Source organism: Mustela erminea, chromosome 14, assembly GCF_009829155.1.
Source record: "Mustela erminea isolate mMusErm1 chromosome 14, mMusErm1.Pri, whole genome shotgun sequence".
Classification (NCBI taxonomy): domain Eukaryota; kingdom Metazoa; phylum Chordata; class Mammalia; order Carnivora; family Mustelidae; genus Mustela; species Mustela erminea.
Genome location: NC_045627.1, coordinates 637658 through 780304, shown reverse-complemented (window position 1 = coordinate 780304; position 142647 = coordinate 637658). Strand labels below are relative to the sequence as shown.

Sequence of the window (142647 nt, the reverse complement as noted above, 5' to 3'; positions counted from 1 at the left end):
TCCAGTTCCCATGTCGTTTTCAAGCCTCACACCTTTTCTCAACTTGCTAAGAGTTCCCAAAATACGACCATCACTCGGAATCCGACTTTAGACTGTGTGACGGGTCGGATCCTGCCACCTGAGCATGGCGCAGGGCCCGGCTCCAGTATGTGGCTCCTAGCCTGGGCTCTGAAGACTGTTCTCAGCACAATGATCTGTAAGTCCTGGACAGTGAGAACAGAGCTGCTTGGGCTTCCTTCCAGCGGCAGTCAGAGCACACAGAGGGCCTGCTGACTGCAGCTGGGGAGTCCTGAAATGGCTTTCTGTTTGTGTGTTGTGCCCATCCACACTGCGGTCCAAAAAGTCCCACCAGGGGGGCTCCCGGGTGGCTCCGTTGTTAAGCATCTGTCTTCAGCTCAGGTCGTGATCCCGGGGGTCCTGGAATCGAGCCCCGCACAGGCTCTCTGCTGCACGGGAAGCCTGATTCTCCCTCTCCCACTTCCCCTGCTTGCGATCCCTCTCTCACTGTGTCTCTCTCTGCCAAATAAGTAAGTAATATCTTTTTTTAAAAAAAAAAAATGAGCACCAGGATGAGGACACCTGAGTCTCCCATCAGCTGCAGCCTAGCTTCCTGCCCACATCTCTCCTCTCTCTCTGCTGAGCTCTGAGCACTAGTTACACGAATTGGGGGCAGGCCAGAAGTTAATTTCTCTGCTCCTTTTCTCTATTTTTAGATGTTTCTCTCAAGGCTTTATGTTCCCGTGACATTGTTCTTCTAGCCAGTGGTTCACACATTCCTTTTGAAGGTCCCACAGATCTCCCCCTCCTCCCCATCCTCTTACCTTCTTTGGGAATGATGAAGGGAGCCAGTGACGGGACGGGATTAGCACTTAGGTGAGCATCAGCACTAAGCCAAATCAAAGCTCTGATAAAATATTAAGAGACTCCTCTGGGAGATGTTCTTCTTTTGGTCTCTGGGACGTTTGGAGATGGGGAGAGGAAGGGGAGTGTAGACAGAAGGCTAGGATCATTATAAAAGATAATAATAAAAGCTATCACTTACAGAATACATGCTGTGTACCGGATATCGTCCTACATGCAAGATTCCGTGAGAAATCATGGAGAAACGGTGTTCACTACTACTTCCGTTTTCCAGTGACTCGGGAGGCCTTGTTCACAGTGGGTGCTCTAATAGCTCTAATTTGAGATGTTTGCTTGTAGGTTGAATACCAGCTTTGCTGCTTTAGATCTGCCTGCTTCTTGTCAGCGTGCGCAGCCATTCAGGAAGTTCCATGAACAGGAATGCCATAGATCTAGCCCATTAGCAAAAAACAAGGCCTAAAGTACTCCTACCAGGTCAGCCGGGGTGACGTCCTATCCATTGATGTGCTACTCTGCAAATTCCAAGAGAATACTGTGAAGTGCGGCCCAAGAAAGTTAAGATCATGTGAACTATTTCCTGACACTTAGCACTACTTCAGTGATGCCCTCAGACTCTGTGTAGGTAAGACCCAAACTTCTAGAAGTTGTCAGTGCTGTTGGATGTAGGGTGAATTTTCACACTTCCAGATTTGTTCAACTGGTACCTCCATTTTTCAGGTAACAGAGAGGCCAGTCTTGTTAGTAGTAGGTTCTCGGACATAGGAAATGTTTGCCCCATAAGTTGAATACTAACAATGTGCGCTAAGCCCTCCTGGTAAGTCATTTTGTTCTGTTTTGTGCTTGGTAAATGTGCCCAATTATTCAGGAAATTCCCATGAGCATTAATGCCTTAGATCTCGTCTATTAAGGAAAAACAAATTCTTTCTCTTTCAAGTTCAGTTTATTTAAAACAATGCTCAAAATCCAGTTTTGTGGCAAATGTCAACACTTCATCCAGAACTTAACTCTATTTCGGTCGTGTTGTACCCATTATCTGATCTGATGATTTGATCAAACAAAGCCAGAAAATTGGCATGGCAACATATCTTCCTTAATCATTCTTTTACCTTTAAGACCACATATATTTATGTTGGAGATGCGTGTCATGTTTTTCTACCACTTGGTGTTCCTGACCCAGCACCGGGGAGGGTGGTCTACCTTTCTAAATATATGCAATATACAATGTTGACGTCATGCTGATCCACTGGGTAAGCAAGAAATGGCTGGCACGCTGGAGGCTTGATAAAATACAGTGCGTCAGGGGCACCTGGATGGCTCAGTCAGGTAAGTGTCTGCCTTCAGTTCAGGTCATGATCCCACGGTCTTGGAATCAGGTCACCTGTGGAGCTCTCTGCTTCTCCCTCTGCCCCTCCCCTCTGCTCATGCTCCCTCTCTCTCTCTCTCACTATTTCTCTCTCATAAATAAATAAATAAGATCAGAGGTCAAGAGATAAACCATACAAAGATGCTGAGCTCCAGCCCCTATTCCATGTGACACAAAAGGCTTCCCCCTTTGAATGGGACCTAGAGCAGGAAGGAGATCTTCAACAGACCCAGGCTGTAGGCAAAGCAGCCCCACTCTGGGCATATGGCCCAACAGGCCTGAACCTGGCAGAGGAATCAGTAGTGGAGAAGATGCAGGGAGGTGCTGACAGCAGGCTCCAGAGGGTGAGTCAGCAATGCAGGCTCAGGGTCTCGAACATGGCTGTCCTGTTACTTTAAAAATAGCACCCAGGGGCACCTGGCTGGCTCGGTGGGTTAAAGTCGCTGCCTTCAGCTCAGGTCATGATCCCAGGGTCTTGGGATCAGACCCTGCATCAGGCTCTATGCTCAGCGGGGAGCCTGCTTTCCTTCCTTTCTCTCTGCCTGCTTGCTGCCTGCCTGTGATCTCTGTCTGTCAAATAAATAAATAAATAAATAGATAGATAGATAAATAAATAAATAAAATCAATCTTAAAAAAAAATAGCTCCTGATGTGCTTCCAGGCTCTGGAAGAGATAAATGCTTTCCCGTGGACACTATGTGGTCATGCATGTAGATCTGCTTATCAAGACCTGGGTTCTGTCAAACTCTTCAGCTCATAGGATCAGGTCAGCCCAGAGACAACCCATCATAAGAGGGAAATGGCGCACCCTAATCAAACCCAAGCAGGACAAGAGGGTATCAATAAACCACAAGCTAGAGTATCCACAGCCCTGACCACTCACCATGGTTGCACCAGGAACCCTTCCTCAACTTACATGAATAGCCAGGGGTGGGTGAGGCAGAAGAAAATGCCCAAACTTGATTTATGATGGATGCCTCAGGGAGTAAGTTCAAGCCAAAAATGGCAGCTACAATGTAGCCACAGTCTTCTCCAATAGAATACAAGGGTCCAAGAACCAAAGGGCAGGGGTGAGAGTGGGCTGCTTATCATCACCTCCTTGACACACTGGGGGACTTTGAGCTTCCCATCCCTCCTCTGTGTTCTTTGGGGGCGAGGGACGCAATTCAACCCACACACCCCAGTAACGCACTTGGACTCAGCATCTGCTTTCCAGAGCCCCTCCCAAAAAGGTGGGGAGGCATGTCAATTCAGTTTACACAGAAGATTATTTAGTCATCTAGAGAAATGCATTGTGTCTGACTTTGTTGTTTATTATTCATTAAAGCCCAGAATCTGGGGGGGCACCTGGGTGGCTCAGTCAGTTAAACCTCCGACTCTTGGTTGGGGCTCAGGTCATGATCTCAGGGTCATGAGATTGAGCCTGGTGCCAGGCTCTGTGCTGGGTGTGCGCCCTGCTTAGGATTCTCTCTCTCCCCCTGTCCCTCCTGCTCATGCACTCTTTCTCCCTTTTCAAGAAAAAGAAAAAAAAGTGTTATAAAGCCCAGAATCTGTGAAGCACTTTACCACATAGATTTCTGTCAGATAGAAAAGATAACCCCAGGGGTGACAAGGAAGATTTGGTACCAAATTAGAACTATTACCTAGGTAAAGTAAAAAATCTTTGCACCCACCCTACTTTTCTTCCAGGAGCAAGGGAAGATTACGTCTGTTCAATAAACTTTATAAGTGTTGTGGGAGACTAAAGTAAAATTGAAACAGACCCGTAAACACAGAGAACAAATTGATGGTTGCCAGAGGGGATGAAATGGGAAAAAATGAATAAAGGGGAGTGGGAGATACAAGTTTCTAGTTATGAAATATGTAGGTCATGGGGATAAGAGCTAGAACATAGAGAATATAGTCCATTGTACCGTACCAGTATTTTATCGTGACAGATGTTACTTATACCTGTGGTGAGCACAGCATAACACAGAGACTCCTCGAATCACTATGCTCTACACCAAAAATAATGTGACCTGTGTCAATTAAATAAATACATAGGAAAATAAATACGTAAGTAAATACATAAATAAATAAAATTGAATTTTCATCATGTTATGAACTCTGCTTATTTGAAATACCATTATGTGCACATTAACATATTCATAGAAGACAACCAGTAGAAAAGAAACCTGTTTAGCTTTGGTTTAACCTGCTTATTAAGAAAAATGATCCACTGGGGTGCCTGGGTGACTGAGTCGTTAAGCATCTGCCTTTGGCTCAGGTCATGATCCAGGGTCCTGGGATTGAGCCGTGAATCAGGTTTATTTATAAATAAATAAACTCTTTAAAAGAAAAGAAAAATGACCCAAATTTGGAAACAGGCAAAAGGGATTCCTGGGATTGTTTCAATGTCCAGGTCAAAGTTTCTAGCAAGCTTGCTAGGAAAACCTTTGTTTGACTTCCTACTTACTACTAATTAGGATATTTTGCAATTCTAAAGGAGTTTAACCTGAACACAGCTGTTAGTACAACAAATGATATTTGTCTTGTCAGAGTAAAGATAACCCCCCAAAGTATCATTTTGCCCGGTGGGAAATTAACCACTTTTGTATTTAACACAGTAATCTTATTCTACATTTTCAAAAAAAATTCTAGTCCTGATTAACATATGGACTCTTGTTCTTCAAACACTTCTTGAGCTAGTTTTACCATCCTGCCATTCCCTCATTAATGATGTAGTTAATAGACCTTTGACACATTTTGATTTTATACTTGTAAGAGGTAGTCATGCTTTGTAACTTATTGAAAATTACACTTTAAAAACTATTTTCAAACTTACTTAGCTGCAGAAACACCATTGTCTTTTTTTCTAATCTCATTTAAGTCCATGGGCATTCCTTAGAACTATATAATAAGGTGACTGCTTGGGAAACCTGCTGCCAAAGCAGTCTTTTAGACAAGAGAAATAAGGAGGGCATGGTGTGTAAATAGGCAAGATGAGCCTTACTAATTAAGCCAAAGGAAAGTTTCAAGCAGCCCCTAAAAAGTCTAAACAGTAAGATAGCTCATCAATTCACATACTCCTCCCATCCCCTCATCATCCCTGACATTGAAATGAACTACTGCTGTTTAGGAAAATGAAACAGATATACACATCCTGACTTCAAATATTTAATTCAGTATTTGAACTTTGATATAGATGCACAGATGGATACATGTGGGTTTATGAGGGTCTCTTTTTTAAAAATTTATTTATTAATTTGAGACAGAGAGAGTAAGTGCAGAGGGAGAAGGAGAGAATCTCCAATAGACTCCATGCAGAGCAGGTAGCCCAAGGTGGGACTCGATCTCATGACACTGAGATCATGACCCCATTCAAAATCAAGAGTCTGTTGCCTAACAGCCTAATGCGGGGTTCGATCCCATGACCCGGAGATGATGACCTGAGCCAAAGGCAGAGGCTTTAACCCACTGAGCCACCCAGGCGCCCCCCAAAGAGAGTTTTTATTAAAGTCTTCTAGGAAAAAGACCAATAATCACAAAGATAAATACTAGAATTACAGGCAGCCACACCACTCAGAGAGAATCATACAATTCTTCTCAATTGCAAAATCGGGATTCTACTGACCATGTTACTAATGTCATTTTCTTTTTTTCACTTAACAATATGTCATGAATATTTTCTTTTGTCATTAAATATTCTTCTGCATGATTTTTCATGGCCTTATTGTGGGGGGTGCCATAATTCATTTTATGAGTCTTACCATGGGCCATTTAGTTTGCTGCCTATTCCTAATATTTTCTTTAGGATAGGTTCCTAGAAGTGAAACATTAAGAAGAAGTGTATTTTTCTTTTTTTTTTTTTTTAACATGTTGCCAGATAGTCCTCCAAAGTGTGTACAATTAAAAACACCACTAACAGGTATATGAATGTGCTATTCCTTACATTCTCCACAATAATTTCATTTGTGTTTCTATTGTAGTTTCTTATTGCTATTTTTAAATATATCGGTTCATTTAATATATTGGTTAACATGGTTAGTTAATTTAATAGAGAGATTGATATCTCATGGTTTTAATTTGCACTTAATTACTAGTAAGGTCAATATTTTTTCATATTTGTTGCCTTAATTTTCTACTGTGAGTTTATTTTTCCATATGAACTTTAGTTTCACTCTCTAGAAAAGATTTTTGGTATTTTTACTGAGATTCCATTAAATTTAGAAATTAACCTACAGAGATTCAGTGTGTTTATGATACTGAGCTATTCTATCCAAGAACACTGGATATATTTTCACTTGTCTAAAATCCATTTTTGTACCTTTCAGACATGTTTTAAAGTATCCTTTTATAAACTTTGAACATATATTTTATGTTTATTCCTAAACGTATTTCTGTTATATAATTATACTGTATCTGAAGACATTTAAGTTTTATATGTCGATATTACATTTTGCTGCCATAATAGAACTATGTTGCTTCAGTCAGCTTTATGGTTGAGTCTCTGAGCTTTCTAGGAATTCTAACATGTCATCTGCAATCAGACCTTTTTACTTCTTTTACCAATTCTCCTGTTTCTGGTTGATTTCCTTTTATGGTTTGTATTGGCTAAAACCTCCAGTACTATGTGAAATAGTAACATAGGTACCGGGCATCCTTACTGGTTCCTGATCCTAACAGAAACGCAGCTAACACTTCCTCTTTAAGTAAAATGTTACTTTAGAGCTAAGATACAGGGGAGGAGTTAAGATGGTGGAGAAGTAGAGGAACCCTATGTTTGTCTGGTCCCTTGAAGTCAGCTAGATATTTATCAAATCATCCTGAACACCTGAGAAATCAATCAGAGATCTGAGAAAAGAAATGCTTCAATTCTACAAGTAGAAAACTGACCACTTTTCGGGAGTTTCGTTTAACAAACAGACAAAAACACACCCAGGATCCAGTTTTTTGTTGTTTTTTGTTTGTTTGTTTTATTTTTTCCTGTTGTCATTATTGTTTTTCATCTTTCTTTCTTCCTTTCTTTTCTGGACAAAAGAACAGGAGGGTAGTACTCACTGCCAGGGATTTAATCAATATGGATATAAGTAAGATGTCTGAACTAGTGTTTAAAACAATGATTGTAAAGATACTAGCTGTGCTTGAAAAGAAGAATAGAAGACACTAGAGAATCCCATATTGTAGAAAGAAAAGAACTGAAATTTAGTCAAGCCGAAATTGAAAATGCTGTTACCAAGATGCAGACCTGAGTAGAGGCCATAAAAATGAGGATGAGTGAAGCAGAAGAGATATTCAGTGATATAGAACATAAAATGATGGAAAACAAGGAAAATGAAAAAAAGAGAGAAAGGGAGACTCATCAATTCCATAAGCAAAATAATATCCATATAATAGGGGTCCCAGAAGATGAGGGACAGGAGAAAGGGGAAGACAGTTTGTTTAAACAAATTATGCTGAAAACTTCCCTAATCTAGGGAAGGAAATGGGCATTCAAGTCCAGGAGCCACAGATAACCCCCCTCAAAATCAATAAAAACAGGTCAACATCTTGACATATAATAGTGAAACTTACAAATTTCCAAGATAAAGAGAAAATCTTGACAGCAGCTTAGGACAAGAGGTCATTAACTTACAAGGGTAGAAGCATAAGGCTGGCAGCAGAACTGTCCACAGAGACATGGCAGGCTGGAGAGGACTGGCATGATATATTCAAGGTGCTAAGTAAGAAAAATGTGCAGCCAAGAATACTTTATCTAGCAAGGCTGTCATTCAGAATAGAAGAAGAGATAAAAAGTTTCCAGGACAAACAAAAGCTAAAGGAATTTGTGAACACTAAACCAGGCCTGCAAGAAATATTAAAGGGAATCCTTTGAGCAAACTCTCTTTGTAACAAATGTAACAAATGTAACAAAGACCAGAAAGGGACAGAGACAATATACAGGAACAGAGATTTTACAAGTAATACAATGGCACTACATTTATATCTTTTAATAATTACTCTGAATGTAAATGGACTAGATAGATGCTTCAGTCAAAAGACATAGGGTATCAGAGTGGATTAAAAAAAAAAAAAAAACAAGAGCCACTGAGGGGCACCTGGGTGACTCAGTCAGTTAAGCAACTGCCTTCAGATCTGATCATGGTCCCAGGATCCTGGGATTGAGCCAAGTTGGGCTCCCTGCTCAGCAGGGAATCTGCTTCTCCCTATCCCTCTGTCCTTCTTCCCAGCTCATGCTCTATTTCTCACTTGCTCTCTCTTTCAAGTAAATAAATAAAATCTTAAAACACCAAGACATATCGATATGCTGCTTACAGGAGACTCATTTTAGATCCAAAGACACTTCCAGATTGACAGTGGGGTGAAGAACCATTTAGCACGCTAATGGACATCAAAAGAAAGCTTGTGTAGTTATCTTTTATCAGACAAACTAGATTTTAAACCGAAGACTGTAAGAAGAGATGAAGAGGGACACTATATCATAATAAAAATGTCTGCCCAACAAGAAGACCTAACAATTGTATTTATTCCCCTAGGTTGGGAACAGCTGAATATATAAACCAATTAATGACAGAATTTTAAAAACTCATTGATAATAATACAATAATAGTAAGGGACTTTAACACCCCACTCACTGCAATGGATAGATCATCTAAGCAGAAGAACAATAAGGAAACAAGACTTTGAATGGCACACTGGACCAAATGGACTTAACAGATATATTCAAAGCATTTCATCCTAAAGCAACAGAATATACATTCTTCCTTAATGTGCATGTAACATTCTCCAGGATAGATTATATACTGGGTTTCAAATCAGGTCTCAACTGGTACAAAAAGACTAAGATCATACCATGCATATTTTCAGACTACAACACTATAAAACTTGAAGTCAATCACAAGAAAAAATTTGGAAGGGCCACAAATACATGGAGGTTAAAAAAATCCTACTGAAGAATGGATGGTTCAACCAGGAAATTAAAGAATTCTCTAAAATACATGGTAGCAAGTGAAAATGAGAACACAAGAGTTCAAAACCTTTGGGTTGCAGCAAAGGCGGTCCCAAGTGGGAAGTACATAGCGATATAGGCCTTATACTACAAACAAGAAAAGTCTGAAATACACAACCTAACCTTCTACCTAAAGGATCTGGAAAAAGAACAACAAATAAAGCCTAAATCTGGCAGGAGAAGAAAGAATAAAGATTAGGGCCGAAATCAATGATATAGAAATTAAAAAAAAACAACAACAGTAGAATACATCAATGAAACTAGGAGCTCTTTCTTTGAAAGCATTAATAAGATTAATAAACCCCTAGCCAGACTTATCAAAAAGAAAACAGGAAGGACCCAAATGAATAAAGTCATGAATGAAAGAGGAGAGATCACAACTAATACTGAAGAAATACAATCATAAGAGAATATTATGAGCAATTATATGCCAACAAATTAGGCAATCTGGAAGAAATGGATGCATTCCTAGAAACATGTAAACTACCAAACTGATATAGGAAGAAATAGAAAACCTGAACAGACCCATAACCAGCAAAGAAATTGAAATAGTAATCAAAAATCTCCCAATGAGGGGTGCCTGGGTCTCTGACTTCAGCTCATATCATATCTCAGGGTCCTGGGATTGAGCTCCATGTCAAGCTCCCTGCTAAGCAGGATGTCTGCTTCTCTCCCTTCCTCTGCTTCTCCCCCCATTTGTGCTCTCTCTGTCTCTCTCTCAAATAAATAAATAGTCTCCCAATGAATAAGAGTCCAGGCCAGATGGCTTCCCAGGGGAAAGTCCTACCTTAAAGTTCTACCTTAAATGTTCTACCAAACATTTAAAGAAGAATCAATAACTATTCTTCTGTAACTGTTCTCAAAAGTAGAAATGGAAGAAAACTTCCAAACTCATTCTATGAGGCCAGCATCACCTTGATCCCAAAACCAAAGACCCCACCAAAAAGAATTACAGACTAATATCCCTGATGAACATGGATGTAAAAATTCTCACAAAGACACTAGCTCATAGGATCCAACAGTACATTAAAAGAATTATTCACCATAACCAAGTGGGATTTATTCCTGGGTTGCAAGTGTGGTTCAACATCAGTGAATCAATCAATGTGATAGACCACATTAATAAAAGAACAAGAACCATATGATACTCTAAATAGACATAGGAAAAGCATTTTACAAAATACAGCTTTCTTTCTTTCTTTTTTTTTAAGATTTTATTTGTTTGTCAGAGAGAGAAAGTGCACAAGCAGGGGGAGTGGCCAACACCTTAATCTTGGATGTCTAACCTCCAGAACTGTGAGAAAATCAATTTCTGGTGTTTAAACCAGATACCATTGTCTGTGGTATTTCTTTTGGCAGTCCTAGCAAACTAATATAATATCTTAGCCTTGATAATCCTGAATTGCTTTGGCCAGTAGTTGTTTTTGTATTATTTGTAACAGCATTAAGTATCAACCTTATACTGGTGTTACAAAAAAAAAACTTAAAAGTTTTTCTCCATTTTCTATGCTATGAAAAAATTTGAGAAATTGTGACTACTTGGCCTTTAAAGTTTTGGCAGAATTTCTCTGTGGAACCATATGAACCTTCTGCCTTTTTTTTTTTTTTTAAGATTTTATTTATTTATTTTTAAAAAGAGAGAGAGAGAGCATGAGTTGGGGAGGGACCCCGGAAGATGGAGAAGCAGACTCTCCGCTGAGCAGGGAGCCTGATGCAGGACTCAATCCTAGGACCCTGGGGTCATGACCCTCAACCAAAGTCAGACGCTTAACAGACTGAGCCACCTAGGTGTCCAAACCTGCTGCTTTTTTTGTGGACAATTTCCTTGATAATTTCCCCTATTTCTTCTATGGAATTGTACTGTTTGTCTATCTCCAGAAAATTCTAGTGAAGTGCAGTTTCCTATAAAATTATCAATTTCATCAGTGTTTTCAAATTTATGTGCATAAAAAAATGTATGTGCATAGTGGTCCACAAAATAGTCCCATAATTTTACAAATATTTTTCTCAATAGTTATTTCCCCTTTGTCATTTCTTATATTGTATATTTGGTGGCTTTCTTCTTTTTTTCTCAATTAGATTAGTTGTTTGAATACTTTATTGCTTTTAAAAAAACAGTATTTTTAAGTTAATTATATCTACTTATTTATCTATCCTCCATCTCATTGATACCTGCTTTTATTTTTTACTATTTCCTTTTTTGTGTGTGTGTGTGTTGTTTTTTTTAGTTTTGGGGGTTTTTTGTTTGTTTGTTTGTCTTTTGGTTCTTTTCCTAGCTTCTGAGTTGAATATTTTATTCACTACTTTTTATTGTTTTACTTATATTAACACAGGTTTAAGGCCATTGATTTTCTTCTGATAGCTGCTTTAAGTTCTATAGATTCCGATACAGAGTGTTTTTTATTTTTATTGTTTTAAGATTTACTTATTTATTTGACAGAGAGAAAGCACATGAGAGAGTACTAGCAAGGGCAGCAGCAGAGGGAGAGGGAGAAGCTCAGCAGGGAGCCCGATGTGGGGCTCCAGCCCAGGACCCTGAGATCATGACCTGAGCCAAAGGCAGATGCTTAATCAACTGAGCCACCCAGGAGCCCCAGATACACAGTGTTTAATTAATTAATTAGTGTTTAATTAGTTAATTAATTAGACTGTAATTTTTCTTTATAATTTCCCTGTTTTTTAATGAAAAGAGCTTTTTAAAAAATTACTGATGAAAGCTTCCTTTTATCATCTGATTTTATTAATTCTGAATTTTATCACATGATAATCATAGAGTGTGGTTTGTAATGATTCTGTTTTATGGAACTTATGCTTTTTTGTGACATCATATGCAATTATATTTCGTGAGTACTGCACAGGTACTTGAGAACGACTGCTGTTAGGATGTGAAGTTCAATATATATCGATACCATCTACCTCATTGATTCTCTTGGTTAGATTTTCCATATCCTTATTTAATTTTTGTCCATCTTGACCTTTCTTCTACTAATATTGGTATATGCAAGTGTGCTATTGTTAGTATTTTTTTTTCTTGCATTTCCAGTTCTTTTTGCCTTCTAAGAGTGGCTATTGTTATGACATCATTGCTAACTCTGACTTTTATTTTAAAATATGAGCTTCTTGGGGTGCCTGGGTGGCTCAGTTATTAAGCATCTGCCTTCAGTTCAGGTCCTGATACCACGTCGGGCTCCCTGCTCTGTGGGAAGCCTGCTTCTCCCTCTCCCACTCACCCTGCTTGTGTTCCCTCTCTTGCCATGTCTCTCTCTGTCACATAAATAAATAAATAAATCTTCATTTTAAGAAAATATTTAAAATATGTGCATCTTGGGGCACCAGGGTGGGTCAGTCAGTTAGGCATCCATCTCCTGGTTTCAACTCAGGTCATGACCTCATGATCATGGGACTGAACCCTGCATTGGTCTCTGTGCTCTGCATGGAGTCGGCTTCAGATTCTCTCACGCTCTCCCCTGCTTTCTCTCTCTCTGTCTCCCAAATAAATAAATAAAATCTTAAAAAGTAAATATGTGCTTCCTGGGGCACCTAGGTGGCTCATTCAGTTGAGTCTGACTCTTGATTTCAGCTCAGGTCATGGTCTCAGGGTTGTGAGATCAAGCTCTACATTGGGCTCCCTGTTGGACATGGAGCCTGCTTCAGACTCTCTCTTTCCCTCTCCCTCAGCCTCCTCTCTCCTTACTCTAAAAAAATTATATATGTATATAAAATATATATATATAATATGAATGCAAATAAACATATATATATGGTTCTTCATATAGTGCTTTTTTTGACTTGCATTCTACTTTCTCTGCTCTCAAGATCACAGAACTTGCTTTTCTTTCTATCTTTCCATCTGTTTGCTTTCTGACATTCTTTTATATACAGAATACAGTTGATCTTGTTTTATTAGACAGATTGGAAAACTTTCTATTTCACAGATTAACTAAATCCATTCACAGTTACTTATTCCTTTTGCATTAAGATTGCTTTGTTTAGGGGCGCCTGGGTGGCTCAGAGGGTTAAGCCTCTTCCTTCGCCTCAGGTCATGATCTCACAGTCCTGGGATCCCTGCTCAGCCGGGAGCCTGTTTCCCCCTCCCCCACCCATCCCCCGCTTGCCTCTCTGCCTACTTGTGATCTCTGTCAAATAGATTTTTTAAAAAAATCTTTAAAAAAATTGTTTTGTGTATAATTAGTTGATATGCTTCTCTACATGATGTGTTTACTTTGCTCTATTATTTTTAAATATTCTCTTGATATTTAGGAAACCTTGTATTATTATTCTAGAGCTTCCTTTTGGAATTCTCTGTTTTCTAACAGTAGCTGCCTTTCACTTTCCTGATTTGTCCATTTGTATTCCTATCTGCTGATTCCCATCTGTTGTCTAGACAGTGAGTTCATTTTGCTTTTGCTTTCTCCTTTCCTTCTTCTATTTTAGTTGCTTAAATTTTTACTTAGAATATATCATATATATACATATATATTACTATTTTATCCTTTTTCCCACCTTTGTTTTTATCTTAGATTTATTTATTTATTTATTCATTTATTTTTAAGGTAGGCTCCATGCCCAACATGGGGCTTGAACTCACAACCCAAAGATCAAGAGGCTGAGCCAGCCAGACACCCACTTGATCTTAGATTTAAATTAATTATATTACATGCTCACCATCAGCCCTTTAGCTAAAGATTTCACAATCATCTTTTAGTTGAAGGTTATCCTCTCATAGACTCTTCAAGAGAGGCTCATAAGTTCCATATTTCCCAAGCTCTTCCAAGTTCAAAAATTTTTTTTCTATATTTGTAATAACTAAAGGACAACGTAGTGAGTTGAATAGTGTTCCACAAAAAGAGATGCTCAAGTCCTAACCTCAGGAACCTGTGAATATCAATTTAATTGTAAAGGGAGTCTTTGCAGTTATAATTAAAGAGCTTGGGATGATACTATTCTGGATTTCGGATAGGCCATAAATTCAATGACTGGTGCCATTATGGAGGAAAGAAGGTGAAATTTCAAACACAGAGGCACATAAGGGAATGCCTTATGAAGAAAAAGATAAAGATCGGAGTTACACAGCCTCTAGGCAAGGAATGCCAGAATTGCTAGCAGCCACCAGCAGCTAAGAGACAGGCATAGAACAGATGATCCCTCAGAGCCACCAGAAGAAACCAATGCTGCCAACACCTCAATTTTAGATTTAATGTCCATTTGTTTTAAGCCACCAAGTTTCTGGTAATTCATTATGATAACCCTAGGAAGCCAACACAGACAGCTTAGCTACTTATAAAATCTTTCGTTCATGCTTTCTTTCCTAAAGCTACTTTTCTTTTCAAAAAGGACTGCTCTGAGACATCAGAAGAAATGAAATCTTGCCATTTGCGATGACGTGGGTGGAACTTGAGGGTATTATGCTGAGCAAAATAAGTCAGTCAAGAGAAAGACAATTATCATATGATCTCCCTGATATGAGGAAATTGAGAGGCAACGTGGGGGGGTTGGGGGTAGGAAAGGAATAAATGAAACAAGGTGGGATTGGGAGGGAGACAAACCATAAGAGACTCTTATTCTCACAAAATAAATGGAGGGCTGCCGGGGGCTGGAGGGGGATAGGGAGAGGGTGGTTGGGTTATGGTCATTGGGGAGGATAGGTACTATGGTGAGTGCTGTGAAGTGTGTAAATCTGGCGATTCACAGACCTGCACCCCTGGGGCTAATAATACATTATATGTTAATAAAAAAATAAAACAAATTTAAAAAAAGGGGCTGCTCCATAGTTGCCCCACTTTGCATGTGAACTTTGAAAAGTCTGAAGTTTGGAAGCTATTTAATTCTCTAGGCCTTGCAGACAGTTGGTCCTTTTACTTGGAGTCTTGGAGAATTTATCTTTAAAGTTTAACCATTTCTCTATCATATGTCTCAGAATCGATCTTTGTGTGTCAATTTTCTCAAGCAGGTGTGGGCTCTTTAAATAGCAGATTCAGATTGTTTCTTTTCTTTTCTTTTCTTTTTTAACAAAGCACCAGACAAGTGTCTGACCAGACCGCTTTTTTTTTTTTTTTAAAGATTTGTATTTATTTACTTGACAGAGACAGAGAGATCACAAGTAGTCATAGAGGCAGGCAGAGAGAGAGGAGGAAGCAGGCTCCCTGCTGAGCAGAGAGCCCGATGCAGGACTCGATCCCAGGACCCTGAGATCACGACCTGAGCTGAAGGCAGAGGCTTTAACTTACTCAGCCACCCAGATGCCCCCAGATTGTTTCTTTTTTGGAAATGTTTTCTTAGATTATAGGTTGTTACTTTTTTTTTTTTTTTTTTTAAGTAGAATCCAATCCCAGTGTGGAGCCCAATATGAGGCTTGAACTCATGACCATGAGATGAAGACCTGAGCTGATATGAAGAGTCAGACACTTAACTGACTGAGCTACCAGGTGCCCCAGTTTATGGATTTATTAGTTCTGGTCTATTGTTTTGACTTGCTTCTTCTTTATAAGAATTTTGAAACTTCTTTACTCACTTCCATTTTAGCCATTTATTCTCCTTTGTTTTGATTGTTTTCCTGCCTCTTTTCAATGCTGCTTATTTAATTTTTTATTTGAGACTATTTTCCCTTGGGCACTTAGCCATTTAGTCTTCAATTTGGAGATGATTTTTTATTTTTGTCCATTTCTTTCTTGAATTCAATCAACTCATTTCTTCTCTTCCTTATTTTGCCTATTTCATTCTTGGCAATTTTGGGCATCCTTTGCCTATTTCAATCTTGCCTAATTCATTCTGATTCAATGTGCTTTTCATATCCCAAATGCTTGACTGAAAATATTTAGTTTAATTCTGTGTATGGTATCACAATTTTCTTCTGGTTTCTGTTACTTGGGGGGAAGAATTTTTATCACCTGAAATGCTTTTATCTTCCTTTTCTGTTTCCTATAGTTTTGTGTTGATGAATTCTATGCAATCTATCAGCACAGTTGGCAGTTGAGGGTATTTCACAAAATGGCTAATTTGAGGATGCTCTCCTTTGTCAGGGTAGTAAAAGGCAATCTATCTAATGGCTGTCTCTTTGAAGGGAGGAGGATGGGATTGTGATCACTGATTTGGGTTCTTACTTCCAATTTTCAGACTCTAAATTTCCCCCTCTTTCTTCTTCTCCGTACCACCAAGTCTCCAAAGAGGACCCCTTCCTTCCTTTATTTTTTATTAATATTTTTATTTATTTACTTATTTGAGAGAGAGAGAGTGAGTGAGAGTGAGCACAGGGGAGAGTGAGGAGGAGAGAGAAGCAGGCTCCCCACTGAGCAGAGAACCCCATGTCAGGTTTGATCCTAGGACCCGAGATCATGACCTGAGCCCAAGGTAGATACCTAACCAACTGAACCACCCAGGCGGCACCCCCCTTCCTTCTTTTGAAAATATCTTCCCACTTTCCCTTTTCCTTTTTTGAGACAGTTACCTTAAGTCCTGCTCATTTTTTTTTTTTTTTTTTTTTTTTTTAAGATTTTATTTATTTATTTGACAGAGAGAGATCACAAGTAGGCAGAGAGGCAGGCAGAGAGAGAGAGGAGGAAGCAGGCTCCCCGCGGAGCGGAGAGCCCGATGCGGGACTCGATCCCAGGACCCTGAGATCATGACCTGAGCCGAAGGCAGCGGCTTAACCCACTGAGCCACCCAGGCGCCCAGTCCTGCTCATTTTAAAGTTCTTTCCTTGTGGAGTGTTTTGATCCACTAGAACCCTTCCCCTCTCTCCCATATTTTCATCTTTAAGTTTTCCTTCCCTTTCATGATTTTAGGTCAATTTTAGACCCCCTTGCTCCCTCTTCTTTTGTTTTCACAGGTTTTCTGAAGTCTTCCTGTCCCAGTTCTGTTCAAAGCCTGGTGACAGAGCTGGACAGAGAACTCTGGTAAAAATTGGTGTTTATTTTTCTATGCACTGGCAATATGAGCTTTGTAATTACATTATAGGTATGAGGTTTGTGTGGCTTTATTTTTGTTGTTGTTGTTGTTAGTCCATATAGTTTTGGGGCACAGGTATGAGAGTCTCCATATTTAGTTGGCTATGATCAACAACAGTTTTCCTTGGTTTCTTTATTTTTTTATATCCTAGATTCATTTCAGCAGTTTAAAAAAATTTTTTCAAGGGCTTAAAAGGAATTATTTTGAATCTATAAATTAATGTGGGAAAACCAACTTGGCCATTAGGCATGTGCTTTGGAAACTTCCAGAATCAAATCCCGCTCTGCCATCTACTATTTGTGTGGCTTGGGGCAAATTGCTTCACCTCTGTGGGACACAACTTCTTCAGTTTTTTTTTTAGTAATTATAATTTAAAGATTTTATTTATTTGTCAGAGAGAGAGAGAGAGTGAGTGAGCACAAGTAGGCAGAGAGGCAGGCAGAGGCAGAGAGAGAAGCAGGCTCCCCACTGACCAAGGAGCCTGGTACAGGACTCGATCCCAGGACCCTGGGATCATTACCTGAGTTGAAAGCAGCGGCTTAATCCACTGAGCCACCCAGGTATCCCTTCTTCAGTTGTTTAAAAAGAAAAGAGAAAAGGGGCGCCTGGGTGGCTCAGTGGGTTAAGCCGCTGCCTTCGGCTCAGGTCATGATCTCAGGGTCCTGGGATCGAGTCCTGCATCGGGCTCTCTGCTCAGTGGGGAGCCTGCTTCCTCCTCTCTCTCTCTCTGCCTGCCTCTCTGCCTACTTGTGATCTCTGTCTGTCAAATAAAATCTTTAAAAAAAAAAAAAGAAAAGAAAAGAGAAAAACCCCTCAGAATATTGTATGATTATGTGTATAAATTGCTTAACACAGGACCTAGCACATATCATGTATTTTTAGTTGGTCTACACATCCAGGAAAATATCTCTTCTTTTTATTTGAGTCTTCTTCTTTTTTTTTTAAAGATTTTATTTATTTATTTGACAGACAGAGATCACAAGTAGACAGAGAGGCAGGCAGAGAGAGAGAGAGGGAAGCAGGCTCCCCGCTGAGCAGAGAGCCCGATGCGGGGCTCGATCCCAGGACCCTGAGATCATGACCTGAGCTGAAGGCAGCGGCTTAACCCACTGAGCCACCCAGGCGCCCCTATTTCTACCTCAGTACAGCTTTATTATTATCTTCACATTTGTCTTGTACATTCCTTTCAAGTTGATTACTAGGTGTTTACTTTTTTTTTTTTTTTTTAAGTTGGCTCCACACCCAGGGTGCAGGTGAACACAGGGCTTGAACTCATGACCCTGAAATCACAACCTAGGCTGAGATTAAGAATCAGCTGCTTAACCAACTGAGCCACCCAGGCACCCCTAGGTGTTTTACATTTTTATTATAATTATTAATGCCATTTTGGGGCAGTGTATTCTCTACCTTCATTCACAAGAAAACTTATTTTTGTCAATTTTGGATTCAACAAACTCATAGAATTCTTATTGCTTCATTATTTTTTCACTGAACTCTGCTTTTTAGGTAAATAAGAATGTAATTTGCATGCAAATTTATCTTTCTCCTGTTGATAACTATACCTCATTCATTTTTATCTCTTCCATCAGCTAGTACCTCCAGCACCATGTTTAACAGTGGCAGTGATGACTGGCGTCTTTGTCTTATTTTTCTAGTGGTTCAATAATGAGTATGACATTGGCTGATGGCTTGATCTGGATGCTCTTTCTTAGGGCACTAATTGTGTAATGTGACAGTTCTGTTCTTATCATGTTAGTTTAGTGATAATGTGTTCTGTTGGATATGCTTTGCTGTTGTCTTATTAAGGACTTGTATATTGATTTCTTTTGTCTTTTGCTTTTGGTGGCTATCTTTGTTAGGTTTAAATATTAGGGCTCATGAATTTCACAAAATAGATGAAGAAATCTATCTTTATTTATGCTTTGGGGTAGTTTATTTTCCATGGGAATTATTTGTTCTTTAAACATTAGAAAGAGAGGGGTGCCTGCGTGGCTCAATGGGTTGAGCATCTACCTTCAGCTCAGGTCACAATCCTGGGGTCCTGGGATCCAGCCCTGCATCGTGCTCCCTGCTGAGCAGGGAGTCTGCATTTCCCTCTTCCTTTGCTCCTCCCCCTCTACTTGTGATCTGTTTCTCACTTTCTCTCTCTCTCAAATAAAAAAAATTTTTTTTGAAAGAGGCTGTCAACACAAGGGTTTGTAAAAATTAGGAAAAAATTACAAATAAAAAAATTTTTTGAAAAATTTTAAAATTTTCCTCCCTTTTTAAAGGGAGGAAAGAATAAAAGCCTCCTTTAAAAGGAGGCTTTTATTGTTTTCTTAATTTTTAGTCAATAATTTTAGTTATTCTACTAGGTGTGTCACTTCTGGGAATTTAAACTACAGACAAACTCTTACATGTGTGGAATGCTAAATGCTTACAAAGATATTCACTGCAGTATTGTTTATAATAGCAAAAGCCTACTATTAGGACATTAGTTAAATAAATTGGAGTACATCCAGGCAATGGAAGGCCATTCGGCCTTTAGAAAGGATGATGTGCCAGTTGGGAACCAAATCTTAAAATGTACAATGAAAAAAAGCAAGGTTCAGGGCTGCATGTCTAGTATGCTATATTTGTGTAAAAAATAAAAATATAGGGGTGCCTGGGTGGCTCAGTGGGTTAAAGCCTCTGCCTTTGGCTCAGGTCATGATCCCAAGGTCCTGGGATCGACCCCCGCATCTGGCTCTCTGCTCAGTGGGGAGCCTGCTTCCCTTCCTCTCTCTCTCTCTGCCTGCCTCTCTGCCTACTTGTGATCTCTGTCAAATAAATAAATAAAATCTTTAAAAATAAAAATATAGATACATATACTCTCACACACATACACCCCTCTATTACCAGAATATCTTTAGAGGATACACAAGGTGCAGTAGTTTTCTCTAGACAGAAGTGAATGACTAGGGTATTGGTATCTGTGCCCTCTGGGTCTTTCACCTCCTACTCAAAATATGCTAAAATGTTTCTCTCTGTCTGGGTCCAACCTCAGATGGTTAACATAAGAGAAAACATTGTACCTAAATATTATAAAAATCATAGAATCAGGCTCACTGTCTGGTTTCATGTATGTTACCTTTGTGAATAGTCCCGAGCTACATTTCATGAGATCATGCAAGCTTCTCTGTAGCCTGAAATCTGGACAGCTGTGAAACATAATCCTGGTAAAACAAAGTTAGGCGTTGTAGGAGATAAGACCTGCAAACCGACTGCTTAGAGTAGCTTGAATAACTCAGTTGCTTATTTGGCTAAACATGAATTAAATGGGCAAATACCAGGCATCTATGGTAGTACGATTTAAGACACTAATGTTAGGCTTTTGTAGTACTTTCCTCGAGCTGCCTTAGTAAAATACCACAAACTGTGTGGCTTAGAAGAGCAGAAATTGTTTGTCTCATGGTTCTGGAGGCTGAAATCAGGGTGTTGGCGGAGCCAGACTCCCTCTGAAACCCATAGGGAAATCTTCCTCTTGGCAGCTTCTGGGGATTAGCAGGCAATCTTTGACATTCCTTGGCTTGCAGCTGCATAACTCCCAATTTTGCCTTGGTCATCATATGGCACTTTTCCCTGTGTGCCTGTCTTCATATGGCCACCTTTTCATCAAGATACCATACTCCTACCACCATAGGGCTCCCTCTTACCTTAATTAACCATAACTGCGACCACTCTGTTTCCAAGTAAGGTCCCAATCTGAGATACTAGGGGTTAGGATTTCAACATTATCTTTTTTGGAGGGACACAATTCAACCCATAACCACCTTTGGGGAGAAGGTGAGAGAGAATGTAAAAGCCAAAGATGCGGGAACCTACAAACACTGCATTGGGCCTGCCTGGGTCCTATTGGTGAGATTAAGTTATAGCCTCAGCCTTCACCCTAAGAGCACAGTGAAGATGAGTTAGCAAAAACTTCAATCTGGGCTCCAGAGGAATTTACAAATTCGGCCCCATGTAGAGCCCCCCCCCCCTTTCTGGTTCCTGCTTCACTGATCCGCATGCTGTACTTTCAGCCGTTGCCCTGCTACCCCTGAGTTACCGAGAAAAAGGGAATGTACTAAGAACGGTCAAATGACAACCCCACCCTCACCCCCCACCCTCATCAGATCACAGGCTTCACACCAGGAAGCACACTCTGAGACATACAAGAGCCCACAGATGGAAATGTTCTTGGAGTAATCCCAACTGCTCTCAAGTTTCTGTCCAAAGACATCCTTTTGAATTCAACACCTGTTGACCACTAAGCCTGTTAAGAGTCTGTTCACTAAAGGCCAGATTTGACTGCTTGGTTCAATCACACCTCCACCGAGAGCCCTTTCTGGCTGTCAGTGGGCAGGATACGGACTTCTGTTTGTTGTCTCAGAATTCATACACCCCCTTTTCTTGCTTTTCTGTAGTATTTTATATTATTAATCCATTTGCATCTAAGTGTTTTTATCACTTATCTAAGTGTTTTTATCAGAGTATTTCTTCCCTTTTTCAGTGGCCAAAGAACTTCTAAAAAGGCAAAGAAGTTTTTTTTATTTTTAAATGGGAATAGGTCATAGTAATACAAAGTGATAACATGTATTTAACACATATACATGTGCAAAACATAGATGCTTATTGCTTTGCATTACGACAACCTTCTCATATGAATGTATATTGAATTTATACATACATACGCACATATTTTTAGAATAGCTTTTTTTTTTTGGTGTGATAATTATGTAAATCGCCCTAGTGATTATTCTGCCAATATTTATTCCCTACTCCATTCTCCCGTTATATATATATATTTTTTAGGAGCCATTGACCTTTTCTTTAGAGTCTACAGAAATAATTCTTGCCTTGTATATGATATAGTGGCTGGGAAGGATTTTTATTTTTAGCATGACATTTTGTCAAGGTTGATTGATTTCCTATTACCTGCCTGATCTTTAGAAAAGCAAAAGACCAATAATTGTTTTGTTTTTTTAATCAACTACACTTGGAGTTATTTTTCTGTAGACTCCAGGCCCCAGAGAGTGCTTGCCGAATAAGTCTAGTGGACATCACTCTGGGGGAGGCAGAAAGCAAACGATGGTCCTGCCTTTCCCAGCCCTTGGAGCAGCAACTGTGTTCTGGAAAATGGGAAAAATAAAGTAGGAGGAAGGTTAGATTTGACTTAAAATTGTCACTTTCTGGTCTGTCTGGGTGGCTTAGTGGGTTAAGCCTCTGCCTTCAGCTCAGGTCATGTTTTCAGGGTCCTGGGATCAAGCCCCATGTTGGGCTCACTGTTCAGCAGGGAGCCTGTTTCTGCCTGCCTCTCTGCCTACTTGTGATCTCTCTGTCAAATTAAAAAAAAAATTGTCACCTTCCAACTGGGAGAATGTCATTTTTTGACATTGCTTCAGCTGGGGCTTAAGTGGGTATGAAGCACTATCTCCTCCCTTTTTAGAAGTCGCCTAATAAAATCTTTCCAAAAAGGAACATGCCCAGTCATAAATCAGTGGAGTCGATTTCAATCTATACCCTGCATTCTACAATTTAGACACCAGTGAGAGGCTAACCTAAGTCGTGGTTAACTTGGATTGGTGGTGGTGGGGGCAACACCTCCATGCTCCCCTTGGTCTAAGAGGTGGAGTTTAGAGGATGGCATGATTCCTGCTTACTTCCTGCTCATCAGGGCATTTGAAGCACAAGTTATTTAATTCGACACTACTATCAGTACTTCGTGTCAAAAGTCCTACACTCCTTGCCTACACAGCCCCAAGTAGGGTGAAGTGAGTGAGTCACTCTCCTGGGAGTGAAGCTTAATAGAAGACCAAGAAGTCTCAGTAACCAAGATATATAACATTTTAACGCAAAATTTTAAAAAAATGGTAAAGTAGGCCAGCTGCTAACCGCCTATTTCTGTAAATAAGGCTTTCAGGGGTGGGATTAAGAAGGGAAGAAGAGAGAAGCTGAATGGTGCAAGTGCACAAATGCATTTGAAATTTGAAGTTTTGATAAATTTGAAGCTTTGATGTATTGCTTATCATGGATTTTTTTGCATTAATTTTGATTTTTTTAAAAATTAATTTTGACTTTAAAAATATTGCATTAAAATATTTATCTTGACTATTGAAATGTGATTCCCCCCCCCCCAAATCCACAAATTTTGCAATTGAGCCAAGTGTCCCTCACTAGCCTTACCCTAGTATCGGCCCTGTAAAATGACGAGTCAACAAAAACCTATCCACCTTATTCAACCACGACTCTTCCACGTGAGAGAACCGGGCCGCTCCCCTCCCGGTCCTCAGCGTGGGGAGGCCGCAGCATGGAGCCTCCCCGCGTCCGGTGGGCTAGGATCCTCTCCTCTGGCTTTCCTTGCACGTGTACTGAAAGGCTACAAGGCGTTTGGATCGGTCTTGCTCTGAACAGCAGAATGCCTCGACTGCGTCTGCTTTTGCACTTCGGCTCGCGTTAGGCAATGACCTCTTCCTCCGCTCAAAGTTAGCCGGGTCACTGCTCGCCTACGGCGTCCCCCAAACGCCTCCCGCAACCGCGCCGACCCGCAGCGATGTCCTCTCAGTGTTCCGCGTCTCAGTCCGGTGCTCTGGAGTGGGACACAGGGTGAAAGGACCAGCCGTCGTCTGGGTCGCCGAGACCGCGGACCCGCCCCAAGAGCCGGCCGGCCAGCGGCCCAGCAGCCCCATCCTTTTGCCGGTCATCGTGTGATCTCGTCTGTGCGCTGGACTCCGGCGTAAGAAACGGCTCGCGCGCTTCCCGGTTTTTACAAGAGGCCGCTGAAAAGCGCGAAAAAGCTCCCCGCGCGATAGTGCGCAGGCGCAGCGGCCCTCGGTGCTTTCTTCAGCCCGGGCCTTGGTGGAACCGGCTGCGCGCCCGGCGCTCACCAGTCCCGTGGGGGCGCTGCGGAGAAAGCGTCCGAGGCGGGCGGGGGCTCCTTGGAGGGGGTGGTGCTGGGCCCGCGTCGCCGGCCTGGGGGGGCGGGGACCTGTGCGGGCGGAGGGCGGCGGAGGGGATGGGTCTGGGGCGGACGCGTCCCCGGGCATGCACCGCGGCCGCGGGCCGGATGAGACGGGTGACGGCGGGTGACAGCGGGCGGGTCGGCGGGCGGCGCCGCGTTCACGCCCTCCGCTCGGCCGGGCCGGGAGGGCCCTCGGACTCGGGACGCGCCGGGCCGGGCGGGCTGAGGCGCGCGGCTCGGACGCGGCCATGCAGGGCCCGCTCGCTTGGCCGCTGCGGCTGCTCAGGTGGCGAAGCCCGGCCGCCCACACGTGGACGCTGGGCGCCGGCGGCCCGGGGCCCCGGCCTCCGCTGATGGGCCTGTGGCCGGCGCGGCCTTGGGGCGCGGGGCCGGGGCTCCTCCGGGATGCCGGCGCCGCGCGAGGCCCGCGTCGCTGGACTAGCGGCTGCCCGGGCGGGGGTCCCCGCGGCCCCGGCGGTGGAGCAGGCCTTGCGCGGCTCCTGGGGCAGTGGGCGCGTCCCCCCGGCGCCAGCAGGTGTGGGGCCCTTGCGGGACCCGACGCTCCCCGGCTCCGGCGCGCGGGGCTCCGGGGCGGACCGGCAGTCGCAGCCCGGGGCGGGGGCGAGGCCCGGCAGCCCGGGTCGGCGTTGCCTGCGGCCGCGGCGCCTCCCGGAGACGACTCGCGGCTGCGCCCGGCCGCGGCCAGGCGCTCGGAGGCCCAGAAGCTCTTGGGGCTGGCGTATCCGGAGCGCGGCAGGCTGGCAGGTAGGGCTTTCTCCGTCCGCTCCCCTCGGCCGTCCGCGCACCTTACAGAGCGCGTGTCCCGGGACACAGTGGGGGCGGCAGGGAGACCCCGGGCCCCTTGCGACACAGTGGGGAGGGACGGGCTGGCCCTTCTGTGGGGATCTTTACCAAGAAGTGCTGGACGGAGCGCTCACCTCTCGGTAGCGTTGTCGAGCCTTTCAGGTTGGCTGAGAATCTGTTCTCAGTTGTCCTTTATGTTTGTTTTCTTGGCTTGACACACACAGAAAGGCAACAGGATCTCATTTCTGGAGTCTTGGGGGCCGGTCTGCTTGGGCATTGCCAGAGTTCTCAGAGTGAGCTGCCCCCCCCTTACATTTGAAAATTTATTCTAGCCAAAAATATACCTGTTTTGTATTATGCAGTTACACCACTTCTTATAAACAGTATGTATTAGGCTAAGCGAAATGAGCTAAAGACAAATACCGTATGATTTCACTCATGTGGATTTTAAGGAACAGAACAAATGAACGTAGGGGAAGGGAAGGAAAACAAAATAAGAAAAAGAGAAAGGGAGGCAAACTGTTAGAGACTCTTAACTACAGGGAACAAACAGGTTGCGGGAGAGGAGGTGGACGGGGGATTGGGCAACTGTGTGATGGGCATTAGGGAGGAGGGCACTGGATGTAATGAGCCCTGGGAACTGTGTGCAACTGATGAATCACTTTATTCTACCTCTGAAGCTAATGATACACTGTATGTTAACTAAATTGAATTTAAAAATAAATAACATTATTTGCTTTAGACAAGTTTGTTAAACAGTCAAAAATTTTTTGCTATGTGAAGCGAAACAATGGAAACTTTTCAATTTGTTTCAAGTGCTTTTTGCCTCCCTGAGTGGTAAGCAGGAAGTTACTACCTCTTCAAAGAAAACCAAACACTGGCATGATGAGCAGTCTGTGTACTCCAGAAAATATGAGAAACTGTAGATCATAACCCAACTAAATCATAATTGAGTAATTTTTAAAAGAAATCAAAATGAGGGGCGCCTGGGTGGCTCAGAGGATTAAGCCGCTGCCTTTGGCTCAGATCATGATCTCAGGGTCCTGGGATCCAGCCTGCATCCTGCTGTCTGCTCAGCAGGGAGCCTGCTCCCCGCCCTCTCTCTGAGGTCCCCTCTGCCTACTTGTGATCTCTCTCTCTCTCTCTGTCAAATAAATAAATAAATAAATAAATAAACAAAATCTTAAGAAATCAAAACAAATGTTTTTAGAACGGTTTTCAGTAGTTCCTCATTTAACCATAGTAGGGGAAATGTTTACATGTAAGGGCCTTTTAAGATCTAAAAGTTTTTGAGAGCCCCCTAAATCTTCATTTCTTTAATTAATATTTATTGAGCGCACTCAATGTACGGTAGGCCATGGGATTACATGGCAAGCAGAAAGAAACATGGTTCCTGTTCCCATTACGGCTTCCAGCTTAGTGGGGGAGGAAACATAAGTGAAATAATCCTATGACTAGAGATAAAAGTGCAACCATGATGAGGGCGTGGGAAGAGGGCCTATGAGGTTGTCAGATGCAGCCCTTGAAACAGGTGAGAATCCCACATGCTTTGCTGCAAATCCATTGCTTTTGAAAGAGTTTACTAGAGTCATTTGTGTTGTAGGGTAGATAGAGTAGGAGGAATCTTTTACCTCTGACTGACCTTTGAAGCTTAGGGCGATTCTTGGTATCACAGAGGTCTAAAGAGAATTTATTTCATTGCTCGGTTGGCCGTATGTAGATTTTGATGGAAATAAAGATCTTTTACTTTATTAAAAGAAAATTTTGAGACTAGGTGATCTCACTGGACTGTGAGCTGCTTAAGAGAGGCGCTGTGTCTAATTCTGTCTAGTTCTTAGCATGTGTGCAGCACAGAGCAGGGGCTCAGAGTGCCTGAGTTGAGGGAGTAAATAATGGTCCCACCAGGCCCATATTGAGGCCGAAATTTGGAGACCCTGAGTGCTACAGGGTATGTCTGCCATTCCTATATGCAACTCAAAGTGTGCACAAGGAAAGCCAGTTTTGTTTTGTTTTTAAAGATTTTATTTATTTGAGAGAGCGATCACAAGTAGGCAGAGAGGCAGACAGGGGCCGGGCGGGGGGTGGGGAGGAAGCAGGCTCCCTGCTGAGCAGAGAGCACGAAGCAGGGCTTGATCCCAGGACCCTGAGATCATGACCTGAGCCGGAGGTAGGCACTTAAGCCACTGAGCCACCCAGGCGCCCCAAGGAAAGCCAGTTTTGTTTTATTCCTGAACTATCAGGTGCTGAGAAGGTATTTTAGGTATCGGGCTTTGCTGCTGCCCACACGTGCTCAGCACTATGGGTAGCCCAGCCCTACCTCTCTCGTAACCATCATCCCTGTACCTTCTTTCCATTCCAACATGTCCTACCATGCTAGTATGTTGAGAAGACAGTTTTAAATAAAGCAAGTGTTGTACCTCCTTTTATTTTGAGAAGAGTGATTTTGATCCTGCCTCATTAAGTAATTGTGAACATGTCATTTGAGAAAGGCCGAGGTTGATACACTAATTTTTTTAAACAGATAATACATACATATTGTATCTTACCTGGAAATCTGATGAAAAACCCTTACTAGGACGTATGAAGTCCTTAAAAGCCATTATATGTGATATATTGAAGCCAATCTGGGTGTTGGTGTTTGTGGGGTTAAAAGGAAGTGGGGCGCCATCTTTAATTTGTAACTTACCATCATTAAGAGCAGCCTCAGATGTTGACACATCTCTTTGAAATTTGGATAAAGAGCTGCGTGTGTGTGTGTGTGCGTGTGTGCGCGCCAAGAAACCAAAAAAAGCCGAGCTGAAGTCAAGCAATTCCAGTGTTAATTTGCCAATTTTTAGGAAAACAAATGCAAAAATCCTTTCTCAACGATTCAGCTATACATTTGATAAACAGTATTTTCATCTGTCTTTAGCAATTTGCTGAGTATGCTGCCTGAAGTCCGGGACCAGAAAACTTTGATCTGAAGTAATTTATATCAGAAATTTTAAAATCAGGGTCTACCATTTGAAATGTTTCCAGATGTGTGTGGAGAAGAGTTTTAGCATTATTCCCACCCTCCTCCCAAAGGCACTGCAGTCCTCTCACCGGCCCCGTGCTCCCTGTCCCCGAGGCTCACTTGGTATAGGAATTCGCAGCCTCTTCCTATAGCTGCCCACAAAGTTGCTCTCCCTTGTCTCTTATCACCGTGGCCAGAGGAGTCTTAAAAGATACAGGAGCTCACAGGGGAGCCCCTGTGGGTGGACTGCTGGGATAAGAAGTAATTTGTCCGAGCCCCTTGCTGCATCTGGCAGATAGAGGGAGGCTGTGGAGGGCTTGAGCCATCCCACTGAATTAGGGGCAGGGAACACTGCATAAATTGATACCAGGAGTGAGCTGCGGGTCGTTGGAGTACTGTGAGGTTATAATGACAATGCCAACCTGCAGGTACATAGAGGCAGATTGCATTCCCTACACTTCCCAGGCAGATTCCCGGTTACACGGTGCAAACAAGGTACACCTCCACCCCTCCACCCACGCTGTTCAGTTGAGGCCTCTGTGGAGAACGGGGGAGGGTTCCTCTCGTTTAAAATACTGATAAGGGCTTGTGTGGTTTGAGATTAGGACTGTTCTTAGAACCCGATGGCCACCAGGATTTTGCTGAATTTTTTTGTTGTATTTCTTTTATGAAGGGACCAGAAAGAACAGAGTGATGAAACCACTGAATGCAGAAAGCAAAGAGAGGGTGAGCAGTGCTTAGAGTGGCTATTTCCTCAGGCTCAAGTCAGGACAGACGCTGTACCAAGGACAGTGCTGCCAGCACAGGGGGCCGAGCCTCCGAAACAGACTGCTCTAGAAAGCTGAGGATGTTTGTTTGCCCTGGAAATACCACATTTCAGAGAAAACGTGAACATTCTGTAGCTGTGCTATAAAATGTGTTAGAACTGATTGAAGCAGACCCATGCCTATCATATTTTAAAAGAACTCGGTATAAAGAGAAGTAGGGTTCATTATTTTTATGTTGATTACAGGTTGATCGATATTTTGGGTATATTGGATCCAATACACTGTTGAAATTAATCTTACCCACTCTTACTCTTTTAATGTGGCAGCAGATTTGAAAGTACGTAGGTGACCACTGTCTTCTGTCCACCGAACACCGAGTGCTGGAGTCCAAGGCATTCCTCCCACAGTTGCAGATATGGCCCAGATGCTCAGTCTTTACACATGCTGGCCGTCTGGAAGATCTTTGTTCTGCAGATTGCTCCATGAGCCTGAGCAGTTTCCTAAACTCTGTTTCCTGCTAGCCTGCCGGCTCCTGACGCCTTCACTTCCTTTCCCATCCAGCTGACATGCCAGGTTTCTTCCCCTCACCCTCTAACCTGCAATATCCTCTCCTCCTTTGTGCCCCATAATACCCACCTTGCATCCACGGAGAGTGTCATAGATGCTTGAGCACTCAACATGTCCAAAAGTTGCCTTTCTCCCCAAAGCTGCCTTTTCTGCTCTGTCACTTCTCCCCGAGAGTGGGCTGCTGTGTGAACCCCTTTGCCAAAGCTGGAGACATTCTTGGTGCCTTGGTAAGCTAACAGTAATGAAGATAGTAGCTAATTATTGTTTGCTAGATGTTGGGCTCCGTATCAGATGCCTCAAATATATGTGCTAATTTATTCCTTGTAATGTTTCTGTGAAGGAGGTATAACTTTATTGCCATTTTATAGATGAAGGAACTGAGGCACAGAGAGGTTAAGTGACTCACTGGAGGTCAAACAGCTAGATGGCAGAGCGAGGTCCAGTTTAGAACCTGTTCTCCTATCATGCTCCCCAAATCAAGGCAATCCCCAGGTCCTGTAGCACCTAGTTCTTAAAAAGATCTCTAGTCCTTGTCACCCTCCCTGTCCTCTCGACCCCTATCCCAGTTCCCACCAGTCCCTCTTGCTTGGGGCAGTGGAATAGCATGTTCTGAGGATTCTCTGTCAGGCAGCCAAGCTGGCTTCCAGCCTGCAGCCAGAGTGGATCATTTAAGACGCAAAGCTGGGGTCACCTAGATGGCTCAGCCGGTTGTGTCTGCCTTCAGCTCAGGTCGTGATCCAGGAGTCCTGGGATCGAGTCCTGTCCCACGCTCCTTGTTCAGCAGCAAGTCTGCTTCCCCTTCTGCCTGCTGCTCCCCCTGCTTGTGGGCTCTTTCTCTGACAAATAAAATCTTCAAGTAAATAAATAAATGAAATGCAGAGCTGACTGCAGCACTACCCAGCGTAGTGCCCTCTTAGCCTGCCATTCTGCAAATTCCCTATTCCATGCTGTGATCTAGAACCCACTACCTCTCCACTTCATTTCTCAGTATTTCTTCCTTTGTACTATGAGGTCCCTGTCCCAACTCTGTCCCATAGCCATTCTGCTTCCTGGCCTGCCCCAACCCCCATGCTTGTTCCCCTTTCTCTGCTTCGAATGTGGTGAGTTGAAGGCTTTATCTCAGTGTGGTTCTGCATTACATGAACTGGGTGACCTTGGGCAAGCTCCCTTACCTCTCTGTGCTTGAGTTTCCTTTGAAATACTGTGGATAAAAGGGGTTTGGGGGGGATTCAAGGAGATAGTGCCTACCACATGCTTCAGACAGTGGCAGGGACTCATTTCTGTGTTTCATCTACAGTCCTGGACCCTGCCTAATGGTCAGATGACTCGTTAAAAGATGGGTACCGTGTCTCGCAGGAGCTGGCCGTGCTGTACAGCTTTTTCCACGCATCCCAGGCCTCTGTTTTTTCATGAGCTAACTCTGCATTTTAAGGTTTCTTTCCCCCTTCTTTTGAAGAGTTTTTCCTTTTACTTTTTGAAGGCCATGGTTCAGGAAAATGAGGATAGCAGAAAGATACCTGAAGAGATCTGTCAAGAGGTACATGACAGTTGCTGGGGTCCCATCAGACAAGGGTAGGAACAAGGAAGAGGCTTAACCACAGAGAAAAGTTGGAGAGGGATTTCAGAAGGGTTGTAGTATAGTCAGTATGTCCAGTTTAGGGAGGGATCTGAATTGATAGTTAGACATTCATTAATGTCTAAGACAGTGGTATGTAGTAAAACCTCCATTAACAAGAAACCATCTAAACAAAAGCTGAGAAAAGTCTTTTACTTTTGTCTACATTCAGTGTGTAGGAAAAGGACACATATGGCAATAAAATAAATGGATAATTTTTTAAAAATTAAAAGGCAAAAGGGGATATCCTGGAATGAGTTTGGATTCAACTAAATTCCTTCCTCTGTAATCATTATTATTACTGTGTAAGAATTAGTGTTCAGAATCAAAATCATAGGGCATTTCATTTACAGGCTACAGATTCTGATTTGGAATCAAAGCCTGAATTAGAGCCCTGGGGGAGGGAGGGAGAAGTGGACTTCACATACATTATACTCTTGGAAGCATTTGCCAGAGTGGAAGAACAGACTGGACAGAGTAGCGACTGATGAAAGATGAAGCAGAAAGCCTTCTCAGCTTGATCCCTTATTCCCCAGGACACCTCCTCCTGGAGCCTGCCTGTTCACCACAGTTGTGTCAAGCGAAATCCCAGGTTAGATGTTTCAAGCGAAATCCCAGGTTAGATGTTGTGCGTACCTGTGGGCTTTCAGTCCCTCTGGGCCCTGTCCTTAGGAGCATGGCATTTTGAAACAAGACCCCAGGTCTTATAGCAAAGTGAAGTGGCCCCTGGCCAGGTTCATATTATTAAGTTAAATTGTGGTTATGGGATTTTAAGACAGGCACAGGAACTTTCTGGCTCTCTGCAGAGTCATTTTCATCCGGTTTTTCTGAGGCACCAGATCTTAATATTTCTATTTAGGCAACTGAGGAACTTTGGTCTGATACACTTTTGTGCCTTCTTTGCCAAAGTTCAATTTATTTGTTCATTCATTCATTTAATATTTATTGAACTTCTGCTCTATGTCGGGTGGGGATATAGCAGTGAACAAAGCAGACAAAAATCTTTTATGTCCTGGGGCACCTGGCTGGCTCAGTCAGAAGAACGTGTGACTCTTGATCTTGGGATTGTGAGTTTCAGCCCTACAATGGGTGTAGAGTTTACTTAAAAGTAAATTCTTAAAAATCGTTTATGTCCAAATGGACAGATAGATAATAAATACGTGAAACATTTAGAATGCCAGAGTTGTGTGGGGGGGTGGCCTAGGAGAAAAATGAAGAGGGAGTGGGGACAGCCAATTTTGGGTATCTGTATTTTATTTTATTTTTAAAGATTTTATTTATTTATTTGACAGAGAGGGTGAGAGAACACAAGCAGGGGGAGCAGCAGAGGGAGAGGGAGAAGCAGGTTCCTTGCTGCCCCCTGCAGGGCTTGATCCCAGGATCCTGGGATCATGACCTGAGCGGAAGGCAGCCACTTAACGACTAAGCCACCCAGGCGCCCTGGGTAACTTTATTTTAAATAAGGTTGTCAGAGTAGGTCTTCTCTAGAAGATGTCAGAAGGCCTCGAGGAAGGAAGAGAGTGATTGTGTGAAATGTTCCTTACTTAAAAGACTCTGCTTTCTCCTAGAGCTCTGCCAATTAAAACTGTTGACACTGAGTTTGCTCTGTACTCTTTTTAAGTATAAAAACTATTTTTTACTTGAAGTATAGTTGGTGTACAATGTTATATTATTTTCAGGTGTATAATATATTGACTAACTAATTCTGTTACTCCGTGCTCGCCGTGATAAGGGTAGTCACCATCTGTCACCAAACAACATTAGTAATGTAGTATTCGCTATGCTTCCTGTGCTGAACTTTGGTCTCTGTGACTTAGAAGATCTGACGTCTTAATCTTTCTCAGTTTCTCACTTTCTCAATTTCTCCCTCCCACTTTCCTCCTGGCAACTCTCAGTTCTTGTATTTAAGAGTCTAAAATGTTTTGTTTATTCATTTGTTTTGTTTTTTATATTCTACATATAAGTGAAATCACATGGTATTTGTCTTTCTTTGACTTATCTCATTTAGCAAAATACCCTCTAGAGGTCCATCTATCTTAGAGCAAATGGCAAGCTTGCCTTCTTTCTTATAGCTAATAGTCCAGTGTGTGTGTGTGTGTGTGTGTGTGTGTGTGTGTGTGCATACCAGATCATCCAGTCATCTGTGGGTGGACACTTGTATTGCTTCCATATCTTAGTATTGTAAATAATACAGTCCACACTCTTTTTTATTAAGGTCACATAAAAGTAGTATCTTTAACTTCGGTGTTAGCATTAGGCAAAACACAAAGAGAAGCAACTGCTGTTTGTAGGGTGTGAGCGTTCCCATCTCCCAGGGCTCAGTCCACGTAGTATTCATCTAGGAGCCTCACCATTGAATCTGGTGGTGGTGGCACTAGCTGAGTTCCTGGTAGGACCAAACTCAAAAGGGATGCAGTGGCATGTACCCTGCCCCAAACACCCCAATCTTTTTATTTTTTTAATATTTTATTTATTTATTTTAAGGAGCAGGAGAGAAGCAGAGGGAGAGAAGGACAAAGTAGACTCCTCTCTGAGTGCCAATCCTGATGTGGAGCTCGATCTCACCAACCTGCGGTTGTGACCTGAGCGGAAATCAAGAGTCAGATGCTTAACTGACTGAGCCACCCAGGTGCCCCCAAGCCCAGTCTTTATCTTTTTACAAAAAGATTTATTTATTTAGGGGCGCCTGGGTGGCTCAGTGGGTTAAGCCACTGCCTTCGGCTCAGGTCATGATCTCAATGTCCTGGTATCAAGCCCCGCATCCGGCTCTCTGCTCAGCGGGGAGCCTGCTTCCTGCCGCCACCCGCCTGTCTCTCTGCCTACTTGTGATCTCTCTCTCTCTATCAGATAAATAAATTAAATCTTTAGGAAAAAAAAAGATTTATTTATTTATTTTACAGAGAGAGACACACACACACAGAGGGAGCACAAGCAGGGGGAGTGGGAGAGGGAGAAGCAGGCTTCCGGCCGAGGAGGGAGCCCAATGCAGGGCTTGATCCCAGGACCCTGGGATCATGACCCTAGCCGAAGCCAGAGGCTTAATGACTGAGCCACCCAGGCGCCTCCCCCAACCCCAGTCTTAAGAAGGAACTACTGTTACCTGTTTCTTACTACTCTCTCAGAGATGTGCTGTGTGTATATGAACTTAAGAGCCAGTGAGCAAATGTTAACATTTGTGTCTTAGGCTGTTTTCCCTAAGAGGTATATCTTGGTGATGTCGATACCTGGAGAGTTGTCTCATTCTTCTGAATGACCGTGTAATATGCTTGAAATCAATGCTCCTTAATTAACTTGTTCCCCACTGGCAGTTGTTCATGTGCTTTGAGTCTTTTGCTGGTATAAGTAATGCTGTAAAGAACATCCTCGAATGTACGTGTTTTGCGCACACATATGGGAGTATGTGTATACATTACAGTCTTAGGGGTGGGATTGCTGGGTCAAAGGGAGTGTACATATTTTAACCAGAATGACATCATCATTCTCCATGGCAGTTGGACCACTTTGCACACCCACTAACAGTGTAAATGCTTCAACCACAGCTTCACCAACGCAGTGTGTTCTCAAACTCTTTCATCCTTGCCATCTGATAGATGAAAACTGGTATATCTTTGTAGGATAAATTTGCATTCCTCTTGTCATGAATGTACTTACTTGCCTGGGGTATGTGTTGTTCCTGGTTGGGTTTCTTAATATTTTCCTTTCTGTTAAGACTCTATTTCCCTGTTTTTTATATGTGTGAACAATTGTGTTATTATCTGTTTTCATATCATGCTGGTATTCTGGAGTTTACTCTCCAAAGCAATAAGATTAAGGATCATATCATGTGTGTCATGGATGCCAGTTACAGTGTACTATTTCAAAACTTTGTATAGCCTTCAGAAATAGTATATATAATCAAGAGCTTTGCCAGCATTGTTTGATCTTCAAGCAAAGACACAGTTAGATACCAGAGAATGACAAAGTATAGCAGGAATGCAGGAAAAATGTCACCTGAGCTGAACACCCAGATCAAGAGGCTGGGAGGGAGGTCAGAACGGATCTTCAGATTTTCATAGTTAGTTCTTGGTTATTCCTGGCAAGGAAGACACGATCAGACAGACCAGCGTAAAGCAAAAGTCATTTAGTCTGGGTACCTGGGTATGATCCGTCCCTCCCTACAGTTGCCCTGCTCGTCCCGTCCCTAGAACCTGCTGGATTCTTGCCTTTAGTCAAGGGTCCAGGAACAAAAGGAAGGAAACTCCCAGCTCCCAAGAGTAGTACGTGCTCTGAACAGCGGCTCTGGGAGAGAAGCATAGTGAGGTCGGCCCCCTGCTCCTTGCTGAAGCGCCCACAGACCTGAGAGCTGCTTGTGTTTTTCCAGCTGCAGTTGGGTTTCTGGCTGTGTCCAGTGTCATCACCATGTCCGCTCCCTTCTTCCTGGGGAAGATCATCGATGTCATTTACACAGACCCCACTGTGGACTCCAGCCATAGCCTGACCCACCTCTGCCTGGTGCTCAGCGGCGTGTTCCTGTGCGGTGCTGCTGCCAACGCTGTTCGTGTCTACCTCATGCAGACTTCAGGTAAAACAGCCCTCATTCTGCACGAGTGAGGCCTTCCAGAGGACTCTAGTGTGGTCACGTGGGGTTACCGGGGCTCGAGCTTCCTGGGCCCTGAGCCGTGTGGTCCTCTCTCCCTCCCAGCGCGTTCAGTGGGGACGGAGCCCGGTGTGCAGCCAGTTGGAGCTACGAATTGTTTTAGGTCACACACTCTCTTCTTGACTCTCCGTGTGCATGAAGCAAAATAAGGGAGGTAGCCTGTGTTCTGGGAGGTTTGCAAACGTGGCCCCTGGTCAGGAGGCTGGGGTTCTGCGCCTCCTTCAGGGGCCTGTGCAAACCTCATCTGCTCCGTGTTTGTGCTGCCCTTCAGCAGGCATGGGGGCGATGAGTTTTTACAGCACTTCCATGACGAGGCCTGGCTGCTAACAGGTGGGCGACAGCCATCATAATCATAAAGCCCAGGATGCCCGACTCTAAGTCGCTTCTCATCATCTAGCTAATAAAATACTCTGCAAATAATTAACCCATGCTCACTCTTTGAAAGTTCAGTAGAGAAAAGGATTGCCAACAAGGAGCAAAATTAGCGTGGGCGAAGTTAATGTGCTGCAGCTTATTGGTGAACACTCTTTTTTAAACATCTCTCGGAGATACCGTATTTTATCCTCCACATCCACAGTCTGTGTGGGGTTACTAAGAGAGAAATCAGTGCTTGTGACCAGTGCACACCTGCCTGGATGCCAGGGCTCGGGTGAGTCCCTTCCCACTGGGGGGATGCAGGGCCCCAGACATGCCTCAGAGACTGCGGTGCCCAGAAGAGGACGTCAGGGCCAGGCTGCTGCCTGTGAGGGGGCTGCACCCCAGCTGATGCCCTTCCTGTTTGCTTTTGCAGGTCAGCGCATTGTGAATAGGTTGAGAACCTCCTTATTCTCCTCTGTTCTGCGGCAAGAGGTTGCTTTCTTTGACAAGACTCGCACTGGAGAATTGATTAACCGCCTTTCCTCAGACACCGCGCTCCTCGGGCGTTCGGTGACCGAAAACCTCTCAGATGGGCTCAGGGCGGGGGCCCAGGCTTCTGTTGGCATTGGCATGATGGTATGTTGGCCGGCCCGTGTGGTACCTTCCAGTCAGGGCTTTGGCCTGTGCCAGGCCTCTCAGTCATGAGGGGAGCTCAAATTGAGCTCTTCTCATCACCCTGTGAGCCACTTAGCCAAGAGGGCTGGCACAGGGCATCAGGGATGTGGAGGTGGCCTTCCTGTGTGACCTCCTGCAGCCTTCGTTTCTCCAGGCCTGCCCTGATCTGGGAGTGGACCGTTACATTTAGAAGAGATTACAGGATTGCCTGGGTTTTCTAAAAATGTGTGAAAGAATGTTGCAGAGAAAAGCAACAGGTGGAAGGAATCCTTTGGGTGCAGGCAGTGGGTTAGAGGGAAGATTGTGAGGGACATTCTCTCCCTGCCCCCAGAAAAGACAGTGTTATCTTGACAAGACCAAGGGATCGTTTCCTCTCTTCTTCATGTAAGGAGGAGGGTGAATTCCATCCTTCTGTGCACAGAAGTAGATCTGTATGGCCCTGAGGTGAGCTCTCTGTACCCCACAACCTCTTTCCTGCCTTAACTGGGTGGCTTGAGCACTGTCCTGTCTGTTTGCCTCCCTTGAAAACAATGTTTCTCTTCAGATCTGTGCTGCTAGCCAGTAGAAATGTCATGCAAGCCACACAGGTAATTGTAAATTTTCTAATAGCCGCATTTTAAAAAGCAAAAAGAAAGATGAGGTGAGATAAACTTCAATAATATATTTTACTTAACCCAATATAAATAAAGTATCAGTTCAACATGTAATTTCTATAAAAATTATTAATCTGATATTTAGTATTATTTTTTTCATGTTAAGATTTGAATATTCAATGTGTCTCTTATACTTATGGAGCATCTCAAGCCAGATACCAAATTTGCATTGGAGATACTACATCTGCATTTAGATTTATAGAATTTGCCATTGAAAAAGCAGATTGATGTACCAGGTTTTCCAGATGTACGTAAAACTTTACCAGTAACTGAACAGAAATAGAATATTCCTTTTTAAAAATTTTTATTTATTTATTTATTTATTTTTAAAAGATTTTTATTTATTTATTTGACAGAGATCACAACTAGGCAGAGAGGCAGACAGAGAGAGAGAGAGGAGGAAGCAGGCTCCATGCTGAGCAGAGAGCCCAATGTGGAGCTTGATCCCAGGACCCTGAGATCATGACCTGAGCCGAAGGCAGAGGCTTTAACCCACTGAGCCACCCAGGTGCCCCTTAAGTTTAAATTTTAATTAAAACTGAACAAACTTAATGGGGCACCTGGGTGGCTCAGTGGGTTAAAGCCTCTGCCTTCGGCTCAGGTCATAATCTCAGGGTCCTGGGATCAAGCCCCACATTGGGCTCTCTGCTCAGCAGGGAGCCTGCCTCCTCCTCCTCTCTCTCTGCCTGCCTCTCTGCCTACTTGTGATCTGTCTGTCAAATTTAAAAAAACAAAAAAACTAAACAAACTTAAGAATTCAGTTTCTCAGTCACACTAATTCCATCAGAAGTGCTCAGTAGCCCTGTGATGCTGTCATTTTAAGCAGTGCAGTCCCAGAGCCTAAGAACGAGGACTAATTCACCCCATCTCTCAAGTGGAATAGCATGGACTTATGTCCTCTTTGCTTCCACGTAGCGGTCAATCTAGACCAGAAGGAAGTATTGCAGGCTGAGCTGGTAAGGTCAGATTATGGAATGGAAAGCTGCTTTGAAATCCTGTGTTTTCCCAGCCAAGAGAGAAGCCAAGCTCTGGAAGAGGACCTGTCCCACAAGAAAGCAGCATTCCTAAATATTGAAAATTCTGGGGCTCGGGAAGAGTGGGGAACCTCTGTAACCGTTTCAGACAGTTCAGTGTAAGTCTCATGGCTAATCAGAAGCGGCCTTAGTCTGCTCAGGCTGCCCTAACAAAGTACCACAGAGCTGGGGCTTAACTGACAGATTTATTTCTTCTTTCTTTCTTTTTTTTTTTTTTTTTAAGGTTTTATTTATTCATTTAACAGAGAGGGAGAGTACAAGCAGGGAGAGCAGCAGGCAGAGTGGGAGGGAGAAGCAGGCTCTCCGCTGAGTCAGGAGCCAGACGTGGGACTCGATCCCAGGATACTGGGGTCGCGACCTGAGCCGAAAGCAGCTGCTTAACAAAGTGAGCCACCCAGGCGTCCCCTGACAGATTTATTTCTTACAGTTCTAGAGGTTGGAGTCCAAGGTCAAGGTACTGGCAAGGCTGGTTCATTGTGAGGCCTCTTCTCTTGGCCTGTTAGGTGGCTGCCACCTTGACATGTGCTCACATGGCCTTTCCTCAGTGTTTGGGTGGAGAGGGTAGCTTCTTTGGCATCTCTTCTTTTAAGGACACTGATCCTGAAAAGGCCCCACGCTTGACCTCATTTCACCTTAATTACCATCTTAGGTGTACCATCTCCAAATACAGCCACACTGGGATCAAGGCTTCCACATATGAATTTTGGGGGGACACAGACATTCAGCCTATACAGGGCCTCATGAGGTGGCGTCACCTGGAACCTGGTCTGTAGCCCTGGCGGAACAAAGGGATTCTTCATTTCTCACAAGCTCCCTGGAGATGACTTAGGATCTGCCTGCTCACAAGAACCTAATAGTGTCTATACCATACTGTAGGTTGAATAGTTTTCATTATGGGATCTTCCTTCCTGCATTAATATGTGTGTTCCTGCTATTCCAACACCCCTTTTTAGTGACAGGGCACCTTCAGAAAGTTCCTACCAAGCATGGAACCAGAGCACAGAGAGGGGGGTGGTTCTGAGACAGTCCCCCCAGGGGTTCTTGTGTAGTTCCTGCCCCACCACAGAGGACACCCCATGTGGATGGTTTTTTTGAGCTGCCTTGTCAGGCCCCAGAACCATCAGGCCTGCCATGATCGCGTCACTCCCCCTGCATGTGTCCTGCTGGCAGCCATTATCCTGGGGCCCTGCTGGACTGTATGACTTGCTTGCTCGGGGCCGGGGTGGGTGGTCATTCCACAAACTGAAGGTCCCAAGCTAATTCCTGCTTCAGGGCCTTTGTGCACTTGCTCGTCCAAGACCCTATTACACCTGAAATAGTCCTCTCTGTCCCTCTTTTACCCATTCGCTCTCTGGCTCTCCCCTTGGACAAAACTCCACATGGGTCAGTTATCTAACAGGTGCCTAGAATGGCATGTGCTACATGTAGGCATTGGGTTAATGAGCTGTCAAACGAGTAAATGAATGAATGATCGGTTGGTCCATCTGTTACTGTGCATTTCAGTGTGCAACTTTTCCTCAGCTTTTTTTTTTTTAAGATTTTTAAATTTATTTATTAATTTGACAGAGACATAGTGAGAGAGGGAACACAAGCAGGGGGAAAGGGAGAGAGAGAAGTAGGCTCCTCACTGAGCGGGGAGCCCGATGCAGGGATCCATCCCAGGACCCTGGGATCATAACCTGAGCCGAAGGCAGACGGCTAAAGACTGAGCTACCCAGGCACCCCCTTTCCTCAGCTTTTTAACAAAGACTTATGCTGATTATTCTATTTTCCATGCAAATGAGATTTGGCAGATTTTAACAATTTGTTGAAAAGATGCTAGTGCCATTTAAAATCTAGTCACCGAATTGCAGGGTTGATAGGACCCACTGTGTTACTTCTATGGAAGTTGATTACTTCCTCCGTGAGCAGCTCCAACTGTTAGAAACTCCTTCTGTCGAGTCCACATCCACCCTGCTGAGACGTTGTTCCTCTGAGCCGTGGAAACAGCTCCAGCTCTCCTTGCACTTGTTAGCTGTAATCCCTGTGGGGAGTCCTCTTCTGTCTCTCATTCCATGTGGGTTTTTGTGTGTCTTGGCCGTCTTGGTCATTTCAGCGAGGCATGTCGCTCGGTCGTTCAGTGCCTTCAAGGGGATCCAAGCTCAAATACAGAATTCCTGGTGGGGCCTGGTCAGCACCAGCAGTGTGGGCCTCCTTCATTGACTCCTGGCCTGCCTGCCCCTCCTCTGTGGTTGAACAGCGTGGTCTACTGTGCAACAGCATTGTATTGGCCATGGTACAGCACTGGGGGGTCACATATTTCCGTCCTTTCTTCAGCAGCTTTGCCTTCTTACCCCTGTGTGGCATTCTGCATTTTCATGGAGTTTTGTGAAGATTGAAGATGTCCGAAAAGTTCCACCCAAACAGGATGTACAATTTTGAGACAGCACCTTCAGCCTTCAAACCTGCCTATTAATTTAAACACACACACACACACACACACACACACACACACACACTCTCTCTCTCTCTCTCTCTCTCTCTCTCTCTCTTATGTAGGTAATGAGAATGTCTTGCTACTCTGTGTAATGAACACCTTTGGCTTTTGTTTTTGACAGTTTTTTGTCTCACCTAGTCTGGCCACTTTTGTTTTGAGTGTGGGGCCTCCAGTATCCATCCTTGCTGTGATTTACGGACGTTATCTACGGAAACTAACCAAACTTACGCAGGATTCCCTGGCACAAGCCACTCAGGTAAAGGCTGCTCCCCTGTGTGGTCTCCACCAGAAGAACTGGCGGGGTACTAGGGGGCACGCCCTCGGAGATGTACTTAGGATTTTCAAAAACCTACTTACTTTTCTTCAGTTAGCCCTCAAGATCCTAGAAACGTCAAATACTCTGCCTTCTAAACTCTAGTACCACCCATACTTTGGAGTGGATCCCATGTGACTGAACACTGTGTGAGCTCCTTAGGTCTTTACCATTTACCAGTTTTTATAGGATGGAAAAGCTAATTATATTTTGAAAATAGTTTCTGCATGACACTCTGTCCTTCTAATTAACAAGTGAAGCCTTGCAATGGTATCCAATATTGTATATATTTTTTAAAGATTTTATTTATTTGACAGACAAAGATCACAGGTAGGCAGAGAGGCAGGCAGAGAGAGAGAGAGAGGGAAGCAGGCTCCCTGCCCAGCAGAGAGCCTGATGCGGGGCTCGATCCCAGAACCCTGAGATCACGACCCGAGCTGAAGGCAAAGGCCTTAACCCACCGAGCCACCCAGGTGCCCCCAATATTGTATTTTTTAAAAATTAAAAATAATTTACATTTTCATGTTACAAACACTGTGTGTGCTTGTAACTGAAAACCTGAAAATATAAAGAGGGAAAAGAACACATACAACCCTATCTCTCAGAATGAATGTTATTAACATTTTAGAATCTATCCTTTTTATCTTTTTTCTCAGCATAAAAATATATTACAGTGTCTGTTAGTCCTCCTGTTTGTCTGTTTACATATATACGGTATTGGTATGTAGAGATAAATATTTGTTTGCAAAAATGGGGTTGCTCATATACTCTGCTTTGTAACCTGTTTTTGACTTAGTCATGTATCCTAAACAGCTTTCTACTGATAGTGTCTTAAAAATGAGGGTCCTACTTTAACTTGCCTGTAGAAATCTTGAAATGTGACTTTCCTCTCCCTGAAATGTGTTTATTATTCTCCCAGCTAGCTGAGGAACGTATTGGAAATATAAGAACTGTTCGAGCTTTTGGGAAAGAAATGACTGAAATAGAGAAATACGCTGGCAAAATGGACCACGTGATGCAGTTAGCAAGGAAAGAAGCATTTGCTCGGGCTTTCTTCTTTGGAGCAGTAAGTAGATCATTTTGAAAAGAGTGCAAAGGGTGGACGTTATGACTGAAAGATGGTTTTATTCTGTGACTTCGTCATGGATAGAAAATCATTCTCTTCCACTTCAAGACTAGGTGTGAGCCTTCATAAACTATTTCTGTGGAAGAAGAGGAAAACCGCTACATGGAACAAAAGGCAGTGAATGACGAGGCCCAGACAGTGTGGGATCAGGCTTCCCAGTGTGGTCCAGGCCTCCTGCATCTGCTTCACCTGGGAACTGACTGGACATGCAGATTCTTAGCTTCTCTCCAGACCTAGGAACCAGAGGCTCTGGGTTGTGGGCCGGCAGTCTGCTTGAGACAGGCCTCTGGGTCCTTCTGATGCAGGCAGTTTGAGACCCACTGCGGAATAACCAGAGTCACCACGAGGGGAAATCCATAACGTGTTCAAATTGGGAAGAACTTCAGGTGATTCAGTAATGGTCACGATTTAGAGACACGGAGGAAGGAGAGGCCCAGATAAGGCAGCATTGACCAGAGACCATACACCTGACAACGTTCAAGGCAGATCAGACAGATGGGACTCTGTCTGTTATCCAGCTTTGCTTGGGGTGTCACATTAGAATAGGTAAACACACATATTAGCTGTGTACTTGTCTCCTCCTTGTGGAGGGAGTTCTTCATGGTGTTTTTTCCTTTGCAAACTGAATAGATTGAGTAAAACAGGAATCAGATGGGTGTCCTAGGTTCTAGGTTTTCCGGTTGATGAGATTGTTTCCTTCAACACTGCAATATTTCAGAAATTCAGATTAAGACTTACTCTTTGGAAAAATCTTGTTGCAATAGTTAAATGCAAAAAGGAAATTATAGGCCGTTTTAATCCTTGTAGAATTTAGGTCTCTGTTTGACGTCTCTGTTTTCTTCATTTGACAGACAGGGCTCTCCGGGAACCTGATTGTGCTTTCTGTCCTCTACAAAGGAGGGCTGCTGATGGGCAGTGCCCAGATGACCGTGGGTGAACTCTCATCCTTCCTACTGTATGCTTTCTGGGTTGGAGTGAGCATTGGAGGTATATAATCTAAATAGGTTTGGAAATTACAGATTATAAGTCAGGTTATTGTTTCTGAAATAAAAATTTAACTTTACCATTACATCACCTCTCATCAGTTAAGTTCCAACTGAAAAAACATTTCCTAGAACATTAGTCCAACTTGACTTTGAAAGAAGAAATATCACTGTGATTCCATGTAGGTGGGCAGCTCCTTGGCAGGGAAACTGAGGCCTCTTACAGTGTACCGAGCTCAGGGTCACACTGGAGCCGTGTATTCCAACTCAAGTATTAAGACTGTATGTTTGCTTTGGCCCTAGAAGGTGGGGAGGAGAAAGGACAGTGCTGAGCAGGTGTGTCCACAAACCCACAGTCCTGTGGCAGTGGTAGTTTTGTATGAAGTTCACCCCGTTCAAAATTGCTGAACAGTCAAAAAGTGTAAATTAGAAAGTGCATGAAACAGAGTCGCTTGCTTTTGTCAGGAATCTCTGAGTTCAGCTTTTGTTGTCCATTCCCACCTCAAGGGAAGCAAGGTCCACAGAGGCAAATCTGTGTGAAGTCTGCAAGGTTTTCTTTTCTGTACTTCTCTGACAGGCCCAGCCAACAAGGGCCAAGTGATTTCCTGCTCTTTGTTTCCTGTCTTTGAAGGCTGAGACGGAAAGGTTAGATAAATAGCTCGAGGTCTGGTCATCGGAAGTCTGGTATCCCACAGTGTCACCTCAGCCCGAGATTTTTATTGTCTGCTGGCAAGTGATGATGTTTTCTGGTCCGAGATTTTCGGAGATCCCGGAGAACGGCATTTCAGTTCTGCTGGCTGCTCTTGAAGAAAAACCTGATTAGGACCGTTCAGGGTGCTGAGTGGCTTGGGGTGGTGAGAGGGTCAGCTCAGGAGGACCTGGTGATGTGGTGTTGCCCTTCTCTCTACCCCTGGGTTGAGTCTGCTGGGCTGGAGGGTCTCACACCTGGGCGGGCACGTTCTTTCAGGTCTTCTGGTCTGCCTCGGAGTGGATCAATCCACCACCACATCCCCTCCCTGTGGCCTTTCTGACCACAGTCTGCTTCCTCCCTGGCCTCCTCTCGTCTTCGTGTTTTCTGCCACGAGCTGACTTGATCTTTCTCAGTCCCTCTGCTCCTCCCACCCTCTTTTCTCCAAACTACGTGGCCTGATAGAAACCGCGTCTGTTTTGGTGTGTTCACTGCCTTACTTTTTGTCCTGACAAGTTCACAGCTGTGTCTTGCACAGAAGTAGGTTGGACACATGGTTCCCGTCTGCCAGGAGTCAGTTACCTCCCCTGTAGTAGAAGCTGCTGCTGAGGCTTTGTGCTCGAGGTTTAGGGGTGACTTGCTTTCGGAGCCACAGGCTGTCCCACATCTCTGGTCACCATCTTGCATGACACCTGCCATGTGGGGGCGAAGCAGGGAGAAGAGGTACAGGTAGATGTGGCTGAAGGTCTCCCCGCGGTTACAGCCCAGACAGGTACGGAAGGCTACAGGAACTTCATTCAAGAAGTTGAGTTTGATTTTAAATGTTTTGGTGACACTCACTGTTCAGAATAATTGCATAATGAATCTGCAAACAAGAAATTAAATTTTATTTATTAAATAAATAAGAATTTTTAGATGTTGTTTTCTGCTTAGAACCACATACTGAAAAATGAAAATTCTTCTTGCATTCTTTGCCGACAGAGGGTCAGAAGTGCTGTTTGAAAAGCGGGCTTGTTTTGCACCAGCGAATGCTCATACATCTTCTTACCGAACCCTGATACCTTGTTTCTGACTCATTTTAACAACACATTTTAAAGTTACGGGTCCATGGTATTTTGTACATTCACGGCACTGTGCAACTCCCACCTCACCTTAGCTCCCAAAAATATTTGTCATCTCAAAAGAAAACCCCGCATTCCTTAAGCAGTCTGTTTCCTCATCTCTCCCTCCCTCAACCTCTAGCAACCACAGTTTGCTTTGGGTCTTCATGTGTTTGCTTGAGTTCGTACAAATGGAATCCCATACTATGTGGCCTTGTACGTTTGGCTCCTGTCACGGAGCAGAATGTTTTCAGAGTTCACCCTCGTTGTAGCATGGCTTGGTGCTTCATTACTTTCCATGACCCTAACACTCCATTGTGTGGAGAGACCACAAACTGTTTATCCAGGGCCATTTTGTTTTGTTGTTTTTAGTTTCCAGAGTCTAAACTCTACTGTGTTGAACTACCTTCAACTCCTTCCTTCCCTTCTTTTTTGCATTAATAGAATTTTTTTTTTTTTAGAGGAATGTTAGGTTCACAAAAAGATTGAGGGGAAAGTAGGGAGAGTTCCCATATATCCCCTGCTTCTGCACGAGCACAGCCTCCCTCACGATCAACATTCCCCTCCCGCAGAGTGTTACATTTGTTATAATTGACAAACCAACACTGACACGTCATTATCACCCAAAGTCCACAGTTTATATTATGTTCACTGGTGTTGTATATGGGTCTGAACATGTATCTATCATCACAGCACCACACAGAATACTTCCACTGTCCTAAAAATCCTCTGTGCTCTGCCTCTTCCTCCCATCCCCTGACCCTTCACAACGGATCTTTTTACTGTCTCCATAGTTTTGCCTTTTCCAGAATGTCACATAGCTCAGATTGGCATCTTTCATTAGTACAGTGCACCGAGTGTTCCTCCGTGCCAATTTCAGGGCTCAAAAGCTCATTTCTTTTTAGCACTGACTAATATTTCATTGTCACATGGACCACAGTATATCTGTCCATCCACATATTGAAGGGTATCTTGGTTACGTCCAAGTTTTGGCAATTGTAAGCACAGATGCTTTAAATATCGATGGGCAGATTTTCATGTGGACATAAGTTTTCACCTTCTCTGGATAAACACAGAGGAGTGAGGTTGCTGGATCATACGGCAAGAGTATGTCTAGTGTAAGAAACTGCCAAACCGCCTTCCAGAGTGGCTGTCCTGTGATGTGTTCCCGCCAGCCCTGAGTGAGGGTTCCTGATGCTCCACGTCCTCACCACGTCGGCAGCTTGGGTTTTCGTCATGCTATTAGGTGTGCGGAGTATCTCCCTGTTGTTTTATTTGCATTTCCTTGATGACATATGATGTTGAGCATCTTTATGTTTACATACGCTTTTTTATTATCTGTATTTCTTCTTTAGTGAGGTCTTTGGGTTCAGATCTTCTGCCCATTTTTTAACTGGGTGGTTTTCTTATTGTTGAGTTTTAAGAGTTCTTATATTGTGGATATCCATCCTTTAGCAGGTGCGTTTTAGAAAAATATTTCTCCCACTCTGTGGCTTGTCTTCTCATTTTTGTTGGAGAGCTCAAGTTTTTGCTTTTCATGAAGTCTAATTTATCAGTTTTTCTTTCATTGATCATGTGTTGGTGTGGTATCTACAAAGTCATCACCAAATCCACAGTCACTCAGGATTTCTCCTATCTTATCTTCTAAGAGTTTTATAGTTTGTTTTTGTTTTTTACATATAAGTCTATGGTACACTTTGAGTAATTTTTGTGAAGGGTGTGAGGTCTGTGTCTAGATTCTTTTTTTTTTTTGCATGTGAATTTCCAGTAGTTCCAGCACCATTTGTTAAAGATTGTCCTTTCTTTATTGAACTACCTTTGCTCACTTGTCAAAGATTAGTTGACTCTGTTTATTTGGTTCTGTTTATGCCCAGTGCATTTTTAATTTAACCTGAAGAATTTAATCCACTGTATTTTGCACAAGTTTCCACAAATATATGCACAAAAGTACCTTAGTAAGAATATTCGAATACCATTTTTGCAGCATCCTTATTGAGGAAAAGTGTTACAAATGTACATTCTTGCAGTTTACATGGCTTAGTGTACTTGGAGTTTGTTTGCTTTAAGTCTTAATTAATTCATAGTTCAAAGGTGACCTTAAAGAGATCGTTGGAATATTTAACATTTCCAAATTTTCAGTTTTTAGCCTAGTAAAATTTCTATTTGTTGAGTGACTGAAAAGGGGGATTTGATTTTGTGGATAGGAATTTAAAATGAATATTTAGATGTTTTATATTCCTTTTAAGTAAGTGTTATATTTTATTTACATTGTATGTTTTTTGACGAGGTAGATTTTCTCTGTGACATTGTGATTTTAATTCTGTGGTTGATTACTATGGCTGTCTGCATTTGTAAATTCCCAATTCAACATTTAGTCTTTATGTGAAATTAGAGAAGCTGAGGGCAAACAAGGGTATGACACAGGGAATTTGAATATGGTAGTTGCCTCAAATCCTTTTTTGAAAGCTTACAGATTTTATATTAAAAGCAACATATTATTACTATTTGCAAAGGGCTGGGGGTAGCAGATGGTCATTTCCTGGCATTGGTGATAGATATGTTTGCTTCTTGTCCTCAGGTCTAAGCTCTTTCTACTCGGAGCTGATGAAAGGGCTGGGTGCTGGGGGACGCCTCTGGGAGCTTCTTGAGAGAGAGCCTGAGCTGCCTTTTAATGGTGGGTCTCTCATGAGTTTGTTCTTTGTTGGGATTAAATGAATGTGGCTTTGGACAGTTACAACACCGCCGTGCTCTGCCTGCAGAGGATAAGCATGGGAAGGATGTCATCCCTGCCACATAGCAGAGAAGGGTGATCAGAGGGGCAGGCAGTGAGAGAGGAAGGAAGGTGGTGGGCACTGCAGCTGGGCAGAGGATGGCCCTGGAAGCGTGGGGGCTGACCGCGTGGTGTGCCGTCCCTGCAGGTGATTCATTACCACCAATAGCAGGAAGGAAGCGAGTGCCACCCAGGGTTGCAAATAGGAAAGGCCCTGGCCAGTCCAACAGATTGGTCTTCTGTAGTGATTCTGATGTTTGGGCAGTGGGGAGGATGGGGGGAAAGGAAGACAGACCACACATATAAAAGCCTCTGAATTTCTTGGCTTTGGGTAGTGGGCTAGGAGATGCTGGTGTTAATTGGCTAGAGCAATCTCCTATATCAGCTGCTTTCTTGGAAGCTCATTCTGGGAGGGCTTTGTGGCCCGGAGCCATAACTGTTCCTCATCACGGACTTCCAGGACATTGTTGCTTAGCCCCAGATCATGAGTTGAAATCCCGGTATTCTCCAGTGTGACGGGCTGGAGGAAATAAATGCAGCTGAAAGGGGCTGAACAGCTTTTCCCAAGTCATTAGCAAGGTGGTACCAGGCTCTGCAGCTCTTGTGCAAGGCCTACCCATTTACCATCCTTGTCTTGAATATTTAGAGTAGATAAGATGAACTCTGGACCTGGGGAGCTCCAGAGGCAGTGGCACAGAGGAAAGGCAATGGGCTTTGAAACCAGACTGCACCCCAGGTGAAAGCTCGCTCCACCACCAGTCAGCTGGGGCAGGTGCTTGTCTTGGAGAGGCAGTGTCCTGTCATCTGTGCCGCTCAAGGCTGTGAGAATCAGACGAGCGCATGCGCATCGTGCCTTGTACGGAGTGGGTGCAGAGCAGGCTCAAGGCCTCCTCCTGCCGCTGGTGCCATCTGTGTGTGGTCTGACCAGTGGGAGGACGGAGATCTGCTGTGGTCTCATCTTCCTGTGAAGTGACTCTCATTCCATCCCATTGCAGAAGGGGTCGTTTTAAACCAGGAGAGCTTCCAGGGCACTTTGGAGTTTAGGAATGTGCACTTCAGCTATCCAGCTCGCCCGGAGGTGCCCATATTCCAGGATTTCAGCCTCTCCATCCCATCAGCATCGGTCACGGCGCTGGTTGGCCCAAGTGGTTCTGGCAAATCAACAGTGGTGTCCCTTCTGCTGAGGTTGTATGACCCCGTTTCTGGTGAGTGCTTCGTCCCATGCTAGGTGGCAGGATCCTCCAGAGCCCTTGTACTCCCGTGTTCTGGTGGAGGACGAAATTGTGCAAAGACCTGTAGTGCGAGAGTTGTGAAATCCCAGAGGACTGGTTCCCAGGAAAGAAGTCCCTTACATAAGGTGTCCCTTTTAAGAAGTCGCAAAAGGCCTGGCAGGCAGTGTGTATGGTTTGTGTCTGACCTCCTCAAGTCCCGAGTGACTTCCTGAATTCTACCTCCTCGTCTCCCATGCTGGTATTCCCTCCTGGGAGAGGATGGGCAAGGCTGCTCCACAGCTCCAACAAGGTGCCCCCCATGGGGCTGAGCAGCACCGAGGATTAAGTACCACTCTGTGCTGGCCGTTCAGCTTGTAGAGCTTCTCTGGAAGCCTTCAGGCTGCATCTGCCCGCAAACTGCCCTGTGGCTAGCGTGCTGACAGGTGACTTGGCACCTGGGGGTCCCTTCTGTGTGACTGCATTATGGAAACTATTTTGAAGTAGTACGGATTTTCGTAATGGATTTTTCTTATTCTGGTTTTTATTTTTAACTGGATTATATCATCTTTAGAGCAGAGAACATGTTCTTTTATTTCTTTATATCCTTTGTTAATTACAACATAATTGGTGTATAACGTTATTAGTTCCAGGTATGCAGCATGATTCAGTGAGTGTATGTTGTGAAATGTCCAACATCCCTCACTGCACATAAAGTTTGTATCCTTCTTCGTAGCTGAGCCTGGAGTAGATAGTCCGTATTAGTGGGTTTGATTTGGAACTGAGAAAACAGTGATGTTTCTCAGCAAGAAGACAGCTCTTAGTAAAAATCATATCACTCGTTTAAAATTAATCTGTCTTATGATCTTTGTATCTGTGCCATTTGGTTAAGACCATGGTCATGTGCCAGATAAGTATTCGACTTGCAGATCGCGACCCACGGAATCACCAACTGTGTTAAAATAGGTGTTAACTGGAATCCCTGTTTTGATTCACTCTCCTTGCTATAAAATTCTGAATTTAGAAAAACCCTAGTCAGGTGAATGCAAACAAGTCAGAAATATGAAGCCCCTAGTTTCTTTATCATGGTGAACAAGTCAAGGAGAAGAGAAACTACATGTAAATTCCAGCCTTGCATAGTCTATAGAATACTTGTACTATTTAAGTCAAAGACCTCAGGTTTTTGCTAGTTTATGAAAGTTTACAGCTGGCTGGTTAATTCCACACCACAGACAGAGAAAGAGTGTGTTTTAGTCACCATCATTGCCGTCCCCAAACATTGAGTTCCCTCCGTGGTGTAGAATTAATTCTGTTAGCTAGGGTCACAGAGTCACATCTGATTATTGAAAAGCTCTGCTCTGATATCAGATTTGTGGTTGTGGATGATTCTCCTCTGACCATATTTATTATGCAGGAAGGACTATTTTAAGGAGTAATAAAAGAGCTAAAAAAAAAAAAAAAAAATCACTGCCAGGGTTGAGTTTCCAGGACACCTCTTCAAAACATCACCACAGAACCAGACCTTCAAAGTGGTTGCTGATGCCGACGTGGTCAGGAAGCTCCAGAGTTAGAATCTTCTGGGGGAGCCCTGAATCAGTCCAGAGGAAGTCAGTCACTGCTGTAAGGCGAGTTGGATGGATGAAATAGCAATGGCCTAGTCAGCTAACCACTGCAGGGAGACAGTAGACAGGGAAATTCCATGAAATATGTTGATTTTAGATTCTGTTTGGAGATTTTGAACATACTTTTCATCTTTGAAAGAACTGAATGTGGAGTTTTTCCACCAGATCCTTTCAGTGTTTACATTAGTCGTTGGCCCCGTGACACTCCATGACTTTCCTCTCCTTTCTCCAAGGAACTATCAGTCTCGATGGCCATGATATCCGTCAGCTAAATCCAGTCTGGCTGAGATCCAAGATTGGGACAGTGAGTCAGGTAAGAAGAGAGGTTCCATTTTTGTTACACTGTCTTTTAAGTTTGCTTTTATTATTTATGTTTTCTTTAGACTTGAACCTCTCAAAAGAGAAGGAGGAACCGATGTTCTCCAGATATGCTAAACTAATCTGCCCTGGCATGTTTTTTAGGTTTGTAAATAGTGCTCTATCTTGACCACCTTAAAGACTTGAACCAGTTGAAACCGACTTTTTATCCAAAGCCAGGGACTAGTATAGCCTTGTAATGCAGGTGGTTCAGAGAGGATGGGCGGAAGTGATAGAACTTTCTAGCTTTTTTTTTTTTAAAGATTTTATTTATTTATTTTTTTGTCAGAGAGAGAGAGAGCGTGAGCGCACAGGCAGACAGAGTGGCAGAGGGAGAAGCAGGCTCCCTACGGAACAAGGAGTCCAATGTGGGACTCGATCCCAGGATGCTAGGATCATGACCTGAGCCGAAGGCAGCCGCTCAACGAACTGAGCCACCCAGGCGTCCCTAGAACTATCTAGCTTTTACGGACTCTTCCATAATTCCTATTCTCGTCACTGGCAGTGTCTGCTGTTTTACATGATGGGTTTCAGTGATAAGCAAGCAAAGATGATGGCGAGAGCCAGGGTCTCCTTGCAGAGAGGTTGCTGGTTTCAAGGCAGAATGTCTGTGATATGGTCACTTTAATGAGGCTGTTTTCATGAGACCATTTGGTGCAGGGAAGTTCTGACACAGCTGCTGATACTTTATTATCAGGCTATGTGCACCACAGGCAGACCTGAGGCTTCCCTCATTTCTGAGCCTCTCCCTCTAATGAACTTCCCCTCACCCCACTCCACCGGCTACGGAGCAGGACGGGCAGTGATGGGGTGGCTTGGCAGTATAAGGATAGCAGCAGGGCGTATTGTTTAGGGATGGAGAAAAGAAGCTGGAGGCTTATTTGCTGTTTTAGGACCATTCCACAGGGTTCTGTTAAAATGTCCTGTTCCCACCTGGTTTGTGTATATTTCAAAAAGTAACGAATAGAGATGGGGATTCCCCCCTCAATCCTTAGTGGGAAGCCCGCAGCTGGAAAATACAGATGGAGCCGGCGTCTTCCGTACCTGACAATTCCCAAGGGCAGGAGCTTACATTTATGAAGTATCTGCTGGCCGCCAGGCACCTGCCATGGGATCTCATTTCCTGCAGTATCTTGATGAAATCAATCCTGTTCATGGAAGAACATGAATTTTTTAGAAGTCAGCTGGGTGGATTTATGGAGAACAAGGAAGTAGAATCAAAATAGTATGCAGCTGGACTCCTGGCTGGCCCCGTTGGTTGGCGTCTGACTCTTGGTTCCAGCTCCAGTATTGGGATTGAGCCTGTCAGGCTCCGGGCTCAGTGTGGAGTCTGCTTATCCCTCTCCTTGTCCCTCTGCTCCTTGCTCCCTGCCCCACTCCTGCGCTTGTGTGCATGTGCACACTCTCTTGCTGTATCTGTCTCAAATAAATAAATAAAAAATCTTTAAACAAAGAGTGTAAAGTTGACACTTCAACAACATGGATTTGAACTACATGGGACCCCTTATGCATGGTTTTTTTATAGTACAGTACTATAAATGTATTTTCTCTTTTTTTTTTTGAAGATTTTATTTATTTATTTGACAGAGATCACAAGTAGGCAGAGAGGCAGGCAGAGAGAGAGGGGGAAGCAGGCTCCCGGCAGAGCAGAGAGCCCGATGCGGGGCTCGATCCCAGGACCCTGGGATCATGACCCGAGCTGAAGGCAGAGGCTTTGACCCACTGAGCCACCCAGGCGCCCTTCCTTAGGATTTCTTAATAATGTCTTCTTTTCTCTAGCTTCCTTTATTGCAGGAATACCATATAGAATATGTGTGTAACACACAAGATATGTGTTAATCCACTGTTTATGTTATCAGTAAGGCTTCCAGTCAACAGTAGGCTATTAGTGGTTAAGTTTTGGGGAGTTCAAAATTATACTCAGATTTTCAACAGCATGGGGGTCAGCACCCCTAACATTTGTGTTATTCAGCAGCTGGCTGTGTATTCCTTGAGAGCAATTTAATAGTTTTTCGAGGTAAGGACTACATTAAGCTTCACTGCGTTTCCTAGATATGTTTGAAGTCTGTTTTGAAATTTGCAGCAAATATGCTTTGTTTCCAATTTACAGGAACCAATTTTGTTTTCTTGCTCTATTGCTGAGAACATTGCTTACGGTGCAGACGACCCCTCCTCAGTGACGGCCGAGCAGATAGAGAGAGTGGCTGATGTAGCTAACGCAGGTGCTTTCATCCGAGACTTCCCCCAGGGATTCAACACTGTGGTTGGAGAAAAGGGCGTTCTCCTTTCAGGTACCTTTTGTTACTGTTTGGCCCCCAAAACTCTGCTCCAGCGAACTCTGCCGTATTTCATACAGCACTATTAGTTTCTAATTAGGCTTTTGTCCTCAGAGTTTAAGAGATTAGCTTTTCTACTTTCTAAAAATCTCTTTTATATGCTGACAGCTCCCCAGTTTCCTTCACTTTCTACCTCAAAGGTGTTCCCAAGTTCCCACGGAGTGTCCCACTGAGTATAAGATGAGATTTTCTCTCATCTGAGGGAAAAAAGGTCCTTTCAACTTGAGATCCTTGAAAATGGCCAAAATTAAGAGAGGTACAGGTGGCAGGCTGATGTGTTCAGGGGGGCAGGGGCTGTGAGCCGGAGCAGAACTGAAACCAAAGAGCTCTCTGTTCCCCACGCTGTGCTTTACATGTTAAACCAGGGGTCCCCAGACTCTCCTGTAAAGGGCCAGAGAGTAAATATTTGGGATTTTATGAGCCACAGGTGGTTTCTGTTACATGTCCTTTGTTGATTTTTTTTAAACAACCCTTTAAGAATGCGGAAACCACTTAGGTTTACATACAAATAGGTAGTGGTCGGGACCTGGCCCTTGGCACAGCGGGCAGGACTCATGGCCAAGGCTCAGTCTGTCTTCCCTGGGACCTTAGAACACGTTGCAGCGCAGTGTGTTCTGGGTACCGTATTTTTAGGAAGGAAAGAAAAAACTTGTATTCTGTTTGCTTTAGAATACAGAAGTAAGACCAATGAGTAGACTTAAAGGGAAAGAAATCTGGGGGTAAGCCCAGATAATTTCTTCGTTACAATTATTGCCATGTGCTCCCTTCCATGCGATGAGCTCTCTGTCACTGGAGTGACTGAGCAGAGGACAGATGCCTCTGTGTCAGAATGAAGGTTGCCAGGTTGGACAAAACTTTTTGTTTCAGGTTAGACCACAGAAAATTTAATACAGGCATGTTTTTATTGTGTATGATTTTTTTAAACAATAGGCAGTGGATGAAGAAATGTTTTGGATAGATCTGCAAGATTGCAGCAGTAGAATCACACACTGCTTTGTACAAATGCACTGCTCTGGCATCTCTCAAACACGTCCTTGGGTAGAAAACCAGTTTCAGCTGCTTGTGGTGACATTATTGAGTCTCAGGGGGTCGGGCCGAGAGCTACCTCACTTTGTCCAACAAGCATGTCACCTCCTCCCTTGGAACAGGTTCCACACGGTCTTCCCTCTACCAGGACTCTCAAGCTCCCATTTCAGAGTGAAATAACCAAAGGTTTCAACCTTTGGTTAGTCACTTTCTAGGTGGAAGAAAGGACAACTAGTGACAGATGCCCAGTGCACCAGTTGGCACTGAGGATTTCTCAGAGCTGACCCCAAACCCTCCGCTGACTGCTCAGCCAGCCCACCTCACAGCACTCCGACACCCTCACCAACTTCAGAGGTTCACAAAAATAAAGGGATTTCCCTGGTTCCCTTGTGAGCACGGGGCTGCCTATTTGAGGACAGCTTTTAGGCGTACCACACATTTCAGATGTAATTGGATCTCGGTTCATCATTTATGAGCTTCTTTTAGATGAAGTCATGTAATGTCCAGCAGTTACTATTAATAAGTATTTCATCCAATAAAATCAACCAGAAAGGACTGTTTCCATCACCAAAAATGTAGTGAGTTTTCTAAAATGAAGTAAGTCGGGAGGAGTCCCGAGTACTATTTGTAAGTTATAGTTGTAACTTGAGGGTCCCATTCCCTGGAGGAAAGGAGAGAGGGTGGTGTGAGGCGAAGATGAGGAAAGGAATTCTCAGAGATGTTCTGCCTGCCTCTGTCCCATCTGCATTTACCCACTCCTGTCCCCCACCCCCCAGTTTCTTCCCTTGTTTTTAGTAGAATTTGAGTTCTAAGAGGGTGGATCAGAGTGGCTTACGCAGACTTTGACTCTGCCGCTTACCAACTGTGAAACCCAGGACGGGTTATTTTGTGCCCTTGGTTCTTCATCTGTGAAAAGGGAATAATTACAGGATGTACTTCATAGGACTCTTTTTTATGGTTGAGTGAGATAACATGGTAGTGCTTTCAGCCTGGTACATAGGAATTCCTCAATAAATGTTAGTTGTGATAATTGTTGTTATTACTTTTGAGGTTGATGAGGAGACAATAAATTTAAAAAAATAGGCTTTTATAATACTGTCCATCTCAGCTGTGACTAACCAGAAGACGCTGCCTTCAAATCGCCACTTAGCTTATCAGAAAAACCTATTACCAGGAATTTTTGTTAAGTCTTTCAAGTTTAAAAAATATATATATTGTCATTGTCAGGTGGGCAGAAACAACGGATTGCGATTGCCCGTGCTCTGCTTAAGGTAAGCTTGAAGCCACTTGGCCAGAATTTTTTTTATTATCATTTTTAATTAGGGACCTTATAATTTGTAATTTACTATGCTTCTTCCTTTTGTTTTGGAGGGAGAGGGTAGGTATACGGTTGGTAGTTCCCGTGAAAGATGAGTTGGGAGTTCCACTCAGTATATGTTGTTCAAATTTAACAAATATTTCTTGGGTGTTAGGGGCCCAGTACTGTGGTAGGGTTGTTGGAGGGAGAGAAGTTTAACACATGGACCTCTGTGAAGAAGTATGTGGTCTAACAAGCAAAGCAGTGATTCTATAGAAATATTAAAACAATACAAGTATGATTCATTGTATAATCTATAGTCAATTGCTAGACTTCGTATAGACTGGAGATACTTCCACAAGACTCCCAAGAGGAGAGGAAGGCCATTTTAGCTGAAGACCCCAGCCATTGTGGTTTTTAAGGACATGATAGCCTTCTGCTTTGTTATATAACTACCCTCCTCAGATATATAGGTGATGTTTAAAAAAAAAAAAAAAAAGAAACAGTGTTACTGAAGCATACCATAAAATTCACCAGTTTTAAGTGTACCCTTCAGTAATTTTTAGTTAGTGTACAGTTGCTCAACTGTCACAGAGTCCAGTTTTGGAACATTTCTGCCACCCCAGATAGATCCCTGGTACCCACCTGCAATCCTTCCCCCCTCCCACCTCTAGTCCCAGGCTGCTGCCAATGTACTTTCCCTCTGTCCTGATTTGCCTTTCTGGACATCTCAGATAAATGCAGTCTGACAAGAAGTGGCCTTTGCATCTTGCCTATTTTACTAGTATAATGTTTGTTTGTTTTTTCAAGGGGGAGGGGCAGAGGGAGTGGGAGAGAGAGAATCTTAAGTAGGCTTCACTCCCAGTGTGGAGCCTGCTGCAGGGCACAATCTCACGACCTTGAGATCATGACCTGAGCTGAAATCAAGAGCTGGAGGCTTAACCGCCCCATCAGTATCATGTGTTTGAGGTCTGTTCATGTCTGTCCTATGTCTCCCGTTGTGGGGGCAAAGCACAACTCGATTATCCATTCACCAGTGGTGAGCACTTGGATGGGTGAAAATTTCCAGGCTGGGACTGTTGTGAACAGTGCTTCTGTGAGTAAGTAGCGACAGGTGTCTATGGGGACGTCTGTTTTCATTTCTTGCATAGGCACAGCTAGAATTTATTTTATTTTATTTTATTTTTAAAGATTTTATTTATTTATTTGTCAGAGAGAGAGTGAGTAAGAGCGAGCACAGGCAGACAGAGTGGAAGGCAGAGTCAGAGGGAGAAGCAGGCTCCCTGCGGAACAAGGAGCCTGATGTGGGACTCGATCCCAGGACGCTGGGATCATGACCTGAGCCGAAGGCAGCTGCTTAACCAACTGAGCCACCCAGGCGTCCCAGGGTTAGGTAGAATTTAATGTGTTCGAGACATCAGCTGACTCTTACGTCTTCTCAGTCTTATGTGATGCTCCTAACTAAACTACAAGCAGGACCTTGAATGTCTAGACTCTGTCTCACTCCTTTAGATCCCACCTCACACTGCTGGGTGACTGGCCAGCGGGGTAAAATGGCACTGTAAACAACGTCCAGCCCAGGGACGCCCACGACGGCAGCTCAGCATCCCCTCTAACTCTTCCATGCGTGGGCTTATCTCACACACCTAGGAGTCTGTGCTTTCCTTTCCCAGAGCAGCTTTATTGTGATGTAACTTACATCCTATACAGTGCTCCCGTTTAAAGCAGGTTCAGTGGGTTTCAGTGTGTTCCGAGTTGTGCATCTGTCACCCTGATTGATGTTAGAACATCTAACGTGGAGAACATCTAACAAGAGACACTCGATTCTTCACCAGTCACACCTGGCCTCCTCTTATTTCTCTATTGACCTCAGCCTCAGGTGAACACTTCGCTACTCTGTCTCTGTAACGTGCCTGTTCTGGACATTTCCTGTAGATGGAGTCCTGTACTGTGGGGCCCTTTGTGTCTGGCTTCTTTCTCTTGCAGAAAGTTTTCAAGGTTCATCTATGCTGTATTGTATATGAGTAATTCATTTCTTTTTATTACTGAGAGTGTGTGTGTGTGTTTCTTTAAAGATTTTATTATTTATTTATCTATTTGACAGAAAGAGAGAGAGATCACAAGGAGGCAGAGCAGCAGGCAGAGAGAGAGGGGGAAGCAGGCTTCCCACTGAGCAGAGAGCCTGATGCGGGGCTCGATCCCAGGACCCTGAGATCATGACCTAAGCTGAAGGCAAAGGCTTAACCCACTCAGCCACCCAAGCACCTTGAGGAGAGAGAGAGAGAGAGAGAGAGAGTGTGTGTGTGTGTGTGGTTTTTTTTAAAGATTTTATTGATTTGACAGACAGAGATCACAAGTAGGCAGAGAGGCAGGCAGAGAGAGTGAGGCGGAAGCAGGATCTCTATTGAGCAGAGACCCCACCCCCCGACCCATGCTGGGCTCGATCCCAGGACCCTGAGATCATGACCTGAGCCAAAGGCAGAGGCTTAAACCACTGAGCCACCCAGGTGCCCCGAGAATGTGTGTTTTTATAATGTAACTGTGTTCCCTTTCAGAAGAAAACAACATGAAAAACATATTAACAATTAAAAATAATGCTTTTCTTTTTTCAGAATCCCAAAATTCTTCTCCTCGATGAAGCAACCAGGTGAGCATATCTTAGTACTCTGTGTGATTGTACAGTCCAATTCTTCCCGTACCAAAAACTTACTATTCTGTGCTTCTAAGTGATACAGCTGAAAATGCTGTTTTCCCCACTTCCATGTGAAAGTGACCAGGTCTGGCTGCACAGTGACAGCTGGGAGGCAGTGGACAGGCCCAGTCAGGGTGGAAGGTTCTAGTTTCAGTTCAGTCATGTTTGTGATGAGCCCCCATCATGCTCAGCAGCAGCCATACCCAGCGCTTTCTACTTCTGTGACAGCAGGTCAGTGGAAATCAAGGGTCCCAGGTTTCCTTGCCATAGTAGTTTTGGAATATAAAAAATAGATCGTAGACGTGTATGGACAGGAGCCGTTGTAATTCTGATCACAGTGAAAATGTCTGGGGCAACTGCGTGTGTGACAGGAGGCTCGTGAGCGCGTAGTGTGTGTGGACTGACGTCTTTGCTTTCTCACACCATTTCCGGTTGGAAGTGCCCTGGATGCTGAAAATGAGCACCTAGTGCAAGAAGCTCTCGACCGGCTCATGGCGGGAAGAACAGTGTTAATCATTGCCCACCGTCTGTCCACCATTAAGAATGCCAACACGGTGGCTGTTCTCGACCAAGGAAAGATTACAGAATGCGGGAAGCATGAGGAACTGCTTGCAAAACCAGATGGGATATACCGAAAATTAATGAACAAACAGAGGCTTGTTCCAGCATAAAGGAGCAATGATCGATAACGTGAACATGAGAGACTTTAGAGCAAAACATCGTTGCAGGAAAAAAAAACTTAGGGATGGTATCTGATCTGTAAATCATACTTCAGGTTATTTAAAATACGCCTATTTTTTCCAAGGTGGGGAAAATATTGTTTTGAGATGTACCTGTTCTCAATACCTTTTTATTCAGAGTTTTAATAATTGTGACTTTCTAAATGTCTATAGCACTGAAATTATCTTCAGGTTTTTTACTTTCTTTTATCCTGGAATACCTTAATTAATATAACATGGCACCTCATTTTATTTTTTTTTACCGGCTCTTACAGATTGAAGTTATTGTCAAATGACAGCTTTTAAAAGGGGGTTGTAAGTAAAAAGCCTACATTGTTTTAGGTGATTTGCCAATCAGTCTGTAATTCTCTTGGTAGTATTTACCTGCATTGTGTCTGATTTTACTATAAGATGAAATCTTCCCTTTTTTAAATTCTGATAATCTCTTGAAGGGAACCTGAAATACAGACATACAGGAATAGTTAGTGTCACATGGAGAGAAAGGAACATCTATATTCCCCATCTCCTGTATCTTCAGGGGTATGAGACCTTAGAAATGTGTGTTCCTCTGGAAGGAGACTGTGTTTGGATGTGTGTGGTTTTCAGTATTTTTAGCACATGAAAGCCTGATCAGTTTTAAAAAGGGAAGAGGCCCATCCTTTGAATATAGAAACTTCTATTTTAATTATTCACACATTTGTTACTTTGGAAAGCCAGGCATGAACTGCTAGGTATTAACAAGAGGTAAAAATGAATTTTTTGATGCCTTTTTCTTGCCTTTTATGTGAAGGCCTGTATTTTGAAGATTATCTTTTAAAAATTCATAATTTCTAGCCAAATTTTAGGTCTTATCAGTTAAATACTTTTGAAATTTCATTCAATGAGGCAAAAAACGTAAATAACTGTAATTTTAACCTTAAAACATTTGAAGAAAGTTTAGTTCTTCCTATTCTATGGAATATCAAGAAACTCTCAGAACTTGTACTCTTCTGAAAAAAGGACAATAACCCTTTTTATTTATGGCTATAGTTGTTTCACTCAAATGCCTCAGAATTCTGAAAGCAATGCTGATAACTATTAGATTTGCCATACTTCAAATCAGTGCTGTTAATTTGCTCTGCCTCAAGAAAAAGTGCTTTTTTCTTACATTGATAATGCCAGAACTTAAGAAATAACTATGTTGATGTAATTAAAATAGAAGTTTGTCCATGTCCTAAGTATTGATGAGTTCACTGATTATTTCATGACAAGCGTGTCATATTATAATTCATTCTACGTAAGGGAATTTATTATTGAATAAAATGAACTCAGTGAGTGAATGAACTCCATGTTCTTTGTATTAGGAAACAATACATCTGTGACAATCATTTTAACAAGCTTTACTTTTATTCTTTATACAATTTGCTAATATGGTGTGGTTTTCAGAAAGCAGACAAAACAATTACAAGGCTACATCTGAGGGAAATCTCTTTGTGCCATAGAAGTATTTACAAAATTGAATTTGATCATTATATTTTATTTTATAATACAAGATGTTCAATTGTGTCTTTAGGGAACATTTTTTATCCTGGATTAAAATTTATAGTGAACTTCATCTGTGTCTGTCACTTCTTCTAAAACTATAGCGAACTTACCTGTGTCTGTCACTTCTTCTAAAACATGGTAAAGAAAAGTAAGTAGTAACTACAAGTTCTTTCATTTCCTCCCTATCTGATTGTTAATGTCCTCATATTTACTTTTATTTTTTTAGGTTTTTTGCTATTTACCAACTGTTAGAAGGTGGGGGAGGGACAGTAAATTAACCCCCAAACCGAGAAGGTACTTAGAGACTGGAGAACAAAGCAGGTGACTCCATCCAATTTACACAGAGTTTTATTCAGGGTAACTTGCTGATGGGGGATCGGGTGGACGACGGCCAGGCACCTGCACAGCTACTCTCCATAAAGTCCAGACCTTGGTCTACAGATTTTATGGAGCAAGGAGATGCATGGGTGGGAGGGCACTATAGTGAGATCAAAGGGTTTGCATGCACCTAACTGACAGCGAACTTTTAATTAGATAATTGTGGCACCATCCATGCATTGGGAAGGGTTAAGACTCTTACCTCTAACAGATGCATGGGAGGCCAAAGCAAGCCTCCACACATCCCAGCCTTGGTGGACATTTCTAAGGTATGTATATTAATCTTCAAGGGGCCTGGAACAGAGAGAGGTCATAGAGCAAACATGAACAAGACGGAGGGCTAAAGATGGAGTCAGTATTGTCAATACTCCTACATAAACACTCTGTTTAGTTGCTTCAGTGCAGCAACCAAGCACCCCCTGCCCCCACCTTGGACAAGGAGTTGTGCTGTGGAGTTGATGACAGAATGATTATCTGCCCTCTAGGAGCTTCTAGTCTATTTAGAAGGAGAGATAAGGCAGATAAAATTAATTACAAGGGGCACCAGGAGTGGGTTAAGCCTCTGCCTTCGGCTCAGGTCATGATCTCAGGTCCTGGGATCGAGCCCCACATTGTGCTGTCTGCTCAGCAGGGAGCCTGCTTCCCCCCTCTTTCTGCCTGCCTCTCTGCCTACTTGTGATCTCTGTCTGTGTCAAATAAATAAATAAAATCTTTAAAAAAAAATTAATTACAAGAAAATAGCTAAGTAGTACAGAGGTGGTGTTGCCAGCACTGTGGATGGTACCACTTTGTTTCCAGAGTGTACACGTTAACATGTTTGATACTTCCACAATCCTATAATTTATTTTTTATTTATTTGACACAGAGAGAGAGGAGGAATGCATAAACAGGAAGCAGCAGGCAGAGGGAGAGGCAGGCTCTCTGCTGAGCAGGGAGCCCGATGCGGGGCTCAATCCCAGAACCCTGGGGTCATGACCTGAGGTGCCCCAGATAATGCTATAATTAACATAAAAACCTATCATCCCTTTTTCCTGGAAGACAAAACACGAATAGGAGAGATGTAAGTCAGTTCAGCACTGATGCTATATAGAAGGAGGTACTTGAGAAGTTGGAGCCAGATCATGGGGAACCTTTAATATCATGCTGAAAATCTTAGCTTTCATCCTACATGCATGGAGAGCCATTGAGGGATATGTATGTTCATATAAGCAATTTAGAAAATAAGCCAAAAGTACTTTAATCACCAGAAACTCTACCTGTGAGGATAAAATTTCATGTTAATGAGCTTAGGGTTTTTTGTCCACCCTCCCAGGGTCACCCCATGTGCAAGGCCTTCTCTGACCCTGGACTTGACTGGTTCTCAGGAAATAATCATAAGCTAAATAAACTGTTACAGGCTAAACCCTTGTCAGTACACTTTTATAAATTAAGGCTCTATTTTGGGAAATTCATTTTGTTTCATAAAAATGCCAAAGCTGTTAGAAAATAAATGAAAATATAAACGTTACAAAACATTAAGTATATTTATGAAAGGAGTATGTGAGAACTACATTGTAAATGTTCCTATGGGGGTGTTCTACATGATTTTTTACATCTGAGGCATCATGGTGATTTCTATTCATTCAAAAAACATCTATTTTGTTAGGTCATCTACCAACAAAGGACCTGTGCCTCCCTCAATAAACTGCCCCGTGGATCTGCAAACTAACCAGCTGCCTGATTTGTATGGCCTGCAAGCTAAGGATGGTTTTCACAGTTTTGTTTGTTTTTAAAGATTTTTTATTCATTTAGTGAGAAGGAGAGTGTGCAAGCTGGGGGAAGGGCAGAGGGAGAGGGAGAGAGAGAATCCCAAGCAGACTGCACAGAGCGTGAAGCCTGACTTTGGGTTTGATCCCACGACCTTGAGATCCTGACCAGAGCCAAAACCAAGAGTCGAATGCCTAACTGACTGAGCCACCCAGGTGTCCTAGTTTTTACAGTTTTAAATGATTTTTAAAAACCAAAAGAAAAATGTTTCATAACATATCAAAGTTATATGAAATTCAAATTCCAGTGTCCATAAATAGAGTTTTATTGGAACACAGTTCACACTCATTGGTGAGCAGTTGCAACAGATTGCATGACCTGAAAACTGGAGATACTTTCTGACCCTTGACAGTTTGCTGACTGCAGAACTAGTGAAAACAATATGCATTCTTCCCTGCTTGGAGGACTTCTAAACTACAGTGAAATTTAGAGTTTAGAGTCTCAATTTAGAGTCTCAAATTTAGAGTCTCAAAAAGTTCCATTGCCATTAGATGGCAATTAAATGAATGCCTTGAAAATGATTAGGCATGGATAATTTCCATGATGAGTTCTTCATTGTTTCCCTGCCTTTCCATTTTAATAATATCACCATTACTGTGTTGGTGATAGTGGAATTCTAACAATTATACTACAGCTGCAGGAAACAATTCTGGCTACTATCCCGGTGTTGATTGCAGTGATTAGTGCCACAGATATCAAAGTTTGGAAGGGCAGTCTTTAGGAAGCGTGTATAAAAAGGAAGCACGTGTTCAAGTTGAGCTTCTCATACGTGTACATGTGTCTATGAGGCATTTTTTTATTGCAATAAAAAATGGGCTCATAGTGGACATAGTTTTTTGACCAACTTGCTTTTAAAAATTTTACAACAGAGTATTTTCCTACATCCTTAAGTATTCATTACATACATCTACATGTATTCTTTTTAACCATATAGAACTTTATAATGTGAATATACTATAAATCTATCATTGGACATCTTTCTATATTCTTTGCTATTATAAACATATTTATTATGTTTTTTTTCAGCTAAATTCTAAAAGTGAATTGCTAGGTTTAAAGAGCATATACAAGGGGTGCCTGGGTGGCTCAGTCAATAAATGACTGCTATTGGCTCAGGTCATGATCTCAGGGTCCTGGGATCCAGCCCTGAATTGGGATCCACGCTTGGTGGGAAGTCTGCTTCTTCCTCTTCCACTCCCCCTGCTTGTGTTTCCTCTCTCACTGTCTCTCTGTTAAATACATAAATAAAAAAAAAATTTTAAAAAGATAGCATATACAAGCTATAAGGCTTTTTGATAGATTATTCTCTTAAAAGACCATACTAATTTATAAAAATCTCACCAAAAAATACATCAAAAGTGTATACATCAGTGCCTATTGCCCCACAACCTTTCAGCATGAATGATTTTCATTTCATAAAAGCTTCCGGCTAATTGAACAGGCAAACAATACTGTTTGGTAGTTTCATTTGCATTTCTTTAATTATTAGTCATGTTGAAGAACTTTTCATGTGTTTTTGGTCGTTTCTAGTCTTTGACTTAATGCTAGCTAGTTCATGCCCTTCATACATTTCCATTTTTTCTATTGGGGTAGCTTGCTTTCTCTAACTGATTTTCTTTAAAGAGTACGATTTTATTGGAAATACTGTTTCTCTTCGCTTGTTTGCCTTCATTCTATGTTATTGTTTTTTGACATCCACAAATACAGTCACATCTGTATTATCTAATTCTCACAAGTGAGTACTATTAGTAATTTAATAGAGGCTTAAAACAGAGACAGTAAATAGCAGAGCGGAGATCTGAAGCGAGTCCCATTTAATTCCAGAGTCTACACACTCAGTTACTACGGCAGTGGTTATCTCCGGTCCCCGGATGGCCGCCTCACCCGACACCTAGAAACTCGTTACAGATGCAAAGACAACTGTGATTGGGCAGCAATGCGGTTTACAAGCCTTCCTGGTGATGATACCGCTTGAGTGTGAGAATTCTAGATTTCCTGTCTAAGGGACTATCCTATTCAAAAAGAGGTGGAAGTATAAACAAGGAAACGATTTATTGTTTGTTGTTGTTGTTTGTTTGTTTTTTAAGCAAATGGCAGCCACTAGGAAAAGGCAGAACCCTGGGTAGTGATCAAGAAGGACTTGTTCTGCCCCCAAGGCACAGTCCGGATACTGTGCCACTCGCCGCGGTCACCACGGTCCAGTGCAGGAGGCTGACGCGCACGGACCGCGTTCAGGGGCTACAGTACCAGAAGTCGCCGTGGCGGGGAAGGGCGAAGAACGACTCCTGCGCAGAGCTCTTCTGTTTGACTCGGGTAACCGGCCAGTTTTACCACGGGGGGCAGAGCTGTTAGGACAGGGACCCTAAAGGAAAACAAGAATTCGGCTTTTAACAGGTGGCTGCCAGGAGTCCTGCAGGACACGCAGGTCAGAATGTCCATTGGGGAGCTGTCCGGAGCCTGCAGGTTTTGAGCAAGATCTCAGAGAAAGATGAGGACGTGTGGCGTCACGAGCGTGGATGAGACAGCAGGGAGCGGGGAGTGACACACGTAGAGAGGAACAAATATAACAGTGTGAAACCGCGGCAACTTTCCCGATTTCCCCTCCTCAGCGTGGACCAGTGAACCGACCCTTTCCAGTTCCCGAGGCGCAGGAAAGACCAGAGCGCAGAGAGGCTTTGCGCTCAGGCTGCTAAAGGGCCAGACAGTCGAGAAGGGCAACTGGCTCTGCAGTTTCACTTCTCTGACACTCCGGACACCCGCCAACCCCCTAAACCCTCCACTGGTCACCTACAGGACCAAGTCCCACGGCTCCAGGCAGCCTCTGACGTCATTACCACGCGCCCTCTCCGGCCCGCTTCCTACAAGGCTTCGACCACACCCCGCGGCTCGGCGCCGCGCTGTTACGTCTCACCGCGCTCCCTCCCCAACCTGCCCCGCCTCCCAGACAAAGCCCGCAGCTCGGCGCTGTGCTTTTGCGTCATCACCGCGCGCCCTCCCGCTTCTGGGCGTTCAAGATCCCTGGCGCGCGAGCAGAGCTACAGCCCCACAGAAGGAACCTGCGCGCTCCGTGTCGCCTCTCCGTTCCGTCATGTTCCCGGGCGTCTCCTCTCCGCGGACACCTGGGCCTGGGACCCGAAGGGGCCCGCTGGGCGGAGTCGGACCCGGCTCCACGCCCCGGGCGACTAGCCGAAAAGGTCTGTCACTAGGGTCGGCCGTCAGCTCCCCGGTGCTCTTTTCGCCGGTAGGCCGGCGTAGCTCGCTGAGCTCGCGGTAAGTGACTGTCCCCGCTTCGGTCTCTTGACCGATCGGCGGGCCTGAGGGGCTAGTGTCTCCAGAAGCCTCCGGAACCGGGGGCGGCGGGGAGGAATGCCAGAGTTTTGGGGAGATAGATCTTCGCCATCTTTGCGGGTAGTTGCTTCAGCCTCGCTTTAATTTATCAGGCATTCACGTTGCACCTTTCCTGGAATGAGCTCCGTGCAGAGGTGGACAAATTAGCATTCAGTCGGTGGTTAGCCGCCTCCTTACTACCCCGGTGTTGCGGCGTCATCAGTCATGGGTCTTTTAATTTGTGTCAAGGCGGTAGCCTGCTTCACTTATGGCCAAAGAACCCATGTGAAATCGCCGATGGTGGTGGGAAAGAGCAGCTCCAACCCCGGAAAATGCCTCGTAGAGCTATTGTGGTTCATGTCTTCTGGTTGGTAAATGAGGAGGTTTCGGCCCTACACGTCAACTTTGTAGCGAGATTAATAGGCGAAAGTCTCTCCACAGCCGTGAGTTAAGAATCGTAATTTTGTAAACATACGGGAAACGTGGCAAATCAGTGCACATCGCCTATTCAGTCATGCTCCGCACCCACCCTTTCATGATTAATCTAGAACTTTAGGCGGTAACTTGTTTCTGAGTAGTTTCTTCCGACTTTGCCTACCCTAAAAGAACTTTGTTTTGCAAAGAAACTTAACATTTTGAAAGCGCTCTTCAGAGTGGTGATCTTGTCAGTATTTTCTACTCCTTTTGAGAAAAGTCAGGGAATTAAAGCTGTACTTTACTTAATGTGTTTTTAAAACATTTACTTACTTCCTAGTGTTTATTTAAAGAAAAATCTTGGTTATAATGGTTTGTCAAGAAACAAAGCTCACTTAATCCTAATCCTCATGATAAGAGAGGGAGTACGTTTTATACTGGTAACTACATTATTTTTTGAATGTTAACAGGGTGAGGAGATAAGATTTAAACTGCTGTATCTGTTGAAGAACAGGTAACAGCAGATACTCACGATTCTAACTTCTTGTACAAATCTGGGGTCACCTGTGTGGCTGAGTCCGCTAAACGTCTGCCTTTGGCTCAGGTCATGATCTAGGGGTCCTGGGACGGAATCCCGCACAAGGAGCCTGCTTCTTCCTCTGCCTCCCTCCCCATCCTCTCTCATGAATAAATAAAATCGTTTTTTAAAAATCTGGTAGATTTCATAAAATTCTGTAGCTGATGAGGGAAAAATGGGTGAAAGGGAGTGGGAGGTACAGACTTTCAGTTACAGAATGAGTAAATCATGGGATGAAAAGCACAGCATAGGGAATATAATCAGTGGTGTTATAATAGGGTTGCATGGTGACAGAGTAGCTATACTTGTGAGCATAGCACAGAGTTTCTAATCACGGTTTAGTACACTTGAAACTAATATAACATTGTGTGTCAACTATACTTCAATTTAAAAAAGTTCCAAGGCTGATGTGAGCTTAAAGATAATCTAATTCAATGTTTGTAAAGCTTATTTGACCACAGTGTAGAATAAATTCTAGATTATATTCTGTTTTTCAAAAATGTTGATTGAGACCCTCAAAATGATCCACAATTTGGAAAACACTAATGTAGTCCAACCTTCGTATATCACAGCTAAGGAAGCAGTTATAAGGAGTTTAAGTGAATAGAGCATACATCTGATTACTAGAGCATGAGTCAGAAGCCGTTTTCTAGATCCTGTCAGTCTTTTTTTTTTTTTAAAAAACAAAAAATGTATTATGCAGTACATATGAGCCAGAGTTGTGTGTGTGGTTTTGTTTTTTGTTTTGTTTTGGTTTGGTTTTTTTGTTTTGTTTTGTTTTGTTTTACTGTTACACCTTATCTTTCTTCTTGTTTATCAAAGATCTTCTCTTTATGTGAACATATGTACCTAAAAATTAGGATAGTGGAAAAAAAGTTTTTCAAGGATTTTGTTTATTTGACAGAGAGCAGGGGGAGTAACAGGCAGAGGGAGAGGGAGAAGCAGGCTCCCCACTGAGCGGAGAACCCAATTTGGGTTAGATCCTGAGACCCTGGGATCATGACCTGAGCCCAAGGCAGACAGTTAACTGACTGAGCCACCCCAATGCCCCAAGACAACAGAAAATTTTAAGAAACGGTTCAAGGAATGTTGTCTTTTTTCTTTAGAGGAACACCTACACGAATATTGCCACACCACTGTGTAACCGAGTCTATGAACTATGATGTAAAAACCTTTGGATCTTCTCTTCCTGTTAAAGTAATGGAAGCCTTGACATTGGCTGAAGGTAGGTGTCATTTTCCATTTGCCTCTATTAGCAGTTCAAAATGCAGCCCAGCTCTGGCTCAGATTGGTATTTGTGCTTTGTCTGATATCCCTTCACTTAAATGGGGTAGAAACAGGTAACATTTGGTTTTCACTGTAATTGAGAAATGTAATAAATTTGAAAAGCAGAGTGAGTTTAATTTTAGCACACATTTCACTGCATTTGCAAAACTCAGTCTCATTTCAAAAGTTGATCATGTGTATGAAGTTTAGCTTAAAAAAACTCAAAACACTGCCTCACATTATTGGGTGTGATAATGCAGTAAGGTCAAGGCTTACTACCTCTATTTCTGGATCCTCGAGGTTAGTATCCTAGAGGTTATATGTACACGTTTGTGTTATCAGTGTGGTGTACCTTTAGAATATTCTCTTGGCAGAGAATCAGAGTGGCGGTTTGGAAGAACCAGTCACAGAAGGGTCAGAAAGGCAACAGTAAGCATGAAGGATTGGGTGACTGGGAGAGCAAAGTTCAGAGCATCCTCATGGATGTTCCCAAGTCGTCTTTATTTGTGATTCAATTCTAGATTTTTGTGATTTTCTGCAACAGTGTTTTTCAGACTGCAGGTAGTAACTGAAATCAGTTTAGTGGCTCATGGCCAACATTTAAAAAAAATAGAATGCAGAATATCAGAGTGCCTTTCATATAATAATGTTAGATGCTTGTTTGTTTTATTTAAATTGTATGTGAATGCATCATGATATAAAATGTATTTCATACTGTGAATGACAATCAAAAAAGGTTAAAGTGTACTCTGTTCTATCAAGGAATATTTCTCATCAACCTGAACTTGCATATCTTGCCTGTGAGTCCTTGAGAACTCAGGTATAGTGGGTTTCAGACAACTAAACTTCTACTAACCTCTGTCATGCACTGTTTTTATTTTTTTTAAGTTTTAAAATTTATTTTTGTGAGAGAGTGAGCATGCACCAGAGAGAGCACACACATGAGCAGGGGGAGTGGCAGGGCTACTTTTCTGCTGAGCAGGGTAGGACCCTGGGATCATGATCTGAGCTGAAGACAGATGCTGAAGGTGACTGAGCCGCCCAGGTGTCCTGCACTATTTTTGTTTTAAATATATATAATATACATTCCATTTTTCTTTACTCTTTTAAAAATTTGAGCTTAAATTATATTTAAACCTTTTAACATACTCCAGGTTCATGCCACCAGACTTTTAGTAACAAATAATTCTCGGCCTCAGAGGAGAGAGTCCCTAGAAATTAGGATGTTTAAACTGAGGGGTGTGTAAACCGGAAGAACTTTTCCCTGTATGGAAACCTACCCAGGGCTGTGTGTGAAGTCAGAGACCTCAAGGACTTACCAGTAGAGTATTTGGACCTGCTTTATTGCTTTCAGGAAAAGAAAATATTGAGCTGGTATGCTGATTCAGCAGAAACCACACTTAGTCTGCGTGAGTTAGTATTTTAGCTTGTACGTTATTGATGCCTTTTATCTCGCCCCTCTACCCGGCTTCAGGCAAAGAGCAAAGCTCAAATTAATTAAATTCCTAGGGTTAACACACTTACTGAGGTTTACCACCAGTGCTTATGACAGCAATATAATAATTCAGTTTTGTTATTTAATGTGGAATGTAACCCATCTGGGTGTCTGGGTGACTGGCTCAGTTGGTTAAGCGGCTGACTCCTGGTTTTAGCTCAGGTCATGGGCTCAGGCCCTGTGTCATGCTCTGCACTTAGTGAGGAGTCTACTTGAGGTTCTCTTCCTCTCCTCCCTCTGCCCTTCCCTTGTGCATGCGCTCTCTCTTTCTAAAATAAATAACTTTTAAGAAAATATGGAATGTAACCCTTGATGTCTGCATATAATGAAGTGCTTTATCATACTTTTAAAGAAAGTATTTGAAAAGTACTTATCATACTTTAAGGAAAGTATTTGAAAATCACATTCTTTTGAAGGAACAATTTTTCCTTGAAATTTTTTAATATATTTAATGGGAAAGATTATTATTTTTGTTGCCATATCAAAGTAAAATTACAAATGTTACTAAATATAGAAAGTAAGATGTTGGTTTCTAACCAGTATTAAAAGGTATTAAACCTAAGTCCAAAATACACTTTTTGCCTTCAGATACATTTCTGAAAGTGATTATAAAAGTTAAATGGATTTCTTATTTTGGGTATTAATAACTCTTGAATTACTCAAGAGCACTTTTTGGTGTGAATGAATTTTTTTATGTGGCGATCACTTTTTTACACACACACACACACACACACACACACACACATATGTATGTATGTAAAGAATGTAACCATAAAGAAGATCTTGGTATAAGAAATTTTAAGAGTTTTTTCTTCTTTTTGTTTTTTTTAAAAGATTTTATTTATTTATTTGACAGAGATCACAAGTAGGCAGAGAGGCAGGCAGAGAGAGAGGGGGGAAAGCAGGCTCCCTGCTGAGCACAGAGCCTAATGTGGGACTCGATCCCAGGACCCTGAGATCATGACACGAACCGAAGGCAGAGGCTTAACCCACTGAGCCCACCCAAGCGCTCCTTCTTTTTTTTTTTTTTAAACAGTTTTTCTTATTCATGCTTTAAGTTTAATTACGTACTTTTTTTTTCTTTTTTTTTTAGTTGATGATCACTTGACTGTTCACATAGATGAAGGAGGATGGGCTTGTCTGGTCTGCAAAGAGAAACTCATTATTTGGAAGATTGCTCTGTCACCTATTACTAAGGTAATTGCTGTTTAGGGAGCTAAAAGGAGGTAGTGGAGAGGATTACCAATTGGCTCTTAATTTTTACCCTAAAGCTTTAGAGTTGTTAAAGTACAGTAATCTCAATCTACTCAGACCTGGCTCTGCATTTTTGTTATGATATGGAGTACTGAACATGCAAATACATTTTCATGTTGGGAAAGTTTCTCCCATTTAATAATTTTAAACTAGATCCATGTTATTTACATCTAATAACATTAGACTTTATAATGTTTTTTTAAGATTTTTATTTATTTATTTGACAGAGAGAGATCACAAGTAGACGGAGAGACAGGCAGAGAGAGAGAGAGAGGGAAGCAGACCCCCTGCTGAGCACAGAGCCTGATGTGGGACTTGATCCCAGGACCCTGAGATTATGACCTGAGCTGAAGGCAGCAGCTTAACCCACTGAGCCACCCAGGCGCCCTAGACTTTATAATTTTTAATTAACATTATAAATGTCATTTCAGTCTGCCTAATGAAGTTTAAGACTAAATGCTGTCCACCTAACCTAATGAACTGAGTTTATTTATTTCTAAGATAGAACTCTGTTTCACTAAATCTACCAAATGATGCTTAATAGGGAAAACTGAGGGGTGGCTGTGTGACTCAGTCAGTTAAGCAGCTAACTCTTGATTTTGGCTCAAGTCGTGATTTCTGGGTCACATAGGACTATCATTTGTGTTTCTAAGAACTTATCCTCAGCAACTTATTTTCTTTTGTGTTCCAGATCAGGCATCCTATCTTACACCAGTCACTGGGTACTGTTGTTACTGGGCCATTGTTCTGTTGGAACTGGGGACTTGTGCTTACCTAAACTCTTAACATCTGTGGTCTCCATACTGGTGCTGCCCTGAAAATAGAATTTGTAGTTGAGAGCATAGGTGAAGGAGACGTCCTGGGGGCCCTGATGAGTTAGCAGAAGGAGCCTGTTACCTGGCATAGGCCAGGAAGTATTTTCTGGACAGCTTGGTATAATTATCCTGTGGTCATGAAGATTTTAGATGTCAAATAAACAAATCAAGACTAGCCTGGGAAAATTCCATACATATATTTCTTAACCAGTACACATCTTTTTAGTCCGGAAAGATACTGGGCTTGTTAATATTCAGGGTCTGGTCTACCTCTTAAGTTTTCCTGATTCTGTATCTCTTAAGATACTTTGTTTTGTAATTACTGAAAGCCCTGATGAAACCCTAATGAAAAAGATAAGAGAAAAAAGAATATTTGTAGAATGGTATTTCCAGCAATGATGAGAATATGAAATATGCAGGGAAAGAAAATAGTGAAGTCAGGTGCGTATTCAAAAAACTTGGATTTGATGTGAAAGATTTTTGGTTTGGGTTTCTTCTTTAGTTATCTGTTTGCAAAGAACTTCAGCTGCCGCCTAGTGACTTCCCTTGGAGTGCAGACTTGGTGGCTCTCTCTTATCCTGATACTACTGCAGGTGAAGCACATTCTACTCAGGTAGGTGACTTAAGTGCTTATTGAAATATAGATTTTTTTAAAATAAGGGAGTTCTAGTATTAGAGGAATCATCCAACCTGATTCAGACACATAACCGTAAAGCCACAGGAGTCAAGACACTAGTATTGGCAGATAGACACATAGAGAATGCAGATACAGAGGTGGCCCTTTGATCTGTGACAGCTGCAACAGCAGTTCAATGGAGTAAGGATAGTCTTTTCAGTAAATGGTATTGAGACCATTGATCATCCTTATGGAAAAAAAAAAAAAAAAGCTTTCCCCTAAACTTCTTATCTTATACAAAGATTAACTCAAAAGGGATCATAGATTTAGATCTAAAACATAAAACTGTAAATTTTGGAAGAAAGCAGGAGAAAATCATCATGACCTGGGATTAGACAAAGAGTTCTTGGAAATCACTAAAAGCGTGATTCACAAAAGTAAAAAATAGGTAAATTGGACTTCATCAAAATTAAAAACTTGGTTCTGTCAAAGCCAGTGACCAGAAAAGAGACAAGCTACAGACTGGGAGAGAATGTCCCTAAGTCCTATATCCAAGAAAGAACTTGTATCTAGAATGTAAAATGAACCCTCAAAGCTTAATAAGAAAGCAACCCAATTTCAAAACAGAGCAGAAGATTTGAACAGATACTTTACCAAAGAAGATATAAGAGTGTCAGAGGTGTTCACATCATTGGCCATTAGGGAAATGCATACTGAAACGACAGTGAGCTATCACAGTACACCGATTAAAAGAGCCAAAATACAAAATACTGACCCTGCCAAGTGCCTGCAAGGTTGTGGAGCAACTGGAACTCACACATTCCTGAGGGGGATGCAAAATGGCACAGCTACTTGATTTTTATTTTCCTAGCAATTCCATTCCTAGCTATTTACCTCATAGAAATTAAAACTTAACAAAAGTTTCCACATAAAACAGTGTATGATTGTCGTAACAGCTTTATTTGTGATAGCCAATGGTGGAAACAACTCAAATGTCCTTTTAACAAGTGAATGAATAAACAAATGGGTTTCATCCATAGAATGGACTACTATGCAACAGTAAGAATGAATTCTTCATACAGCAACAACCCAGATCAGAGACATGCTGAAATGAGATAAGCCAGTGCTTAAAGGTTACATTCTGTATGATTTCATTTACTTGGCATTCTCAGAAAGATGAAACTATAATGATGGAAGCTGGTTGCCAGGGTTAAGATGGGGACAAGGTATGATTATAAAGTGATAGTTAGCACGAGGGAGTTTGGGATGTTTATGGAACTGTGCTGTGTCCCTATATTGGTAGTAGTTACCTAGGTCTATACAGGTGTTAAAATTACTAGAATTGCGCAAAAAGGAAAAGAAAGTAAATTTTATAGTCTGATGATGTTTAAAATATAAACAGGAAGGGTTATGTCCCCCCTAATTTCTGTAAATCAAATAATAAATTGCCTTAGTTTCTTTTTATCAGTGTCACTAGACACACCAGACACACTTTTTTACTGTAATTGCCAAGTGTTATGATCTTGTTTGAAGGCTATTGCTGTCATGGTTGCCACCAGAGAAGGATCCGTCCGCTACTGGCCAAGCCTTGCTGGTGAAGATACCTACATGGAGACCTTTGTAGATTTGGGAGGTGATAAGACTTACAGTTACCTAACAGCGGTGCAGGTATATGATGGATTTTCTTTCATATTTATTGGAAAGCTGTGATTTGCCTTGGAGTGAGATGTGAATGAGTAAAAGTTGTTTTGGATAGACCATACAGCCAGAGGGATCAGAAAGAGGCAAGAGAAGAATGTAAGGGTCTAGAAGTTGAGCGGTTGGACAAAAGAAAGCCTTTTTCCTAGTACTCTGAAATACCAGTATTGGATCATAGCCCATTCATTTCTTTCAGAAGTATTTCCTGAAGGTGACTTAGAAACCCGTAGACACTAGGAAGAATGACTTGCATTATAATGTTCGCTCTGCAAGTTTACCAAAGAATAAAATGGTGATACTTGATTTGTTGAACCTGTAGTGTGGTGAACCTGTATTTTAAAAATCAGAATTAAGGAAACACCCAATTAAAAAAAACCCTGAAATTTATGTAAAATTAATAGTATCATATATTAGTAACATGTTATATTATTTGTAAGTAAATCATTTTAGTAAAATAGTACTTTTTAAAAAAATTCTTTTAGATTTGTTTTAAGGTACAGATGATAGATGACTTGTTTCTATATCAAAGCATTTTGTGTTAATGCTCTTTATCTTACTTATAGATCGTAACTAATTTCACAATATTTGTTCATAGGGAGGAAGTTTTATTTTGTCCTCATCGGGAAGCCAGCTGGTTCGTCTGATACCTGATAGTTTAGGAAAGATTCATCAACACATTCTGCCTCAAGGACAAGGGATGCTTTCAGGAATTGGTCGGAAGGTTTCTTCTCTTTTGGGAATTTTATCTCCCAGTAGTGATCTCATCGTAAGTTGATAAAATGATTTTGTTTTACAAGCTTGTTTTTTCGTGATATCAGTAAGTTGGAGGTTTCCTATGAAGTTGGTATTATCTCTGTATAAATACTAGTGTATAGGAAGTAAAACCTTTGATGTTTTCAGTGAAGCATTTTTATTGTGATCAAATGAGTTCATATGAACTTTCACAAACCCTGTAACTTTAATATTCTTAAATCATACAGATTCTCTTACATGTACATTCTTTGGATTAAAACTGTTATATAAAATTGTTATATAAAATTATATATAAAAATATAAAAACTATTATATAAAATTGTGTTTAAGGACCAGTTTTGCTTTTTGACTTAACCAAAAGTGTTCTCGACTCCCATGACTCCAGCTGTTTGTGTGGATGACTCGAATCTGGATCTATCGGCCGGGCTTCTGCCTCAGGCTCTGGCATAGCGAAGGGAGGCAGATGGCAGCAAACCTGGAGCGTCTCCTCTCTGCTAGAGGCTCTGTATTTGTTATTTTGAGCAATAACTGTGATAACCTGTAACGTAGAGCGCTTTCTCCCCAGTTTGCAGATGAGCAAACAGCCTCAGTGACATTTATGTAAACTGCCTGACGTTGCACAACTGCTCTGTGGCAGATATGTACCTAGGCCTCTTTGAATTGAAAGCACATTTTCTTCTCACTGTACTGTTTCCTTCTAACTGCAGGTTGCTCTCATCATCTGCTTTCTTGATGGTCTAAAGACCTAAAACCTAATTTGCCTGAAAACAAATCGCTCATATTCCCTCTTCCCTCACATTGTCTACACCAAAAGTGTATATAAAACTCGTTTCTCTTTTGGCCTGTTAATTTCTGTTCATGACCCTGTCACTGTTTTCCGTGACCTGGGTATGAACTCTCCAGTATGTGTGTGTTTGTGGGTATGTGTATGCACGCCTCCCTTCTATAGCAGATTCCGTACTTAACAGATACTATAGATTTGACTTCTAACATGTCTCATTTTCATCCCTACCTTTTGCTTCCATTGTTATACCCTAATCTGCACTCTTGGTGAATTTCCCCTAAGCCCTGGGTGGCAGTTCAGTTTACTCTCTGTTGGCTCTCTAACCCATTAGTGGCCAGAATCATGGTGCTAGGAGAAATGGAGAAAATCAGGGCTTTAATTCAAAACAATCGTGCGCCCAACTGAAAACACATAACTGTACTTCATAACCAATATATACTTGAAAGGGCAGAATAATCTATCTACATATAACTTGCCACATTCCTTTTCCTACAACCCACCTCTTGAGTTCAAAAGCCATTGATAATACCTTGTTTATTAGGTTTACAAATTCACATTCAGGACTCTGCTGTATGTCCCTAATTTTTCATTTGAGCATTATTTTTCCTCCTTTTCTAGCTATAGTCTAGATTCCAGTGTAACAGGACTACTTGTTCTCTGGAAGGCCTCATAACTTTCCCACAACTGTACTCTTTGTGGGCTGTCTGCTTTTATATTTCTAGAAATCTTACCTTGCTTTCAAGGTTCATATTAGGATCACTCCTTTCTGGAATACTAAATAAAGAATTCCGCCAGGATTACTAATGGAATACTTATAAAACATATAAATTTGAATTTCAGAAAAGTAGTTCCTTCACATTAGAACTTAAAAATCTGTAAATGTAACTTTTTTCTTCTCTCCTCTCCATACAGCTTTCAAGTGTACTTTGGGATAGAGAGAGAGCAAGCTTTTATAGCCTGACAAGTTCGAACATCAGTAAATGGGAATTGGATGATTCTTCAGAAAAACAAGCACTTAGTTGGGATCTAAATAGAGTCCTGAAGGAAAACATTACTGATGCTATTTGGGTAAGGAAAAATAATATTCATCTTTGTAATTCACATTTTGATTAGATGAGAATGCTAGTTTCTTTAATTATTTTATTTATTAGAACACATTTCAATGCAGTGTAGCTTTTAGTCATCAGATAAGCAGAAGTAGGGAGTTCAAGCCTTAGAAATACTGGAGTTCACTGATTTACTTAGTAGCTTTAAAAATGCATATATTATTTATTCAGCAACTTTGAACTGTTTAGTAGGTGCTGGGAATACAAAGGTGAAAAGCAATGATCCTTATGCTCATGGAGTTTATGTTATTGGTGTTTTCATATAGGGATCTGAAAGTAACTATGAAGCTATTAAAGAAGGGGTCAACATTCGGTATTTGGATTTGAAGCAAAACTGGTAAGCAATTAGCTTGTCCTCAAGAATACAGGTAGCTATTTGGGAAACTAATGTTTATTGTAAAATGATGATCAGTCTTGCTGTCTGTTCTTCTAATGCTGTTCACATCATACTTTCATACCTTACTGAAAGGCTTTGTGTCCTTTTCTAGAGATGCCGGTTGATTTGAGAAATATAGGCAGTTCTCAGTCCTCACCTGCATATTCTTATGTTAGTTGTCTACCCTAGTTCGAGACTCATCTTTCCTGCTCTTATGGCTGGAGCTTCTCTTCACACTAAGAGATGCCCTCCCTGCTGCTGCTGCAGGTCCCCCCTGCTGTCATCCTTCACTTCTCAGTGGCGATAGCAGCCATTCTTCTGCAGCCCTTTTGCTTTAGTAAGCTTATGTTTGTGGTGATACTGAAGAAGGGAGAGTGGGGTGAGGTTTTGTCTTGGCAGTACAAGTGAGAGCTCACTCGGGGTTTAAATTCACAGTGAATTTCCTCTTAGAGATGGTGTTCTAAGTGGCACTTAAGATCCTAGGTTAGTCTGATAAATCCTAGGTTAGTTATCCTGTGTTATTTAATTTTAATACCAAAGGTTATGTGGAACTTAAAAACCATTTATAACATGGCTTCCATGTTATATATGACTTGTAATTCTTCAAAACACAACATACCAGAAGTTAAGAGCAATTTTTATGTGTTTTAGAGTAATTTATTTATTTATTTATTATTTAAAAAGATATTTATTTGACAGAGAGAGAGAGATCACAAGTTAGGCAGAGAGGTGGCGGGGGGGTGGAGGGAAGAGCAGGCACCCTGCTGAGCAGAGAGCCCGATGTGGGGCTCAATCCCAGGACCCTGAGATCATGACCTGAGCCGAAGGCAGATGCTTTAACCCACTGAGCCACCCAGGCACCCCTAGAGTAATTTATTTAGTAGAACAAATTCTACTTGTTTTTTTGGAAGGATATTGCAGTTCTACTGTATAATTTTTCTTAGGCTCTTGAGAATGTCAGTAAGATCCTTCTTTATAGTTTCTGAAAACCTTACATAAACTATCAAAGAGGTAGAAATAGCACGTGTTTAATTTCCACAAGTGGTTTAATTAAATATAGTTTATGTGTTTTCATATATCTTTACCAGACTTTCAGGAATTTAGGACTACTGCTAGGGTGCGCCTGGGTGGCTCAGTCGTTAAACATCTGCCTTTGTCTCAGGTCATGATTCCAGGGTCGTAGTAGTAGGATCGAGTCCCGCATCAGGCTCCCTGCTCTGTGGGAAGCCTGCTTCTCCCTTTCCCACTCCTGCTTGTATTCCCTCTCCCACTGTCTCTGTCAAATAAATAAAATTAAAAAAAAAAAAATTACTGCTGCTGAGACACAGCCCATGTGGTCATACGATGCAGACATTTTTTCCACATAGTTTTCAGAACAGAGATGTAGACTGAAAACAGAAGAGAAACATGGCTTAAGAATTTCTGGACTGGGGGGCGCCTGAGTGGCTCAGTGGGTTAAAGCCTCTGCCTTCGGCTCAGGTCTTGATCCCAGGTCCTGGGATCAAGCCCCTCATCGGGCTCTCTGCTCAGCTGGAGGCCTGCTTCCTCCTTCTCTCTGCCTGCCTCTCTGCCTATTTGTGATCTCTGTCAAATAAACAATCAAATCTTTAAAAAAAATAAATAAAATAAAAAAGAATTTCTGGACAGGGTCAGAGCCCGGGCTTGTCTCCTTCATTGTTGTCATGCTAGCAAGGGGCTTGTGGGACTTTTAAGACACCGCTCTTTTTCTCCTTCTGGACCGTCTAGTGATCATATGGTGTCTGTATCTGCATACATTCTTCTATTTAAGAATACTGTCCGCATCACTGAGCATCAGTGATGCTCACTGATGTGCTTTGATCTTTTGCTTGTGTTGGCCAGGTTTGTAACCTAGGCATATATTTTCATGGAACAGGCTTGTAAGTTCTTTTACTAGATTATTACACCGAGCTCAGAGAGCCTCATTTTAGATGTGAAATTGGATTTTTTAAGTCTTAAGTGTATTGTTTTGCATATACTTATGTAAAATTTTAACAATAAATTTTTTGTTTTTAAATTTTTTTTTAAAGATTTTATTTATTTATTTGAGAGAGAGTGAGGGAGAGCACGAGAGGGCAGAAGGTCAGAGGGAGAAGCAGACTCCCTATGGAGCTGGGAGCCCGATGTGGAACTTGATTCAGGGACTCCGGGATCATGACCTGAGCTGAAGGCAGTGGCCTATCCAGCCGAGCCACCCAGGCGCCCTGTTTTTTTAAAAATTTTTAACAATAAATAAAAAATTTATTGTTAAGTTTTTATTGGTTTGCAAAATTTAGAGTATCTACCTATCATCTCTGCTACCTAAAACTGCTTCATGTTTTTTTCAAATGTGAAGATGTTTTTATATAGATGTCAACTAAAACTGTTCTAGCACTACTCTAAGAAGTTCTGTTAGACTGTCTCCATGAATGGTGGCGCCCCTTATCACCCAGTGTACAGTCTCCAGAGTAACTTCAATATGAAGCCTTGTCATAGGTATGACCAACTCTGCCTCCCTCCTTGGTACATTCAAGACCACATTCTCTGGGACCTCAGTTGGTTTCTTTTTTTGGCTGTACTTTTCATCTCTGTGACCTGTTTATTTTATAACTGGAAGTTTATACCTGTTAATCCACTTCATTTTGCCCATCCCCTCAGCCATCTCCCTTCTGGCAACTAAGAGTCTTCTTTTGTTTTTCTGATTGTTTTGTTTTTAAGATTCCACGTATAATGGATGTCATATGGTATTTGTCTTTTTGTGTCTGACTTACTTCACTTAGCATAATACTCTAGTTCCATCCATTTTGTCACAGATGGCAAGATCTTAATTCTTTTTCGCTGAGTAGTATTCCTGTGTGTGTGTGTGTGTGTGCGCGTGCGCGCGCATACACACACACACCATGTCTTTATCCATTCATTTGTTGATGAGTGCTCGGGTCGCTTACATGTCTCAGCTGTTATAAATAATGCTGCAGCAAACATAGGGGTACATATATATTTTCAAATTAGTGTTTTTGTTTTCTTTGGATAAATACCCAGTTAGAGGAATTATTGGATCATACAGTATTTCAATTTTTAATTTTTCGAGAAACCTCCATACTGTTTTCCACAGTGGCTTCACCAGTTTGCATTCCCACCAACAGAATGTGAGGGGTCCTTTTTCCTCTACATCCTCACCAGCACTTGTTAATTCTTGTCCTTTTTATTTTAGCCATTCTGATAGGTGTGAGGTGATATTTCATTGTGATTTTGTGCATTTCCCTGATGATTACTGATGTTGAGCATCTTTTCATGTGTCTCCTAGGCACCTGTATGTCTTCTTTAGAAAAACATCTATTTAGGGCCTCTGCCCATTTTTAAATTGGGTTATTTGGGGGTGGTGGTGGTGTTGTGTAAGTTCTTCATGTTATTTTAGATATTAACCACTTATCAGATACATCATTTTTGAAATTCCATTTGTTAGGTTGCCTTTTTGTTTTGTTGATCATTTCCTTTGCTGTGCAAAAGCTTTTTATTTTGGTGTAACCCCAGGAGTTTGATTTTGCTTTGGTTTCTCTTGCCTGAGGAGATATATCCATAAATATGTTGTTAAGGCTGATGTCCTAGAGATCACTGCCTGTTTTCTTTTAGGAGTTTTATGGTTTCAGATCTCACATTTAGGTCTTTAGTCCATTAGTTATTTTTATGCATAACGTTCTTTTATATCCTGTATTAGCTCTTTAGGTCACCGCCAGTATATTATAAGTTTGGGCTAGTATTGTTGGATTCCTTTCAGGAGTCTGAGTAGGAGTGATAAGGGTTCAGGAGCTGGTGAAGATCACAGTGAAAAAAACAAGAGCCATGTTCGGATTTCTCCATTTGAAGTGATGTCATTTAGTCAGTCGCTGGGTTTCATTTTTTTTCTGGTTTCTTGTTTTTAGTTGTCAGTAGGGGGCGCTTGCTCCCTGCCCCCCCCCAACCCCCCATTAATATTTCTGAGACTTGAATGAAAGTTGCTAATAAATACTACTGAATATTTTGGAGGGCTTGAGATTAGAGACCATGTAATTCTTTGTTGAGGGCAACAATTTTGATAGACTTACGAGAAACATAAGCTTTAAGATAGAAAAAGGTTTGTTTTCACATTGAAATTACTGTAACTGATTGTTAAAAACAAAATGTTCCTCTGGACCAAAGTAAGCTTTAAAGAACAAATTAGGTCAGGGTTTGGCAGCCTTTCTTTGAAGGGCCCACAATGTGGTCTCCACTGCAGCTCCTCTACTCTGTCAGTGATAGCATGAAAGCATCAACAGACAGTACAGAAATGAGTGGTCAGGGCGGCATTCCAGTAAAGCTTCATTTATAAAAACTCGCTGGGGCACGGTTTGGCCTGAGGGCTATGCTTTGTCGGTCCTGCATTTGATGATTTGTTGATTTTTTTTAAAGTCATTTATTGAGCTATATTTATATACAGTAAAACTCACCTGTTTTAGTGTATAATGAGTTGACAGATGCAGACTCATTTGACCGTGAGGCACAATCGTGATATGAAATAGTTCCATCACCCCCCAAACTTCCTTGCATCCCTTTGTAATCAAAGCCTCCTTCAGTCTCAACCCTGGCAACTATTGATGTATTTTCAGTCCCTGTTGTTTTGCCTTTTTCTGAATGCCCTGTAAATGGGATCATATAATATAAAGCCTGTTGAGACTGCCTTCTTTCACTTAGCACAATGCATCTGATGTTCATTCAGCAGTTTCTTCCTTTTTACTGAGTACTGGCACACTGTGTAGAATTACCAGGGCTTGAGGTGCCTGGGTGGTTCAGTTGGTTAAATGTCCCAACTTTTCATTTCAGCTCAGGTCATGAACTCAGGGTCATGGCACTGAGTCCTGCTTTGGGCTCCATGCTCAGCTCAGAGTCTGTTTGGGATTCTCTCTCCTTCTCTGCCCCTCTCCCCACTTGCACTCTCTTCTCTCAAAGTCTTGAAAAAAAAAAAGTACCTGGGGCGCCTGGGTGGTTCAGTTGGTTAAGCATCTACCTTCACCTCATGTCATAATCCCAGGGTCCTCCATCAGGCTCCCTGCTCAGTGCAGAGCCGGATTCTCCCTCTCCCTCTGCTGCTCCTGCTGCTTGTGTTCTCTCTCTCTCTTTCTCTGCCAAATAAACAAGTAAAATCTTAAAAAAAAAAAAAATTTTTTTACCAGGATTTATCTATTCAGCAGTTGAAGGATATTGGGATTCCAGTTTTAGGTAATTGTGAATAAAGCCACTATAACTATTTGCACACAGGTTTTTATGTGAACATAAGTTTTTGTTTTTCTTGGGTAAATATCTAGGAGTGGGATCGCTAGGGCATATGGTTAGTATGTGTTTAACTATATAAGAAACTGACAGACTGACTTCCTAGAGGCTGTAGATCTTTCTTTTTCATTGACTAGTGATGGGCTCCTGATTTTGGCAGCCGCATGGCACCCAGCAGACAATCCGTGTCTCATCTATTACTCTCTGATAACAGTAGAAGATAATGGCCACCAAATGTCTGACGCAGTAACTGTGGAGGTCACTCAGTGTAATCCACCTTTTCAGGTAAGGGTTCTATCTATAAAGTGAATTACAGATGACAAGAACGTACTGAGTTGTTTGTCCTAACTGTTGTAGGCTCAGATTCTTTTGAGAGATTTACTTGGAAGGGTTGAGATACTTTTAAATAGCCAGTTTTTAGGCATTGCATTTTGTTTGCCATCTTAGACTCATTACTTTGGACAACCTTAGCTAAAGAGAAATGAGAGTGGAAGCAGCTGATGGCGCGCAGTTGTTTAATGTTGTAAGTATTGTTGTATAATGGTGATGTTCATAAGACAAAGACAAAGCCTTAAATGTAAATTCATTTCATTTAGCCTTATACCGTATAGTATCTAATTTTGTTAAATCCTTATTCTTAATGTGAGTGTAACTAAATACTGTAAGGAAGTCATTTAATTTGTCCTTTTATTTCATACAAACCTTACAGTTCTGATTATGCAAGAAAAACATGCTCAGTGATAAGATTTTTCAGGCAATGGAAAAGAGGCGTAAAGAAAGCAGTTTCAGAGTACAAACATTATGGAATACCACTTTTTAATGTTTTGTTTATAAAATTACTTCTTTAATAATAAACAGTATATTTAACATTTGCTGATTTCATTTAATTAGGTCATATTTATGTTTTTGCTTCTGATTTTATATGTTATATAACAAATTAATTCAATTTTCATGTGCTTGATATCTTCACAGTGAAGTAAGAACCAAAATGTTCACCAGGGATCACTTACAAAGTATTTGCCAATTTTAAATTAGTAATAAAATAAATCAGTCTTATTTCTTTTCTCATGTTTGTTATAGGCTTTTAGTTAGAATCTTACCATCATGTAATTTTCAAAATTTGCTGATTATTTACAACTCAACAAATGATTTCTCTCTAATTGATGTTTATAAACTTATATCATATTTTGTAAATCATCCCAAGAGTAGTATTTAGGTTTTGACAAGGACAGTCTGAATTATTGTATCACTTTTATGAGATAGTGTATAAAAATACAAGTTACAAAATTATGCAGGCAAGTATTTTTGTTTTAATTATCATTAAACATAATCTGACATTTAATTTTCAGTCTGAAGACTTGATTATGTGTCGTTTGATGGTCCCAAACTTTTCAAATCAGACTGCCTATCTGTATACTGAAAGTGCTGTCTACGTGTGTGCCACAGGAACTGGGAAGTTTTCTCTTCCTAGGGAGAAAATTGTCTTTAATACACAAGGTACAGTATCAGTTTTAGAAAGGGTGATTAATGACTTGTTAGTCGTTCTTAGCAGTTTTCATTCTCTTTCCATAAGTGTTAAGTATGCTACCCCCAGGTGTTACTGAGACATTCACTACCACAGCAGTAGTAGCTGACGTCACAACCCTACTGAAAAACCAAAAGGGTAGTAAAATTCCCAAACTGTTATATTTTTGGGCAAAAGATAGTAATGTTTTCCCCTATAAGAGGCCAGGAAACCAAGAATTGACACTAAGAGAAGTAACTGCTTATTCCTAGATAGACTAATTTATCCTGAGTTGATGTTCTTTTTTTTTTTTTTTTTTAAATATTTTATTTATTTGTCAGAGAGACAGAGCGAGAACAGGCAGACAGAGGTAGAGGGAGAAGCAGGCTCCCTGCCGAGCAAGGAGCCTGATGTGGGACTCGATCCCAGGACGCTGGGATCATGACCTGAGCTGAAGGCAGCCACTTAACCAACTGAGCCACCCAGGAGTCCCCTGAGTTGATGTTCTTTAAGTAAGTTTGTCTAGACTCCTGGCTAAGAAGAATCCCGGGTACTGGACTCACACAGGGGGGCTGGAATGGCGGCCGAGGATGGGGGAGCCAGCCAGGAGTGAATAAAAGCAAAGCAAGCAGTCTAGTCAGGATAAAGAGACTGAGCAGAGGGCAAAATCCAAGTGAGGCAACAGGATGGAACCTAGATTTTTTAGTTTTAACACAAGACCCTTGACTTTGGGTAGGGAGAATGTTAATAAGGAATTGAGCAAACAGACTTTTTCCCCCGTCTCCATTGACCTACTCAATAAAACTCATTCTGAGTTTTGTAGAATGAATAATTTTCTTTTTTGGCTTATCATACCCACTGCTATCTTGCGAGGTTTGTTTTTGTTGTCCCCAAACCGAATGACACAGAGCCTGTATTTCAAATAACAACAGGTTCCTGACATTTGATCTGGATTTAAAAAGCTGAGTTCAAAGTAGGAGGATTATTGTAAAGGAAAAAAAAAATTTCTTGGTGTATCAAGATGATTTTCTGCTTAGGGAGGTAGATTTTAGAAAGCATTTTTTTGTTACGTATGTCTGTGTATTTTTCTTTCTTTTAGGAGATAGTATTTTAGGAGCTGGTTCCTGCGGTGGTTTTCCTATCCTTTTTTCTAGAAACAGTGGGTTGGTGTCTATTACTTCAAGGGAGGGTGTGTCTATATTAGCAGAAGACCTTGAAGATTCCCTAGCATCTTCAGTTGCTGGACCCAGCAATGAGGTAATGTGGCTCCATAAGATTTTAAGATTTTTGTCAGGGTATTTCCCACAAATGTTTTAGAATAACAGTTTTAAAAGAGTTGTGATGAAAACATAATTCTTTTACCTCCTTATCTCCTCTGTCCTTTCCAGAAGCAGCTCCTTTTCAGTCTTTTACCTGTTTCTGCTGGTATTTTCTCCATATTTCTAAGTAATACCATATGTTGCCATCTCTTAGTTCACCAATATTAGACATCTGTTGATTTCCTATTATAGAAGATAAGGATTTAGGATAACTTACTTTGGTTTCCTTGGCTTTAGGAGACCTATCTAGAAAAATGTTGCTGCAGCCAATGTCAGAGAAACTACTGCCTTTGCTCTCTTCAGGTCTCACATTTAGGTCCTTAATCACATTTTGAGGTTTTTTTTGTGTGTGTAGTGTAAGAAAGGTAAGAAATGGTAGTGTAAGAAATGGTCCAGATGCATTTTGCATGTAGCCGTCCAATTTTCCCAACACTGTTAAAGAAATGGTCTCTTTTCCACTGCATATTCTTGCCTCCTTTGTTAAAGATTAGTTGATCATATAATTGTGCATTGATTTCTGGGCTTGCTAATCTGTTATGCTGATCTGTGTGTTTTCATGCCAGTACTGTACTGTTTGGATTACTACAGCTTTGTGGTGTAACTTGGTACCTGGGATGCCTTTGTGGTATAACTTTATACCTCCTACAGTTTTTTATTTTTCAGGATTTCTTTGGTTATATATATGCCTTTTTGATAAGACTTTAGTCAATCATTTAGTCCATTTTATCTTGTTTTAGTAAATGTCTTAAGTAAACTGCTGGTTTAAAGAACATGGTAAACAGCTGTGTGTCTGTGTTGTTGCTGTCATAGGTGGGTCTGGTTTTTTTTGTCCAAGAATTCAGAATATTTTGATACCTTCATCTCTAAATTAGAGTGTTTTTATTTGACAGAGTATGATTTTTGAGCCTTCTACAAAGAATGAAACCATAGCCCAGGAGGATAAAACCAAACTGTTAAAAGCTGCTTTTCTGCAATATTGCCGGTATGAAAAGTTTTTTAAATTAGGCCTGTTTAATTTAAGCCTGGGGACACATTTGACTAATATATGCTACTTATTTGTTGACTGGTGGGAGTAAGGTGGAGGAGAGATGCCACCATGGAGATGATTTTTCTGAGCTTCAGTGCTATTAAAGCTTTGTTAAAAACTTACTTTGAACTTGATAGGCATAAGAGGCTTCCAATTAGTCTAGGAAAAAGCATGGTGTAACATATTCTCTCCACTTAATGGATAACAGTGTGCTATTAAAAATGGTGGTCATGAAAGACATTTAGCAAGCGTGTTTTATGTATACTATGAAGGCAAATAAGTTGCATATAGTGGTTTAGATGTTATAGAGAAATTAGATTTCGCCTATTCATTGGGTTTTGTTGCATATAAAATCACCAGAGAATATAGTTGTTTTTTTAATACAGCTCATGATTCTGCAATCTGGCCATTTGGGGTTGGGCATAGGTGGCCATTTTATGGTTCCCATCTGAATTCACTGTCCATGATCAGTGCCAGCCTGGTTAGACTTGCTCACATTTTTAACAAATATTTTATTTATTTATTTATTTGACACAGAGAGAGAGAGAGAGGTCACAAGGAGGCAGAGAGGCAGGCAGAGAGAGGGGGAAGCAGAGAGCCTGAGGCGGGGCTGCATCGCAGGACTCTGAGATCATGACCTGAGCCCAAGGCAGAGGCTTAACCCACTGAGCCACCCAGGCGCTCCCATTTCGAGGGCTCTGGTCATCTCTCTGATCCTGTGCCCTCTAATCATCTAGCAGATTAGCCTTGTTTACATATCTCATGTGTGGCAAGGTGTGGCAAGAGATTAAGCCTCAGCGTACAAATGCTTTTCAAATCTTGGCTTGGGTCATATTTGCCAGTATCCTATTGGCCATAGCAAATTACAGGGGCGAGCCCCCCTCCCCCTGCATGGGAGGGTGCCGATAGGGAGTGTGCACATGGGAGGGGAATGATACTCAGTTTGCCACACTTGATGACATAATACTTCCAGATTCAAGGCAAATTCAGTCATTTGTTTGTCCTAAAGATATATTTTGCATATCATGTACCTTCCTTAAAAGGTATAGTAAATTCACGTTTGAATGAACACTAAGGAAAATTGAGATCTAGCCTTTGTTCTGCCCTTAAATAGCTGCGTGAAACTTTGGACAGATTGCTAACATTTCTGGAATTTTGTTTCTTTCTCTGTAAAGTGTTAAGTGGGGTCGCCATTGGGCTGTCTGAAGGTTCATTAGTTTATCTGGCAGGTCTTTGTTTTGAAGTTATAGTCAGAGTTTACTACCTCTGTATCCCCCAGTTCTCAGCTTGTGATGCCATGGTCTCACCAGTAGTGGTATTTGATGCATAGGAGTTCACTCCCACAGGGGGAATAGCACATAAAGTTTTACAGTTCTGTGCCACTGGGGCCACTGGATGGCTCAGTTGGTTAAGGGTCTGCGTTTGGCTCAGGTAATGATCGCAGGGTCCTGTAATCAAGCCCCATATTGGGCTCCCTGCTCAGGGGGGAGTCTTTTTCTCCCTCTCCCTCTGCTCCTCTCCCTGCTTGTGCACACGCTGTGTGCTCTTTCAAATAAATAAAATCTTAAAAAACACACATAATTCTGTGCCATCAAAATAATCTACTGATCTTAGTTTCTCATCCAGAAGAGGGCACCATTAGACAAGTTTTTTGGTTCTGTTTTTAAAACGTGTTCTTTTAATTTTGCTATGTTGCATGGTGTTCAGTCTTACTGCCAGGATTTAGATTAAAATACTGTGATTGTGTCTTACACAAGCTTGTCCTTTAACAATTTTGACAGACTTGTGGCATCTCAAAATTTAAGATAATGGAGCAAGTCACCATAGTCCTTGTATTAGTTTCTTGGGGCTACTGTAACAAATCACTACAAACTGGGTGATTTCATAGAAATTTATTCTGTCGTGGTTCTGGAGGCCAGAAATCCAAAATCAAGGTATCAGCAGGGCCATGCTCCTGAAAGCTCTAGGGAAGAATCTTTGCTTGCCTCTTTCCTAGCTTCTGATGGTTGCTGGCAATCATCAGCATTCCTTAGCTTGCACGTGGATCACTCTATTTGTTTCCATTACCACATGTCCTTCTTCCCTGTGTGTCTGCCTTTACATGTCCTCCTAATCGCTGGATGTCACTGGATTTAGAGCCCACCCCAATTCAGTATAACTTCACCATAACTTAACTAATTATATATGCAAAAACCTTATTTCCAAATATGGTCGCATTCTGAGGTTCTGGGTGAATGAGGATATGGAGAGATGCTATCCAACCCCATGTAGTCATTCTAAATATTCTGTAGGGGAAGATTATTAAGCTCGAAAAGGAATCCCCTGACTTGAAGTTCTAAGGGTATAGTAACCTTAGGAATAGGGTCATGGATCTCTAGCACAGCTGTGCCTTCAACTTACCCCGTGAGGCTAACAAAATCATTTTGGGGTTGGTATGAACCTATTAATAGTCTTAAGGAATTAGATTCTTCACAAATGGAATCATACTTTTAAATCAGGGTTTTGCTATCTCATCACTGTTGACATTGGAAGCCATACAATGTTCTGCTGTGAGCTATCCTGTGAATTGTAGAATGTGTAGCAGCCACAGCTGGCCTCTTCCTACATGGTGCCAGTAGCACCCTCCCCCAACTTATGACAACCACAATTCTCTTCAGACATTGCCACATGCTCCCTAGCGGCTGAAATGAGTGGATTGCACTCAAAAATGTTCTGTGTTTCGTTTTTTGCTGAGGTTAATATTGCTGTTTCTATGGCATGGTTTCTTTGAAATTAATTTTTACATTATTTTTATTTGCACTTGACTCAATATAAATATAAGATCTTTTGCTCATGACAGTTTTAAGAAACTTACTCTATTAATTAAAATAGTTAATTGTTGATTATCTTGCCTTAGTGAACTTTGTATTCCCATAACCTGTAGCATAACCAGGTTTCCAGCTTCAGCTTGGCCTTAAACACTTTTAGGCAGTTTTTCTGTGTTTCTCTATTCAGACCCATCTCTTGTTCTACCGAGAGTCCATTTCAATGCTTTTCTAACTCTCCTCAGCCTTTTCCATTTCTCTGCCTCTTCTCCCATACTTAGCAGAGGGCTCAGCCTCCTACTTCACAGATAATAGAAGCCATTAGATAGCAGCTCCCTGGACTTAATACCTACACACTTACTGCACTGCAGCTGCTTTTCCTCTTTCACTCCCTATAAAGTGGGAAGGATTGCTCTTTCTAAAAAGAATCCCTGTCTTTTTTTTGTTGTTGTTTTAAAAATTTCATTTATACATTTAGAGCGTGTGCACATGCAAGCAGAAAGGAGGGGTGGGGGAGGGGAGAAAGAGAGAAAATCTCAAACAGATTCCCCGCTGAGTGCAGAGCCTGACATGGGGCTCGATCCCACAACCCCAAGATCACGACCTGAACAGAAGTCAAGGTGGGTGCTTAATGGACTGAGACATCCAGGCACCCCTCTTTGTCCTTGTTTTGAATGCCACAGTCTCTTGCTTCTCTTGAGACTATGTTTTGTTATTCCTCTTGTATATCTTTGACCTCTCTTGTGCTGGCTTCTTCTCACCAGCCATTAATCATATTTAATATACCATTTTAAAAAAACCAAGATTGGGCTCCAGGGTGGCACATTTGGTTAAGCATCTGACTGAGTTTTGGGTCAGGTCATGACCTCACGGTTCTGATATGGAACCCCCTGTTGAGCTCCATGTTCTGTGCCAAATCTGCTTGGGTTTCTCCCTCTCCTTCTGACTCTCCCCCCAACTGCAATCTCTCTCTATCTTTCAAATAAATAAATCTTAAAAAAAAGAAAAGAAAAAGACCAGTCTTTGACTTTGTGTCCCCCTCTGATCTACTACCCCTTTTGTTTGTTCCTGTTTATAACTAAACTACCTGAAAAGTTGTCTGCCTTTGCCGTTGTCTATCATAATTTTTCTCTCTCTACTCCCTTTTTATTTCCTACTTACTTCATTTGCCAAGGAAACACAGATTTACCGTACTCTAGGCCATTATATACAAACGAAGAATGTTCCAGAGTAGCTGTTATTCTACAAGCATCTCAGTTCAACGTGCCCACAGCCTTGCTTGTCTTCTCCAAAGCTTATTCTTTCTCTTTTACCCCCTGTTTCTGCCACTGGTAAAAATGTCCTACCATAATACATTCAGCTTCAGAGCAAAAATATATCAGATCCAAACAGTTGCCAATATTTACCTCAAATCTCTTTTTTTCTCAAACCCGACTACTTGTCTCCATTCTTCTCTGCAGCTACTGCTAGTGGAGACCCCCCTTTCTTGTCTGGGTTTCTGCAATAACTTTTTTTTTGTCCACATTTTATTTATTTATTTGACAGAGAGAGACACAGCGAGAGAGGGAACACAAGCAGAGGGAGTGGGAGAGGGAGAAACAGGCTTCCCACCAAGCAGGGAACCGGATGCGGGGCTCGATCCCAGGACCCTGGGATCATGACTTGAACTGAAGGCAGATACCCAATGACTGAGCCACCCAGGCGCCCCTACAGGAACTTCCTATCTGAGTATTTCTGCCCCCTGTCCATATCCTAAGATGATCCTTTGGGAAAATAGAACAGATTGTGACACTTTCTTCTTAGTGCCTAAGAAGTGCCTTCTAGTGCCAGAACTCCATGACATGGTGTGTGAGGTTTTATGTATTCTGCCTTTTGATTGGTGGTGTTTCTGAGAGTCTGCCCTGGAAGGCTTCTTCCCTGGGTGACCTCCTTTTTCCTATGCTCTCAGTTCTTTGCTAAGATATGGACGTACTTACTCACAGGTGTGATGTGTGCTCTTTATGCCACCGTGTACCCCTCTCCAGAGTCCCCTCAGCCTCGCTGCTCCCCTTCTGTAGCTGTAGGCCTCTGCTTATCCACCCTTTCTTCCAGGGAGTTTTCCCTGCCCCTTGGATGGTTTTGGTTTCCCTTCTGTGTGGTCTGTAGCAACTGCTCTGTTCTTTTCATGTCACAGTATACATGTAACTACTTATTTAACTCTCTGGCTTCTTGTGACACTGTGTCCTTGGTGAAGTCTTAGAGTGTATTTTTTTTTTTTAATTTTTTTATTTTTTATAAACATATATTTTTATCCCCAGGGGTACAGGTCTGTGAATCACCAGGTTTACACACTTCACAGCACTCACCAAAGCACATACCCTCCCCAATGTCCATAATCCCATCCCCTTCTCCCAAACCCCCTCCCCCCAGCAACCCTCAGTTTGTTTTGTGAGATTAAGAGTCAATTATGGTTTGTCTCCCTCCCAATCCCATCTTGTTTCATTTATTCTTCTCCTACCCACTTAAGCCCCCATGTTGCATCACCACTTCCTCATATCAGGGAGATCATATGATAGTTGTCTTTTTCTGCTTGACTTATTTCGCTAAGCATGATACGCTCTAGTTCCATCCATGTTGTCGCAAATGGCAAGATTTCATCTCTTTTGATGGCTGCATAGTATTCCATTGTGTATATATACCACATCTTCTTGATCCATTCATCTGTTGATGGACATCTAGGTTCTTTCCATAGTTTGGCTATTGTGGACATTGCTGCTATAAACATTCGGGTGCACGTGCCCCTTTGGATCACTATGTTTGTATCTTTAGGGTAAATACCCAATAGTGCAATTGCTGGGTCATAGGGCAGTTCTATTTTCAACATTTTGAGGAACCTCCATGCTGTTTTCCAGAGTGGCTGCACCAGCTTGCATTCCCACCAACAGTGTAGGAGAGTTCCCCTTTCTCCGCATCCTCGCCAGCATCTGTCATTTCCTGACTTGTTGATTTTAGCCATTCTGACTGGTGTGAGGTGATATCTCATTGTGGTTTTGATTTGTATTTCCCTGATGCCAAGTGATATGGAGCACTTTTTCATGTGTCTGTTGGCCATCTGGATGTCTTCTTTGCAGAAATGTCTGTTCATGTCCTCTGCCCATTTCTTGATTGGATTATTTGTTCTTTGGGTGTTGAGTTTGCTAAGTTCTTTATAGATTCTGGACACTAGCCCTTTATCTGATATGTCATTTGCAAATATCTTCTCCCATTCTGTCAGTTGTCTTTTGATTTTGTTAACTGTTTCCTTTGCTGTGCAAAAGCTTTTGATCTTGATGAAATCCCAATAGTTCATTTTTACGCTTGCTTCCCTTGCCTTTGGCGTTGTTCCTAGGAAGATGTTGCTGCGGCAGAGGTCGAAGAGGTTGCTGCCTGTGTTCTCCTCAAGGATTTTGATGGATTCCTTTCGCACATTGAGGTCCTTCATCCATTTTGAGTCTATTTTTGTGTGTGGTGTAAGGAAATGGTCCAATTTCATTTTTCTGCATGTGGCTGTCCCAATTTTCCCCACACCATTTATTGAAGAGGCTGTCTTTTTTCCATTGGACATTCTTTCTTGCTTTGTCGAAGATTAGTTGACTGTAGAGTTGAGGGTCTATTTCTGGGCTCTCTATTCTGTTCCATTGATCTATGTGTCTGTTTTTGTGCCAGTACCATGCTGTCTTGATGATGACAGCTTTGTAATAGAGCTTGAAGTCCAGAATTGTGATGCCACCAACATTGGCTTTCTTTTTCAATATCCCTTTGGCTATTCGAGGTCTTTTCTGGTTCCATATAAATTTTAGAATTATTTGTTCCATTTCTTTGAAAAAGATGGATGGTACTTTGATAGGAATTGCATTAAATGTGTAGATTGCTTTAGGTAGCATAGACATTTTCACAATATTTATTCTTACAATCCAGGAGCATGGAACATTTTTCCATTTCTTTGTGTCTTCCTCAATTTCTTTCATGAGTACTTTATAGTTTTCTGAGTATAGATTCTGTGCCTCTTTGGTTAGGTTTATTCCTAGGTATCTTATGGTTTTGGGCGCTATTGTAAATGGGATTGATTCCTTAATTTCTCTTTCTTCTGTCTTGCTGTTGGTGTAGAGAAATGCAACTGATTTCTGTGCATTGATTTTATATCCTGACATTTTACTGAATTCCTGTATAAGTTCTGGCAGTTTTGGAGTGGAGTCTTTTGGGTTTTCTCTTAGAGTGTATTTTAACGTCTTGTCATTCTGGCTCCAGTGCCTAGCATGTTGTAAATACTCAACATATAATTATTGCATTAATAAATGCGTAATGATTGTCTCCTTTTAAATAAATGTTACTGAAAGTAGTTAACTTTGGGGCACCTGGGTGGCTTGGTCAGTTGAGTGTCTGACTCGCTCAGGTCAAGATCTCACTGGTGGTGAGATTGAGCTCTGTGTGGGGCTCTGAGCTCAGTGGGGAGTCTGCTTGAGCTTCTCTCCCTCTTCCCTTCCCCTGGCATGCTCTTTCTCTCTCTCTCTCAAATAAATAAATAAATCTTTTTTCCCTGGTGGTCTAGTGGTTAGGATTCGGCGCTCTCAAATAAATAAATCTTTTTTAGAAAAGGTAACTTTGGACTAAAAACTATTACCTTCCTCTTTTTTGAAAGATTTTATTTCTTTGTTAGAGGCGGGGGGGAGAGTGAGTGTGAGAGAGAACATGTGAGTGAGCACCAGCGGGAGGAGGGGCAGAGGGGAAGAGAGAAGCAGATTCCCCGTCAAGCAGAGAGCCGGACTCGGGGCTCAGTCCCAGGACCCCAAGATCATGAACTGAAGGCAGACGCTTCTCTAACTGAGCCATCCAGATGCCCCCATAGTTAACTTTTTCATGGTGAATTTTTAAAATGGGTTGCCTCCTTTAATACTTCTATTTTCTAATTTTATTTCAGAAAAGATCTAGGTCATGCTCAAATGATGGTTGATGAGCTGTTTTCCTCCCGTTCTGATTTGGATTCTGATTGTGAACTAGACAGAGCTGTTACACAAATCAGTGTGGATCTGGTGGATGACTACCCAGCGTCTGATCCACGGTGGGCTGAGTCTGTGCCTGAGGGTAAGAACTTCTACTTTTCATACTATGCAGTGATATGATTTGAGCATATTATGGTTCTTTATTAAAGCATTTCTTTTTTTTTAAAGATTTTATTTATTTATTTATTTGACAGATCATAAGTAGGCAGAGAGGCAGACAGAGAGAGAGGAAGGGAAGCAAGTTCCCCGCTGAGCAGAGAGCCCGATATAGGGCTCCATCCCAGGACCCTGGAATCATGACCTGAGCCGAAGGCAGAGGCTTTAACCCACTGAGCCACCCAGGCGCCCCATTAAAGCATTTCTTAAAGCATTTTTTTTTTAGTTTTTGAAGCAATTATTAGTTTACTTTTTTTTAAAGGTTATAACTTACCTTATAGTAGATTTTGAAAAAGGCTCAGAACATATCTATGTGATAAAAACTGAAGGACTGTTAGAGCAAATCCTGCTTGTTATATGTGAAGCAGATTAATTAGCCCTACTTAGCTTTCTTACCATTTAATTTCTAAAGGGAAATCGGTGGCATGGATAAGCATTTGGCACCTACTTATTAGCTCCCAAATTAAATGATAATTTTGGCATAATCATTGTATTTGCCTAATAAAAATTATAAATTTCCCAATGAGCGGCAATGAGCTAATCTCAGCATATAGAAGTGAGCATATCATGTCTCTGCTCTGTGCTTTCCTTTCTGCCCTGGGTGACTGTCCTTACACTTCCACCGCAGCATCACGGGCACTCAGCTTTCCCAGGTACCAGCAAACTGTCTGCAGTGTCCATTTCTCCCTCTGATTTGCTACTTAGCAAGTTTGCTAAGCCTCATTAGAGGGTTAAGAAGGAAACATGAGTGCTTACCTTTTTTCTTTGACTTCATTTTGAGCTGGCAAGCTTAGAATGATATAAATGATTAATAATAACAGGTTTTGTGTTTTGAATAAATATGGTATGAATTGTGTCAAACTACCAAAATTTTCATCTAAATTTTTTAAAATCTTGGGTAATATTACAAATAGTCACAAATAGTTCCATGAAAAGGTTGGTAGTTTCCTTTGGTGTATAGATATTTTTTAAGTTTTTAATTTAATAGCAGTAATTATTGTAAAGCCAGTACATTATGTGTTTAAATTTTGTTCTTGTGTTTCAACAGAAGCACCTGGGTTTAGCAATACATCACTGATTATTCTTCACCAGCTGGAAGACAAGATGAAGGCCCATTCTTTCCTTATGGACTTTATTCACCAAGTAAGCATCCTACTTGCTGTGAACAAGAATGGCCACGACACCCGACTTTACTGTGTCTTTTGTCACTCTCTCCAGGACAGTGGGAGATCCTTTCTTATTCTGAGGTGTTTTGTGGGGTTGGACAGCACTAGTGTTTTCCAGTTTCTTTGCTGTCTTGAAAGTAAATAAGTCCAGGGATGTTGGGGGATGGGGAGCTATTCAAGTATAAAAGCTGCATGGAAAACAGGCTGAAAAGAAGAAAAACAGTGTATTTCTACAGAAATGCTTCAACTTTCTTTTAAGATTCTATAATACCTGTGTGGTTTTATGTAAACTTAGGTTTTCATGAATTGCTTTGTATTATTGAAAAGATCGTGAAGAATAGTAAGGCAATGACAATGATTTTGATGATTTTGATTTTTGGGTTATAATTTCGATTCTAATGGAATCAAAGTTTATGTTTGTTTGTTTGTTTTTCTTTTAATGGAGTACCCCCATTTATATTGGGCCTAAAATTAGAATATGTTTTTGCAGCTAGACAGAATTGTTACACAGTATCACTTAGCAAATGATACTGAAGGACTGTTGGAACAAATCCTGCTTGTTCTATGTGAAGCCGATTAATTAGCCCTTGTTGATCAGTAGTGGCTCCCAAGCATATTATATAACCAAATGAACACATTTAATCCCACTTTTGCTTGTTTTTTCCAAAATTGGTAATGCTTCATGTTAAAGAGATTATGATGCTGTCTAATAGAACTTTCTGTGGTGATGAGAATGTTCTATATCTGTGTTACTCAGTAGCCACTAGTTACAGGCAGCTGCTGGGCACTTAAAATGTGGGTGGTACAACTGAGGAACTGTATTTGTTTTTAATTTATTTTAATTAAATTTAAATCATCACTTTGGTGGATTGTGGCCACCTTATTGAACAGGTCAATTCTAGATGATTCCAGAATGTTTGTAATGTATTGTTTGGCTCCTGTCTACTTTTATTGTCTTGGCAAGGGCACTCCAATCATTCAAGTCTCTCTCCTTTCTTTTTAAAGTGGTTTAGATAGACTACAGAGTAATAGAGGGGGGAGGTGACAGATTTGTTCTGATGTAATTGTTTATTTAGTCAGGTGTATCAGTTAACTATTAATACCTAACAAACCATCCCAAAATGTGGATTAAAACAATTCTTTCGGGTACCTGGGCAGTTTTTCTATGGATTTCAGCTGGACTACTCCTTGAACTGCATTTAGGGTGGGCTGAGCTGGAAGGTCCCCAAGCATCTCTCGCCTGACATTGGATGTCAGTCTGTCAGCTGGGCCACATGGTTCTTCTCTCCTACTTAGTCTGTAATTCTCCTTTAGGTTGAACTGGCTTTCTGTGGTTTCAGGACAGCCCTCCATGGGGATGAACTTAGAAGCTATAGTCTTCCTCAGGTCTTACCCTAGTTGTCAAAAAATGTCACTTCCACCAAAGTGACATTGGTCAAAGCAAGTCACCGGCCAGTCCAGATGAAAAGGATTGAGAAATGGATTCTAACTCTTGATGGGAGGAGGCCCAAAGTCATGTGGCAGGAGGGTTGTGTCGTATATACTGGGATGGAAGGAGTTCATGCCTTACTATGGGACACCGAGGAGACACTAATTTATCAGAGGGGGAGAGAGCCATGGGTAGGAGCAGTTGCTGTATCTCTTGGCACAGCCTTCCTGGGCTTTAGAAACCCTGCTGGAGTCATTCAGCTCTTGGAAACCATGTCCACTGCCAGGTAATACCTAGCTGGATCAAAATCCCCATTATGGCTATGCCTTTAGGTTTGAATTACTTTTAATATTTCAGAGCATATTATGAATTGTTAATTATTATTAGCATAAACGATTGTATAACCAGATACTTGTATCTAAGGAAATACTTTTTTTTTTTTTTAAGGATTTTATTTATTTATTTGTTGGAGAGAGAAAGAGCATGAGGAAGGGGAGCAGCAGGCTAAAGGAGAGGCAGGCTTCTTGCTGAGCAAGGAGCCCGATGTGGGACTCGATCCCAGGACCTTGGGATCATGACCTGAGCTGAAGGCAGACACTTACCTGACTGAGCCAGGTGTTCCTGAGGAAATACTTCTGAATATGAGGTTCTCCTCCTCAAGCCAGACTCTGTGCCAACAAGGCCATATCTCATGCTAAAGAGAATGAGAATATCAAGGCCTCAGGACAGTACGTCTGCCTCCAGTTTTCAGGCACTGAGGGAAGCATATGTCTTCACACATAGTTTGGAGAAGCTTAGAAGCAGGAAGTTACTGTGCTCCTGTTATGTGGCTTGAGTGACGCTAATATGTAGACATCACTTCACTGGCAGTGCTGCCGTGCTGAGGTGAGTAAAAGCAGGCAGGCAAAATTCCCTCAGGTAAAAACTGCATTTACAGTATTTGTGGGGGAACCAGGAAGATAATTCAAATCGGAAATGACTATGCAACTCTTTTTTTTTTTTTTTTTTGGACTATGCAACTCTTACTTTAAAATAACCAGGTAAACAGGTTGAATAAATTAAGACAGGTTGATTCAGTGACCTATTCCATGGTCATTAAAAATAATGTAAAAAAAAAAAAGAGTTAATGTGGAAAAAAATAAGGTACAGACAATATAGTGTGACTCCTTTGTGTTAAAAAAAAAAAAAAAATGCCTCCTAGCATATGAATGCCACAAAAGCAGATAAAGATAGGGAAACTTAATTGTAGCTCCAGTAGGGAATGGGCTGAGGACTCTTACCTCTCCATAGTATTAAGTTTTCTAACCATGTGCAAGCCTGGCTCTCCGCTTTTGCCATGGACAGTGTGGTGGAAAGATTTCCAGAATGGTGACCTACTGCAGCGTGGGTCAGTTCTCCCTTTTTCTTGTGTTCTATGAGGGAAAAAGATGACTCTTTGCAGACTGCCCTAGCTAGGTAACCTGTGTTGTAGCTTTCAGAGTTGTGAAAGGTTGCAACTCATACCCCAGCACAGACAGCTAGCACTGGGAAAGGCCATGTGGTTTTTCCCACGTTTCTTCTTTTCTAGGGTGTTGCTTTACTATTGAAGGAATTAAGAAAGCAGATCTTGCACTTGTGCAGACAAGAATCATGCCTGTCTTTTGCAAAGGTAGTAGGTACATTGAGCTTTAGGAGTGTCACAGAGGTCTAGCCCCCTCTGTGTGAGGACTCTGTTTGAACACTGAGCAGGTGCCCCCTCGGCACCCCTATTCCAGCAGTAGTCAGGGCAGGCTGGGACTCAGTGCCTGAGTCACTCCTGGCTGCTAGGCCTAGGCGTTAAAATCCGGCCTTGCACATCCTGGTTCAGTCTTCCCGTTCATAGAAACCTTGTTGATACCCCCAACTCACGGATGGTTGTTGTTTTACGGAGTAGAATTCATCAGGTTTAAGTCCTCCTGCTCTGACTACAGATTGACTTATGGGTCATGAGTCTAGACCCTCACTGCATCCATGGTCCTTTAGGGGTCTGGCTTGAGGAAAGAAGACTTTAAAGGGACCAGTGTGAGTGAAATAGTGCCGGGAGTCTGACAGGGTTCCAGTTCTCTTTGCACCATGGGGAATCCAAGGTGGCAGACCAAGTTCAACTGAGGGCTCTGGTGTCCACATTATGCCTCACAAGCCCTGCACTGTTGGTTGAGCCCCAAAGGGAGTGTGTTGGGAAGAGATGCCTTTATGAAACGTTTTGTACTGTTCTCTTTCATGGGTCAGAGCTTCACAGCCTCTTTCCTGGCTTTGTTGGTTCACTAGGGGTGGCAGAGGATGTTCCCGAGAGCGTTGAGGTCTGACCTACTGTATTATCCTTCATTCTGGCCCCAGTTTATCAGACCCACTCTCTGTTTGGTCGTATTCCGTGAATGAAGGGTTCACGTGTGCTGTCCTCTTAGTTGATAGTCTTTATCTGTAATGGCTGTAGATGCTCCAAAGTCAGGGTGCAGCTTTTCTTTGAGCAGTTTAAGTATTGACTTCAGCAAAGTGACAAGAAATGGCTTTCCAGCCGAGAGGTCATGTTCATCCTCTTACTGTCCAGATTCTCTGCTCACAATAGTGTCAGTGAGAGGTGCTGCTGGGCACGGCACCCTGGGCACACAGCATTTTCATGTCAGGTCACAGTGTAGAAACAGTCTTCTTAGGACGCCAGGGTGGCTTAGTTGGTTAAGTGTCCCCCTGCTTTTGGGTCATGGTCCCAGGTTCCTGGAATCAAGCCCCACTTTGGGTTCTCTGCTCGGCAGGGGAGCCTGCTTCTCCCTCTCCCTCTGCTTGCGTTCCCCTGCTTGTGCTCTCTCTCATGCTGTCAGATAAATAAAATCTCGGAAAGAACAGTCTTCTCTCATTTAGAAAAAATGAGCTTTTTTTGCACAGAGAAAAAGGAAAAAGACCTACAGTGTCAACTTTTGTCTTTTGTGTTCAGCTGCCTGATGTTGCAGTGTTTGTTCTTGACATGCATACGTAAAACCAGACTTCCAAGACACAAGTTGTTTTGCCTTTTCACTACAATTACCACTTGTTCCTCCTGTCTTGACTGCTGATGTTCCTCAGGGATTCAGATGTCTCTTATACAGAAAGAGTGGCTCCTGTGGCTTGCCATTACACACTGTAGGGCTCTCTTTATACTTAAAAAAAAGAAGAGGGAGAGGACTGTCACTAACCTCATGGGGGATTTGCAGAAAACCGTTTTTAGCCCTTTGAGCAAAAGGTAGATTTCCCATTGTTTCTTTGAGCTCGTTGTAGTAAAAGAAATCTAATTTCAGGGGAAAAAAACGTTTTCTAACCATTTGTGTTTTTTGCCCATTTAAGTAGGACTTCTGGGGATTTGGAGCACTGTTTATTTTTGGTTTTTTTGTATTTTATTTAAAATAAACCTCAGCATACAAAAATCAAGTCACTCAGTAATAAAATTTGGAAGAGTATTCAGTGTTTAGATATGTCTCTTGGCTTCTTCCTGGTTGGGATGTTAATGCTTTATCAGATGAGAAAGCTTAGAAGAACTCCCAGAACCTAGTAGTAACACGACAGAAGTGGGCATCAGGTCAATCAGAGGCAGTAGGGCAAAGGATTAGAGATGCCTCCACCTTTCCCATGGCTTTTAGTTTCCATGGAAATTAGTCACTAAAGATGGAGACTGCTGAGTTTCTAGTTCACAGAGATCTAGAACCTTGAGGAGTTAGGTAGAAAAGAGCAATTTTATGCTTTTGATAACCAGAATAAATGAGAAATAAGATAGAGTAGTGGAATAACCTTAATCTCAGAAAAGGAACATCTGTACTTTATTATGGTTGCTCATGCCTCTGGCTGAAGAGAGAGAGAGAGAGAGAGAGTGTGTGTGTGTGTGTGTGTGTGTTTAAAACAGTGGAAAGGAGAAGATAGCTGAGGTACTTTGTTGGGGACAGCTTAGGTCAGTGGCTCTGTACCCATTGTGCTGCTGGTGGAGATAAGCCTGCATTATATTGTGTGTTACTATAAATGCTTTCTAAGAACATGTGTTTGTTTTTCACCAGGTTGGCTTATTTGGACGTCTTCATACTTTTGCAGTCAGAGGGATGCCCATGGCAACCCGACTGTTGCTCTGCGAGCACGCCGAGAAGTTATCAGCCGCCATTGTTCTCAAGAACTACCACTCGAGGCTCTCTGACCTGGTGAACACAGCAATAATGATTGCTTTAAACAAGAGGGACTGTGAAATCCCATCCAACCTGACTCCTGCAGATGTCTTTTTTAGAGAAGTAAGAGGAGTTTTTTGCTTTTAATGTGGCTTCTTAGAGCTCTGCCATTTGCTGATCATGCCTCAAACATAATGGAGAAGATTGAGGACAAAAATATCTTTTTGAAATTTTAAATAGGACTCCATATTTATTTATTACATTCCCTATAAATTAGAGCTTGCAAAATTGACTGTTTTCTACTGTCTGCTGGATGTTTTCCTTTTGCCTCTCCAAATCCACTCTTGATGCCCCAGAGGGCAACTTGTCAGTGGGTTTCTGTGCCTTCCTGTTGTCTTTGATAACAGTGAGGCACCATCAGGTTGGGAGTGCTTATCTATTAATACTTGTTCTTTTATTCCCCCAGCTTCATTCCTTCCCTGCTTCCACTGCAGTTGGCTGTGCCTTCTGTCAGAGACTGCGGCTTCTTACTGGCTGCTCTCCACGTGTCCTGTAACTCCTTCCGCCCAGGGCCTCTTCATCCCTGGGCTTAATAGGGGCTGCCTGTTGCTAGCCCTGGACGCAGCACCTTCCTTTAGATCCTCTGACCCTTGCTAGCACCACCATAAGCTGTCCCTTCACTAAACTCAGCTCAGCTACCTTGGATCCTACTCTCTACCTTGCTTTTAAACTCAGATTTATTTTCAAAGGAAAAGAAAACCCTGCTGTGAACTTCCGAGGGAGAACAGATTAAGACGTTGGCCAGCTGGTGCCGCTGACCATTGTGATAATAGTATACAGCTTTTATTCTTGTGCGACTTTACAACCTCATGAAGGAGCAGGGGAGACTTTTCGCTCTCCCTATAAAGATGGTGACACTAATGGTTTGAGCTCTTCTCGCAGCTCAGCAATTTGAAATTGTTTTTTTTTAGCTGTGAGGAACTTTAATTCTATTTAAATTCTATTTGGTGAATCTCATTTTTATTTCCTCCCTGTTACATTCTAGCTATAATCTAGCAGGCTATGCCAGAAGTCTTTTTTTCTTCTTGATACAGTTGACCCTTGAACAATATGCGAACCCCCTTGCACAGTGGAAAATCTGTGTGTAACTTCAAAAACTTAACTACTAATAGCTTACTGTTGACCAGAAGCTTTATCAATAGTCAAATTAACACACATTTTTTATATGTTATATACAGTATTATATACTCATTCTTATAATAAAGGAAATGTTAAAATTTACATAAGGAAGAGAAAATAAATTCACAGTATTGAATTCATATACTGTAGGTATGGAAAAAAAATTGTGCATCAGTGGACCTACGCGGTTTAAATCTGTCTTATTTAAGGTTCAGCTATGTTTCATGTACTGTAACTTAAAGATAATTTAAGATGCTGAAATAGTTTCAGGTTTTCTGTTGATTCCATAAATGCATTTAGTTCTAAGAATGCCTTGTTCTTGTATATTTGGGTTAGTTTTTTCCTAAGGATGTAAGGCAAAGCACTTTTTTGTTTAATTTTTTTATTTTTCAAATGTAGGAAATATCCCCAAAATCTGAGTGAAAGAAAAACAGTTCACCTCAAATTTCATGATCTAAACAGTCTGAAAGGAATGTATGCAGAGCCCGCACTCCCCTACCCCCAGTCAAGCTTACAGACTAAACTTACAGGTGTCTGCATTTGGCCCTAACTCTTTGTTGTGGAGGAAGGGGAGGAGAGTGATGGTGTCAGAAATAGAAGTGGGCAAAGAAAGGCTAAAGAGAAGGTCACCTACAAGTTGGATAAGAGTACTATTTGGGGGACGCCTGGGTGGCTCAGTTGGTTAAGCAGCTGCCTTCGGCTCAGGTCATGATCCCAGCGTCCTGGGATCGAGTCCCACATCGGGCTCCTTGCTCTGCAGGGAGCCTGCTTCTCCCTCTGACTCTGCCTTCCACTCTGTCTGCCTGTGCTCACTCTCGCTCGCTCTCTCTGACAAATAAATAAAATCTTTGAAAAAAAAAAAAAGAGTACTATTTGGGAGAAAGAGGTTATCTGATGTCAGAGCTGTTCGAAGAGGTGGGTACTATCCCAAAAACCCTGCAGGAGGACCGTTGTCCAAGTTAATTGTTGGGTGTGTCAGGTGTCAGGGTCAGTCCAGGTAAAGGTGAAAATGTCTTGGGATTCTGGGGAGTTGGGAACAGTGAAGAATGCATCCTAGGGTCTAAGACAGTGAAGTACATGGTGGAGGGTGGAATGGTGGGGAAGAGAGTGTATGGACTGAGGACAGTGGGGCGGATAGCGGTAACTGCGTCACTGGTCATTCTGAGACTCTGAACAAGTCTAGAAGAGCCGTCTAGCCTGTTGGCTGGAAGGACTGGAGCACTGTGAGAAGAGTTAGTAGGTTTTCGTATATTTAAGGAAAGGTATTTGGAAACGAGGGGTTGTAAGTCTCTCAAGGCCTCACGTTTGAGAGGCTATTGGGGTTTGAAGGGAGGAAGAAGGTAGGAGGATCCTTAAGGTATATAGATTCCTTTCACAAACTGATGTAACTTTCGTGTTCTTTTTTGGTCTTTGTTCATACATAATTTTACATGGCAAAGCAAAATTTTTAAGAAGTTATTAACAAATTCTTTGAAGGAATTGAGTAAGAGCCTGGTTCCATTTTCTGTTTTTGGATCAAAGTGGAAAGCATACTAGTTAATTCATTATACCTGCATTTTCCAGTTAACGGGGGTGAAGAAGGGAGGAAGAATCTGGAAATTACCAGTTGGATCTATAATTCATGAGTAATACCTTAGGAATATGATAGAACAAAACCAAAGCTGTGATTGGTTCTTCAAAAGAACGCTCCATATGGAAAATGGTAATGTTTAAGACTCTATGTCACCATTTTAAAAAAAAATTTTTTTTATTTAAAGATTTTTATTTATTTATTTGACAGAGATCACAAGTAGGCAGAGAGGCAGGCAGAGAGAGAGGAATAAGCAGGCTCCCTGCTAAGCAGAGAGCCCAATGCGGGGCTCCATCCCAGGACTCTGGATGACCCGAGCCGAAGGCAGAGGCCTTAACCCGCTGAGACACCCAAGCACCCCGATGTCACCGTTTATCTTAATTCTTCATGATGTTTACTGGTCTTGTTTCCTTTGGGGTGTAGTTTTGAATCCTAGGGTTCCATAGAGTTAATTGCTTAAGGGACAGCCTGTCGGGTCCCCGTAGGAATAGTGTTTGAAATCACTGAGTGTGCACTGAGTATTCACTCGTGGTGAAGGTGTTTAGCAAGTATTTTGACATTTTATTTGCTTTTATGTATACTTTTAAAGATTTTATTTATTTATTTGTCAGAGAGAGAGAGCACAATCTGGAGGAGCAGCAGAGGCAGAAGGAGAAGCAGACTTCCCACTGAGCAAGCAGCCCGAATTGGGGCTTGATCCCAGGACCCAGGGATCATGACCTGAGCCAAGGGCAGACACTAACCGGCTGAGCCATCAGGCATCCCTGCTTTTTTATCTTCTGCTTTTTTATGTCATACATGCTTTCTTACTATTTTCACATTAACAGTATTAAGAACTTCTGGCATTTAATCTTACAAATTTAATGAGCCAAAAGTCTCTTGCTGGGTCTGTTAGGATGCCTTTGACTAACACCTGAAATAGAAAAGGAAGAACAGGGTTTAAAAGATGATTTTGGGGGGTCACATTTTGCATGTTTTGTTCCCTCAGCTAGTTTGTAAGCTTAAGGGCAGCAAACCTCACTTGTTATTTCTGTGCGTGCTCAATGCTATACAGACTCTTAATGTATTAAGTAAATATTCACTTAATAAAGGGGGGAAGTTTGGGGTGCCTGGGTGGCTCAGTGGGTTATGTGTCTGCCTTTGGCCCAGGTCATGATCTTAGGGTACTGGGATCGAGCCCCGTAGTAGGCTCTCTGCTCAGCAGGGAAGCTGCTTCCCCACCTCTCTCTCTGCCTGCCTCTCTACCTACTTGTGATCTCTCTGTCAAATAAATAAATAAAATCTTTTATAAGTAAATAAAATAAAGGCAGGGAGTTTCACTGTGGGCCGAAACTGGAAAACAGGTGTTTCAGTGCTTAAAGAACATTTTGGCTTCATTATCTTCATGTGTTAATAATGACAAAAAAAATTAGAAAAGAAGTTACATACATTTGACTCTTGAACAATGTGGAGGCTTAAGGGTGCTAACCCCCCACACAAAGTGTTTTAAAAAATCATAAAGGAGAAATTTACTGTACTGTATCGAAAAACATCCATGTCTAAGTGGACTCATGTAGTTCAAACCTTTTTGCTCAAGGATCCCTTGAACATTATTTTCTCTTTCTACTTTCTTTAAATTTATTTTCACCATCCGCTGTTTTATTCTGGCTAATTAGCTGAGGATATTCCTTGATGAGAAAAGCCCCTTGAGTCGATTCTGGGTAGTTGTAATTACTACGCATTGCCATAATTTTTGTTTTAAGTATTGCCTTCTCTGTACTTCCCCAGGTGTCCCAGGTAGACACGGTCTGTGAGTGCTTGCTAGAGCATGAGGAGCAGGTCTTAAAGGATACATCATTGGAATCCGTTGAATGGGCTGAGGTGGTCATCAATGTGAACAGTATTCTTAAGGTATAAAACTCCCGTGAAGATTTCAGCAAATCAAAGATCAGAGTGTGGATAGAAGAGAAAGCGGCTTCCGTATTCCTACTCTGTATTGCCAGTAATTTATAAGTGTTTAGCATTTAATTCCAAAAATTTAGAAAAATACCAGTCATTTTATTAATCAGCCAGACATTTTGAATGTTTGCCTTGTGTATTAATTTCTATGTTCCTGTTCGTGTTTGGTAAAACAAACCTTTTATTTGGAGAAGGATGGATATATCATTACAAATGTATAAATACTAAACTAACTATTTAAATAAATCACTCACAACCTTATTGTTTATATTACGGATTAAAATGTGCCATTTAGTCTTAGCTAATGGTCTTTATAGCAATGGTTTTCCTACTTTGGTTACTATAGTTTTCCAAAATTGAAGTTAAATTTCAAATGTAGAAAGAACCAAAAAGTAATTCGGCAGACCTGTGCTAGTATTTTTTGGTATTAATAGACTTTGATGTTTCAAACTACCTTTAAAAATACTGGGATTCATCACTCTCTGCATATGCTAACACGTTTTTTTTTTTTCCCCCAGGACATGCTACAGGCTGCTAGTCATTATCGACAAAATAGAAACTCCTTATATAGAAGAGAAGAACCACCAGAACAAGAACCTGAATATGTTCCTTGGACGGGTGAGATGTCAAGCACTGAGCCCAATACACTGATTTATTATTAACAGTAATTCAAAATATATTTCTAATGACCTTTTTGGAAGCTCTATTACTCCATTAGTGTAGGTTTATAAGTGAAATGACAAATAAGTGCTGTCTCCAGAATGAGCAGTTCTTGTGAAAATTGCTTTATTCCCTTGAATAATTTATAGATCTCTCCATGATGTATTTCATAGTACTTTCTATGTGTCCACTAGATTTTATTTTTTATGTAATCGCTACCCCCAACGAGGGACTTGAACGTATGACCCCAGGATCGAGAGTCGCATGCTCTAGTGACTGAGGCAGCCAGGCACCCCATGTCTATTAGATTTTAGGGCATATAGTTATTCAAAGAAGCACGTCCTTGTTATGGAGGTGTTGACTCTATTTATTGTTGAATTAATACAAAAAAGTATGTGGAGCAGCATCAAAGGGATTTAGAAGGAAGAAGGATCATGTTTACCTGGCTTTGTTGAGGAAGTCTCCCATAGAGAAGATGGGATTTAAGCAGGACAGAGAGGTATCTATCAACTGAAACCCTGTTTGATTTCTCTTTCCAGCAGCAGTGAGGTGATAGGTTTTAGGCAGTTGGCCTTTCTCAGCCAGTGTAGAGCCCTTACTTACCGTATTAATTTGTGTGATTTCACAGCAACAAGTGGTCCTTCAGGCATCCGAACAGTAATAGAACGCCAGCATGGGATTGTCCTGAAAGTGGTTTATCCTCAGGCAGACAGCAACCTCCGAAACATTCTGACAGAGCAGCTGGTGGCACTGATTGATTGCTTCCTGGATGGTTATGTTTCCCAGCTGAAGTCTCTGGACGGATCTGGTGATCAAGAAAGATACAGCAGTCTGGAGATGGAGTACCTCCAGAAGAGATCAGATCTCTTATCTCCACTTCGTAAGTACATGGTATTTAGCGAGGGCCATGGATCTTCGAATTTGCGGAACGGATGAAGGAGTCAAATCATTAATGCAACGTGTTCAGTGTACTATCATTCAGCCAGCCATAACCAAGGACTTACTGCATGTATGTACATCTTCCTGTGTTCATTTGTTCAGCCTTGTTTTCAAAACTTCCTAGGTACAAGTGCCATGCTGAAGAGGATTTGAAAAGGTAAATTAGCAACAAATGGAGACTGTCCTCCAAGCTTGTCATCCGAGACCTTTACACAAATAACTAGTCTGCCCAGTAGAGCACGATGAGGGCTGTTAAAGGGCGCAGCTAGGAGAGTGTGGCTGTTCAGCAAAGGACACGTTCTTTCCATAGCTAAGATGAGGAAGAGGGGCTTGTACACACAGGAAGGGCATAGCCTCCTAGGTAGGTAGGAACAAGCAGTGGATTAAATTTGTGTCTTTAATGAATTTATGTGGATTATGAAACTGAATGCCTGTAACTGGAAAGGTTTCTATTCCATTAATTGTTTTTAGAGTATGGTGTGAGTTAAAGGTAAAATTTCAAGTAATATTTTTTTCATCACATATTAAGTTTTCACTAACAGGATTTTTTTTTTTCCATCTGTTCTCATTTTTACAGTCACACTAGGCCAGTACCCGTGGGCTGCTTCATTAGCAGAAAAGTACTGTGACTTTGATATCTTAGTACAGATGTGTGAGCAGACCGACAACCAGACCAGACTCCAGCGCTACATGACCCAGTTTGCTGATCAGGTAATGAACACCGAGGACATAGGCAGTAGATCGTGTAGTTGGTTTTACCATTTCAAATGTTCTGTTTTTAGAAAGATGCTGTTAACTTAGATACTAATTTGTACATTATGTTTCTTTGTAAGTTGGCAGACAATTCCAAATATTACTGAAAGATTCTTTGACCTTTGAACAAAGTGTTAAAACTCTCAGTTCTATTCTGGTATTTCTAGTTACAATCAAAAGTACTTGGGTAGACGGATATTGGAAGAGTTTTAAAACTTTGAAAAAATTTCATGGGAGCACAGGATCCTACAACTTTTGGAGAGCTCAGCTTTTTTTGATTGACATAATGCTTATTTTTTTTAAAGTTCTCATTATAACAATCTTTAGGTGAATTTTAGTTGCTCCTTAAAGCCACTTTATTCAGTCAGTTGATATTCCTGTAAAACCGATTTTTTTCCTACTATAAAAGTGACATTGTATAACATTCAGAAAACGTTTATAAAATAGAAAATTTTAAATCACTCACAATTTCACCACCCAGACAGAACCCTTTTTAACATTTGGTTTGTATTGTTCTAGTCTCCATACTCTGTAATATTGCAGACAAACATGTTTCGCCAATTGCTTGTTTCCCTTAATACATTATTGATATTTGTGCTTTTCATTAACTGTTTCAGAACCATGTTTTTGATGGTGTTAATGGTATATAATAAACTGGGCATAACTTACCATATTTGACTAGGGCCTAGTAAATACTTTTGCGCCCATCATGATTTTTATTCTTTTTGTGGACTCTAATCCCGTGTTGACATTTTCCATTCATTTTTGCATTCATTTACTTTCTTTAATATGTTTAGTAGTTATTTAAAAATCCTTCCGTGCTACCTCCAAAATCTGATCATTCTTTGGTCTATTCTGTTGTCTCGTTATTAGTCATATTTTTCTGCTTTTTATGTCTTGTAATTTTTTTGTTTTATTTTGGATATTGTGTATAAAAGAACCTTAAAGATGGAAATGAATGCAGCTTTTCCTTGGGGAGGCAGATAGGATGAGAGGCAGGTCACTCGATTCATCAAGAATAGAGGTGGGCCAAGGCTTGGTTGTGGCTTTTGTTACATTCATTTTATGTCCAGTTTTGAAGTCTTGTGGGAATGGTGTATTTGTTGCAGAGTTCCCCCTCTTTAGTGGAAACATCTCTTACATACTGTGTAGGACATTTTGGTCTTCCTTTCCACCCTAGCCTTCCGTACTACCCAGCATTCAGCAAATGTCTGGTGGGAAAAACCAGCTAGGCATTGAGGGCCCCTCTAGATTCCTATTTATCATGCAAACCTGCATGGCCTTCTGACACAAAATTCAACCCTGAAGAATCTTTCAATCTGCACTGTCACATAGAACTTTCTTTGACACTGGAGATCTTACTCATGTAGTCTAAGGGCATAGGGCCATTGAGCACTTGAGATGTGGCTAGTGTGACTGAGGAACTGAATTTTAAAATTTTAATTAAGTTTAAACAGCTGTATATAGCTAATGGCTACCACACCACACCATGCACATCTAAAGTTTACATGATCTTGCGCAAGATCCTCTTTTTGAATCTGAATTCCCCATTTATTAAATGAGGTGACTTAAGTTTTTTTAGGACCTTACCACATATAAAATCTAAGTGTTTAAAGATTTCTGTTCTGCAATCTAAGACCTTTGAAAAAAATAAATATTTTAATATAGAAATGTACTTCTAAAAATTATATTACTGAATATTATTGGATTTTTTGCCCTACTATTTGTAGAATTTTTCAGACTTTCTCTTCCGTTGGTATCTGGAGAAAGGAAAGCGAGGCAAATTATTATCTCAGCCCATTTCTCAGCATGGAGAGTTGGCGAATTTTTTGCAGGCTCATGAACATCTCAGCTGGTTACATGAAATTAACAGTCAGGAATTAGAAAAGGTAAGAATAATTCAGTTACATCGAGCAGAGTTAGGCAGTTTTTTACTTGATTAGTGTAGTTTAGTGATTAGAATACTATTTAGAGATTTTTTTTTTTTAAAGATTTTATTTATTTATTTGACAGAGAGGGACCCAACAAGAGAGGGAACACAAGCAAGGGGAGTGGGAGAGGGGGAAGCAGGCTTCCCACTGAGCAGGGAGCCTGATGCGGGACTTGATCCCAGGACCCTGGGATCATGACGTAAGCGAAAGGCAGACTTTTAACGACTGAGCCACCCAGGTGACCCTAGAGATTATTCGAAATATGTATCTCCTATTCTCTGACATAATTTGAATAAACTGTTCTTTTTTTACTTATGGTAGTGTTGCCATTACTTTTAATGTCTCAGTAAAAAAAAGTATCTTTTGTGATTTGATTACTATTATAGTAAAGTACAAAAATTTTATTAATGTGTAAAGAACAGTCTATTGCCTTTTTTTGTATGAAAATGTTCAAATTATGAGTAAAAATAGTACAAGAATTAATTTTAAAGTTTGTCCCTAAGTTGTTCAAGGAATGTATAGTTATTATAGAACAAAGTGAATATATAGTTATTATAGAACAGATGTTTTATACCTGTTTCTTTTCCCAGTAATTAGTGTGGCTGGTTGATATTTTATTGAGTAGTTACTCCTGGTATATAGTACCAATCAGTTTTAGGTTTGCTGGTATTGGATCTGATCTTTCATTTGTATTGGGGGAAAACAGTTTTGGGTTGTACTTAACCTTTGTTTCAACTTAAATTAGTACATAGAATCTTACCATTTTTCATTTTTTGTTTATTCTAGGCTCATGCAACACTTCTGGGTTTGGCAAACATGGAAACTCATTACTTTGCAAAGAAGAAAACCCTTCTGGGTTTGAGTAAATTGGCTGCATTGGCTTCAGACTTTTCAGAGGATATACTGCAGGAAAAAATTGAAGGTAAAATAAAGATTTGAACATCAGTCATGCTATCAGTGAACTTAGTGCATTACTTTATCATTTAATAGGGTTCATTAGACACAGAATCTACCTCTCCTTTATGAAGAGTCGTTTCTGTTCAGTGTTGTTAGACACTCAAGTATGTATTTTTGGGGATTCTTTTTTTTAGAGAAAATTTGTATGTTAGTTAAGAATTCCTAGGAAGGTTGTTATATGATTTGAAAAGTGCTCTGGGTACCCTTAGTGACTCATATCCGAAGAACAAGAAGAGCTGCAAAGAAATCTTGGCCTTTTCTCAGTGGGTTTTATTATAGATAGTTGTAATTTTGAAGCTACTAGTTTCAGAATTCAAAACTTTTTGGCATCATAATTGTATACAACTATTTTGTTATATTGTTGGTTGAGAAATTGATTTGATATATTGTTATTTTTGAGAACCAAAGGGAAGGGAGATGAAATCTGGAAGGAGGACGAGGAAGAACCCTCTACTGCGTTTGAATCGGAGATATTCAGATGGAATCAGGATTGTTCAAAATTAAAGTTTTTCTATACCCCAGGAGCATAAGTATACCTAGCCCTGTACTTCGGCATCTCATTACTATTTCTTAGTAAAAGGAAATGAGGGTATTGAAGAAATGGTCTTGGGAAGTCTTGTTTAGCCAGAAAACAAGTTTAATGTAGAGATGTCAACACAATAGCCTCCATTGGCCAAGTCTGGGGATAATTTGAACTCCAAAAAGAGTGATAGTAAAACGTTTTATTTCACCATTTATTTTTTTTTCTCTTTTTTTTTTTTTTTAAATTTTATTTTTATTTATTTGACAGACAGAGATCACAAGTAGGCAGAGAGGCAGGCAGAGAGAGAGGAGGGGAAGCAGGCTCCCTGACAAGCAGAGAGCCCGATGCGGGGCTCGATCCCAGGACCCTGGGATCATGACCTGAGCTGAAGGCAGAGGCTTTAACCCACTGAGCCACCCAGGCGCCCCTTATTTCACCATTTAAAAATGAAAAATCCAGGGCACCTGGGTGGCTCATTCATTAGGTGTCAGCCTTCCGCTTAGGTCACGAACTCAGGGTCCTAAGATTGAGCCCCACGTCAGGCTTCCTGTTCAGTGGAGAGCCTGCCTCTGCTGCTCCCCCTGCGTCTGTAAGGTTGGCTGATAGTCTAACATGGGAAGCCAGATTTTAGCCTGGTCACCAGACTTAGACCATGTTAATCAAATCAGGGTTTTATGTTTTGCTCCCCTGTGCACCAGAAATCGTTGGAACTCTGGTCATCGTCTTGATTTGATCACTTCTTAACTTTTACTTTCTTAAAATAGTGGGAGTATTTTCAAGTGTCAGTAATTACCTACAGACTGTCATCAATATATCTGGTCATAGGGAGTAGATTTTTAAAAAAATAATTCTGGTTATATGATAATTCCTTATGGAAATTTGTAAATCACCAGGAAAAACACATCAAAAAAATAAATTGTCTATATAATCTCATTGCCTCATAGATTACTACTGTTACTATTTTGTGTATCCTCCCAGTCTGTTTTTCTAGGTATGGAAAATGATTTGTATGATTGTTATAAAATTAGCATCATGTGGAGTGATGTCATTATGAGCATATATGTGCTTTGGTCACTGTACTTTGCTGTGACCACTGTGTTTATGAGACTGCATGGCAGTTCTTAGTCCTTTTCCCCTGCAGCCCAGCACACTTTCCTGGGCAAAACCTCCGATTGGGCTGGCTGCAGCCTTGGTAGCTTATCCCAACTAAGCCTCACCAGGTCACCTCGTCCTCTTAAGGTTACTGTTGCTTGTTAGGTTTGGTGCATAAACTTCCAGGTTTTGTTTTTCCTGGAATATACTCGTGGTAGCTTTTAAATAGATCATTTCCCTTAGTGAAAGCATATATTAGAAACTCTGGTGGGAGTTTCTGAGCTAAATAACATGGGACTGGGTGACCCCCAATTTGAGGGACTTGTGCCTCATGAAATAGCCATCTGTTCTATAATTTCTTCAGGCAGTAGCATGTATTTTCATAGCTCTTCTCTCCCCTCCTGTTTCTGGTGGCTGATTGTTTCTATGATTTGAATCAAGCCATGAATATGTTTTAACATCAGAAATCAAGAGGTAGCAGAATTAATAACAACATTTTAAGGTCACCAAGTAGTGATGAGATTACCTTTAGAGATGCTCTGCCTTTTTTTTTTTTTTTTTAATTTAGATTTGTTTTATGATAGAGCAGAAGAGTTTACTGCCCCTCTCTGCCTCTCATTCTGAATTCTAGAAATGGCTGAGCAGGAGCGCTTTCTACTGCACCAGGAGACCCTGCCTGAACAGCTGCTGGCGGAGAAACAGCTCAGTCTCAGTGCGATGCCCGTGCTGACTGCCCCTCAGCTCATCAGCGTGCGTGCTTTTCCATCCTTGCACCATTCCTTAATCTCTAAACAACATCGCTATTTCTAGAGTCAGATGGTATAGTTCCTATGAGTAGTCATCTTCCCACTTCCTATTTTTCTGGTAACATTCCCCTTCCTCTAGAATAAGTTGTTAGAAGCTGCTGGAGATCAGGATGCACGTTAGCAGGAAGTAGTGGACTAGCCTCTGCCTCCCTGTCGATCTCCACCTGTTCCTAGAGATGCTCATGCAGTTGACCTTTCTTTTCCAGCAGAGGACAAATATGTACCACGAGGTACAGCTCAGGTTCTTCCACAAGAAAAATGGTTTAAGGAATTGGATTTTCATAGCCTATAAGTACTGACCTCACCCTTTTCCTCTGGAACATAACATATTCCTAAGGGCATAGCTAGATTGTGGGCTGCAGCCTGGGTAAGATACTTTTGTTGTTAAATACACTTGTAGCCTTAACTCTGCTTCTCTCTTTGCCTTTCAAGAAAGTGTTTCAAATACAAGAGCAATGTAGATCACTTTGAATTTGTTCTAATTTTATTGAAAAGAAGACAATTCAAAAGCATCCATATTTTAGCCATTACTAGTAATAGATTTCCTATAATTGAGCTCACAATGGCCTCTCCTTATGTAGCATATTGCAAAGAATATGCTCGAAAGGATACTGAAATATGTATACTCTCTGGAACCTAAAAATAAAATTTACTGATATTTTAGAAGTATATATATCAAGATTTGCAAATTAATTACTGTTGAGCATAGGCACATTTTGAAGGACAGTTTATTATGAGGATAGATGGAGTATAATTTCCAAAGATGATAGTTTTCTTTATGATAAAATAAAGATACCTTTGACTTACTTGAAAGACAGAATGATGTATTTTTCTCCATAAATTTCTCTGGTCTTGGTTATATGATTACTTAAAATAATCCTGAACCTTATTTGAATTTGCCATAGCTGTATATCTGTGAAGAAAACAGAAGAGCTAATGAATATGATTTCAAGAAAGCTTTGGACCTGCTGGAATATATTGATGAGGTAAGTAAAATCACTTGAGATGATCCCAGGCAAGGATCACAATTTATATATTTGGTTTTCTGGAGAACTGAATACATATAAAAAGAGAAAAAAATACATCTTTTAGCCAATCATGACAGTGTATTAATTTAGAAAGACTCTCTGGTTCAACTATTCCTAACTCTTGGAATGTGTATAGCTCTTTCGAAAAGCTGTCAGGAGATTCCCTTTCCTGATAATTCTCACACATTGCCAGATGTCTTTTTATGTGCATGAATAAAAACACAGTTTTTCAGAGTCCTAAGGCTTTTTTTCTTTTTCATTATTAAGTCATCATTAGTTCCTCAGTCTGATACATTGCTTTATTGATTTATTCTTCATAGTAATCTCCCTAAGAGGAGCTGTTTCTTTGAGGGAGAGTTAATTTATAAACAAATTATTGTTTATAATAACAATTTTGTAGATTAAATAGTTGGCCCTGCAATTGAAAGCAGTTTGGTAGATTTTTAAAATGTAGTATATTGGCTTTTATTTACCTTGTTTCAAATCTTAGCCCTTCAAGCTTCCTGAAAAAATCAGATTATCACAAAATAATCAGAAACTAATTCTTACACAGTTACTAATTGGCTTACTCTTCTGAGTATTAATGTCTTAAAGGAAATTTTTTAAAACTATGAATTAAAGTAAATGGTTTATGCAGAATTAATTAACTCAAATTTAAACCTGTATTTTTTTTTAAATCAGGACTTAATGAGGATTTTTTTTTTTGTTTTACTGTAAAGGAGGAAGATGTAAATATAAATGATCTAAAACTGGAAATCCTTTGCAAAGCTCTTCAGAGAGATAAGTAAGTTCTCATAACATGAATCTAAGCTATGGTTTTAGAAAAGGACTCTTTTTTTTTTTTAATTTACTTGACAGAGATCACAAGTAGGCAGAGAAGCAGTCAGAGAGAGAGGAGGAAGCAGGCTCCCTGAGCAGGGATCCTGATGCAGGTCTCCATCCCACAACCCTGAGATAATGACCTGAGCTGAAGGCAAAGGCTTTAACCCACTGAGCCACCCAGACACCCCTAGAAAAGGACTCTTGAGGAAGATTATGATATCATGTATCAAATGGTTTTGTGACCTAATTATATTCTAACATAATTATAAAAATTTTATTGTGTGCATTAGTAATCTAAGTTTCTCATTCAGTAGTTAGGGAAGAGTTTAAGGACTTAGGACCACTGGTATAATAAATCTCTATTTTGAGTTTATTTATTTGAGTGGGAGAGTGGGGGTGGGGTGCAGAGGGAGAAGGGGAGAAAGAGAATCTTAAGAAGGCTGGATGCCCGGTGCAGAACCCAGTGTGGAGCTCAGTCCCATGACCCCGAGATCATGACCTGAGTCAGACACTTAACCGAGACATCTAAATGCCCCTCTACTTTTGATTTTAAAATTTAGACTGTCAGTTTGCACAGAAATATGTATGTTCCTGATTTTCACAGAAGTTGGGCCAGTTCTGCCAAAGAAGCTGCATTTTGTTTTAAACAAAAAGTATATTAGAGTATCAGTACCCTCTTATAAATTACCGAGACCTCTTTTTTGTGATCATCTCCTTCCTGAGAAGAGAGATTTCCATGGGACATGGTGGCAAAGAAAGGCGGTGGCGGTGAAAGAATAATCAGTTGGGGGATTGAATTGTTTCTAGGAAAAGAATTTGAGAGAACTTGACTTGAGTGCTAACACCCTTCCCTACTTAAAATTTTCCTTTTTATATGGTGCTGAGAAATTGCAGTAGGACTATTTTTACTAAAGCATTTCTTCTTCTGATCACTCCCAAATAGTTAAAATTGTTGTTCTATTTGGTCTTGGAGGTCACTTTCTGAAGCATCTCCCTCTGTCCGCTTCGTTTTCCTTTCTAATCTTAAAAAAAATATGCTGTCATTTGATTGGAATTCCTTGTCATGACTTCATGTTTATAAACTTTAAGGTGTTGGGGCGCCTGGGTGGCTCAGTGGATTAAGCCACTGCCTTTGGCTCAGGTCTTGATCTCAGTGTCGTGGGATCGAGCCCCGCATCGGGCTCTCTGCTCAGCAGGGAGCCTGCTTCCCCTTCTCTCTCTGCTTGACTCTCTGCCTACTTGTGATCTCTCTCTCTGTCAAATAAATAAATAAAATCTTTTAAAAAAAAAAAACAACTTTAAGGTGTTGGGGCACCTGGGTGGCTCATTCAGTTAAGCATCTGCCTTTGGCTCATGTCAGGATTTCTGGGTCCTTGGTCCTTATGTCAGGCTCCCCACTTGGCGGGGAGTCTGCTTCTCCCACTGCCCCTCCCCGCCACGCTCGCTTCCTGTCTTTCTCTTAAATAAAATTTTTTAAAAACTTTAAGGTATTGTGGAATATATTCATTGATTGCTACAAAGCAGTGATTTTGTGTGTGTGTGTATGTGTGGGTGTAAGCAGTAATCTCAACTAGATAAAGAAAACATTAAACTAGAACCTCCTTACCATTTTATTTTTATGAAAAGCAGAGTATGTTACAATATATTGTAACTGTTACCTATGGTCTGAAGATTGTACTTGGGAGTCCTTACTAGGTTTGTTATTTATTTGTAGAATTTTGGGGGGAAAGATGGCTTGCTACTTTGTTTTAACATCAAATGCATATGGTTGTGTTGGGTGAATAGCTACCTGAGTATAGCATTTTGTATCTGATATTGGGACTCTAAGTATATTCAACATTCAAACCTCCCTTATGTAAATACTTTGAAACAGTATTACAAAACTCAAGATTTTCCACCCCGGTACAACCAGCAAAATAAAACTACAGTAGCAAACAGAAGTCATTTATTTCAGATATGTCCATGATTTCTTTTTCTTACTGCAATTTTGTTTTCTAGCTGGTCCAGTTCAGATGGTAAGGATGATCCAATTGAAGTATCTAAAGACAGTATATTTGTGAAAATCTTACAGAAACTTTTAAAAGATGGTAAGTCATTTGTTAATATTGGAAATTATAGCATCACTTCTCAGTTTCAGAAATCTGAAAATAACGGGGATTTTCCAAGGTGTCAGTGACAGGGAAGTTTAAGATTAAATAGTATCATACTCAGAATTAGAGAGATTTGTTGATTTGTTTAAAATGTTTCTTTCCTCTCCCAATTGGGGGAGCACATGTCAAGGTGAAATCTCCATCCACATGGGTCTTGGTGGACCCCAGTGGGCAAAGTCTCCATGCTGATACAGGATGGACAAGGAATGGATTCAGATGTTATGACACCAAAACTCTGTATGATATAAGTAACCATTTTCCTTTAATTTTTTGGTTAACTCTTGTGAAGATCGAAAACTTGAAATGATATATAAATGAGAAATAACTTTTTGTTATATAATGGACCGTACTAAAGTACAATTTACAAAATGCTTTTACACGTCCATTTTGGACATGAACACTCTAAAATTCATGCTAGGAACAAAATAAAAAGAAAAAGAAGGGGATATGTTTTGTACCTAATATACTGAGCAAAATTCCATTTGCTGATTGAGACACAATAAATTAGGTAAAGAAGCTTTTGTAGGTAAAATGCTGTTCTCAGGGGGAATATGAAGTAGGGGATTCAGTTGACCCTTGAACAATGTGGATGAGAGGCAGTGATCCCCAGTACGGTTGAAAATCCACATACATCTTTTGACTCCCTAAAAACTTTACTACCGTTAGCCTGCTGTTGACCAGAAACCTTTACCAATAACATAAACTTCTGGTTAACACATACTTTGCATGTGTATTATATACTATATTCTTATAATAAGATAAATTAGAGAAAATAAATTGTTATTGAGAAAATACATTTACAGTACTCTACTGTATCAAAAAAATTCGCAGGTAAGTGGACCCATGCCATCCAAACCTGGGTTGTTTAAGGATCAACTGTATTTACTTTCACTTTTTTGCATATTACTGGGAGCTTAATGTATGGAGAGTGTTAGACTAGAGATGAGCATTTTACACATTTTATACATGTGTGGCTCATATTTATTATAGAAAATAGAAAATTCTATCAAAATGTTCATACTAAATTCAAGCAACGTGCAAAATAGACTTAGTATTTATCAGTCCTTGCAAATATAAGGGTACTCTGTTTTATACCAAATGGAAAAAATACACAGTGGTAAGTTATTGTAAATTCAGTCCCTCTAAATAGGACTTTTATCCATCATACTGACATTTACACACATTTGAAAGTTTTCTATACGTATGTATGTAAGATACATTATTTAATCTATATCAAATATGACGAACCCAGTCCCTGGTACATAGTAGTCACTCAATAGACATTTGTCCTTTGAATGCCTTCAAGTATTTTGCAGATTCATAGCCCCAGCTCCTCTGTAATGGGTTGTATTCTGCAGTCTTCTATTTTAAAATTGCTGGCTTAACCAGGGGACGTGGGGGGCGGGGCTTAGAAAAACAGTGTGAAACTAACCACACAGACCAGTATTCTGGGGTGAAACAGAGGCAAACTCTCAGTGTTTACATGTCAGAAGCTTTTGTTTTCCAGCCCCCTGCGATGGTCTCTTAGTGTTACTTTTTAGATTTTTAGTCTCCTTTTGTAAGTGATTCAGTGAAAATATAATTCCATGACTAGATTACTTGGAACTTGCTCAGAATTGATCTGGACTTCTATTTTGAAAAAGTAATACTTGGTTATCCTCTCGTGACCAATTTAATAGTGCATTCTTTTTCAAAGATGAGCAAATAACACAAAGGTTAATTAAGCCTATTCGTTGTCACAAAATAAATTAAAAAATTTAAAATGAAATAATGAAGGGGTATAACAGAAGAACCTGATTTGTTTGAAAGTATTTGAAATACCTCAAATTCAGAAAGAGCTAAAATGCCCCTCTAAGACTTTCTCTTTTCTGTATTTGGAAATGAAATAACTGGGTATGGTTGATTTCTCTGTACTACTGGAGAGATTTTCCATGAGCCTAATAGATTATTAGAAAGCATTTTGACCCAAATCCAGTGCTTTTCTTGAAGATTGTTCTCATAAAAGTGCCACAGAATTAAATTGTGGCTATTTAATGTTTAGTGCTATTTAGAGGTGACTTTGCTGTTTTTATTATTCTTAGATTATAAATCATAGATGAACAACAGGAATGGAAAGTTGTGATTTTACAGGAAGAATTATTGAATTATGACCAAAGAACAAAAACAAGTAGAAACTATTAGGAAAATGAACATATGTATACAAGGAAAAGGTATATATACTTATAACAAGAAGTTAAAGACATTTATTTTTGGAACCTTTTTAATAATACAGCTACTATGTACAATAGTGAATGTTTTTAAAGGAGGACAGAGCCTGATGGTAGTGAGAAAAAGAAATCCATCAAATATTAGTTCTAAACAGAGGGCATGCATGGTAAAAATAGAAGCCAAATAAGATGTTAAATTTTTTTAGAGAATTGATCTTTTAAAATCAATATATTTTCAGAAGTGTAATGCTGTTTGACAGATAAAAACTCCTTATTGAAAGTATTTTAATTGTAGTAAATGATCTATAAATATTTCAAATTTAGCCTCAAAACATTTATTAACCCAGATTTTTAATTATATAATAATTAAGTACAGGGGCGTCTGGGTGGCTCAGTGGGTTAAAGCCTCTGACTTCGGCTCGGGTCATGATCCCAGGGTCCTGGGATCGAGCCCTGCATTGGGCTCTCTGCTCAGCGGGGAGCCTACTTCCTACTCTCTCTCTGCCTGCCTCTCTGCCTCCTTGTGATTTTCTTGTGATTTCTTGTGATTTCTGTCTGTCAAATAAATAAATAAATCTTTAAAAAAATAATAATAATAATTAAGTACAAAAAATAGTACTAGGCACTTTGAGAGTATTGGGAAAAAAGCCTCAGTGTATGATTTTGAGAACCTTATGCTAATATGACAAATTATAAAATATTGTATTATTAATTGAAAAATTTTTTCCCGTATTTTTTTATCAAATGAGAAAATTGTACATACCTTTTTGTAACTACACAGATCCTAATTCCAACAGTTCCATTTCATCAGTGCCCATTGGCTTTCTAGCTTTACAGAGGTCTAATGAAGAAATAATTCTTCACCTATCTCATTTCAGACTATAATATATTTGAGACACTGGAGCTAGCTTTCATAATACTATACGACTAAATTATTTCCCTATATGTAATTGGGTATATATTTAATACATATAATTGTTGAAGTACTTGAATATATAATTAGATATTATATATTTGTTTGAAATTAATGTAAGTTGGAATATGTAGTTGTTTGAAATACTTGTTTTCAGGTGATTATTAGTTAAAAACTTCCACATTGAAGAAATGACTTAAGCTGTGTAGAAAATGAAAGTATTTCAAGTCTTACTAAAAACTTTGATCAGATTGGTGTTTTGACCACTAGGGGGAAAAATACTCCAGCAGCCTCTTCAAAGTAAGAATGTCATGCTATAGACCTACAAGCATGTTTGACAGTGGAAGGAATTTAGAGCAGAGTATTTCCCAATAGTGGAGTGACATTATATTTTAAATAGAAGCGCAGGTGTTATCATTAATCATCTTCATTCATTTGGGAGTTTTATGAAAATTAAAAAGGACTTTCTGTGTTTGTGTTTATAGGCATTCAGCTCAGTGAGTACCTGCCAGAGGTGAGAGACCTCCTGCAAGCAGACCAGCTCGGAAGCCTGAAGTCTAATCCTTACTTTGAGTTTGTTTTGAAAGCAAACTATGAATATTATGTTATGGGGCAAATGTAACTTTTTCTAAAAATGGTCACTGTTCCTGAAAATGTGTGGAAGCATATCCTTATAAAAATCTTAGGCCTTAAACATCTAAAAATTTGTACAGTTTTATAACACGTATTGCTAAATTTTGTATACTTTATTTGAAAGCTGCTACAAAACAGCTGTAAGACTGACTGTAGTTTTGGTTTTTTTGTTACAAGATATTTTCTCTCCTCCTTTTTCCATCTAAAATGTAGCACTTGTTATTTCTGTACTTGCTACCCTTCCTTTCTCTTCTTATCTGTTGGGGGTTCTGGAATTCTTACTCTGGTTCTGGCTACTTGTATGCACAAAGCACTTCTCGGCCTCAATTTCTGTAACTCTGAACGTGACCAGAGTGCACGGATTGTCTCTGAAATGGCTGTGACTCTGCACTGAAGAGATCTGGAGTATTGATGTCTGTTTTGGTTGGGGCTAGTGGGCAATATGTAGTAAGGTAGATGTCAGATTTGCTGACTTGGTGTAGGACTAAAAGACTAAACAAGGAGTAATTCATGTGAGCTTAAGAACAGATTAGTTCATTGGGAAAATATTAAATATTTCTACATAAATAATTGAGTATTAATGAGAGGAACAAGACCCTTAAGTGTTTTCTAGCCCATCTATAAGTTACCATGTAATTAGTTTATAGTATTAGTGTTGGTTACAGTCTTCCAGTATGGAGATTCCGTTAGCTTCGTGTATTTTCAAGGTGATTTACACTGAATTCCAGCTTTACCACAGTCTAACGAGTGTAAAGCATGTGTTATGCTAGAAGCCATTAAGGTTTTCTTAATATGGCATCTGATTTCCTGAAAAGTAGTGATTCCCAAAGCTTCATTGTTCTGACCAGTGTCATCACTCAGTTTTTAATCAGCTTTAAATAAAGACTAGAGATTGGACAGGGAGGTGCTGGCATATTCAGATTCTGGCCCAGTTGAATGCTCACTAAACAACTTGCTCCGACAGCTGAAAAGGTCAGAAGTTAAATATGGTGAAGAGAGGCCGGTTCCTGGTTTCATGGAGTACAGCCGTCTGTGTCCTCTTCCTTCTAGCTTCACCTCCAGCCTTTGAACACATTGTCAAGAAGAGGTTAATGGAGCTCATTACATTAATAACAGAGGAAAGACACTAGCAGCCTTGTCTTCTTCTTTTTGCAGCTTGTGTGCGGGGACAGCATCAGGGTCCAGGTTAGGAACCTATTGAAGGGTGCTAAGGGAAGTTAGGAAGAACTTGTCAGATGGCAGGTAAGAAATTGCCAAAATTCTCTTCTTACAGGACAAGGCTTTGGTTTTCTATTGGCATTAACAGTTCTTAGCTGTTGATCCTTGAATGTAATGATGTGCTATGGGGACACAGCATTGTGCCCCCTTCAACGTGCTGCCACAAATCTAATAATTCCTAGTGTGACAGGAAGGCCAGTCTGAGAGTCACCCTGGCCCCGTCGATGGCATGATTTTGCATTACTGCTGTCACGGTGTAATGCATAGTCATCTTATTTCGAGGGAGGGAAGGCTCGCTCTTCTAGCTCTGTCTTGTCGTCAGTAGCCTAGCACTGAAAAATGGTTGGATTTTTCAAAATTAGTAACAGTAAAATTAAGGCCTAAAATTTTGAATAATTTTTCTAAATTAAAATTTTACAACATAGTCTTTCCCAAAGAATTGATTTTTATATAAATTGAGTAATGGATAAAGACACATTTTAAAAGTGAGCATGTTTTCTAAGGAAAGAGAAATTCTACTGACTTGGGAAAGTTTTTTTTTCCACTTCTGTCTTTGCTTTTCTCAAAGTCACAGCTTGCAGCCTTGATTAAATGAAACGATAACATGTTTTTGAAAGTGAGCAGCCAGCTTTGTGTGCTGGTATGTTTTAAGATTTTGTGAATATGAAGTGCCTGGGTAGCTTAGTCTGTTAAGTGTCTGCCTTTGGCTCAGGTCATGATCTCAGGTCATGGGATCGAGTTCCGCATTGGGCTCTCTGCTCAGTGGGGAGTCTGCTTCTCCCTCTCCCCCTGCTTGTGCTCTGTCTCTCTCTCAAATGAATTAAAAAAAAAAAAATCATGAATGTGTCAAGGATGAAGGCAGAACTGGAGATACGTGTAAGAGACTTGCTGAAACCCCAGTGAAGTAAAAGACTACTAATACCCTCCAATGTAAGGATTTCGTTTTTGAAGAAAACTTCAAAACTTTTACTTTGGGGTTTGAATCAGAATCCTGAAGTGTATCACCCACTAGGCATACAAGGCCACATTTCTCCTTTGAGGCCGGACTGCTTTCTCTAGGAGCAGGAATGGAAGGAAAGCCACACCATAATGTCATCGGACTCACTTCTTAATCTGTTGTAATCCACGTACTTGCACATGTTGAGGCTGATTACAGAAATATTAACGTGGTCCCACCTGTGTATTCCTGGACCTTTAATTTGGAGAATGGCTGAAGAGAAAATAGTATTTCTATGTAAAAATCCCCTCATTAAATACCAAAATACAATTAAAAAAATAGTTTTGTATAATCCTAACAATTTTTTAAGATTTTTATTTGAGAGAGAGAGTGAGGAGGGGGAAGAGCAGAGGGACAAGCAGACTCCCCACTGAGCAGGGAGCCCGACACACACCCAGGGCTCAGCCCCAGGCCCCTGAAATCATGATCTGAGCTGAAGGCAGATGCTTTACCAACTGAGCCACCCAGGGGCCCTCATTAATTCTTAAAAAACAAACAAGCAAAACAGGAAAATATGAAATCTATTTTTTAAAAAAGTATATGGGGGGGCGCCTGGGTGGCTCAGTGGGTTAAAGCCTCTGCCTTCGGCTCAGGTCATCATCTCAGGGTCCTGGGATCGAGCCCCACATCGGGCTCTCTGCTCAGCAGGGAGCCTGCTTCCTCCCTCTCTCTGCCTGCTTCTCTGCCTACTTGTGATCTCTCTGTCACATAAATGAATAAAATTAAAAAAAAAATAAAAGTATATGGAATGGCACCAGCCAGAAATAGTTTCACTTACCAGTTTGAACTGGCTGGCTCAGTTGGAAGAGCAGGGAACTCTTGATCTCAGAGTCGTGAGTTCAAGCCCCACGTTGGGTGTAGAGATTACTTAAATGAACTTTTAAAAAGTAAAATGTATCTTGGACAGTTTGGCACTGGGCATTCTGTGTATTCCATAACCTAGTGTATACTGTGACCATCTCCTAAATCCAGTGTTTCCCAGCCTTTTCCCTACTGTCATTCCTGAGGACTCTTCTTAGACAGCTTTGTCCTAATCACTCCATCCCCCCATACCCTGCACCGGGAAAGTTTAATACTACAGATATACTGTCTATTTTTTTATGTGCTGTGCCTCTGGAGGCCACAGATCATTGTAATATCTAAGATATTTTTCACACCTCCACAAAAAAAAGAATCCCCCCTCTTCAAAAATGCATGTCTTCACAATTCTTCGAGACACAACTCAGTGACTGCAGGACAGTTTACCACATGGCTGTGCCGTGCTTTATTTAACGTTTCTCTGCCTTCTAGCCATCTGAACACTTGGGTTAATGGTTTTGGGTTGGGTTGGGGTTTTTTACTTTACTTTTGCCGTTTTAGATAATACTAGAATAAATCTTTGTGCCAAAATCTGTGCGCACCCCAAATTCCTGTAAAATTACATGACTCTTCCTGCTCAGTTGGTGATGATGTTGACACGTTTAGCAAACAGTTCTAATAATGTCGAATGTCCTTTGCTCCCCTCGTCTACCACCTACCCCTCACCCCCTTCAAACACTCGGGAAAGATACTGAGCTATTGAGTGTTTATCCCCGAGGCACTTACCTAGTTTTAATCTCCAAGTCAGTGTTAAGGATTGCGTAGTATCATCAGTTGAGAATATGGAGTCTTTCTTGAAGTGAGCCTATGTGCTTTTAACAACATGAGAGCATATGAAGTGTTTTATGAATTCATATTTGAGATTTTTTTGAGAGAGAATGGGAGGGCGGGGAGCAAAGGGTAAGGGAGAAGCAGACATATGACAGTCGGGGTGGGGGGGAGGATACCCCTGGAAATACTTTACTGCAGAGTTGGTGCAAGCTTTTGACCCACTGATTATTCTGGATATTAGGAGGTGGTGGGGTGAGGGGCAGAGCTGAGGGCTCCAGTGGAATCATTAGGTCAGTACAGATGGCCAAGGCAGAAGCCATGACTTCATTGCAGGACGTCTTTGGCCTCTCGGAAAAGAGCCCTTGAAGAACTGTTATCTTTCCAGAACCAAACCAAGTGCTGGGGAGGATTAAAGGAAAGTAGAAAGCTGTCCCCACCCTGCTCTGACTACTAGTGAGAGTCACCCAAGCCCCAGCTCTGGGACCTGGGAGTGGTCTAGCTCATTGAGCCTTACTTTCCTGATTCTTAAAACTGAATGACTATTACCTATCTTATTTACCTCAGAATAGTTAGAAGCTTATATGCTTTTAACAATATGAAAGCATATAAAGTGTTTTATGAATTCATATTTGAGATTTTTTTGAGAGAGAGAATGGGGGGACTGGGAGCAGAGGGAGAAGGAGAAGCAGACTCCCCACCCAGCAGGAAGCCTGTTGCGGGGCTCGATCCCAGGACCCCCAGACCGTGACCTGAGTTGAGGGCAAACAGTCAACAGACGGAGCCAGCCAGGCACCCCGAATTCATATTTGAAACAAGAGGAAATGACAGAAGGCTTAGACTCAGCGAGAGTGGGACATACAGATTTGTGAGGTGCTCGGGGCGTAGGGCTGCGGAGGAGGGAGCTGTGAACCCACAGCTGAGTAGCAGCACGGCCCGTCAGGTGCCAATGAGCAGGGCTGCACCTGAGACCTTAGAAGGAGGCTCTCTCTCTCAGGCATACCCTACATGGCTGAGCTTGACTTAGTTCTCAGAAGGGTATGCAGGCGGTCACCCGCTTATCGGGTGAGAGCAAAGCACTGGTGTGTTCCCCAAAAGTGTACATGTATGGAGACAGTTTTTCCACTCGCCTGTGACTCGCCCGTGACGTCTAGTCCTAGGCCAATGAGAATTCAACAAGACCAGAATGGGACTGGGTGGCCCCACAGTGACCTGTCAGAGATTATTTAAACAGCTCCACCCCAGGGGCAGAAAGCAAATGTCTGGCCGGGTGTCCTCAGCACCAGCACCACCAGCAGCAGCACCCCATCCCCCTCGTCCCCCCGAAAGGTTTGCTGGACTCAGTCTCTTCCCTCCTGAGCATTTTCTTCGTAGCTTTGTGTGCTTGAAGCTCATGGACTCTGGGCTGAGCAAGCTTGCTAGAGAAGAGAGAAGAACTGCACTGAGCACGAATTTTGGAAACTACAACTCCGCTCCCCTTTAAAATACCAAGTTCTTAGATATTCCTATTTCAGGCCAAAATTTAAGAATTTCCGTTTAGGGGCACCTGAGTGGCTCAGTTGTTAAGCATCTGCCTTCAGCTCAGGTCATGATCCAGGGTCCTGGGATCAAGCCCCGCATCAGGCTCCTGGCTCAGCAGGAAGCCTGCTTCTCCCTCTCCCACTCCCCACTTGTATTCCCTCTCTAGATGTCTCTTCTTCTCTGTCAAATAAAATTAAAAAAAAAAAAAAAGAATTTCCGTTTATATTGTACCTATAGTGCATTTGCCAGTTTATTTTTTTCTAGCGTCCTCACTACCCACTGACAGCGGGACCTGAGGTTTTCAAAATGACACGTAGTTCTGTCACTCACTCATTCTCTAAGATAATGGAAAAAGCTAAATAGGAAACCGCAGTAGCTTTTAGCTGACCCTTGGCATCCACTGCGTAAGCCCCATCCTAACCAAACTATTGTTTAATTGACGGTTTTAGGAAGAGCTGCCGTGATGTGGCCTCCAGGGGAGGGTTCCATGTGCTTTTCTGTCCCTCCTCCAGAGAAGCCACACCTGTCCCAGTTGCCGAGTTCCACTACCAAATGTGAACTGCAACTATTTCGGGAGCACTAAAGCACATCAGAAAAATGAACCATTCCATCCTAACTTGTCCCATGTCACTGATGTACGCCCTCAAAGCACGTCACTGAGTTCATCACCGAAACCTGTGGCTTCCACAGCAGGCTTAGGACTGCGCTCCCACCCCACTCCACACCACCCCCCACCAAAAAAAGAGAAAATGTGAGACCGGCACCAACTGGACGACCTCCTCTGACCCTTACTCTCCCTTACCATAAGTAGATCCAAATCCTTCTAGAAAATTTGAAAGGCATATCCCCATATATCAGTGGTATAAATAGAACCTCTTCAGCGGCCTCTGGTAGATGGTGACTCTCCAAGGTGGACCGGGAGGCCGCGGGGCCTTGGCAAGGCATCATCTTCTAAATATAAAGATGAGTTTGTTCAGCCTTTGCAGAAGGAAAAATCGCTACCCATCCTAGAGTGCAATGTCCTTGTCCTTCTTACTGGGAGGGAGGTCGAGCAAGGTTTCACTTAGGGCGCTTCACCCATTCCACCACCAGGTCGTGTCTTGTGACCCTGGCCTTTCAGTTCCAGGACAGGGACACTCTTAGCCCAACCAAGGAGGTGGGGACTTAGGGGCTCAGCTCGGCCCACCCAACCTGGGGCAGGTTGGGGAAAGAGGACACCCCCCCCAATTCCTTCACCCCCCAGGTGTGCTGCACGTCACTGAGGAGAACCGCTCCCGGTGCCCTGGCTTTGTGTCCGGCCCTGCCAGAGCCGCTGACCCGGCCTGTCCCCGGGAGCCCTGCGCCGCCGCCTCCTCTTCCCCGCCTCTCCGTCCTCTCCTCCCGCCGCCAGTTGTCTGGGCCGCGACAGCTGCGCGCCCTCCCGCCGTCGGTGGCCCTCTCCGCGGTTGGGGGCGGGGGCCGACTTGGGTCAGCCCTTGAATTGGGGCCTCAGGGGTTGAGGGGGAGAATATGAAGTTCACTGGCGGGGAGGGGCTCCGGGGTCTCCTTCCTTCCGTTCCTAGGACACTGGGTGTGACTCCTGCCCCCATCCCCTCTGTCGCATCACTGAGACATGGCTCCCTCCTCCTTCTAGCCGCGTGTGGGGTTTTGCAGGTCTGAGTAAACCCAAAGAAGGGTTGAAATGTGGGAGGCACCCTCCGCAGCACCCGTGCGAGCAGAGCGGACGGGGTGGGGAGGCCTTTCGGACAGGTGCAGCTCCGGGAGCGCAGGCGCACACACGTACCCACTGGCGCGCGCGGTGACCCTCGCCCCACCCCATCCCCTCGGGCGGGCAACTGGGCCGGGTCGCGGGGGGGTGGGGGTGGCCGACCGGCCGGGGAGACGCTCCATATACGGCCCGGCCCGCGTTACCTGGGCTTGGGCCAGGCCGCTCCTTCTTTGGTCAGCGCAGGGGACCCGGGCGGGGGCCCAGGCCGCGAGCCGGCTGGGGGAGGGGGCTCTAGTGCCCAACACCCAAATATGGCTCGAGAAGGGGAGCGACATTCCTGCGGGGCGGCGCGGGGGGGTGCGCCCGCGGGCTATATAAAACCTGAACGCGAGGACCAGCGGCCACCGCAGCGGACAGCGCCGAGAGAAGCCTCGCTTCCCTCCCGCGGCGACCGGGGCCCGAGCCAGAGAGCAGCAGGTGTAGCCACCCGCCCAGGTAGGGCGGGAGTGGGGGAGGGGACGGGGACAGGAGAACAATAGGACAGGGGGACAAGGTGACAGGGCACCACTTAGGGGAGCCTGGAGAACTCCGAGGTAGAACCCAACCGACTCATCTGATCAGACCCAAGGCCTACTTTACGGTCTTTATAGAGGAGACACAACGCATTCAGTTTTTGGAAATGTCTCCAAATTTATCCCTAGCCCTTTGGGCTCCGCTACCTGGCATTTAGTGTGTGCCAGGTGGATTAAAGCTTTTGCTTTAGACATCCCAAGGGCAATACCTCCCAACGAAGGCCTGAGCCAAAGAGCAGGAGGGGCCCCTATTCTCTGGGTTGGCCATCAGGCTTTTGAAAAGGTGCCTCTGTTCAGAGCCCGGAATGTCAGACGGGTCCGGAATAGGGCAGTCCGCCTTTGGGTGGAGCACCAAAGCCCCTGCCACGGGCAAGTCCTTGCACCCGCACACCTGCCCAGCTAGCAGGTACCGCCGGCCTTAACCTTCCAGGTGAGGCCGCGCCTGGCTCTTGCCGCGGGTAGCCTGCAGCGAAGGCAGGGAAGTCTCGGGGGACCCTGTGCTTGGGTTCCCGGGGTGGAGAAATTCTCGGCGCGACGACCCTGTGCCCCTCTCCCCGTCGCATCGCAGCCCTGAGCCTGGGGAGAGAAGCCCGGGATGGGTCCCTTCGACTGCTCCCCCGGCGGGTTGCCGGCCGTTCCGGCTGGGGAGGCCTGTCGGTCCCTGGGAAGGGAGGGCTCTCGGGCCAGCCGGGCCTCCTGTGCTGACGCGCCTCGTGTCTCCACGGCTTTCCTATCCTTTGCAGAAACCAGACACCATGTGTGACGAAGACGAGACCACCGCCCTCGTGTGCGACAATGGCTCCGGCCTGGTGAAAGCCGGCTTCGCCGGCGACGACGCCCCTAGGGCCGTGTTCCCTTCCATCGTGGGCCGCCCTCGCCACCAGGTCAGACTGCTGCTCGGCGGAGGGAGCCGGGCCGGGGACCTCCGTGGAGCCCGGCCCTGTGCCACTCTGAGCCGCGGTAACGTGGGCGTGGTGTCTCCGCTCCGCAGGGCGTCATGGTGGGTATGGGTCAGAAAGATTCCTATGTGGGCGACGAGGCTCAGAGCAAGAGAGGTATCCTGACCCTGAAGTACCCCATCGAGCACGGCATCATCACCAACTGGGACGACATGGAGAAGATCTGGCACCACACCTTCTACAACGAGCTCCGCGTGGCCCCTGAGGAGCACCCCACCCTGCTCACCGAGGCCCCCCTCAACCCCAAAGCCAACCGCGAGAAGATGACCCAGATAATGTTTGAGACCTTCAACGTGCCCGCCATGTACGTGGCCATCCAGGCCGTGCTGTCCCTCTACGCGTCCGGCCGTACCACCGGTGAGTGCGCGCGGCCCCGGCCCCCACCCCCACCCCCGCCCGACCCAGCCCTCGCCGGCCGAGGGGCTCGCGCTCACTGCCTGCCTTGTGCCCGCCCTGCCCCCCGCGCAGGCATCGTGCTCGACTCTGGCGACGGCGTCACCCACAACGTGCCCATCTATGAGGGCTACGCCCTGCCGCACGCCATCATGCGCCTGGACCTGGCCGGTCGCGACCTCACTGACTACCTGATGAAGATCCTCACTGAGCGTGGCTACTCCTTCGTGACCACAGGTGCGCGGCGCTCGGGGCACCTGGGGCGGGCGGGGTGGCGCTCGGCCCCGGAGCCCTGCGCTGAGGGCTCCTCTCCTGCCGCTGCCCCCCATAGCTGAGCGCGAGATCGTGCGCGACATCAAGGAGAAGCTGTGCTACGTGGCCCTGGACTTCGAGAACGAGATGGCGACGGCCGCCTCCTCCTCCTCCCTGGAGAAGAGCTATGAGCTGCCCGACGGGCAGGTCATCACCATCGGGAACGAGCGCTTCCGCTGCCCGGAGACGCTCTTCCAGCCCTCCTTCATCGGTGAGTCCTGCTCACTGGCCTCCGCGGGAGTCCCGGGGCCCCGCCCGCGCCCCCGCCCCCGGGTCGCGCCCCGCCGGCTCACGCTCCTCCCTGCGGCCCCCAGGCATGGAGTCGGCGGGCATCCATGAGACCACCTACAACAGCATAATGAAGTGCGACATCGACATCAGGAAGGACCTGTACGCCAACAACGTCATGTCGGGGGGCACTACCATGTACCCGGGTATCGCTGACCGCATGCAGAAGGAGATCACGGCGCTGGCCCCCAGCACCATGAAGATCAAGGTGGGCGGCGGCCCGCGCCCCCTGCCCGCGCGTGGGCTCAGGGATGCGGGGTTCAGCCCCTGACGCGCTCCCTGTCTTACAGATCATTGCCCCGCCTGAGCGCAAGTACTCGGTGTGGATCGGCGGCTCCATCCTGGCCTCGCTGTCCACCTTCCAGCAGATGTGGATCACCAAGCAGGAGTACGACGAGGCCGGGCCCTCCATCGTCCACCGCAAATGCTTCTAGACCCCATTCCGCCAACAGCGCTCGAATTCTCCTCAGGACGACAAATCTGCTCAGGTTGCAGGTGGCTGACCTCGAGTCACCGCGCAGCGACTTCGTCTCTAACAACTGCAGTTGCTGCCGCCGCAACGCGACACAATGTTTATAACGTGTACATACATTAACTTATTTACCTCATTTTGTTATTTTTAAAACGAAGCCCTGTGGAGGGAAATGGAAAACTTGAAGCATTAAACTCAGCCATTCTGTCTGTTGCGCAAAGTTTTTTGTTGTGTTTATTTGCCATGGGAGAGAAGTGGCGGGGGACGGGGAAGGGAAAGAGGCCCCCCCTCCCATCTTCCCGTGTCGCAAGTGTCACTGGTGTCACTTTTCACAATATTCCCAGTGAGTGCGCTCCTTGCCACACCATTAGTTAAGTCTTCCTCCCCTGGATCAGGACAATTTCCAAACTGGCAGGCCCATTAAAGGCCCGACCTGGCCCCCTGGTGTGTGTTAAGGACCCTCCCCCTCTGCAGGGCGCTGCCCAGAGCGGCCTGCTCTGCATGGGCCGCGGGCGGGTGATTCCGGCCCGCCCCAGGCATCGGGCGCTGTCCACGGTGCTGGCGCGCGCGAGCCGCTCCGCCTACGGCGCTGGGCGTTCCCTTAAAGGAAACTGGCGTCCCCCTCCCGAATCTCGAGACCTAACTGAAAGGGTTGTGTTCTGCATTTAATGAGCCGGTTTTCGTTTGTAAGTGAAGACAGTCACTTCTCTTCCAGACCGGGGAGTCCTTTGCTTCATGCCAAGGTGATGGTGGTATAAAAATCAGGGTGGGGTGGGGAGGAGCCACGCCCGGAGGTGGGAGGAGGGTGAGGAAGGGGGGCGAACTAGCGGTCCAGCAAGGACAGTACACACTGGGCATACACGGACCCCGAGGGCAGCCCAGCAAGGAGGGGTCTGCAGGGAGTGGAGCTGAGACTGGCCGTGGAAGAAGAGAGGTAAACAAGGGAGGAGGAACACAACCCTCTCCTTCGTGGCCACTGGCCATGTTCTAAAGGCACAAAATACATGCGGGTGCAATTTCTTTGGGAGAGCACAGTACCTACTTGTTGATAAACCAGCTTAATGTTTTCTAGTGGGGGTTACCAAGGACAGTGGTACCTAAATAAAATAGATTCTGACTCAAAGAAGGTAATGAAGTTTTTTGGAAGATAAGTTTGTAAGTAGAATTAACAATATGCAGTGTTATAAGCCACATAGCCATAGGTTTATTCATTCTCTCCTTTTATGGCCTATTTAAACGTTTCTGAAGTCTTTGAGGACTCTAAGACTCTGCGTTTCTGAAGACTTTGAGGACTCTAAGATATCTGCCAAACCCAGATATCAAAAAGATCAGTAATCCAGTAGAATTTAAAATTTTAATAAAACAAGTCTATGATGTATGCCCCATGAAGGGTGGATAAACACTAAAAATTAGCTAAGTTCTAGTCTCTTGGAGGAATCTAGGTTTTACTGATAATGACAGATATGCATACACATATTTGAGCAAACCAAACCCATGTACACACAGACTGAATAATTCATGCAGCCAGCAGCCCGGAAAAATGTCAGTTACACGAGTTAGTTGCCATATTAAGCGTTTTTTAACCAAAACCCAAAATCACTTAATAAAAGTTTCAGTAAGGTATGTAAGGAGATAATGGCCCATTTCTCCTGTGATCATAATCAGTGCATGACTCATGGTCATTTAGAACTCGCAGAAATTTTCAATATAATCTAGTAGCCTTTCCTGCTGCATTACCTTTAATACTGCTCTTCTACAGAAAAAAAATGTGCAAATATTATTAATTGTGTGGTTTCACTGGGAATGTGCCATGTCTGAAAATTATCTTCCTTACTGAGACTTCTCTAAAAACAACAACAACACATCATACATTTTATTAGTGTTCTGTTAGTTTTCCTGCTTTCCTATTAGGTTACAATGATAGATATTTGGTGAATTGTATTTCCTATATTTGTCCTGAAGAAGGATGTTGGCTGTGGTGTAGTAAATAATGAGTCTTTTGAAAATGCATATCTAGAGCATATACAAATTGTTTGTGGTGGGTGAAGGGAGAAATACTGAGTCCAATAGATGTAAGAGTATTTGTAGTAATAAGAATCAAGAAGTCCCTGTGTGGAGTGGATAATGTTACATCTTCTCCCCCAACTGAACAGCCATCTCAGAGAATCAGTTTTTGGAGCAGAGAGAATTGAAAACAACAAAAAACTTCCCACATCCACTGCTTATGGTGTGTTTCCTTAGACTTGGCAGTGGGACTTATCAGGGATCTTATTTCCTTCTCACAAGAGCTTGTGTAGTTGCCACCAATTTGTTTTCACTAAATCTATATTACCAGTGTTCAGCTGAAGAAAGAAGGAATAGACAAGAACATGAGAAGAGAGAATGTGCCAGGATTAAAAAGTTTTAAGGTTAAGTGGCAGAAAGGAAAGGATACAAGACCACAGTACACCTTAGACTCTGTCATTTAAACCTCTGGAAGTTTGAATTGGACCATGGAATATCAGGGTCCTTCCCAGCTGACCCATTACCCCAGATGTGGTAGAACCCACAAAAGGTAAATGAAATATTTTGCTGCCCACCTACCATGTGCAAGAGGTACAGAGAAGGCTGAGATATGGTCCCATCCTTAAGAGTTTGGTGCCACGATCCCCAATATCACTGGACACTTAAGCCTTGACTCTGATTACTGCAAAGCCTATGGGAGCGCCTGGATCCAGGGCCCTCTCTGCACCATGAACCGTCAGATGCTGTGGACACAGCATTGTACCCTGTTCAGCCACTTGCCACTGGGAGGCTGGCTTCCCTCCCATTGTTTTCTGACAAGGCTGGATGGGTTCCAAATATTGGCTCTCATGGGGAAACACAAACTTCATTGTGCTCAAGAGGGTCTGCCCTGCCTCTGGTGTTGGGGACTACCTCTTACCGGGTAGTACCTCAGCTGCAAGGACAGGAGGTAGAAATAGGCTCATCCCACAGACCGGTACTGCCATGTGGGCATTTATGTGATCAGCTTACCTACCTGGCTGCCTCCTTCTCCTCTTTGTCTCATTTCTGTCACTTTTGTCTCCTTACTGCCCTGTACTGTCCTTTGGAAGGCATCAATTTCATAAGCTGATGATACATGCCTCAGCTGCAGCTCTCAGAAAGAAGCAGAGAACATCTGGCCTTGATGGCACTGTTTGGGGTAGGCATCACAGGACTCTGGGCCACCTGTTTTCTTGTCACCCACAACCAGAGCCAGCTCCCAAGCCGCCAAGGGCTGCAACTTCCAAAGGTGGTTTAGGAAGGCAAAGGCAGCTGGAAGCTAGTCAGATGTGAATGAGGAACATGCGGGGGCTTCACAAGGGTGGTCCTGTCACATAGGAAGCTGGAGGACCTGTCTCTGGATGTAGGAGCCCCGAGCCCTCTGATTGGCCCTGTCCCTCTTATCAGTTTCTTAATGGCTTCTCCCAATAATGAAGTTTCTGAGGGCGATATGTGAGTGAGTAAAAGGCAGATTGCAGAAGGTGCTAAGATAACCTTGGTGGTACTCATGTGTCGGTAATATCAGGATTGCCTTTGTATGATAATGATTGGTGATTCCTAAACCTCATCAGTGTGCAGAGCTGCTGGCCACCAGAGCTGGCCTTGGGAATGGCAGATTCTCTACATCATGGGCCCAGGGGCAGCCATAACACCCTTGGATCCTTATCTTTCCACATTTTGACTTATTTTCTTCATGGCACTTGTACTAGGATCCTGTGGTTGCTATAACATATTGCCGCAAAATAGGTGCTTTGAAACAACAGGAGTTAACTTTTTCACGGTTCTGGGGGCTACAAGTTCAAGATCAAGGTGGTGGTGGGATTGGTATGCTTTGAGGCCTCTCTCCTTGACTTATAGATGACCATCTTCTCCCTGTGTCTTCACTTCATATTCTCCCTTTCCATGTCTGGGTCCAAATTTCCTCCTTACGTGATATACCCAGTGTAGTCAAGCTCATAGAGGAAGAAAGTAAGAGGCTGGTTGCCAGAGGCTGGGAGGAGGAAGAGAGAGGAGTTAGTATTTAATGGGTGCAGAGTTCTGGAGCTGAATGGTGGTGACAGTTGCATGATAAAATGAATGAACTTAATGCCACAGAACAGATGGTTAGAATTACAAATTTTATGTTAGGTATATTTTACTACAATTTTAAGAAAAGGTAAGCACACAAAAAAGTGCTCAATATTTTTAGTCGTTAGAGACAGATGAAATAAAAAAAAAATCAGATGCTACTATACACTTACTATAACAGCTAAAATGAAAAAGATTGACAATCCCAGATGTTGACAAGCGTGTGAAGAATCTAAAATTTTCATATTCTGAGTGGGAATGCAAAATGGTACCATCTCTTTGGAAAACATTTGGAAGTTTCTTATAAAACTAAACATACACCTGCTCTAATACCTGATAATTCTATTGCTAGGAATTTAGCCACAACAATTAAAAACATATATTCACCAAAGGACTTGTACAAGTATGCTAATAGCAGCTTTATTCATAATAGTAAAAAATAGAGACAGCTGGGTGCCTGGGTGGCTCAGTGGGTTTGGCCTCTGACTCTTGACATCAACCCAAGTCTTTTTTTTTTTTTTTACACATTTTTTTATTAAGATTTTATTTATTTTTTTTGACAGACAGAGATCACAAGTAGGCAGAAAGGCAGGCAGAGAGAGAGGAGGAAGCAGGCTCTCCGCAGAGCAGAGAGCCTGATGCGGGGCTCAATCCCAGGACCCTGGCATCGTGGCCTGAGCTGAAGGCAGAGGCTTTAACCCACTGAGCCACCCAAATGCCCCTCAGCCCAAGTCTTGATTTCAGGGTCGTGAGTTCAAGCCTCATGTTGGGCTTCATGCTGGGCATGGAGCTTACTTAAAAAAGAAAAATAAAACCAGAAACAACTGGAAACAGTTCAGGTATTCATCATAGAAAAACAGACAAGCTGTGTGTAGTCATATAATGGACTACTATTCAGCAATAGAAAGGAAAAAACTTTAGGTACACACAACATGAATGTATTTCAAAAACATGCTGAGTGAAAAAAATTTACACAGAAGCCTATATATGTAATATTCCATTTATAGATATTAGAGAGCAAGCAAACCTAGTCTGTGATATAGAAAAAACCAGAACAATGGTTGTTTCTGGGGAGTGGGGTAGAGATTTGAGAACTTTCTGGGGTGATGGAAATGTTCTATATTTTGATAAATGTAAATTGTGTCAAACAGATCAAGTTCAGTGAGCATACAATTAAGATCTGTGTGTTTCATTCAATGTACACTTTAATCAAAAGAAAAAATGGCAAGCCATAATAGAATATCAGGAGTTTTTTTTAAAAGTAATATCCATGCCCAACACAGGGCTCAAACTCATGACCCTGAGATCAAGAGTCACATTCTAGGTCACCTTGGTGTGCAGTCGGTTAAGTGACTGACTCTTGATTTTGGTTCAGGTTGTGACCTCAGGGCTGTGATATCAGGATTGAGATCTCAGGGTCATGAGATCGAGTCCTATGTCAGCCTCCATGCTCAGTGTGGAGTCTGTTTGACAGTCTCTCTGCCCGTCCCTTCTGTGCATTTGCATTCTCTCTCTCTGAAATAAATGAATGAATCTTAGGGAGGGAGTCACATGCTCTACTGACTGAACCAGTCAGGTGCCCCAGAATATCATATATGTTCTACACTAAAAAATTTTCAACACTTTTCATTTTAGGGGGTTTATCTGAATTGCATAGTGGGTAGTTCCTCTAATTGATCATCCAATCTACTAATTCTTCCTTTTACTTAATCTATCATTAAGCTCTTTTGTGGACTTTTAAGTTTCTGTTATTAATTTTTTTCCCTTATGGAAATTTTTATATATTCTGTTTTGTTCTTTTCCAAATCAAAAAGATCATGTTTTTATACTTTCTGTTTCCAATGGATATTTGTTAGCTTTTCTCTTACTTCCTTAATAAAGCATCCAAAGGTATTGTGGTTTTTTTAAAAGGTTTTATTTATTTAAGAGAGAATGAGAGAGAGAGGAAGTACAAGCAGTGGGGAGAGGTAGAGAGAGAGAGAGAGAGCAGGCTCCCTGAGGAGAAAGGAGCCTGACCTGGGGCTTGCTCCCAGGATCCCAGGATCAGGACCTGAGCAAAAGGCAGATGCTTAGATGCCCCTGCATCCAAAGGTGTGTGTGTGTGTGTGTGTGTGTGTGTGTGTGTGTGTGTGTTAAACAACATGGACGTAATAATCCCAGTAACTGGAGTCTTGGAGTCTGTTTCTGTTACCTGTTGTTCGGGTTCTTATTCATACCACCTTGTTTCCATGTGTTTCCTTGTTGACGGTGTCATGTTCACTGTCCTTGAAGAATGCTTGTAGACTTGGAAACCTAGAATACAAGTGCCTCTCTTCAGAAAGGATCTGCATTTGCTTCCGCCAAGGATCTCCTAGGATACAGCTCTTCTGAAATGATGATAAAAGTCACTGCCTGGTGGTCCCAGGTGATACAAACCGGCACAACAGATACACGTGAGGACTCAGCTGTGTTCAGTTTCTTGGGAACCCGCCCCCTCGCCAACACCGCCACCACGTGCTCGGTGTCAAGGCGACTTACCTTTCAGAGGCTGACGAGGCCGTGTGCGGTGGGGTTTACTTCTGGTTCACGCCTTCCCTCGTCTCCTGTGGGGTAGCCCTTCAGCTTCATGGAGGAAGGCGCCAAGCTTTACAAAGCTGTTAAATCTCCAGTGCCAGGTAAGCTAAATAAGCAAACGCTCTCAGAGCAAGAGCTGCTCCCGGAATTGCCACACTTCTGGCTTCCCTCAAATTTTGGCCTAATTTCCTAGTATCTCGTCAACTCTTCAGTGCCTGCTAAGATTTTTTAAATTCTTTATCTGGCTTTTTAAAAAAGTTGTTTGCAACAGGAGTGTTGATTCTGAGAATTTAGCCTTCCATATTCTCTAAAAATGGAACTCCACGGCTCTTCCTTCTCAGGCTTGGCTTTGGCCACCGATGGAAAACGGCACAAATCTCATAGGCAGCCTTCAGGAATTTTGCCCCCAATTCTGCTGCCTTATTTTAAAGCTGTTGTTTTTTCTCTGGGTCTAAAAATGCTCTGGGTCTGGAATATTCCCCAGGCTGACAGGGTACCAGCTGGGAGGCCGGGGTGCCGGGAGCCCTTGTGGTCCAATGCTAACGTGCCATGTGTCGACAGGGATCAGCTGAAGCATGAAAAAAAAAATGAAGGGCAAAAGAGACAAAGGGCCTGGGTCAAAGTCAACACAACAGCTGCTGCAAGTGGGTTGATAGGTAATTTTTTTCTGCCTTTTTAATACTTCAATATTTGTTCCAACTTTATTTTTCTTCAAGAAATGTCTATTATGTTACTATCAAAAATAGTCAAGTGAAAAATGGGGGAAAAAAAGAAAAAAAAAAACAGAAGAGAAGAGGTCCAACAGTCCTGATGGTATTTTCAGCAGCAAGGATGAGTTTGGGCAGATGCGCTCGCAAGCCAGCTCCTGAGACAGAGGGAAGAGCTGGTTTGGGCCGGGCAGGGGATCCGAGGACCGCTGTGTCATGTGTGATCCCCAGGTGGCACCGCTGAAAGGAGCTCCACTCGCTCCTTTCTTTTCTCTGCTCTGAGCTCCAGAGCCGTCCTGAGTGAACTTGGCAGAGACTGTGTTCTGGTCCCGGCCCCATATCTAGTCGGAGGGGGAAGAGCCGCCCATGGCCGCTGGCCCCTCATTCCGCTGCGGGCTATGATTCTGCCCTAGTCACACATGGGCGAGAAAGGAGAGGCTGTTCTGAATGACTCAGGAGCGGGACTAGCCGGTGAGCTGGGAGAAGGCAGAGTGTCTCCAACGCCCAGCTTCCCTGCAAATTCCTCAGAGCCCCATCACAATTGGCCCTTCCTAAGTCAGAATGCTCAAAATCCACCCCCTACACAGAATTGTGAAGATCTCTCCTACTCCAGGCACCGAGAGGTAAGCTAGACAATCACTTGACTGTACTGGAACTTCTTCAGTTAATGCTTAAAAGGGGGCCTTGTGTGCTCCACATCTATCTCTGGCAGGTTCTCTGGACTTGGATTTTCCTCTGCTTCCTGTCTCAGACTTTCAGGGCCCAGAGCGGAGCAGGCTGGTGGAGGGCTGGGTCGCGGTCAGGTCCCAGGTAGGACCTGCGCTCTGACCGCCAGGGACACTGAAGCTGAACCCTCCTGCTCGAGTGCCAGGAACCTGAAAGCCGGGATCTTGGCCCCTCTGAGACTGAAGGGGCTTCACCTGGAAAAACACACCCAGGCCCGGGCTCAGGGTGGGTGCTGTTCTCCCCGAGGGCTCTCCCTCTTCCTTCCCTGCCCCCTGGGTGACTCCTTGCCGCACCCTCACCCCGGCCCTGTGCTGAGCAGCTGTACTTTTTCCAAAGGGCAATCTGGATGCTGTGAGGCAAACAGATTTGTTCCAGGCCACGGGAGAATACAGGGTCATGGTTCACAGCCAGGGGAGTATCCTTTTCCTCCACCCAGCTTCCTGGTTGTCCAAGGACACAGGCATGGGGGCTGTCCTTTAAGTCTGAGAAGTCAAGACATCCAAACTCTGGTCCTGACTGTTCTTCTGCTCATTTTCAAAAAGGATCCAGAACTTTGGGACTCCCCTGTTGCTTGCTTTTTGCACACCCACCCGTCAGCAGTTAACTTGCTGATTTATTCAACATACATTTACTGAGCACTTACTACGGGCCCAGCCCTGTGCCAGGAGGTAAGGTGGTGAGCCAAAGGCTCAGGGTCTCAGCCCTCAGGGTGCTCACAGTATCAGGGGGAGGGGGATGCAGAAGGGGCCACACCAGGCTTGAGCAGACCCTCCATTGCAGAGGATATATTTTTTCTTTAAGAGTGATGGAAACCTATTGAACCATTTTAGACAGAGAGACAGAGCGAACCTGGCATCACCAGACACAGGAGGAAAGCTCTCGGGCCTCTGACTCAGCCTCTGATTCACATTAGGATGCTCGCTGAAACCGGGGAGTTAGTGAGCTGTGGCGGGAGTGGGACATGCTGTGGTGGATGTGGGACACGGGGCAGACTGGCACCTGGATAAGGAGCTGCAGGAGGGGAGGGAGGAATGGACTTGGTGCCAGAGATGTGTCCTGGGCCCTGAGCCGGGAGTGCCTGGGCCTCTAGGATGGGGGTGCAGCCCGGGGCCCTGAGATGGGGGTGGGGCCTGGGCCTCTAGGATCTGGTATGGCCTGGGCTACCTTTCCGCATCCTGTCAGTCTGCTCCCATCTTGGAGCTGGCAGGGAGGAGCATCAGAACTGGAGGGTTTCAGGAAGACCACAGGAGAATGAGAGTTTGTGCTATTTTGGTGTTTCCTCCTATCTCAGGAGAGATCCAGGAAGACCACAGGAGAATGAGAGTTTGTGCTATTTTGGCGTTTCCTCCTATCTCAAGCACGAATGCAGGGGAATCTTAAAGACTAAATGAGCCTTGGGGGAACCTGCCTCAAATAGCACTGCTTTATCCCACGTCCGCGGAGGACCTGTGCTCCTGGCGCTGGGAAGGGGCGGAGAGAAGGGAAGAGGGAGGGGGAGGGGGAGGAGCAAGGTAGGAACAGGGGAAGGGGGAAGAGGAGGAGAGGGAGGAAGAAGCTTGGGAAAGAGGAGAGGGGATGGGGCAGAGGCGGAGCAGGGGAGGGGAGAGAAGTGGAGAGGGGAGGGGATGTAGGGGGGAGGCCCGCAGCTGTCCGCCCCCCCCCCACCGCCTGCCACACGGTGAGTCACCGCGCCAGCTCCCAGCGCCTGCCTCTATTTTTATATCGGAGCCTGCTCATATCTGACTCGTTAAATAAGCCTCGCAGCTGGTGAGGGGGATCTGGTGGCTGAGGATGAGGCCGAGGGATCGCTGGGCATCTGAGTAGGAATTATAAAGCGATCCCTGCCTCTTACCAGGAGATCTTCGCCTTTTCAATAAGCAGGCGCCGGAGCCCTGGCTGCGCCGGGAGGGGAGGCTGCGCCGGGCCTCAGGCAGCCACGCCGCTAACGATCCCGGGATCCAGCGGAGGCCACCGAACTGCAGCCCGGGCTTTGGTGCCAAGGGGTGGCGGCAGCTGCGGGAGGGGCTTGGGAAGCTGTGCTCAAAGGCCCTTGACGGTGGGGCCGGCCGAATAGGGCTTTTCAACGGAGAGCGGTAGGCGGCCGCCCTCCCCGGGCTGGAGCCACCAGCAGCCGGTCAGGGACAAACGCAGGAGACCGAGGCTGGCCAGCAGATGGGGGCTGCGTTTCTACGAGCCCGGTCACCTTGTGCATATCATTCCGTTTCTCTGCACCTCCATCTCCTTATCTGTGGAAAGTCTTGCAGGGTTGGGGGATGACCGCAAAGGGACCGGAGAACCCAGTGTCACTGTCCACTGTGCGGAGGGGGAGGCCGGCGGGCCCAGGCCTGAGAAGAGCTCCACTCCCCAGCGCCTTCTAGACAATGTGTGCTGCCTTTTCTTTGATTTGCCATGGGAACACCAGGCCTTTCTGGGCTCGCTGGCAGGGGTCAAGGGCAAGAGGTGCTCTGCTGCGTGTCTTTGAGCCTCCCTGGATTATCTTCCACTTGGATAATCTCCAGGAGGAGAGCCATTGAGCAACCTGGGCCCTGCCTCCTGAAGTTAACTTGTTTGCATCAACTCATGGGGGAGGGGGATATTGATTATGTTAATCCTGGTGCTTGCGAGGTGCTGAGAGGAGACTTAGCATTTACTCTTGCCGGGTGAGCTGGGCCACGCATTCTTCTTGCCATGCTTTGCCAGGGTGGACAGCCAGCACGCACGCGTGCCCTTGTATCCCCAGGATCCCAGCTCCTAGGCCTCATGGAGAAGAGGCAGGAGCGTTTCTGGTCTCTCCATGGAAAGAATCCTCACATTCAGGGCAAGATCCTGGTGACTCAAGGCCCCAGGACCTGCCTGTGCATGGAGGCTGGGGATCAGACAGGCTCAGCCCCTCACCCCAGCACAGCTCCGAGTGCCCTGGGGCCATGCCTGCAGGAGCAGGTGCTCCCGGCCACTGGCACAGAACTCGCCTCTCTGGGGCCCCCTAGTTCAGACAGCTGTCCTCTCTTTCATGCACTTGGTCTGACCCTAGAAGGAAGTAGAGGGACACTGACAAGTGGTCTGGGTTTTTTTCCCCTCTTGCACTAGTAAGCCTAGTTTTAAACTCAAACTTTAAAGCCAAGAGGGGCTCTGATAGGCCCTGAGGGAGAGACAAGAGGATCCAGATCCTGCTGGGAAAGCACAGGGGGCCAGCCAGGCTTGGTGCATGTGCTGTCCTCCCCTGCCCCACCCTCCCCATCCCCTACCCATCTGAACACTGTGGCAGGAGCTGAGGGCCCCATTCTCCCGGACATTGACTCTGGTGCCTGGCTTTCCCATGTGCTCAAACCATCCCCCCTCCCCTGCTCCAAGACCTGCACCTTTCCTGACAGGTATGGCTGGGAAACTCCTCCCCCCCCCACCCCCAAAGTGGCCTCAAAGCCTACACAGTTTCTTCCACCAGGG

General features: G+C 42.7%; 4 protein-coding genes and 1 long non-coding RNA gene across 7 annotated transcripts; 3 read left to right on the top strand and 2 right to left on the bottom strand.

The window, feature by feature from the left end:
• The first annotated feature begins 24089 nt into the window (after positions 1-24089).
• Positions 24090-60524, top strand: ABCB10 (ATP binding cassette subfamily B member 10). Of its 2 annotated transcripts, XM_032311858.1 has the most exons (13): positions 24093-24879; positions 35223-35423; positions 36289-36491; positions 40815-40949; positions 41926-42072; positions 42984-43119; positions 47482-47577; positions 48669-48878; positions 50737-50816; positions 52971-53151; positions 55450-55493; positions 58132-58166; positions 58651-60524. In XM_032311858.1, the coding sequence occupies exons 1-13, from the start codon at positions 24363-24365 to the stop codon at positions 58880-58882; spliced, it is 2217 nt and encodes a 738-aa protein (XP_032167749.1). In that variant the 5' UTR covers positions 24093-24362; the 3' UTR covers positions 58883-60524. The 2 variants fall into 2 exon arrangements, with proteins under 2 accessions (XP_032167750.1, XP_032167749.1); XM_032311859.1 differs by lacking the exon at positions 47482-47577 and having other exon boundaries at positions 24090-24879.
• A 5081-nt stretch (positions 60525-65605) lies between these two features.
• NUP133 (nucleoporin 133) lies at positions 65606-122178 on the top strand. Its single transcript, XM_032311857.1, has 26 exons — positions 65606-65908; positions 68063-68181; positions 70811-70914; positions 72289-72399; positions 73936-74070; positions 74696-74866; positions 76550-76705; positions 77010-77080; positions 82537-82684; positions 83749-83896; positions 85003-85160; positions 86113-86204; positions 93990-94153; positions 95276-95370; positions 100857-101081; positions 105475-105597; positions 106164-106263; positions 106934-107185; positions 107822-107955; positions 109728-109886; positions 110715-110850; positions 113132-113250; positions 114212-114292; positions 115054-115118; positions 117155-117243; positions 120912-122178. Exons 1-26 carry the CDS (start codon positions 65727-65729, stop codon positions 121046-121048), a joined length of 3474 nt encoding a protein of 1157 aa, XP_032167748.1. The 5' UTR covers positions 65606-65726; the 3' UTR covers positions 121049-122178.
• Positions 122179-122180: 2 nt separating this feature from the next.
• LOC116572686 lies at positions 122181-127359 on the bottom strand. Its single transcript, XR_004278472.1, has 3 exons — positions 127224-127359; positions 124859-124944; positions 122181-122266 (listed from the first exon to the last, which is right to left on the bottom strand). It is a non-coding gene; the product is annotated as an uncharacterized LOC116572686 (long non-coding RNA).
• Positions 127360-127404: 45 nt separating this feature from the next.
• Positions 127405-128542, bottom strand: LOC116572685 (translation initiation factor IF-2-like). Its single transcript, XM_032311862.1, has 2 exons — positions 128333-128542; positions 127405-128076 (listed from the first exon to the last, which is right to left on the bottom strand). The coding sequence occupies exons 1-2, from the start codon at positions 128462-128464 to the stop codon at positions 127654-127656; spliced, it is 555 nt and encodes a 184-aa protein (XP_032167753.1). The 5' UTR covers positions 128465-128542; the 3' UTR covers positions 127405-127653.
• Positions 128504-131345, top strand: ACTA1 (actin alpha 1, skeletal muscle). 2 transcript variants are annotated; one of them, XM_032311861.1, is made up of 7 exons: positions 128504-128606; positions 129445-129585; positions 129693-130017; positions 130129-130290; positions 130385-130576; positions 130680-130861; positions 130944-131345. In XM_032311861.1, the coding sequence occupies exons 2-7, from the start codon at positions 129457-129459 to the stop codon at positions 131085-131087; spliced, it is 1134 nt and encodes a 377-aa protein (XP_032167752.1). In that variant the 5' UTR covers positions 128504-128606; positions 129445-129456; the 3' UTR covers positions 131088-131345. The 2 variants fall into 2 exon arrangements, with proteins under 2 accessions (XP_032167752.1, XP_032167751.1); XM_032311860.1 differs by having other exon boundaries at positions 128517-128624.
• The last annotated feature ends 11302 nt before the right edge of the window (positions 131346-142647 follow it).

Bases quoted from the DNA above. Each gene is read 5' to 3' on its own strand.
- ABCB10 (XM_032311858.1), top strand. From the start codon at position 24,363: ATGCAGGGCCCGCTCGCTTGGCCGCTGCGGCTGCTCAGGTGGCGAAGC. The intron at 24,880-35,222 runs GTAGGGCTTTCT...GTGTTTTTCCAG, and splicing joins GGAGCGCGGCAGGCTGGCAG to CTGCAGTTGGGTTTCTGGCT. The intron at 35,424-36,288 runs GTAAAACAGCCC...TTGCTTTTGCAG, and splicing joins CTACCTCATGCAGACTTCAG to GTCAGCGCATTGTGAATAGG.
- NUP133 (XM_032311857.1), top strand. From the start codon at position 65,727: ATGTTCCCGGGCGTCTCCTCTCCGCGGACACCTGGGCCTGGGACCCGA. The intron at 77,081-82,536 runs GTAAGCAATTAG...TTCATTGACTAG, and splicing joins TTGGATTTGAAGCAAAACTG to TGATGGGCTCCTGATTTTGG. The intron at 107,956-109,727 runs GTAATGAACACC...TACTATTTGTAG, and splicing joins TGACCCAGTTTGCTGATCAG to AATTTTTCAGACTTTCTCTT.
- LOC116572685 (XM_032311862.1), bottom strand. From the start codon at position 128,464: ATGTCGCTCCCCTTCTCGAGCCATATTTGGGTGTTGGGCACTAGAGCC. The intron at 128,077-128,332 runs GTAACGCGGGCC...GGGTTTACTCAG, and splicing joins GCGGCCTGGCCCAAGCCCAG to ACCTGCAAAACCCCACACGC.
- ACTA1 (XM_032311861.1), top strand. From the start codon at position 129,457: ATGTGTGACGAAGACGAGACCACCGCCCTCGTGTGCGACAATGGCTCC. The intron at 129,586-129,692 runs GTCAGACTGCTG...TCCGCTCCGCAG, and splicing joins TGGGCCGCCCTCGCCACCAG to GGCGTCATGGTGGGTATGGG. The intron at 130,018-130,128 runs GTGAGTGCGCGC...CCCCCCGCGCAG, and splicing joins CGCGTCCGGCCGTACCACCG to GCATCGTGCTCGACTCTGGC.